The sequence below is a fragment of the Pteropus medius genome, unplaced genomic scaffold, assembly GCF_902729225.1.
Source record: "Pteropus medius unplaced genomic scaffold, Ma_sr-lr_union100, whole genome shotgun sequence".
NCBI lineage: Eukaryota > Metazoa > Chordata > Mammalia > Chiroptera > Pteropodidae > Pteropus > Pteropus medius.
This window is the reverse complement of record NW_024354390.1, coordinates 1-115,009: the sequence shown is the minus strand read 5'-3', so window position 1 is coordinate 115,009 and position 115,009 is coordinate 1. Positions and strand designations below refer to the sequence as shown.

General features: G+C 35.6%; 8 protein-coding genes and 2 pseudogenes across 8 annotated transcripts; 4 read left to right on the top strand and 6 right to left on the bottom strand.

Annotated features, from left to right (window-relative positions):
- Window positions 1-8,294: 8,294 nt before the first annotated feature.
- LOC120594192 (trace amine-associated receptor 7a-like) lies at window positions 8,295-9,326 on the bottom strand. The gene has a single exon (XM_039852204.1). The coding sequence runs from the start codon at window positions 9,324-9,326 to the stop codon at window positions 8,295-8,297; it is 1,032 nt and encodes a 343-aa protein (XP_039708138.1).
- Window positions 9,327-22,570: 13,244 nt separating this feature from the next.
- LOC120594184 (trace amine-associated receptor 7a-like) lies at window positions 22,571-26,090 on the bottom strand (annotated as a pseudogene).
- Window positions 26,091-36,800: 10,710 nt separating this feature from the next.
- LOC120594196 (trace amine-associated receptor 6-like) lies at window positions 36,801-37,995 on the top strand (annotated as a pseudogene).
- An 11,296-nt stretch (window positions 37,996-49,291) lies between these two features.
- Window positions 49,292-50,334, bottom strand: LOC120594190 (trace amine-associated receptor 7a-like). Its single transcript, XM_039852202.1, has one exon. The coding sequence runs from the start codon at window positions 50,332-50,334 to the stop codon at window positions 49,303-49,305; it is 1,032 nt and encodes a 343-aa protein (XP_039708136.1). The 3' UTR covers window positions 49,292-49,302.
- Window positions 50,335-51,315: 981 nt separating this feature from the next.
- On the top strand, window positions 51,316-82,716 carry LOC120594189 (trace amine-associated receptor 6-like). The gene is made up of 2 exons (XM_039852201.1): window positions 51,316-51,339; window positions 81,651-82,716. The coding sequence occupies exon 2, from the start codon at window positions 81,728-81,730 to the stop codon at window positions 82,667-82,669; it is 942 nt and encodes a 313-aa protein (XP_039708135.1). The 5' UTR covers window positions 51,316-51,339; window positions 81,651-81,727; the 3' UTR covers window positions 82,670-82,716.
- LOC120594186 (trace amine-associated receptor 6-like) lies at window positions 55,184-56,382 on the top strand. The gene is given in 1 exon segment (XM_039852199.1): window positions 55,184-56,382. A coding segment is annotated over 1 exon segment (1,038 nt). The 3' UTR covers window positions 56,222-56,382.
- LOC120594187 (trace amine-associated receptor 7a-like) lies at window positions 67,480-68,511 on the bottom strand. Its single transcript, XM_039852200.1, has one exon. It carries the CDS (start codon window positions 68,509-68,511, stop codon window positions 67,480-67,482), a length of 1,032 nt encoding a protein of 343 aa, XP_039708134.1.
- A 10,523-nt stretch (window positions 82,717-93,239) lies between the features above and the next one.
- Window positions 93,240-94,271, bottom strand: LOC120594193 (trace amine-associated receptor 7a-like). Its single transcript, XM_039852205.1, has one exon. The coding sequence runs from the start codon at window positions 94,269-94,271 to the stop codon at window positions 93,240-93,242; it is 1,032 nt and encodes a 343-aa protein (XP_039708139.1).
- Window positions 94,272-99,156: 4,885 nt separating this feature from the next.
- Window positions 99,157-100,358, top strand: LOC120594194 (trace amine-associated receptor 6-like). The gene is given in 1 exon segment (XM_039852206.1): window positions 99,157-100,358. A coding segment is annotated over 1 exon segment (1,038 nt). The 3' UTR covers window positions 100,195-100,358.
- An 11,095-nt stretch (window positions 100,359-111,453) lies between these two features.
- On the bottom strand, window positions 111,454-112,485 carry LOC120594197 (trace amine-associated receptor 7a-like). The gene has a single exon (XM_039852207.1). The coding sequence runs from the start codon at window positions 112,483-112,485 to the stop codon at window positions 111,454-111,456; it is 1,032 nt and encodes a 343-aa protein (XP_039708141.1).
- Between the last annotated feature and the right edge of the window lie 2,524 nt (window positions 112,486-115,009).

The window sequence follows — 115,009 nt, the reverse complement described above, 5'->3', positions numbered from 1 at the left end:
TTTGTGTGTGAGAGGGTGGGGTTGGAAAACATACTAAAAAGATTGAAACTACTAGTAGAAAATAGCTACATTATCAGGGAATTGTAAGTCCATGGTACCTAACAGAGAGAGAATAGCAGCTAGAACACTGGGTTCACAGTTAGTGTTTTTGATCTCATAGTTACCACATGTATTTGATTCATTCGCTGATTGGTTTTTGGGTTTTAAAATCCCTTCTTATGTTTGAGGTATTTTACTGGTTCAGTAATTCTAATTCTGCTCTAAATCATTTGATTGATGATTTTTTTACCCTGTGTCTAGAAGAACAATAAAACTTATAAGTGCCAAGTAATAAATGAGAGTTTATCAACCATAACTTAATGTGTAAATAAGCCTAAATTTTAAATTGATATTTTGAAAGATTTGAAGTTAATATGGTTACATAATGGGAATTTCTCAACAATTATGATATGAAATACAGTGCATGGTAATGATTCATTAAATTGGTGAGGGAAAATGGTACCTCAATTTCCACAGCATAACCTTTATGCTTTCTCTTTCTTGGTGAATTGAACTTCTCTTAGCATTTGCTAGAAATGTATGTACTAAGAGTGATGAACACAAAGCTCATCATTTCTAGTTTCCTCAACTCTGCACACTTGCCTGCTCTGTCAGTTGTTAATTATTTTATCTTTGCAAGCCTCCCGTATCTTTCTTACCTTGCCTACCAAGCTTACCTTTCTGTCATTTTCAAAGGTTTCCTGATTTTGTGTTTCCTGTGACATTTTTGTATTCCTTGTCTTTTTGTGGACTTGGTAACTTTGCTTTCATTTTGAGCTGCTTATTTCTGAGCGTCGGTCTTTCTGGAGTTCCTCGAGGTCTCTGAGCCATATACACAAGCCATTTTGACTCAGGACAAGATTCATATTTTGTATGTTGGGGCGTATTTTCTGATCATGGAAAGAACCAGCAGCAAATGGTAGAATTTTTGCAATAGAGATTGTCTCTTGAATGATTGTTTTCTTATTCCATGAGGTGTGTTGTTCTACCTATCAGCATGATTGACTTCAATTTTCTGTCATTTTTTTTTCTAGTAACACTACCCAATGTTTATACATTGTCCATTATAAAAATTACAATGTATTGTAAGTTATGGGAAAAAGATGGATTTTTTAGAAATGTTGATGCGTCATTAATCTTGGGACACTATGTTGTTAAGCATCTTGCTTCATTCATTTTCGAAAACCAAAATTGATTTCTTTCATATGTTAAAAAATAGAGAAAACATAGCTTTTGTAATTTTTCACTGGTATAATTATAACCGAAAACCCACTGAAATTCATGCACTCAATTTAAATATTTAAACTTCAATAGAAAATAGTCATTTTAAGGGGAAAAAAAAGACAAAGTTGGGAAAAATCATTGGCAGCATACATGATGAAAAAGAGTTAATAGATTTAAAAGTGTAAGCTTTTCACAAAATAGTAAGGAAGCAATAAATATTACTCGAAATGGACGAATAGGGCATTTTTCAGAGGAAAATAACAAATGGCCAAAAAATACATTAAAATGCCAATAGTACAATAATTTTAAAATGTAATAGAGTTTGATATATCAAATTGGCAGATATTAGAAATGTCAACAATACTTGATGTTAACTAGGGTCTGGGAGATTGAGCACTCCCCTGAGAGTTGAACGCGCTCATATAGATCTAGGGAAAATATAATTTAGTTTCTCCTTTCTGGGATGGATTAAAATATTTGTATAAATATTTAAATCATACGTGTCGCGTGACTCTGTACTTCTATTTCCACCAAGTAACCCTAAGAAAAGAGCCAGACAAGGAAGCAAACATGACTAAGACATTCATTGTAAACGCTTTAAAAAACCTACATCAATCTAGGATAAATTAAACAAATAATGTTCTACCGATGTAAGGGAATGTTATGAAGCCATTAAAAACTGAAAGAAAGTTTGTGTACATTGACATGGAAAAACAACCACAATATATTTTGTGAGTAAAAACAAGAAAACCAAAAATCTCTAGCCCAGATTGTAAAACAGTGTATGTAACTATCACCCCTATATATATATATATATTTCAATATGCCTTTAAAACTCTAACTTTATATGTAATGTACAGTGTATATGTATGAAGTAATTTACTTTGTAGTTTATTTCTATTGTTTTAATATTCGTGATGATATATATACATTAAAATTGCTATTACCAATACACATATCTATTCTCATCTCAGCATTGAAGTTAGGTCTGTCCATGTGTCTCATTTTATTTTCACAGAATATCTTTGAGTGTATATAACTGAGACATTTTTTCTTATCTAATGAAGCAAAACTAGCTTCACTGGTATATTTTAGGGACTACATCTGAAAGTGATTGAAGTATCTTAGGAATTACATCTTAATGTTAAGTATTTTTAATGTAAATATTTGCAGCAAATCATTAAGATCCTCCAACTTTTCTTCTCTACTATTAATTATTTGCTATATCAGGAGCTATGGGAGGTATCAAGTCATTCTTTCACCTTCCGTTTGTATATTTTTCTAATCTTTATGTTATCTCTTTAAAAGTGATAAAGAGTTTCAGTCTATTAAGTAAATCACCTCCCAAGTGTATGGGAGTGTGAGATAGGACTCCTTAGGACAGACTGACGGACATTGCAGAAAGATGCCTTAATGATCTCTTGATCCTTCTAGTGGACAAACTCAGATGTTTGTTAATGAGAGCACGGAGAGAGAAGTGTTTTGTACTCTTGTCTCTTAGCATTAGAGGCAAGAGGCACCTGAACACAAAGCAGAGTCAAAGTGTTAAACTGTAAATGCACAGCAGATAGTAATGATCATACATAGTCAATACATTTAACTAATAGTCTAAGTAAATTTTCAAGTGATTGCATAACTGAGCCAGTTCTTATTTTAGTCCTCACATAATTCGATTGTGTTTAACAAGTATTTCTTAGAAATGTATGTTAACTACTTACAGAATATTTTTTTGCAGTGAGAAACAACACAAAATTAATTTTTCTCCAATCACAGTTGCCACATGAGCAAATCTTCCTTTGTTATCCCTTCATGAGATCTCAGGCAGACCTCAGAGCTGTCTAGTCTGAATGTTAAAGATTTTCACTATGTTCTGCTTCATTTGAGAACTACAGTCTATATCTAATTGTACCCAGTGCTAGTGCGGACTAAGCTTAAAAAGCCTGGTTTTAGAGAAAGAGCATGTTTTGGTTTTTCATTCCTTATCTCACTCTGCTTTCTGCTCTATTCCACTGGGAAAAAGAGAGAGTAGAAGAAAAGAAGAATAATCATTTGATACCAAATCTAGTCTCCTTGCAACCTTCACTTGGCAGTCATGCCTACGTCATATGTGTAATGAGCTTTCCTATAATGACCCTGTCATGAAGCACTTATTTGTGTTCTTCAGGCGTCTCTGCAGGAGGCATTTTCGTGCCCAGTTCCTAATCTAATGATCACCCCTGTACTGACTTTTTCAACATCTTCCTCAAGTCCTATGTGATGTGTCACAGCCATTTTGTGTACTCTCAAATGGAAGGCTGGCCAGAAAGGCCAAGCCTGACTGGCTTCTATGTGTGTATTAGCCCACATGAAACTAATGACTCTTTGCACTTGAAATAGTGGCAGCATAGGCTTCTCCTGCTGCTGGTCCAATTCTCCTCCCAGCCATCTCTCCCTAATTCTACTTGCCTCTGCTTAACATAAACACAGGACAAGTCTGCAAGACTATTGAATAAGCAGATGTAAAGAGGGACTCAAACTTCAACCATCTCACCAATAACTTCATCAGTGTAGTGGTCCCCTGGATAATGGGACTCCTGTAAAGCTTTCTACTGTAAGCTTTCTACTCATAGACTCTAAAGAGACATTGAAAGAGGTCAACTGCAATGGCTCACCCACATTAGAGAACTAGGCCGTGGGCAGGCTCTCCCAAAATGAGTCACCCATGAGAGTCAGACATGTAACTCATAACAGCACCTATATTTCGGTGCCTGTCACATTCAGGGCATTGTGCGAAGTCTACTATGATACCAACAGGCATGAGAAATCTTTTGTCCCACTATTAATATTCTCCATATTAGTGGCGTTACAAGAGGGGGAGAAGAACTGTAAAAGCAGATGTATCTCCCAACACACTGTAGGACCCTACTTTAAAACCTAGGCTTGGATAGCTTTGACTGGAATAGGAAAGATAAAAGTGCTAAACTGGATTTAACTTTAAAGTTTTCATCTGAGTTAGAATTCACTTCGATATGGGATTTCCAATCCCAGAAACTTCGTAGCTAGCTATGCAATCTGCACACGATGTTTTAAAACATTGGAACAGGAGAGTCAAGAGAGAGGTCTACATGCACTAGTGCATAATGTAGTGAAGCCATTTTACGTCTGTGAAGCACCAGTGCAGACTGTTCAAAAATTAGTGGCATATTCAATGGGCCGAGAGTGCCAATTATTGTCAAGGGAAGACCAATCCGGTGACTAGAGTCCCATTTTTCATACTTTTTCTGAAATACTTGAGGAATACTTCCCACCATTTAACCATACACTTTGAGCAATCTCTTTAATTTCTTAAGAAATAAATAATAAATAATTATTTAGTAGTTTTGAATACATTCTTGTTTCCCCTATTTAAGCTTTCATGACCAAATATACATTTGTTGATAATTTCTCATCAGAAAATGAACGCTTGATTTCTGAGTTATTTCAAGGGTAGATATTTCAAGCACTAAAATAAAACAAAACAAAACAAAAACCAATGTAGCAAAATGTGAGCAATGACCAATCAGAATGGACGCTTTTCTGAGAGACAGAGCGGGCCCTGCAAGTTATCTCCTTTGCCTTGCATTCATATTTCAGTTGAATTGATTACGAGGAATCTTTGGAGTCTGGGGAAGAGGAGCCAGAGATAAGGTCACAAGGGGCTGCCTGGGAGCTCAGAGTAATAAATATATCCCAACTACTATTTAAGCATTTCAACACTTTCCCAGTTGGAATGGTTGAATTGGTATCTACATCTGAAGATCAGCCCTGTTAACATAACTGAGCACGTAGTTTTATTTATCTTATCTGAAGTTCCATTGAAATGACTTCAAAAGCATATCTGAAAAAAAAAAAGTCACATGGGATTAAATTGACTAAAAAATACAGTGGAGAAAAATACAATACCAAATACACACAATGGAGGTGATTAGAGCAGTAAGAGCTATTCTCATGAATAGAGCTTGAGAGAAATTCTAAATCCCAGAAAGAGCAATCAGAGAGTAAAAGGAAGAAAACAAAAGCAATTGTTCAGAAAGTTCCTTCTGGGTTAAAGAAAGGTCTAAGGCTTCCAATTAAAAGTGTCCACAAAGTGCAAAGAGGACAAATGAAAAACATACAGGGAACACATTCAGACAAGTATAAAGAGAAAATCTTAAAATGCTCTTAGGACAGGGGCCAGAGGGCAGAAGTTATTTTAAGACAAAGGAATGAACATCCTGCTAGCATCACACTTCTTATCAGTACTAGGTCTTAGAAGACATTGGAGAAATGTTTTTAAAGTTCTGAGGGATTTTTTTAAAAACTAGAATTGTAATTCTACTTAAATTATCACTATAATGGAAATCCAATAAAAGCTCTGAAAGCTAATTGAGAAATTTGTATATGTAAAATAGATGGCCATAAATCTATAGGACCCAGCAGGCTACATCTAATGGAGAAGAGTTGAAGAAAAATCCTCAGAAAGGAGAGATTGCGCTGCGACAAGATATTAGAGGAGAGGAAGATGGACCCATCTGTGCCCCATGGACAGATGGACACCACTGGAGTGTGGCTAGCCCTCTACATGAAATCATGAGGCTGGTTGTCTGACCATGCTCACGGTACTTAAGCCTAAGCTTGCCCCTACAAAAGCATGGCTTAGAATAGATTATTTAAAAGGTTTCTTTCAATTCTAATATTTTGTGCGTCCTTCATCACACTCCAAGACCAAGTGTCAAGGAGATTGTGAAAAAAAATAACATTTTTATTTGGGAAATTTTTTTGTCTCTTGAATTTAGCTACCAATTTCCTATAGTTAGAGTGGGGGCTCTTTCCAGAGGACAATTCTCTTTTGTGAAGGGAGGAATCTTTTGTGGTTATGATAATTTCTCTCTGGTCCTCGGGTGTTTATACTGGTTCTATTGTTGAATAAATATGCCAACTTGGGCATGTGACTTACCTCTTTATGCCTCAGGTTCCTCATTTTAAAAGGGAAGTAATAACATTCCTTTGCTCATAGGGTTGTTGTGAAGATTAAGTGCAGGCAAGGCAGTTCCAAGCACAGAATGAGTGTCCATAAACATAGATAAATGATGATTAGGTTGAAATTGTTTTCCTTGTTAGATCCTTCTGGTTCTGAAGCTCATGTTTTGCATACGGAAAACACTCAATAAATGTTCATTGAAGCAAAGGCCTGTAGACTGGTCCCCACACAACCAGAGTAGTTCACAGAAAAGAATAATGAGGACAGTAGCTTGTGTCTTTTACAACGAGAGTTTTCAAACACTTATAAAACTAGAGAGTTTAGTATGTTGATCTAGGAAAGGAAGTAGTAAAATCAGATGATTTGTCTAATATAATAGAAAGGTGACTAGGAAAGGAAAGACAAGTATAAATATATAAATGTAGCATCAAACAAAAAGTACTGGTTTGAATCCTGAAGTTTTGTAATATTCATCAGAATTCTTAAATACTTTGATTTAGCTTCTTTATCTTTAAAATAGGCAGTAGGATTATCCTACAGCTTGCAAAACACGATTAGAAAAAGTTACTATAGTGAAACCTCTAGTATCAAAATAAGTTGATGATATTCACTGTTGGAACTAAAGAATTGTGGGTACAGTGACAGTAAGCAGTCAGGGTTGGCTTTAATCATCTGTAAAATCAAGTAAAGACAAGAATTTCTCACAAGAATGGTATAATCAGAAAGAATACACTCTTAGAATAGGTTTACCAAATCAAAGCATTTGTGTGATAGAAATTATGTGCTAATACATGACGTTGATTTATATCAGTTAGAAATTAAAGAAACAAGCAAGAAATGTTTGATATATATTTACTCCTGCCCCAAATAGGATAACCGGACTTTTAAATACTTTATGTCTTCTTGTAAAAAGCTAAGAGAATAGAATCAAGGCATTTATTGTTTATAGGACATACAGCACCCTTCAGTTTGACTACCAAGAACAATTCTCTGAAATAACTGACTTGGTTTATCCACTATGGATTACATAAGTAACTGTTTTCTTTGAGCTTTGGAACCAAGTTTGTGGGTCCTACTACATTTTCTATCCTCTGTCTTGGCTTCATTTTATTTCCTTCATTTTTGTTTTCTTTCTTTTTTTTGAATACATTTTTAAGCTATGTTTTTTCTGTATCCTCGAAGTCTCTGTACATAATTTTTGAAACAAGGTGCAATTTAAGTGAATAAAGAATATATTTATTTAAAAATAAAGTAACATAACAAAATAATAACTATCTGATATCCTGGCTTAAATGTATATTAACTGGTACAATTTCTGAACACTAATATAACATTAGGCTTAACAGTAAGAAGCTCACTGAGTGTATGACTGTACTTTATGATGCTAGTTATGTTTCCCATTGTAAATTGATATTATAGTTATTCCCTATAATAACTAAAGTGTTATTACAGTTAATAGCTCTATCTCATGACTAATTTTACCTGACTCTGAAATCACAGATTTAGGACTGCAAATCTGAACACCAGACAGAACATGCTCACGCCTCTCTGAGCAAGGGGCCACCAACTCTCTAAATATATATCTTAATTGCATTTACTCTTTAATAGAAAAATATTACAAAGCAGCTGAGAGATGATATAGACAGGGATTGAACTGTTTAAAGTAATAAAAGGCAGGATTTAGATGATGAGTATATACCAGATCCTTTATATATTCTTTTACATTTTCTCAAGACTACTGCAAGAGAGGAGTTATTAACCAGGGTAATATAATGAGGACCAGAGAACGAAGCAGCAAAGATCACAGTGTTAAATGTCAGAGATGGTATTGCAATCCAGGCGTTTCTGGCTCCAAGGATGCGTTCCATTACAATAAGATTTTAATGTTATATTTACCAAAGAACATTGTACCTGATTTCAAGTGTTTGGGTCAAAATTGAAGCATAATTTAATTATTTTACCTAAGAAGATCTTTCACATTTATGATCAATTTTCCCCATTGAGACTCCATTGAGAATCTATTTTCAATCTCCTCCCAGTGTAAAACCAAAACCTACTCAGAAAATAAATTTATCGTTGAGGAATTTTCTCTTAAGACTTGACCAGTGATGATTAGCTTCAGCGCTTTTCGAAACCAAGGATAAAATAAAGCATAAATCAAGGGGTTCATTGCTGAGTTATAGTAAGCAATCCAAGCTAATATTTCAAAAATATATGTGGGTGTGATGAAACCGAGGAAGGCATCAATTATTGAATCAATGAAGTATGGCAACCATGAAACCAGAAATGCTATCACTGTGATGCCCAGTGTTCTTGCTGCTTTTCTCTCCCTCCTGGCCACTCTGTCTTTGTAGCTATCTGATGATCCCACAGTTTTATTGCTCATACTTTCCAGTTTTCTAGCCTGTTGTTTAGCAATGAGGAAAATCTTGGAGTAAACAATGATCATCACAAGCGAGGGTATGAAAAATAACAGAAAATTTACCAATACCCAACTTTGATTCACTGCAGCTTGACAGCCTCCCACACAGGTGAGAGCACTGACTAGTTCCTCCAGCCCAACTTCATTTGTACCTGTGCTAAAAAGGGTAAAATTATAAATAATGGAAAAGAGCCAGGAGAAGGCAATACATATGCCAGAAACAGATATGGTGAATCTGGTTGGATAGAGCAGAGGGTCGCTGACTGCAATATATCTATCCAGAGAAATGAAACATAAGTGGAAGATGGAAGCATAGCAGAATGACCCATCAAAACAAGAGTGAAATTTACAGTAACTCTCCCCAAAGTACCAGCAGCCTTCCACGGACCTCACTGCACTGAAGGGCATCACAGTCACTCCCACCAAAAAGTCAGCACAGGCCAGGGAAGCGATCAAAAGGTTGGTTGGAGAGTGCAGCTGCTTGAAATGAAGAATCGAAATCATCACCAAGAAGTTTCCAAATACAGCCAGCCAAGATCCAAAGCCGAACCCTATGTACAGAACCAGGCGGGGTCCAGGCGAGTAGGAAATTTTGACACAGGATCCATTCAGGTTCTCGAAGCAGAGCTGAGCAGCTGCAGGAGGGGGCAAATCACTGCCCATGTTCTCCGTTTTGACACCTGGGAAAGTTATTATCTTTAAATACTTTTTAAAAAGGTATTTAAAAATATCCTTAAAAATGAGGTATTTACGATATTTCAGTAATTGCCAGTACATTCTAACCCTATTCCTTTGTAAGTACAAATCCTTATTTTCATGTTTAGAAACTGATTCATACCTTTATCTCATAAAATCTATTCCAACTGAATAAGTAGTTAGTTCTTATCATTATCTAAATTCTCTTTGTTTAAATTAAAAAAAAAAATCTTTCTTTGCATTAGCCGGTACATATCTGAGAAGTAGTAGTCTTCCAAGAGCTGTTATATGCTGCATGTAAAAATGCCATATTTTATTAGCTTTCTTTTCCTAATTTGTTAGAGGTAGAATTACACCCCAAACACTCTGTCCCCTCAGGAAAGTAGAGCTTAATATTTTCAAATACCCAAAGCCCTTAAGCTTAAATCCCCATAGTGCAATGTGCAGAAGGAAAGAAACTAAATAACAATAATGTTTTTGCTAAAAAGCATTATATGACCTTCTAATATCTTGATGACATTTGACCTTTCCGTGAAATAGAAATTGAAATAGAAATATTCCTTCAGTTTAAAATCTATTTCTAAAATTTGAAAGCCATATTTTTTATTTTTACTTCTTTTTACTAAAAAGATTTTACTGAAAAGATTTTTCTGATAAATGATTTCTGGTCATTTTTACAATCACCTTTTTTATATAATGTATAATTTATATTTGAAAATTTCACACTTTTTTTAGGTAAATATGAGGATGATCTTTTTATATTTTTTTATTTATTCATTCCTTTATTTATCTATTTATTCATAGTGATGTTGCTTAATGAAATCCAGTAAGTTTCAGGTGTACAATTTATGAATAATGCATATATATATATATATATATTGCATTGTGTATTCACTGCTCATAGTTAGATTTCTTTTTATTCAGGTTACAGACATGATAAATGTATCCACATTCGTAACCACCTCCACAATCAAGGTATGGAATACTTCTAACACCTCAGCAATTTTATTTGAGCCCATTTGCAGTCAACCTCCTCCCATATTTCCCTTCTTCTATCCTGGGTGATCTCTGATACCCATTCTATCCCTGGTCTAAAAATTTCATCTAAATAGCATCATACACTACATACTCTTCTGTGACAAGCTGCTTCCTCCCAGGTCAGTGTCTGTGGCATTTGTTAGGTATATTAGCAGTTCATTCCTTATTATTGCTGTAGTGTATTCCATCGTATTAATATACCACAATTATTTTATCCTTGTACCTGTTAATAGGATTTTGGACTTGTGTTCAGTTTAGGGCTATTATTAAAAGTGTTGGTATGAGCATTGTATACAATTCTTTGCATACACATATGTTCTTCTTCTTATTATTATTTTTTTTGGAAATATCTAGGAATAGAATTACTGGATCATATGCGAAGTGTATGGTTAACTATACGAGAAATTACAAACTGTCTTCTAAAGTAATTGCACCATTTTGTACTCCCACCAGCAATCTATATATGTTCCAATTGCTTCAAGTCCTGTTCAACACTTGGCACTGTCCTTTCTTTTTATTTTAACCATCTTAGATACTGTGTAGTAGGATTTCTTTTTGAATTTAGGAATAATGATGTTGAGAATCTGTTTATGTTATCTCTGGTCTTTAATGTATCCACTTTGGTGAACTGTCCATGAACATTTGGCCCATTTATAATGAATTTTAAAGTTTTCTTATTATTGAGTTAACTGTTCTTTAGAAATATGTGTTATGAATATTGGACTCTTTATTTCATTGAGTATTTTTTGAAAAGTCGAAAGTTTAAATTCTGATGAAGACCAACTTATAAATTTGTTGTGTCACAACTATTTTTTTTCCTGCTTCTTCTAGAGTTTTTATAATTTTAGTTCTTGTAGGTCTAGGATTCTTTTCATATTAATTTTTTATATGTTGCGATGGAGAGAGTGAGATTTTTTATTATTGGTAGAAGTTATTTGGATATTCAGTAATTCCAGTAGCATTTCTTGAAAAGACTGTTCTTTCTCTAGTAAATGATGTTTGTTCTTTTGTCAAAAACCATTCAACCATATATGTGTGTCTCTATTTCTGGACTCTATTCTAATCATTAACTTCTCTATCTATATTTCGGTGAATGCATTATTGTCTAAACTGATCGTATGATTTTCTTAGAAGATTTTATTTTCTTTAATTTTTCCCCCTCTTTAATTTCGACCCTGATTTTCACATCTGACCTTTGCTTGTTGCCATTTCTTCTTAAGAACTGAATCTCTGAGGATAGGGCGTCTGCTCCGACAGGCTCCTGGTGTGCACCTGGTGTCTCGCGCAGCCAGAGGTATGGTCCATGGTTCCACCTGGGATGCAAACCCAAGACCTTCTGAACCTAAAGCAGACATGATAACAACTACACTATGGAGCCACCCCCTAAAATACCACCTTTATGTTAAAATTATTAATGATGAGAACTGTGTTTCTTAGAAAACTTGGGTTTCAGAAATATCAAGCTGGTTAAATAATTTGGGAAACCAACAGGCAATTGCCAGACATTTACTTTAACCAACTAAAAGCTGGGGGAAAAAAAAAAATATCTAGCTCTTTGTTTTATAAAGGCATTTATTGGGATTAGGGTTTGTCCAGATTCTTCTGGGAATAAGCTCCATGTCTCCCACCCCACTCCTCCTTCCAGACCACAAGAAGCTAGGCTTTCATCTCTGTCTTTCTTTCTCTGTCTCTGTTTCTTGCTGGCATAATATTTCTTCGCATTGTTTTCATCTGCTGATAAAAGTCTAAAAATCCTAGCTACTGCTCTATTCATTCTCATTTATTTTTTCCTGATGTATATTATGTCATTAATTTACAACTATTAAAGTAGCATTTTTGTCTTAACCTTTTTATTGGAAAATTTTTGTCTACACTTTCCCGTCTGGCTGCTTCTTTCACTATCACGAACTACTGTCTTTCACCTTTATAATACTATTCCAATATGTATTCATATAACCATTTCTCTGTGTACTTCTTTAAAGTTTTTTTTCCACCTCAAAATTGAAAGCTTCATGAAGCGTATTTCGTGATCATGGAAAGAACCATGAGCAAATGGTACAATTTTTGTAATAGAGATTGTCCCTTGAATGATCGTTTTCTTATTCCATGAGGTGTGTTGTTCTACCTATGAGCATGATGGATTTCAATTTTCTGTCTTTTTTGTTTCTAGTAACACTATCCATAGTTTATACATTGTCCAAAATAAAAATTACAACGTATCGTAAGTTATAGGAAAAAGATGGATTTTTCAAGAAATGTTGATGTGTCATATAATCTTGGGACACTATGTCATTAAGCATCTTGCTTCATTCATTTCAGAAAACCAAAACTGATTTCTTTCAGATGTTAGAAAATTAGAGAAAATATAGCTTTTGTAATTTTTCACTGGTATAATTATAATAGAAAACTCAAAGAAAATTATGCACTCAATTTAAATATTTAAACTTCAAAAGAAAACAGTCATGTTAAGAGGAAAACAAAGACAAACTTGGGAAAAATCATTGGTGTAGGGAGCTAAAGGGTTAAGTGAAGCTCCCAAATTCAGAGGAGTGCATGGATTATCTCAGGAGGCCTGCTTGCATGTAAAAGGGAAAAAGCTGGTTCTGAGGAATTCCAGGAGGAAGAAGATTAAGATTAGAAACAAGAAGTATGAAGAGAATTTCCATTGTACCTTGATCTTCAAGATGTTACTTTAACTATGTTATCTTGGGACACACAAAGGAACAGAATATGTATAAAAAGGAGCCTAAGAAATAAACTCGGAGAGACAGTTGTGAGATCTGTTCTCCCTCCTGCACCCTGTCTGTCTTCTCTTTTTTCTCAGTCCCCGCTCCCCCATTCAGGGACCTGGTTTGACTTGGTCGGCTGGTTTCTGACACATTGGTAGTATACATGATGAAAAAGAGTTAATAGATTTAAAAGTGTAAGCTTTTTACAAAATAGTAAGAAAGCAATAAACATTACTCGAAATGCACGAATAGGCCATTTTTCAGAGGAAAATTACAAATGGCCAAAAATACATTAAAATACCATTTGTACAATAATTTTAAAATGTAATAGAGTTTGATATATCAAATTGGCAGATATTAGGAGGATCAACAATACTTGATGTTAACTAGAGTCTGGGAAACTGAGCACTGCCCTGAGAGTTGAACATGCTCATATAGATCTAGGGAAAATATATTTTACTTTCTCCTTTCCGGGATGGATTAAAATATTTGTATAAATATTTAAATCATACATGTCGCGTGACTCTGTACTTCTATTTCCACCAAGTAATCCTAAGAGCCAGGCAAGGAAGCAAACATGACCAAGACATTCATTGTATAAACCTTAATTATTAACTGGAAACAACCTACATCAATATAGAATAAATTAAAGAAATTATGTTCTCCGATGTAAGGGAATGTTATGAAGCCATTAAAAACTGCCAAAAAGTTTGTGTACATTGATATGGAAAAACAACCACAATATGTTTTGTGACTAAAAACAACAAAACCAAAAATCTCTAGCCCAGATTGTAAAACAGTGTATGTAATTATGACCCCTAAATATATATACTTCAATATGCCTTTAAAACTCTAAATTTATGTGTAATGTACAGTGTATATGTATGAGGTAATTTACTTTGTAATTTATTTCTATTATTTTAATATTTGTGATGACATAAATACATTAAAATAGCTCTTACAGTACACATCTCTATTCTTATCAGAGCATTGAAGTTAGGTCTGTCTGTGTGTCTCATTTTATTTTCTTTGAGTATATATTCCTGAGATTTTTTTCTTATCTAATAAAGCAAAACTAGCTTCATTAGTATATTTTAGGGACTATATCTGAAAGTGATTAAAGTATCTAAGGAATTATATCTTAACGTTAAGTATTTTTAATGTAAATATTTGCAGCAGATCTATAAATCCTCCAACTCTTCTCTAATATTAATTATTTGCTGTATCAGGAGCTATGTGAGGTATCAAGTCATTCTTTCGTCTTCCGTTTGTGCTTTTTCCTACTCTTTATGTTATTTCTTGAAAAGAGATAAAGAGTGTCAGTACATATGTTGGGTATAAGCTGTAGGGCAAGCCCATCTTCTAAGAGAGAAAAGCAATGTCTCTAGAGAATCGTCGCACAGGAGTTCCACTCTGAAAGCTCTGAGGATTAATTTTGGACAACTTACTGACTTCCCTCAGATTCAGATTACTCCTTTTTATTATGGGAGTAATATTACCTACCATATAGAACTGTGTGAGTAAAGATAGGAAAAGGACCGAATGTACAGTTAAAGCTGAGTACTATATAACTACCGGTAAGATAGTATAGTATCGGGTAGATAATACATGATAAATAGACAGACAGACAGAATATGGTAATCATTAACAGAAAAAATTACAAGTGACTGATCATTTCTTCCAATCAACTTAATTTCTAAGGAGTGATTAGAATGACTGGTGTTGGCATTTAAGCTTGGTGAGGAGGAGAGTTACAACATCCAACAAGTGAGAGTTTAAAAGTTACTTGTAGTTGGCTTTCTAGAGCAAGTGAGCCTGCAAGGTGATCAAATACACAAAATGGAGAGATTTTAGGTTTTAGTATAAGTCCAAATTCTGAAATTCCAAATGCTATAACACTGGAAGCTTGTGTCCTAATAAATTTGGTGACAAACACCGACATGAGCTCATTTCTAGCGTTACTTCTTACCACTGTCTGAACATTGGTACTTTGATACAGAGATAGCCATGTGTCGATTACAAGTGCTTCACACACTTCATTGATATATTCAAAATATATCATGGATGAGCCTTTTAAAATGTAAAAAAAGTTCTGATTTCCAGAGGACCAAATTTCAGATCAGAGTTTGTAGTCCTGCTTACTGCAAGTCCTAGGTTATGACCATGTGAATAAGAGACTGGGGTAGGGTGGGAGGTGATATTGTCAAAGGACAGGAAATCTAGAACCTGTGAGGCAGCCTAGCACGTGGTCAAGAACATGGACTCGAGACGGTCTGCCTGGGGTTCAACCCAGGTTCTCCCCAACTTATTAACCTCTCAAGTACTCAGTATTCTCAGCTGTGACAGGGGTATAATACTACTACTTATTTCAGGGAGTTATTATGATGACTTAAGGAACTGATACTTCTAAAGCACTCATAGCAAATGTTTATATTTTACATACTGTAGATATTGAAAGTAGTAGTAGAGGTAATAATAGAGTGATGGGTATTAAAATGAAGGTGAAAGATGGAAGAAGGACCCTGTGGTCGATGTTTAACAGTATTGAAGAGAGGCCTGAGTGACACAATCTGATGATATTAGGGGTTTTAAGGAAGAAGGAGAGAGAATGGTCTAACGTCATGAAGAGGAGTAAGGGGGATGCATGGGCACCTTGTCACTCTGCCTGCTGGGAAGCAGAGGCCTCAGGGGAAGGCCAGGTCCTAGTGGGTGCACAGAACCTACACATAAAGAAACACATTTCTAAAGTTATTTATTGGTATTTATTCATTTCATTGTTGTCTTCAAATTTTAACTCAGTTGTGTGGAATTGTCAGTCTGAGAAACTGGACTGTGGCAAAGTTTTCACAGGTCAGAAAAAGGAGAAAAATAAGAATGATGAAACAAGGGCTTCATAATAGAAGATTTATTCATTTTGCAAGACTGTCCTTTTTTGCTAAGTAATGTCTTTCCCATACTCTAGATATTAAAGCATGCTTTTCTTATGAAATATTGGTAAAGTACATGAAGTTGTTGTTGCTGCTGCTATTTCTGATTTTCCTCACTGGTAAAGTTAAAATTTGATTATTATTTATTGATTACCCAAATTTTTAACCAAATTTATTATTTCTGAAACCCCAAATTTTAGGAACTACTGTCCTGACTCACTTGTATGTTTAATAGTAAAGGTGATGTATTGCCAGTGGGTAGCAATTTTCTATGTGTCAAAACACACTAGAGCAGCATCTGATGAACTCCAAACATTAGAGACAGTGAAGCTGTAATGAATGATAATAACCTGACATTAGCCAATGGAAGTAGATATTCAAGAAATCAACCACATAGAGAAATTAATATCAAATATATGTTATGAAACGATTGTCCTGCATTTTTCTACCTTTTTTGCTACCTATGAAAACTTCACAGAAATCTAAGTTATTTTTTACTTTCATATTTGAGGTTAGTCAATAAAGAATAACTAGCCCCATGCTGAGATATAAATTGGAACATCTTCCAAAGGCCTTAAAATTCTTTCACACATATGATACTTCCTATCTTGCTCTTAGATCACCTTGAGTAAATGGATTTGCAACAGTTACAGATCAAGATTAGGTAGCAATCATGTCTCTCAGGGGTCTGTGATTTTACCACCAAGGACAGCTTCTGAGGCAAACTTTTGTTATCCTGTGTCATCTAAAGTTTTCAGTCTGATATCTGCACTTAACATTTAGCTTGCGAATTTTACCTTCTCTAAAACAGTTCTAAAATAAAAGCCTATTAAATCAGTCATCTCCCAAGTGTATGGGAGTGTGATGTAGGACTTATTATGATGGACTGACAGACATTGCAGAAAGATGCCTTAATGATCTCTGCGGTCCTTACAGTGGACAAACTCAGCCCTTTGTTAATGAGAGCAAGGGGAGCGAAGTGTTTCATACACTTGTCTCAGCATGAGAGGCAAGAAGCACCTGAACACAAAGCAGAGTCAAAGTGTTAAACTGTAAATGCACAGCAGATAGTAATGATAATACACAGTCAATATATTTAACTGACAGTCTAAGGAAATTTTCAAGTGATTGCATAACTGAGCCGGGTCTTATTTTACTTCTCACATAAGTCAATTGTGTTTAACAAGTACTTTTTAGAAATATATGTTAACTACTTATAGAATATTTTTATTGTGGTGAGAAACAACACAAAATTAATTTTTCTCCATTCACAGTTTCCAAATGAGCAAATATGACATTGTCATCCCTTCATGAGATCTCAGGCAGACCTCAGAGCTGCCCAGTCACTCTGAGTGTTAAATATTTTCACTATGGTCTGCTCCATTTAAGAACTACAGTCTATATCTAATTGTGCCCAGTGCTAGCACGGTCTAAGCTTAAAAAGCCTGGTTTTAGGGAAGGAGCTTGTTTTGATTTTTCATTTCCTTATCTCACTCTGCTTTCTGCTCTATTCCACTGGGAGAAAGAGAGAGTAGAAGAAAAGAAGTATAATCATTTGATACCAAAATTGGTCTCCTTGCAACCTTCACTTGGCGGTCATGCCTACATGAACTGTATAGTGAGCCTTCCTATAATGACCCTGTCATGCAGTGCTTATTTGGGTTCTTCAGGCATCTCTGCAGGAGACATTTTCATGCCCAGGTTCCTAATCTTGTGATCAGCATTGTATTGACTTTTTCAACATCTTCCTCAAGTACTATGCCACGTGTTACTGACATTCTGTGTACTCTAAAATGGAAGGCCAGGCAGAAAGGCCAAGCCTGACTGGCTCCCATGTGTGTATTAGCCCACATGAATTAATGACTCTTTGCACTTGAAATAGTGACAGCATAGGCTTCTCCCCCTGCTGGCCCAATTCTCCTCCCAGCCATCTCTCTCCAATTCTTCTTGCCTCTGCTCAACATAAACACAGAGCAGGTCTGTAAGACAATTGAATAAGCAGATCTAAAGAGGGACTCAAGCTTGAATCATCTCACCAATACCTTCATCAATGGAGTGGTCCCCTGGACAATGGGACTCCAGGAGCAAAAGCCTGTAAGCTTTCTACTCATAGACTGTAAAGAGAGGTTGAAAGAGGTCAACTGCAATGACTCACCCACATTAGAGAACTAGGCAGTGGGTAGGCTTTCCCAAAATGAGTCACCCATGAGAGTTACACATGTAACTCCTAACAGCACCTATATTTCGGTGCCTGTCACATTCAGGGCATTGTGCAAAGTCTACTATGATACCACTAGGCATGAGAAATCTTTTGTCCCACTATTAATATTCACCATATTCCATTTCTATTCTATTATAGAGGGTGAGTGTCGTTACAAGAAGAGAGGGAAAAGAACTGTAAAAGCAGACTTATCTCCCACCCCACAATAGGACCCTACCCTAAAATCTAGGCTTGGATAGCTTTCACTGGAATAGGAAAGATAAAAGTTCTAAACCTGATGTAACCTTAAAGTTTTCATCTGAGTTAGAATTCACTTTGATATGGGTTTAAATCCCAGAAACTGCGTGGAAAGCCATGCAATCAGCCCACGGTGTTTTAAAAAGTTGGACCAGGAGAGTCAAGAGAGCAAGTCTGCACGCACTAGTACATAACGTAGCGAAGCCATTTTACATTTGTGAAGCACCAGTGCAGAGTTTTCCAAAATTAGTGGCATATTCAATGGGCCAAGAGTGCCAATTATTCCCAAGGAAGGACCAATCTGGTGACTAGAGTCCCAATTTTCATGCTTTTCTGAAAAATTTGAGGAATACTTCCCACCATTTAACCATACACTTTGAGTAATCTCTTAATTTCTTATGAAATAAATGATAAATAATTATTTAGTAGTTTCGAATATATTCTTAAGTGTCCCCTATTTAAGCTTTCATGACTAAAAATAAATTTGATGGTAATTTCTCATAAAAAAATGAACACTTGATTTCTGAGTTATTTTAAGGGTTGATATTTCAGAGCACTAAAAACAAACAAAACAAAACAAAACCAAAGTGGCAAAATGTAGGCAATGAGCAATCAGAATGGATGCTTTGCTGAGAGAGAGAGCAGGCCCAGGAGGTGCCCTCCTTTGCCTTGCATTGATGTTTAAATTGAACCGATCATGAGGAACCCTTGGAGTTTGGGAAGAGGAGCCAGAGATAAGGTCACAAAGGGTTGCAGGGATCAGGATAATATATTTCCCAACTTGTATTTAAGCGTTTCAACACTTTCCTAGTTGGAATGGTCCAATTGGTATCTATGTCTGAAGATCCACCCTGTTAACATAACTGAGCACATAGTTTTATTTATCTTATCTGAAGTCCCATATCTGGGGAAAAAAAAAAAGTCATGGGATTAAATTGACTAAAAAACAGAGTGGAGAAAAATACAACCCAAAATACACACAGTGGAGGTGATTAGAGCAGTAAGAGCTATTCTCATGAATAGAGCTTGAGAGAAATTCTAAATCCCAGAAAGAGCAATCAGAGAGTAAAAGGAAGAAAACAAAAGCAATTGTTCAGAACGTTCCTTCTGGCTTAAGGAAAGGTCTAAGGCTTCCAATTAAAAGTATCCACCAAGTGCAAAGAGGACAAATGAAAAACACACAGGGAACACATTCAGACAAGTATAGAGAGAAAACTTTAAAAAGCTCTTAGGACAGGGGCCAGAGGGAGGAAGTTAATTTAAGACAAAGGAATGAACATCCTGCGAGCATCTCACTTCTTATCAGTACTAGGTCTTAGAAACCATTGGAGAAATGCTTTTAAAGTTCTGAGGGATTTTTTTTAAAAACCGATATTGTAATTCTAGTTAAAATTATCACTATATTTGAAATCCTATAAACTTCCTGAAAGCTATTTCAGAAATTTATATATATATAAAATAGATGGCCATAAATCTATAGGACCCGGTAAGCCAGATCTAACGGAGAAGAATTAGGCAAAATCCTCAGAAAAGAGAAATTACGCTGCAACCAGATATTGGAGGAGATGAGGATGGACCCATCGAGGCCCTGTGGACAGATGGACACCACTGCAGTGTGGCTAGCCCTCTACATGAATTCATGAGACTCTGGTTGTCTGACCTTGCTCAGGGTACTTAAGCCATAGCTTGCACCTACAAAAGCATGGCTTAGGATAGATTATTTAAAAGGTTTCTTTCAGTACTGATATTTTGTGTGTCCTTCATCACATTCCAATGACCGAGTAGCAAGGGGAATGTGAAACATAATATTTTTGATTTGGGAAATTTTTTTGTCCCTTGAATTTAGCTACCAATATCCTACAGTTAGAAAGGGGGCTCTTTCCAGAGGACAATTCTCTTTTGTGAAGGGATGAATCTTTCTATTTATACTGGTTGTATTTTAAACAAATATGCTACCTTGGGCATGTGACTTACTTCTTTATGTCTAAGGTTCCTCATTTTAAAAGAGAAGTAATTACATTCCCTTGCTCATAGGGGTGTTGAAGATTAAGTGCAGGCAAGGCATTTCCAAGCACAGAATGAGTGTCCCATAATCATAGAAAAATAATGATTAGATTTAAATTGTTTTTCTTGTTAGATACTTCTAGATCTGGAGCTCAAGTTTTGCATACGGATAACACTCAATAAATGTTCATTGAACAAAGGCCTGTAGACTAGTCCCCACACAACCAGAGTAGTTCACAGAAAAGAATAATGAGGACAGTACCTTGTGTCTTCTACAATGAGAGTTTTCAACACTTATAAAACTAGACAGGTTAGTATGTTTATCTAGGAAAGGTAGTAGTAAAATCGATGAGTTGTCTAAAGTATTAGAAAGGCTACTAATAAAGGAAAGACAAGTATAAATATATAAAATCACCATCATACAAATGTACTGGTTCGAATTCTGAAGCTTTATAATATTCATTAGAATTCTCAAATACTTTGATTTAGCTTCTTTATCTTTAAAATAGGCAGTAGGATTATTCTATAGCTTGCAAAACAGGATTAGAAAAAGTTACTATAGTGAAACCTCTAGTATCAAAAGAAGTTGATGATATTCACTGTTAGAACTGAAGAATTGTGGGTACAGTGACAGTAAGCAGTCAGGGGTGGTTTTAATCATCTGTAAAATCAAGTAAAGACAAGAATTTCTCACAAGAATTTCTCACAGGAATGGTATAATCAGAAAGAATACACTCTTAGAATAGGTTTACCAATTCAAAACATTTGTGTGATAGAAATTATGTGCTAACACTTCATGTTAATTTATATCAATTAGAAATTAAAGAAACAAGCAAGAAATGTTTGATGTATATTTGTTCCTGCCCCAAATAGGATAACCGGACTTTTAAAATCTTGATGTTGTCTTGTGAAAAAGCTAAGAGAATAGAATCAAGCCATTTATTGTTCATGGGACATACAGCACCCTCCAGTTTGACTGCCAAGAACAATGCTCTGAAATAACTGACTTGGTTTATCCACTGTGAATTACATAAATAATTGTTTCTCTTTGTGCTTTGGAACCAAGTTTGTGGGTCCTACTACATTTTCTAGCCTCTGTCTTGGATTCATTTTATTTCCTTCATTTTAGTTTTCTTTTTTTTTTTGAACACATTTTTAAGCTATGTTTTTTGTGTATCCTTGAAGTCCCTGTCCATAATTTTTGAAACAAGGTGCAAATTAAGTGAATATAGAATAAATTAATTTCAAAATAAAGTAACATAACAAAATAAGAATAACAATCTTAAAATCCTGGCTTAAATGTATGTTAACTGGTACAACTTCTGAACTCTAATGTAATTTTTGACTTAACAATAAGAAGCTCATTGAGTTTCTGCTAGTTACCTTTCCCATTATAAATCGATATTATAGTTATTCTCAAATAACTAAATTGATATTACAGTTAATAGCTCTGTCTCTTGACTGATTTTACCTGACCATGAAATCACAGCTCGGATCTGCAAATCTCAACACCAGACAGTACTTGCTCACTCCTTTATCCTCTCTGTGCAAGGGGCCATCACCTCTCTAAATATATATGTTAGTTTCATTTATATTTTAATAGAAAAATATTACAAAGCAGCTGAAAGAAGATATAGCCAGAGTTGAACTGTTATAAAGTAATAAAGGGCAGGATTTAGGTGATGAGTATATACCAGATCCTTTATATATTCTTTAACATTTTCTCAAGACTACTGCAAGAGAGGAGTTATTAAATAGGGAAATATTTTGAGTACCAGTAAAAGAAGCAACCTAAGATTACAGTGTTAAATGTCAGAGTTGGTATTGCAATCCAGTCGTTTCTTGCTCCAAGGCTGCATTATTTCCATTACAATCAGATTGTATTGTTATATTTACCAAAGAATATTGTACCTGAATTTAAGTGTTTGGGTCAAAATTGAAGCATAATTCAATTATTTTACCTAAGAAGATCTTGCACATTTATGATCAATGTTTTCCCCATTGTGAGTCCATTGAGAATCTATTTCCAATCTCCTCCCAGTCTAAAACCAGAACCTACTCAGAAAATAAATTTATTGTTGAGGAATTTTCTCTTAAGACTTGACCAGTGACGATTTGCTTCATGGCTTTTCGAAACCAAGGATAAAATAAAGCATAAATCAAGGGGTTCATTGCTGAGTTAAAGTAAGCAATCCAAACTAATATTTCAAAAATATATGTGGGTGTGATGAAACCTAGGAAGGCATCAATTACTGTATCTATGAAGTATGGCAACCATGAAATCAGAAATGCTATTACTGCGATGCCCAGTGTTCTTGCTGCTTTTCTCTCCCTCCTGGCCACTCTGTCTTTGTAGCTATCTGATGATCCCACAGTTTTATTGCTCATACTCTCCATTTTTCTAGCCTGTTGTTTAGCAATGTGGAAAATCTTGGAGTAAACAATGATCATCACAAGCGAGGGTATGAAAAATAATAGAAAATTTACCAATACCTAACTTTGATTCAGTGCAATTTGACAGCCTCCCACACAGGTGAGAGCACTGACTAGTTCCTCCAGCCCAACCTCATTTGCACCTGTGCTAAGAAGGGTGAAAGAATAAATAATGGAAAAGAGCCAGGAGAAGGCAATACATATGCCAGAAACAGATATGGTGAATCTGGTTGGATAGCGCAGAGGGTCGCTGACTGCAATATATCTATCTAGAGAAATGAAACATAAGTTGAAGATAGAAGCATAGCAGAATGACCCATTGAAACAAGAGTGAAATTTACAGTAACTCTCCCCAAAGTACCAGCAGCCTTCCACGGACCTCACTGCACTGAAGGGCATCACAGTCACTCCCACCAAGAAGTCAGCACAGGCCAGGGAGGCCATCAAAAGGTTGGCTGGAGAGTGCAGCTGCTTGAAATGAAGAATCGAAATCATCACCAAGAGGTTTCCAAATACAGTCAGCCAAGATGCATAGCCAAACACTGTGTACAGAATCAGGCGGGGTCCAGGCGAGTAGGAAGTTTTGACACAGGATCTATTCAGGTTCTCGAAGCAGAGCTGCGCAGCTGCAGGAGGGGGCAAATCACTGCCATGTTCTCCGTTTTGACCCTGGGAAAGCTATTCTCTTTAAATACCTTTTTAAAAAGGGGCATTTACAATATGTCAGTAATTGCCAGTACATTCCGTCCCATTTCCTTTGTAAGTAGAAATCCTTATTTTCATGTTTAGAAATTGATTCATACCTTTATCTCATAAATCTACTCCAACTGAATAACTAGATAGATTTTATCATTCCCCAAATCTGTTTGTTTAAACTTAAAAAAAAAAAAATCTTTCCTTGCATTACCTGGTACATATCTGAGAACCATTAGTCTTCCAAGAGCTGCTATATGATGCATGTAAGAATGCCATATTTTATTAGCTTTCTTTTCCTAATTTGTGAGAGCTAGAATTACACCCCAAACACTACGTCCCCTCAGGAAAGTAGCTAAATAATTTCAAATACTCAAAGCCCTTGAGCTTAAATCCCCATAGTGCTATGTGCAAGAAAAGGAACTTTAAATAATTATTATGTTTATTCTAAAAGACGTTTATGCTCTTCTAATATCCTGATGACATTTGAACTTTCCATGAAATAGAAATGGAAATAGACATAGTCCTTCACTTTAAAATCTATGTCTAAAATTCGAAAGCCATATTGTTTATTGTTACTAAGAAGATTTTACAGAAAATATTTTTCTGATAAATGATTTCTGGTCATTTTTACAATCAGCTCTTTTATATAACGTATAAATTATATTTGAAAATTTCATGCTTTTTTAGCTAAAAATCAGGATTATCTTTTTATTTATTTAATTATTTATTCATTTATTTATCTATTTATTTTTCTATTTAATCATGGTGACCTTGCTTAATGAAATCTAGTAAGTTTCAGGTGTACAATTTAACAATAAGGCATATGTATATATATGTATTGCATTGTATGTTCACCGCCCATAGTTAGATTCCTTTTTATTCAGGTTACAGACATGATAAATGTACCACACTTGTAATCACCTCCACTATCAAGGTATGGCATTTTTCTAACACCTCAGCCATTTTATCAGAGCCCTTTTGCAGTCATCGTCTTCCCACATTTCAATTCTTCTGTTCTGGGCAATCACCTGTACCCATTCTATCTGTAGAGAGTAATTCCCTTGGTCTGAAAATCTCATCTAAATAGCATCATACACTACGTACGCTTCTGTGACAAGGTGTTTCCTCTCAACTCAGTGTCCGTGGCATTCATTAGGTATATTATCAGTTCATTCCTTATTATTGTTGAAATGTATTCCATCATATTAAAATACCACAATTATTTTATCCATGTACCTGTTGATGGACTTCTGGATTTGTGTTTAATTTGGGGCTGTTATTAAAAGTGTTGGTATGAGTATTGTATAAAATTCTTTGCATGGATATACTTACTTATTTTTTTTATTTTTTTTATATTTTATTTTATATATTATATATAAATATTTATTTTATATATTATTTATTTTATATATTTTTTTTTTATATTTTTTGATAAATACCTAGGAGTACAATTGCTGGATCATATGGAAAGTGTATGTTTAACTCTATAAGAAACTGCAAACTGTCTTCTAAAGTAATTGCACCATTTTGTACTATCACCAGCAATCTATAAATGTTCCAATTGCTCCAAGTCCTGTTCAACACTTGGCACTGTCCTTTCTTTTTATTGTAACCATCTTAGATAAAGTGTAGTAGTATTTCGTTTTGGATTTAGGAATGATGATGTTGAGAATCTGTTTTTGTTATAACTGGTCTTTAATGTATCCACTTTGGTGAACTGTCCATGAACATTGTGCCCATTTTTAATGAATTTTAAAGTTTTCTTATAATTGAGTTGACTGTTCTTTAGAAATAGGTGTTACGAATAGTGGACTTTTCACAACAATTTTTTTCTGTGCTTCTTCTAGAGTTTTTATAATTTTAGTTCTTTAGGTTTATGATTGTTTTCATATTAATTTTTAATATGTTGTGATGGCGAGCCTGAAATTTTTTACTATTGGTAGAAGTAGTATTTGGATATTCAGTAATTTCAGCAGCATTTCTTGAAAAGACTGTTCTTTCTCTAGTAAATGATGTTTGTTCTTTTGTCAAAAAACATTCAACCATATATGTGTGTCTCAATTTCTGGACTCTATTCTAATCCATTAATTTCTATATCTACATTTAGGTCAACGTCTTACTTTCTTGACGGAAACTCCAAAGTAAGTATTAAAGCCAGGTTGTCTATTCTTCGATTTTTATTGATTGATTGATTGATTGATTTTCTTAGAAGATTTTATTTTCTGTTATTTTTTCCCCCTCTTTAATTCCTGCCCACCCTCCCCTCCGCAACTTCCACCCTTGAGCTATGATTGTTGCCTTTTGCCCTTAAGAACTGAATCTCTGAAGGCGGGGCGTCTACTTCCACACGCTCATGGTATGTACCTTGGGTCTGGTGCACCCCGGGTAAGGTCCATGGCTCTACCTGGGGAGCAAACCCAGGACCTTCTGAGCGTAAAGCAGACATGGTAACAGCTACTCTATGGAGCCACCCTTAAATACCACCTTTAATATTAAAATTATTAATGAGTCAGGACTGTGGTTCTTAGAAAACTTGAGTTTCAGAAATATCAAGCTGGTTAAATAATTTGGGAAACCAACAGGTAATTGCCAAACATTTACTTTAACCAACTAAGAGCTCGTAAAAAGAAAAAAAAAAGGAAGATATCTAGCTCTTTGTTTCATAAATGCATTAATTGGGATTAGGGTTTGTCCAGATTCTTTTTGGAATGAGTTCCATGCCTCCCACCGTGGAGAGCTGCTGGTACTTCGGAGCCAGATTTTGTACCCTTCACAGTTGCTGTGATGCCACATTTTGTTACTCTTCTCTCTTCCACTTGTGCTTCATCTCCATCAACAGGTACATTGCTGTTATTGACCCTCTGCTCTATCCTACCAAGTTCACGGTGTCTGTGTCAGGAATTTGCATCAGCATCTCCTGGAACCTGCCCATTGTATATAGTGGTGCTGTGTTCTACACAGGGGTTAGTGATGAAGGGATGGAAGAATTAGTAAGTGCTCTCAATTGTATAGGTGGTTGTCAAATTGTTGTAAATCAAGACTGGGTTTTGGTCGATTTTCTGTTATTTTCATACCTGCCCTTGTTAGGATAATTCTATATAGTAAGATTTTTCTTGTAGCTGAACAACAAGGTATAAAAATGGAAAATATTGGTAGTAAAGCAAAATCATCCTCAGAGAGTTACAAAGCCAGAGTGGCCGAGAGAGAGAAAAAAGCAGCTAAAACTCTGGGGGTGACAGTGGTGGCATTTATGATTTTGTGGTTACCATGTACAATTGATACGTTAAATGATGCTTTTATGGGCTTCATGACCCCTGCTTATATTTATGAGATTTGCTGTTGGTGTGCGTATTATAACTCAGCCATAAACCCTTTGACTTATGCTTTATTTTATCCTTGGTTTAGGAAAGCTATAAAAGTCATTTTAAGTGGGAAACATCTAAAAGGTAGCTCATCAACCATTAGTTTATTTTCAGAATAAATGTAAGCACTAAGTTAAGAAATTTAAGAATTGTTTCATAATTTTAAATTTATGATGATATTAAATATAAGAAATGTATAAAAACTTTCAAAATTGGGGAAATAGTTGTCCAATTAGCCAGGAACAAAGACATGAGAAGGTGTCTGTATTAAACTATTATAGAGGTATTTACTGCACTAAATAAGAAATGATAAAATGGCTTTACATACGTCAACGTTCTTAACGCTCCATACGCATCCTTACCATAGGTTCTGGTTTCTTCTAATTTTATTAAATTCTTAATTTCATTTTAGTTGTGAAATCTGTCATCATCTTCTCTGTGATGCTGAACTCTCTTTTATCTTCAGAAAGTCTTTCTTCTTTTTTTTGCCACACTATTCCACTTTGCTAGGGTCATCGTAACTGAAAAGCACAGATGGGGTGACTTAAAAAAGAGAAATTAATTCCAGGCATTAGAACTCTAAGATCACAGTGTCAACAAGATCGATTTGTTCTGAGGCGCGCCCCCTCGTCTTCCCTCTGCGTCCTTACCTGGTCTTCCCTCCATGTGTGTCTGTGACCCTGTTTCCTCTCTTGATAAGAACACTAGTCCTATTAAAGTAGGGCTCCCCCTAAAACTCATTTTAACTTAATTACCTTTTAAAAGACCTTATCTCTAGGTATGTTACTTTCTGAAGTACTGGGAGGTTAAGACTTTGACATATGCATTTTGTGGGATATGATTCAGCCCATAGCAGACATAGTCCAGGTTTGATGACACTATCCAAGGGTCTGTTTGTTTGCTGCTCCTCTGTGACTATTTCTCCCTGTTCTTTCAATGTCTGTACCTTCCATGAGCTTTGGTGCAACAGGCAAGCCTTTCCTGCTCAATGGCTGGGCAGAATCTCAGAATGTTCACTTGTAACATTGTGGGACCAATAAATCAGCCTTGGGATCAGGTGTCAATTACTGACATTGCCAGAAGTTTTGTAAGTGGAAAAATCATCAATTATCATTAGCAGTGGTTGTTTCTACACTGAATTTTCTCATTTGAAAACTGTGTATTTCACTTCTCAAGAATGTTGTGGTGTCAAAAATTCTATGCTAATACTGCAAAATACTTCTATTAAAAAGAGTATAAACAATGTGTGTTCTAATTTTACATTTTTCCCATGGAATATTTTATACTATTAATTCAACAAAAGTTATTTTGGGCTACATATCTGGAGTATTTCACGTGATGAAACTAAATTGTTGTAAAATAATGTTGTTAAACATTTTTTCTTTTTCTTTTTCTTTTTCGGTTTATCTGTAGAGTAGCCCAGTTAAAATGATTGATGTATTTTTTTTCTAATTTGTTTTCACTATGACTTTTTATTGCTTTCAAAAGATATTGAGCATTAATTATATGAAAGTGCCTGTGTCAGGAATTGCTAAAGATAAAAAATGTATTTTATATAGTACTTTTCTCAAGGAAACTCATTTTGTAGGTAATACAGACAACACATTTTAAACTGTATTATTGAGGAAGGAAAAAGTGTCAGAGATGCTAAGTCCTGTAAACAGAAGACTCGTTTGCCATCAGAAGGCCGGTACCTGGCGTTGGTCATTTCTATAACATTGTCTTCACTCATGCATGTAGTCCCATGGCCTGAGAAGATAAAAATTACAAAAGGAGACAATGTAACGGTAAAAGGACTTTTGATGGTGCTACCAGCATGTTTGTACTTGAGGAAGCAGACAAGAATGTGTACACTTTTTTTGTCAAGAGGAGTAATATCCATAAATGGAGATTTGAGCTTCGCAGATCAGAAGACAATAGATAGATTAGGAACATAACAATCTATAAATGAAGTTTCATTTTATCACTTACTATCTTTAATAGATCAGATTAGCTATAACAAATTTAAAAAAGATATGATATTCCCTATTTTTACAGGACAGAGTACAAACATAGATAAAATTAAGGGAAAGATTTAGATAAAAGTCCCAGTCTAAAAATCTCTCACTGTATCACACTGTTGCTAAATTAAGGTATAAGTAATGAATATAACAAAAGTTGAAAGAAAAATTAAAGATTTTTGAAATTTATCCTATGGGCCAGAAAAATATTGCATTGTTATGAATGACACAAAAAGCTCCAATAGAATTCTAAATTTAGAACTTCTTTTGAACAAGTAGTGCATATGTAGAACTTCACAGAGGAGAGAGACAGTAAGAGGTTAGATTCTTCCATATATATCATGATCATCTTTCCTAAGTGTGACTACCACAGATATGCTGATCTTACCTCTCTAATAATACAGGCAAATAATGCCTTTGTTAGTACCAGATGATACCTCTTTGGCCATAGATGACTGAATTAAAGTTGCAAGAATGATTTCAAAAAAACATATCACTAGGTTAGGCTGAATTCATAATATCATCACTCACGATAATACAAACTAACACATCAGATCATGTTACTACTATGCATTAGAATAAAGATTCCTGGACTATGCCTATGTTCTGCTTCTCTAAGTTCTGATGTCTCATTGTTTCCTTCATTAATATGACAGAAAAATGTATTTATCATGAAAATTTTGCACATGACTAGAGGTAGAAGCATTCTCTTTAGGGTCTAGGTAAGGACAAGGTTGTTCAATATTATCACATTGCATAAATACTGTATCAGAAGTACTAATGAATGCAATTATACAAGAGAAATAACTAGATATAGAAAATCAAAAATAGGAAATTAAGTGATTATTTGCAGCCGATATGACTAAAAACAAATTTGTCTAAGTCTGCCTTGGTGCTATTGAGAACTAGTGAGAAATACCAATGATACATAGAAACAGAAATTATAGACGTATATTTCTCTTGATTATTTAGTTTACTTAAGATGTAAATGTACTCTGTGACCTTGGTTTTGACTACATGTATCACCTAAGAAAATTCTCCTATTATGATTATTAAAAATTCCACATGTGGGACATCTGCTTCCGGTAATGGCAGATAGTTTATGCAGAGCAATTCTCCTGCTGAGGACAACTAGAAAATCTGGAAAAAATGTTGTTAAAATCTTTAAAATATAAGAGAGATTTAAACAGTCAAGAATTATCCAGGATTCAGAAAAAAAAGGGAATTCAAACAGATATCAGGCAGTTCCAAAAGAAACATTCAAAAGGATGAGAAACCAAGCAGATCTATTGATATCCTCATAGGGTTAGTTGGAAACTATTAGATTTTAGATCCTAACAAGAAAGACTAGCCAGGGGCACATACCTGCATCATTAATGTTAAAACCATGAAAACTACTATTCCCTAAACATTGGGGTAAATCTTGACATTGAATTTTCTTAATTATTATAACAGATTAGGATAATCCAAGATCGCTAATTCTCTTAGCCAAATGCCAGAAGCAAAGGTCAATTTTCTCTGAAGGAAGATAATAATATATCCATTATCAAATTATTACATCAGTTTTTCATATAAAATGTCTCAAACTGAAAAAAAAAAATTCTCAAAAGGAGATAACAACATACTGAAACCCAATGGAAATAACAGACAAGTTTTTAAAAAACAGAAAATCTATATGATGCTTTAAAATAACTGAGTGGAATATCGTTAGCAGTTCTTAATATAACTGTGCTGGTCATACACCAGAAAATAATAATCAAGTTTGAAGACTTCAGTAGAGATGTATGAACCACTTTAAAAACTGAATGTTCTAGATCTGAACAATCTTGGTATCTACTTCTCGAGCTACCAAGATCTCAAGCATTGGTTCAACAAAAGTCTACTAATAAGTCATATAAAAACATTACCAATATGTTGGTTGCCCCTGGCTACTGTCCCCACAGGTCAAAATTCATGTTACAGAAGGTTTCTTCCTTAAAACTCCCGATTATCTTCACCTCCCACTTCAATCACCTTTGAGGAGGTAAATTACCATATTGCTGAGTCTGAAAGTTGTGGGAGATGCTAGAGTGTCTGCAAATCAGCCTCAGAGACCAGAATTACATGGCTGTAATGTGTTTGTGGCCTTACTGGTGGCTTAGTCAGAATAAGCAGTCAAAGTGTGAGGCAGAGAATCTGAAACTGTAGAAAAGATGATTCAATACAGAAGGCTTTGGAATAAGGCAGAAATCAAAATGAAAATTAGAAAGAATTATAAAAGAAATGATGACAAAAATATGACAAAATCACAAAATAAACTCTAACAAATTGATTAAAGGTGTGCTATGCAGGAGGGAATTCTTATGTGGGCCATGAGGAAAGAGCTTGTATCAAACCATCCCTCTCACTGAGAGCAATTATAAAACTCAACTCAACACATAGGACTACTATTTGAAGCTTTGGAGAGCAACCAAGACAGCCTGAAACTGACAAGACAAAATCATATAGAGAAGCAGAGCACATTGCAATGAGCTAGGCCTTCTCCAGCAACTGAAAATGCAGTATAAGGTAATGGAGGGCATATTCAGGGCCTGCCCTGCTTCTCAGAATAGCATCCATTTTCACTGACCTCCATCTTGCCATATGGTTTTTTAGTGTTTTGAAATATCAGCTGGGAATATTGACTCAGAAATCAAGTGGTCAGATTTTGAAGAGCATTTCTTCAGCAATAAATTTATTTTTGAACATGAAAACTTAAATAGAGGGAATTTAAGAATATTTTAAAATTACTAAACAATTATTTAATCATCCATTTTGTAAGAAATGAAGGCGATCTCTTAAAATGTATAGGAGGATGGAGCGCAGTATTCAAATTATTCAGGATAAGCATGAAAAAATAGGACTCTAGTCATTAAATTCATCCTTCCCTCTAATCTGATTAGAAACCCTGGATCAGTGAATATGTCACTAGATTTGGGATAGTCTGAGCTTATTGCATCGAAGTGACTTTCCCATGTTATCTGTTAGCGCAGGCAAATTTGCTCTATTGACTTGCTTCCCCATCTTTTAATGACACTCTGGGCGGATCGTATTGCTTTCCATTCAATTCCCAACATTTATAAAGCCAAAATAAGTTCTTCCTAATTCAGATTAAAACTGTAAAATCGCATTCAGTTAAGCACTCTTATCTTTCCTACCTCGATCAGTGCTGTCCTGGCCTAGGCCTTGGGTACCTAGGGTTGGGAGGAATATAAGCCTGCTTTTACATTCTTCCTTCAATTCTCTTTTTCTCCTTGTAACCTCACCCACAGTGGAGCAGGTATGGAATAAGGAGAATATTAATAATGGGGCAAGAGTTTTCTCATGCCTGGTTGGGTCATAGGCCTGATGGACAATTCTCTGTATGTGGCAGGTACCCAAATGTAGGCTCTATGAAGAGGCACATGTGTGGTTCACTCTGGGAGGGCCTGCCTACTGCCTAGTTCTCCACTGTGGGTGAGCCACTGCAGTTGAACTCTTTAGAGTCTGTCTATGAGTGGAAAACTTACAGGTTTTTGTCTAGGGGACCACTCTATTAATAAAGGTATTGGCAAGATGATTCAAGCTTGAGTCCCTCTTTAGATCTGCTTATTTAATAGTCTCGCTGACCTGACCTGGGTTGATATTGAACAGAGGCACATAGAATTGGAGAGACGGTGGAGAATAGATGCACCTGCAGGGAAAGAAGCCTATACTGCCACTGTTTCAGGTGCAAAGATGTATGAGTTTCATGTGGGCTAACAGTCATGTGGAGCCCGTCATGCTGGGCTTTCTGGCAGGACATTCATTTTAGGGTACATGATGTGTCTGTGACACATCACACAGGACTTGAGGAAGATATTGGGTAAATCAATACAGTGCTGATCACAAAGATCACAGGAACCAGGGAATTGAATGCCTCCTGCAGAGAAGATGGAAAACCCGGGCAAGCACTGCATGACAGGGACAGTATTGGAAGGCTCACTACACAGGTGATGTAGTGAGGAAAGGCTGCAGGAGACCAAATTTGGAACCAAATGATTATTCTCCTTTTCTTCTTCTCTCTCTTTCTCCCAGTGGAATGGAGAAGAAAAGGTGGACAGGATAAGGAATGAAAAATCAAACATGCCGCATCCCTAAAACCAAGCTTTTTAAGTTTAGATCCCACTTAGCAATGGGCACAGGGAGGATAGGGATACTCAATTAGAAATAGATTGTAGTTTTCAAATGGAGTAGACCATCATGAAAATCTTTTAACACTCAGAATGACTGGACATCTATGAGGTCTGCCTGAGATCTCATGAAGGCATGACAAAAGATGATTTGTTAGAATTCATTTGGATGCTGTGATCAAAGAAAAGATATCATTTCACACACCACACAAGGCATTCCATAAGTGGTTTACATATATCTAAGAATAATTGTTAAACACAAATGAATTGTGTAAAGAATCAAGTTGATAACTGACTCCATTATACACTGACTTGAAGAAAGACAGAAACTGTTATTAGATATATATTCATATATTGATTGTATGTTATCACTGCCAACTGCTGCTCAATTATTGTTCAGAACATTGACTTTACTTTGTATTTCATTTCCTTGAGCTTCTAATCAAAAGAAATGAGAGTATAGGACACTTCTCTCCCCTTGCTCTTGTTAACAAACTTCTGAGTTAGGGTACCGGGAGGACCATAGAGATCATTAACACATCTTTCTCCTACCTCTGTCATAATGAGGACTGTCTCACACTCTCAGTCATTTGGGAAATGGTTTATTTAGTGGACTTTTATTTTAGAAATGTCCTAGAAAAGTTGAAAACATGAAAGCTGAGGATCAACTGTTGATTTGGGTGTGAAAACTTAGATGATGCAAGACAACCAAACTTTGCCTCCAAATCCTGCCCTTGGTGTTAGAATAACCCCTGGGGAAACATGATTGCTGCCTAATCTTGATCTTTATCTGATGCAAATGCATTTATTCAAGATGGGTTTATGAGTAAGAAACAAAACATCATATGTGTGCAAGAATTTTAGAGGCCTTAGGAAGAGCCTCCAACTTATGTCTCATCCTAGTTCATGGCAAGTTTTTCTTCATAGAATAACCTCAAACAAACAGTATAAAATGATGTAGTGTCTTCTAATAAGTTTTGAAGGTTTAGCAAAAAAAGAAAAAGAAAAGAAAAAGAAAAACAAAAGAAAGTAGAAAAACACAAGACAATCTTTTTCTTATCAAAATAGACATTGGTATTGCTTTTCTATATAGTTCATTTTTTGGACATCTGCTTCCATTAGAACAGACTGCACTATCTTAAATGCTTTGAATTGACCACATGCTGCCCTGGTTTGTTTTCAAGGGCAAAAGTCTTGCCTGCTAAAATACTGCTAAACCTACCATTAAAATGCTATTAAAATTATTAACGAGTCTGGACTGTGGATCTTAGAAAACTTGTGTTTCAGAAATATCAAGCTGGTTAAATAATTTGGGCAATCAAGAGGTAATTGCCAAACATTTACTTTAACCAACTAAGAGCTGGGAAAAAAAAAAATTGGAAGATATCTAGCTCTTTGTTTTTTAAACAAATTTATTGAGATTAGGATTTGTCTGGATTCTTCTTGGAATAAGCTCCATGCCTCCCACCCTACTCCCACTTCCAGACCACAAGAAGCTAGGCTTTCATCTCTGTCTTTTATTCTCTATCTCTCTTTCTTGCAGGCATAATATTTCTTTGCACTGCTTCCATCTGCTGACAAAGGTCTGAAAACCCTAGCTATTGTTCCATTCATTCTCATTTATTTTTTCCTAGAGTGTATTATGTCATTAATTTCCAAATATTAAAGTAGCATTTTTGTCTTAAACTTTTTATTGGAAAATTTTTGTCTACACTTTCCTGTCTGGCTGCTTATTTCACTATCACAAACTATTGTCTTTCACCTTTATAATGCTATTCCAATATATATTCATATAACCATTTCACTGTGAACTTGTTTAAAGTAATTTTCTCCTCCTAAAGATTGAAAGCTTCATAAGGCTAAGGATCAATCTCTTTGTTTCATTACTTTGCATCCAACTCCTGGCATTCTATCAATATGTATTAAATAGAAAAAATCATTAATGAATAATTCTCAGAATAATGGAGGGAATACAAAATTTTTTCTTTATCAAAAGAGAGAAGAGTTATATGATGCTTTTTTATTGCCTAGAATAATAGTTCTCAGTGGGGCAGGCTATTGAGACATTTGTGCCCAGAGGATATCTGTCGATTTCTAGAGACATTTTTGGTTTTCACATTTGGGGAGATTTTATTGGCATCTATGGCATCTAGTAGTAGGGATCCTGCTAAAAGCCTGCCAATGTACGGGACAGATCTTCATAGCAAAAAGTTCTCTGAACTCAAATGTTCATAGTGCTGAATTTCAGAAAGGCTGGCCTAGACCTTTGTCTATATGAGCATTGACACTACAAAATTAGGTTCTCAAAAATATTAGCAGTAATCTAAGATATTGTTCGTTTCAGAGTGTGAAATTTCTTGATTAGGAATCAGATGGCCAAATGGATTCATAATAATACCCATAGCACTCTTATAATTTGAAAAGCAAGTTCACAAATATCTCTCAGGTCACAGCTCTGCAGGGGTAAGAGTCTTAGCCTTTCCTTAGGAAGGCTGAATAAGGCTTTTCCTTGCTTTGCAATGTTCCACCATTCCAGGGATGGCAAATGACCAAGGAATGTGTTCCCATTTTACAGCTTCCTTCTCATTGTTTGACTTCTTTTACCATTTGGAACAGGAAGTTCTATCACCTGGAACCACAAACCAATGTGTAGTTTGAGGGTTTCTTGCCCCTTTCTCACATTCAGGGACACACCTGGCAAATATTCTTCCAGTGAAAATGTCTTGAGAGGAGAACCAACCTCTTTTCTACCAGAATCTCTAAATTGCTTGTGTGTATAAGCACCACATTCTTTTTTAATGCTTTGTTGTAATATATTATATCAATCTCAAGTGGTCCTCAATGTATGTTACCTTTTCTGTTTGTTCGTAACCACGGCAGATGCAAAAACATGATGCATAACAGGAGAGAACAAGCCAAGTACTGACACTCACTGCTTGCACCCTACTGTATCTCTAACAGAAACCCAAAAAGGTGGCCTGTCAATATTGAGAACAGTGGAACTGTTCAATTCTAAAAAGAAAAAAATCTTTGGTCCAAGAAATATAACAACTAACCTACTTTAATGTAAAGAGCTGTTTTGTAGAATAACTTTCTCGGTAATGGCTGTTAAAAATCATCTTTCAATTTCACAACTTGCACTACCGAACCTCTATCTAGGGATTTGTCCATTGTTGGCATCTATTTAGGAGGAAGGACTGCATGCTTTAGGCAGGAACCTAGGCAGACAACCCAGAAACAGACGAGACGTGATCCTTCAGCCTTCTAATTCCTTCCTAGATCAGTGCCCGCAGCAAAGAGAGATTTTGGAGGTAAAAAACAAAAACAAAAAGAAATATTTTTGACTAAAAGGAATTTGTATCAGATGAAGGGAAAGAACCATTAGTTGAAATGAACCTCTAGTAAACTCGTAGCTATAATTTTTGTTGGGTCATATTTTGTTAAACATTTGAGATTTATAATAAAATCTGGGAAATTGAAGAAAACATGAGTAGTAACAGCTGATAATTTCCTCAGTCATCCCGGTGTATTTATGTTTTCTCCCCCAGGAATACTGATATTAGAATCTCATATTTCTCATGATAATCAAGAAGGACCGAATTCTCCCAATGTAAATAGAAGTGTCATGAGCAGCAACTCGCCCTCAGCTGCAGCTGCGGAGCTGTGCCACGAAAACGTGACCAGATCCTGTATGAAAACCCCGTACTCGCCCAGACCCTGCCTGGTTCTCTATCCACTGTTGGTTTTGGTGCTGTGCTGGCCGTGTTTGGAAACCTCTTGGTGTTGATTTCAGTCCTGCATTTCAAGCAGCTGCACTCTCCTACCACTTTCTCATCGCCTCACTGGCCTGCGCTGACTCTCTGGTGGGCGTCACGGTGCTGCCCTTCAGCATGGTCAGGTCCATGGAGAGCTGCTGGTACTTCGGGAAGAGCATCTGTGCTTTCCACATGTCCTGTGATGTGGCTTTTTGTTACTCTTCTCTCTTCCACTTGTGCTTCATCTCCATCAACAGGTACATTGCTGTTACTGACCCTCTGCTCTATGCTACCAACTGCATGGGGTCTGTGTCAGGAATATACATCAGCATCTCCTGAATCCTGCCCATTGCATACAGAGGTGCTGTGTTCTACAGTGGCGCCTATGACAATGGGCTAGAAGAATTAGCTAGTGCCCTCAACTGCGTAGGAGGTTGTCAGACAGTTGTAAATCAAAACTGGGTGTTGATAGATTTTCTATCCTTCTTTATACCTACCCCTGTTATGATTATTGTCTATAGTAATATTTTTCTTGTGGCTAGACAACAGGCTAAAAGGATGGAAAATACTGCTGGCAATACAGAATCATCATCAGATAGTTATAAATCCAGAGTGGCCAAAAGAGAGAGAAAAGCAGCTAAAACCCTGGGGGTGACCATGGTAGCATTTATGATTTCGTGGTTACCTTATAGTATTGACTCACTAATTGATGCCTTTATGGGCTTCATAACCCCTGCCTATATTTATGAGATTTGGTGTTGGTGTACTTATTATAACTCAGCCATGAACCCTTTGATTTATGCTTTATTTTACCCATAGTTTAAGAAAACCACAAAAGTTATTATAAATGGTTGGGTTTTTGAGGAAAGTTCATCAGCGATGATTTTGTTCTTTGAACAAATGTAAGCAATTGGATTGAGATAATTGAAGATATCTTTACACTGTCCAAATGAAATGAGTTTTTGAAAATCAAATTATCGACGGTTATTAAGAAGAAAAACATATTCTTCAAATTTGATAGGGTAAATCGATGTTTTTCAATTATATTAGTATATGTACTTCTCTCCTACTTCCCCCAAAATATTTATTTGTCTAATAAATGTTAAATCCTATTTGTTAAGTGTTGCAGAGCTCCCCATACCCCACTCCCTGCAGACACTTCCCTCCCTCCATTTTCCTTTTTATTCTACTGACTCTTCCCTTGCGAACCTAAAAACATCTCTGTTTTGTTTGATTTCCTTTCTTCTTTCCTTACAAAGTCTTTTACTTACTCCCAACATGTCAACATTTTTCTGTGACTGGCTTCATGAAGTATTGCTTTTGTTCCTTCTTTTTGCTTTGCTTATTATCCCCAGGAAAACTCTTTGGGTAGCAATCGATCTATTATGCTTAATGTCTGTATGGTGTCTGTGTCAGGAATTTCCTTCAATATCCCATGGATTCTGCCCCTTGCATACGGGTGCCCATGAGGATGGAATGTAGGAATTAGTAAGTGCTCTCTACTCCATAGGTGGTGTCAGCTTGTTTTAAATCAAACTGGAGGTTGATAAAATCTCTATTATTTTCACATCTCTCATGTTAAGATGATTCAATATATTTGGGGGGGGGAGGTTGGAAAACAGACTAAAAAGATTAAAACTACTAGTAGAACATAGCTACATTATCAGGGAATTGTAGAGCACGGTATCTAAGAGAGAGAGAAAAGCAGGTAGAACGTTGGGTTCACAGTTATTGATTTTGATCTCATGGTTACCACATGTATTTGATTCATTCACTGATTGGTTTGGGGTTTTATAATACCTTCTTATGTTTATGAGATATTTTACTGGTTCCATAATTATAATTCTGCTCTAAATCATTTGATTGATAATTTTTTTACCAATTGTCTAGAAGAACAATAAAACTCGTAAGAACCAAGTAATAAATGGGAGTTTATCAACCATAAATTAATTTATAAATAAGCCTAAATTTCAAATTAATGTTTTGAAAGATTTGAAGTTAATATGGTTACATAATGGAAACTTCTCAATAATTATGATATGAAATACAGTGCATTGTAATGATTCATTAAATTGGTGAGGGAAAATGGTACCTCAATTTCCACAGCATAACCTTTATGCTTTCTCTTTCTTGGTGAATTGAACTTTTTGAAGCATTTGATAGAAATGTATGTACTAAGAGTGGTGAACACAAAACTCATAATTTCTAGTCTCCTCAAATCTGCACACTTCCTGCTCTGTCAGTTGTTGATTATTTTATCTTTACAAGCCTCCTGTATCTTTCTTACGTTGCCTACCATACTTACCTTTCTGTCATTTTCAAAAGTTTCCTGATTTTGTATTCCCTCTGACAATTTTGTATTCCTTGTCTTTTTGTGGACTTGGTTATGTTGCTTTCATTTTGAGAAGGTTGTTTTTGAGCGTCGGTCTTTCTGGAGCTCCTAGAGGTCTCTGAGCCATATACACAAGCCATTCTGACTCAGGACAAGATTCATATTTTATATGTTGAGGGCATATTTCCTGATCATGGAAGGAATCATGAGCAAATGGTACAATTTTTTGCAATAGAGATTGTCCCTTGAATGATTGTTTTCTTATTCCATGAGGTGTGTTGTTCTACCAATCAGCAGGATGAACTTCAATTTTCTGTCATTTTTTTTTCTAGTAACACTACCCAAAGTTTATACATTTTCCATGATAAAAATGACAATGCATTGTAATTTATGGAAAAAAAGATGGATTATTCAGGAAATGTCGATGTGTCATAGAATCTTGGGGGACTATGTTGTTAAGTATGTTCCTTAATTCATTTCAGACAACTGAACTGATTTCTATCAGATATTAAAAAGTAGAGAAAATATAGCTTTTGTAATTTTTCATGGTATAATTATAACAGAAAACCTACTGAAATTCATGCACTCAATTTAAATATTTAAACTTCATAAGAAAACAGTCATGTTACGGGAAAAACAAAGATAAAGTTGGGAAAAATCATTGACCATATACATGATGAAAAAGAGTTAATAGATTTAAAAGTGTAAGCTTTTTACAAAATAGTAAGGAAGCAATAAACATTACTCGAAATGAACGAATAGGCCATTTTTCAGAGGAAAATTACAAATGGCCAAAAAATACATTAAAATGCCAATTGTACAATAATTTTAAAATGTAATAGAGTTTGATATATCAAATTGGCAGATATTAGAAATATCAACAATACTCGATGTTAAATAGAGTCTGGGAAATTGAGTGCTCTCCTGAGAGCTGAACATGCTCATATAGATCTAGGGAAAATATCATTTAGTTTCTCCTTTCTGGGATGGATTAAAATATTTGTATAAATATTTAAATCATACATGTTGTATGATTCTGCACTTCTATTTCCAACAACTAATCCTAAGAAAAGAGCCAGGCAAGGAAGCAAACATGACCAAGACATTCATTGTATAAGCTTTAAATATTAACTGGAAACAACCTACATCAATATAGGATAAATTAAACAAATTATATTCTACTGATGTAAGGGAATGTTATGAAGACATTAAGAAATGCCAAAAAGTTTGTGTACATTGATATGGAAAAACAACCACAATATATGTTGTGACTAAAAACAACAAAACCAAAAATCTCTAGCCCAGATTGTAAAACAATGTATATAATTATGACCCCTATATATATATATACTTCAATATGCCTATAAAACTCTAACTTTATGTGTAATGTACAGTGGATATGTATGGGGTAATTTATTTTGTAATTTATTTGTATCATTTTAAAATTTCTGATGATATAAATACATTAAAATTGCTGTTACCAATACACATCTCTATTCTCATCAGAGCATTGAAGTTAGGTCTGTCTGTGTGTTTCATTTTATTTTCAGAGAATATCTTTGAGTATTTATTTCTGAGATATTTTTTCTTATCTAATGAAGCAAAACTAGCTTCATTGGTATATTTTAGGGACTACATCTGAAAGTGATTAAAGTATCTGAGGAATATTATCTTAACGTTAAGTATTTTTTAATATAAATATTTGCAGATCCTCCAACTCTTCTCTAATATTAATTATTTGCTGGATCAGGAGCTATGGGAGGTATCAAGTCATTCTTTTACCTTCCATTTGTATTTTTTCCTACTCTTTATGTTATCTCTTGAAAAGTGATAAAGAGTGTCAGTACATATGTTGGGTGTATGCTGTAGGGAGAGCCCATTTTCTAAGAGCAAAAGGCAATGTCTCTCGAGAATCATTGTACAGGAGTTCCACTCTGAAAGCTCTGAGGATAAATCCTGGCCCTGTGATCTTGGACAACTTACTAACTTCCTTCAGCTTCAGATTACTCATTTCTAATAAGGGAGTAATTTTATCTACCTTATAGAACTGTGTGAGTAAAGATAGGAAAAGGACCAAATGTACAGTTAAAACTGAGTTACTGTGTAAAAACCAGAAAGATAGTATAGTATAGGGTAGATAATACATGATAGATAAATAGACAGACAGAGAGAATATGGTAATCACTAACAGAAAAAATTAAAAGTGAATGATCTTTTCTTCCAATCAACTTTATTTCTAAGGAGTGATTAGAATGACTGGTGTTGGCATCTAAGCTTGGCGAGGAGGAGAGATACAACATCCAGCAAGTGAGAGTTTAAAAGTTACTTGTAGTTGGCTTTCCAGAGCAAGCAAGCCTGCAAGGTGATCAAATACACAAAATGGAGAGATTTTAGGTTTTAATAAAAGTCCAAATTCTGAAATTCCAAATGCTATAAAACTGGCAGCTTGTGTCCTTATAAATTTGGTGACAAAGTCCTACATGAGGTCATTTCTAGCGTTACTTCTTACCATGGTCTGAACATTGATTCTTTAGTACAGAGATAGCAATGTGTCGATTACAAGTGCTTCACACACTTCACTGGTATATTCAAAATATAATATGGATGTGCCTTTTAAAATTTAAGGTTCTGATTTCCAGAAGGACCAAAGTTTCAGATAAGTGATTGTAGCCCTTCTAACTGCAAGCCCTAGGTTATGACCATGTGAATAAGAGACTGGGGTAGGGTGGGAGGTGATATCCTCAAAGGACAGGACATCTAGAACCTGCGAGGCAGCCTAGTACATAGTCAAGAACATGGACTCGAGGCAGTCTGCCTAGGGTTCTATCTAGGTTCTCCCCAACTTCTTAACCTCCCAAAGATCAGTATTCTCCGCTGTGACAGCGTTATAATAATACTACTTACTTCATGGTGTTATTATGATGAATTAGGGTACTTCTAAAGCACTCATAGCCCATATTTACATTTCACATGTTGTAGATATTGAAAATAGTAGTAGAGGTAATAACACAGTGATGGGTGTTAAAATGAAGGTGAAAGATGGAAGAAAGTCCCTGTGGTCAGTGCTTAACAGTATTGAAGAGAGGCCTGAGTGACACAATCTGATAATACTGGGGCTTTTAAGGAAGAAGGAGAGAGAATGCTCTAATGCCATGAAGAGGAACAAGGGGGATGCATGGCCACCTTGCCTACTGTCACTCTGCCTACTGGGAAGCAGAGACCTCAGGTGAAGGCCAGGTCCTAGCGGGTGCACAGATCCTACACAGAAAGAAATATATTTCTAAAGTTGTTTATATCTATTTATTCATTTCATTGTTGTCTTCAAATATTAACTCAGTTGTGTGGAAATGTCAGTATCAGAAACTGGACTGTGGCAAACTTTTCACTGGTCAGAAAAAGGAGAAAAATAAGATTGATGAAACAAGTGCTTCATAATAGAAGATTTATTCACTTTGCACTTTGCAAGACTGTCCTTTTTTGTTAAATAATTTCATTCCTATACTTTAGATATTAACCATGCTTTTGTGAAATATAGGCAAAGTACATGAAGTTGTTGTTGCTGTTGCTATTTTTGATGGTTATGCTGGTAAAGTTAAAATTTGATTATTATTTGTTGATTCCCCAAATTTTTAACCAATTTTATTATTTCTGAAACCCAAATTTCTAGTAAACACTATCCTTACCCACTTGGATATGTAATAGTAAAGGTGATATATGGCCAGTGGGTAAAAATTTTATATCTGTCAAAACACACTAGAGCAGCATCTGATGAACTCCATACATTAGAGACAGTGAAGCAGTAATGAATGATAATAACCTGACATGAGCCAATAGAAGTAGATATTCAAGAAATAAATCACATAGAGAAATTAATATCAAATATATATTATGAATATGATTGTCCTACATTTTTCTACCTTTTTTACTTCCTATAAAAATTTCACAGAAATCTAAATTGTTTTTTACTTTCATATTTGGGGTTATTCAATAAAGAATATCTAGCCCCATGCTGAGATATAAATTGGAGGATCTTCCTAAGGCCTCTAAAATTCTTGCACACATATGATAGTTCCTATCTTGCTAATAAGACCACCTTGAGTAAATGGATTTGCAACAGTTAAAGATCAAGTTTAGGCAGCAATCATATCTCTCAGTGGTCTGTGATTCTAACACCAAGGACGGCTTCTGAGGCAAACTTTTGTAATCTTGCATCAACCAAAGTTTTCAGTCTAATATCTACAATTAACATTTAGCTTGCTAATTTTACCTTCTCTAAAACATTTCTAAAATAAAAGCCTATTAATTCAATCATCTCCCCAGAGTATGGGAGTGTGATATAGGCTTCATTAGGATAGACTAACAAACATTGCAGAAAGATGCCTTAATGATCTGTGGTCTTTCCAGTGGACAAATTCAGACGTTTGTTAATGAGAGCAAGGGGAGAGAAGTGTTTCGTACTCTTGTCTCTTAGCATGAGAGGCAAGAAGCACATGAACACAAAGCGGAGTCAAAGTGTTAAACTGTAAATGTACAGCAGATAGTAAGATAATACACAGTCAACACATTTAACTAACAGTCTAAGCAAATTTTCAAGTGATTGCATAAGTGAGCTTGTTCTTATTTTAGTTCTCACATAATTTGATTGTGTTTAACAAGTATTTTTTAGAAATGTATGTTAATTACTAATGCAATATTTTTATTGGGTGAGAAACAATGCAAAATTAATCTTTCTCAAATCTCAGTCTCCACATTAGCAAATCTTCCTTTGTCATCCCTTCCTGAGATCTCAGGCAGAGCTGTCCAGTCACTCTGAGTGTTAAAGCTTTTCAATATGGTCTGCTCCATTTGAGAACTACAGTCTATATCTAATTGTGCCCAGGGCTAGCTCAGCTTAAAAAGTCTTATTTTAGGGAAGGAGCATGTTTTGATTTTTCATTCCTTATCTCACTCTGCTTTCTGCTCTATTCCACTGGGAGAAGGAGAGAGTAGAAGATAAGAAGTATAATCATTTGATACCAAATCTGGTCTCCTTGCAACCTTCACTTGGTGGTCATGCCTACATCATCTGCGTAGTGAGCCTTGAATAATGACTCTGTCATGCAGCGCTCATTTGGGTCCTTCAGGCTTCTCTGCAGGAGGCATTTTCATGTCCAGGTTCCTAATCTTGTGATCATCATTGTATTTACTTTTTCAACATCTTCCTCAAGTCCTATGCCATGTGTCACAGACATTTGTGTACTCTAAAATGGAAGGCCTAGCAGAAAGGCCAAGCCTGCCTGGCTTCCATGTGTGTATTAGGCCACATGAAACTAATGACTCTTTGCACTTGAAATAGTGACAGCATAGGCTTCTCCCCCTGCTGGCCCAATTCTCCTCTCAGCCATCTCTCCCCAATTCTACTTGCCTCTGCTCAACATAAACACAGGGAAGGTCTGCAATACTATTGAATAAGCAGATCTATAGAGGCTTGAATCATCTCACCAATGCCTTCATCAGTGGATTGATCCCCTGGACAAAGGGACCCTGAAAGCAAAAGCCTGTAAGTTTTCTACTCATAGACTCTAAAGAGAAGTTGAAAGAGGTCAAATGCAGTGGCTAACACACATTAGAGAACTAGGCAGCGGGTAGGCTCTCCCAAAATGAATTACCCATATGTGTCACACATGTACTTCAAAACAGAGCCTATATTTTGGTGCCTGCCACATTCAGTGCATTGTGCAAAATGGACTATGATACCACCAGGCATGAGAAATCTTTTTTCCCACCATTGATATTCTCTATATTCCATTTGTGTTCTATTATAGAGGGTGAGTGGCATTACAAGAAGAGAGAGAAAACTGTAAAAGCGGACTTATCTCCCACTCCCCTATAGGACCCTACTCTAAAACCTAGTATTAAATAGCTTTGACTGGAATAGGAAAGATAAAAGTGCTAAACTGGATGTAACTTTAAAGTTTTCATCTGAGTTAGAATCCACTTTTATATTGGATTTCAATCCCAGAAATTACATGAAAAGCTATGCAATCTGCCCATGGTATTTTAAAAAATTGGACCAGGAGACACAAGAGAGCAAGTCTGCACGCACTAGTACCTAACATAGCGAAGCCATTTTACATCTGTGAAGCACCAGTGCAAAGTGTTCCAAAAGTAGTGGCATATTCAATGGGACAAGAGTGCCAATTATTCCCAAGGAAGGACAAATCTGCTGAATAGAGTCCCATTTCTTCATACTTTTTCTGAAAAATTTGAGGAATACTTCCAACCATCTTACCATACATACACTTTGAACAATCTCTTCATTTCTTAGGAAGTAAATAATAAATAATTATTTAGGAGTTTTCAATACATTCTTAAGTTTCCCATATTTAAGTTTCATGACCAAAATAAATTTATTGTTGATAATCTCTCATCAGAACTTGAACACTTGATATCTGAGTTATTTTAAGGGTTGATATTTCAAAGTACTAAAAAAACTAAAAAAAATAATGTGGCAAAATGTGGGCAGTGACCAATCAGAATGGACGCTTTTCTGAGAGACAGAGAAGGCCCTGCAGGTGTCCTCTTTTGCCTTGTATTGACGTTTCTGTTGAATTGACATAAGGAACCTTTGTTGTTTGGAGAAGAGAAACCAGAGATAAGGTTACAAGGGGTTGCATGAGAGCTCAAGGTAATAAATAATTCCCAACTAGTATTTAAGCATTTCAACACTTTCCCAGTTGGAATGGTTGAAATGGTACCTATGTCTGAAGATCAGCCATGTTAACATAACTGAGCATGTAGTTTTATTTATCTTATCTGAAGTCTCATTGAAATGACTTCAAAAGCATATCTGAAAAAAAAAAAAAGTCATGGCATTAAATAGACTACAAAACAGAGTGGAGAATAACACAACCCAAAATACACACAATGGAGGTTATTACAGCAGTAAAGGTATTCTCATAAATAGAACTTGAGAGAAATTCTAAATCCCAGAAAAATCTATCTAATCGTAAAAGGAAGAAAACAAAAGCTATTGTTCAGAAAGTTCCTTCTGGGTTAAAGAAAGGTCTAAGCCTTCCAATTAAAAGTATCCACTAAGTGCAAAGAGAACAAACAAAAAATATACAGGGAACAAAATCAGACATATATAAAGAGGAAATCTTAAAAAGCTTTAGGACAGGGGCCAGAGGGAGTAATGACAAAGGAATGAACATCATGCTAGCGTCACATTTCCTATCAATACTAGGTCTTAGAAGCCATTGGAGAAATGCTTTTAAAGTTCTGAGGGATTTTTTTTTTAAACCAGAATTATAATTCTAGTTAAAATTATCACTATAATTGAAATCCAATAAAACCCCTGAAAGCTAATTGAGAAATATGTATATATAAAATAGATGGCCATAAGTCTATAGGGCCAGGTAGCCCAGATCTAATGGGGAAGAGTTGAGGCAAAATCCTCAGAAAGGAGAGATTGCGCTGTGACCAGATATTGGAGGAGATGAGGATGGACCCATCCAGGCCCTGTGGACAGATGGATAGCACTGCAGTGTGGCTAGCCCTGTACATGAATTCATGAGACTCCCGTTGTCTGACCTTGCTCAGGGTACTTAAGCCATAGCTTGCACCTACAAAAGCACGGCTTAGAATAGATTATTTAAAAGGTTTCTTTCAGTTCTAATTTTTGTGAGTTCTTCATCACAGTCCAATGAGCAAGTGGCAAGGCAAATGTGAAAAAAAAAAACATAGCATTTTTGATATGGGAAATTTTTTTATCCCTTTCATTCAGCTATCAATGTCCTACAGTTAGAGAGTGGGCTCTTTCAAGAGGACAATTCTCTTTTGTGAAGGGAGAAATCTTTTGTTGTTTTGACACTTACTCTCTGCACCTCCCACCCAGGTGTTTATACTGGTTCTATTGTTAAACAAGTATGCTATCTTAGGCATGTGACTTACCTCTTTATGCCTCAGGTTCTTCATTTCAAAAGGGAAGTAATAACATCCCCTTGTTCACAGGGATGTTGTGAAGATTAAGTGCAGGCAAGACAGTTCCAAGCACAGAATGAGTATCCCATAAACATAGATAAATCATGATTAGGTTGAAATTGCTTTTCTTGTTAGATGCTTCTGGTTCTGGAGATCAAGTTTTGCATACCGAAAACGCTCAATATATATTCATTGAAGCAAAGGCCTGTAGACCAATCCCTACACAACCAGAGTAGTTCACAGAAAAAAATAATGAGGACAGTAGCTTGTGTCTTTTACAATGAGAATTTTCAAACACTTATAAAACTAGAAAGGTTAATATGTTGATCTAGGAAAGGAAGTGGTAAAATCAGATGATTTGTCTAATATATCAGAAAGGCTACTAAGAAAGGAAAGACAAGTATAAATATATAAAACTAGCATCAAATAGAAAGTACTGATTTGAATTTTGAAGCTTTATAATACTCATCAGAATTCTTACATACCTTGATTTATCTTGTTTATCTTTAAAATAGGCAGTAGGATTATTCTATAGCTTGCAACACAGGATTAGAAAAAGTTACTATAGTGAAACCTCTAGTATCAAAATAAGTTGATGATATTCACTGTTGGAATTAAGGAAATGTGGGTACAGTGACAGTAAGTAGTCAGGGTTGGCTTTAATCGTCTGTAAAATCAAGACGAGTATTTCTCACAAGAATTGTATAATCAGAAAGAATACACTCTTAGAAAGGTTTGCCCATTCAAAGCATTTCTGTGATAGAAATTATGTGCTAATACATAATGTTCATTTATATCAGTTAGAAATTAAAGAAACAAGCAAGACATGTTTGATAATATTTACTCCTGCTCCAAAATATGATAACCGGACTTTTAAAATCTTGATGTCTTCTTGTGAATAAGCTAAGAGAATAGAATCAAGGCATTTATTGTTCATAGGACATACAGCACCCTCCACTTTGATTACCAAGAACAATTCTCTGAAATAACTGACTTGGTTATGTAATCCACTATGGTTTATCTAATCCATACTGAATTACAAAACAAATTGTTTCTCTTTGTGCTTTGGAACCAAGTTTGTGGGTCAGATTACATTTTCTAGACGCTGTCTTAGCTTCATTTTATTTTCTTTATTTTAGTTTTCTTTTTTTTGGTACACATTTTTAAGCTTTGCTTTTTGTGTATCCTCGAAGTCCCTGTCCATAATTTTTGAAACAAGGCGCAATTGAATTGAATAAGAATAAATATATTTCAAAATAAAGTAACATAATAAAATAAGAATAACAATCTTAAAACTCAGGCTTAAATGTATGTTAACTGGTACAACTTCTGAACTCTAATGTAATTTTACACTTAACAGTAAGAAGCTCATTGAGTGTATGAATGTACTTTATGATAATAGTTACATTTCCCATTGTAAATTGATATTATAGTTATTCCCAAATAACTAAATAGATATTACAGTTAATAGCTCTATCTCTTGCCTGATTTTACCTGACTCTGAAAACACAGATTTAGATCTGCAAATCTGAACACCAGACAGTACATGCTCACTCCTTCATCCTCTCTGAGCAAGGCGCCACCAACTTACTAAATATGTATCTTAATTGCATTTATACTTTAATAGAAAAATATTACAAAGCAACTGAGAGAAGATATAGACAGAGGTTGAACTATTTAAAGTAATAAAAGGCAGGATTTAGATGATGAGTATATACCAGATCCTTTATATATTCTTTTACATTTTCTCAAGATTACTGCAAGACAGGAGTTATTAACCAGGGAAATATAATGAGGAACAGAGAACGAAGCAACGAAGATCACAGTGTTAAATGTCAGAGTTGTTACTGCAATCCAGTCGTTTCTGGCTGCGAGGCTGCATTATTTCCATTACAATCAGATTGTAATGTTATATTAACCAAAGAACATTGTACCTGATTTTAAGTGTTTGGGTCAAAATTGAAGCATAATTCAATTATTTTACCTAAGAAAATCTTGCACATTTATGATCAATTTTTTCCCCATTGTGAGTCCATTGACAATCTATTTTCAATCTCCTCCCAGTCTAAAACCAGAACCTACTCAGAAAATAAATTTATTGTTGAGGAATTTTCTCTTAAGACTTGACCAGTGACGATTAGCTTCATGGCTTTTCGAAACCAAGGATAAAATAAAGCATAAATCAAGGGGTTCATTGCTGAGTTATAGTAAGCAATCCAAGCTAATATTTCAAAAATATATGTGGGTGTGATGAAACCTAGGAAGGCATCAATTATTGAATCAATGACGTATGGCAACCATGAAACCAGAAACGCTATCACTGCGATGCCCAGTGTTCTTGCTGCTTTTCTCTCCCTCCTGGCCACTCTGTCTTTGTAGCTATCTGATGATCCCACAGTTTTATTGCTCATACTTTCCAGTTTTCTAGCCTGTTGTTTAGCAATGAGGAAAATCTTAGAGTAAACAACAATCATCACAAGCATGGGTATGAAAAATAATAGAAAATTTACCAATACCCAACTTTGATTCACTGCACCTTGACAACCTCCCACACAGGTGAGAGCACTGACTAGTTCCTCCAGCCCAACTTCATTTGCACCTGAGCTAAAAAGGGCAAAAGAATAAATGATGGAAAGGAGCCAGGAGAAGGCAATACATATGCCAGAAACAGATATGGTGAATCTGGTTGGATAGCGCAGAGGGTCGCTGACTGCAATATATCTATCCAGAGAAATGAAACATAAGTGGAAGATGGAAGCATAGCAGAAGGACCCATCGAAACAAGAGTGAAATTTACAGTAACTCTCCCCAAAGTACCAGCAGCCTTCCACAGACCTCACTGCACTGAAGGGCATCACAGTCACTCCCACCAAGAAGTCAGCACAGGCCAGGGAGGCGATCAAAAGGTTTGTTGGAGAGTGCAACTGCTTGAAATGAAGAATCGAAATCATCACCAAGAGGTTTCCAAATACAGCCAGCCAAGATCCAAAGCAGAACACTGTGTACAGAATCAGGCGGGGTCCAGGCGAGTAGGAAATTTTGACACAGGATCCATTCAGGTTCTCGAAGCAGAGCTGCGCAGCTGCAGGAGGGGGCAAATCACTGCCCATGATTCTCTGTTTTGACACCTGGGAAAGCTATTATCTTTAATTACCTTTAAAAGAGGGGTATTTACAATATGTCAGTAATTGCAGTACATTCCATCCCAATTGCTTTATAAGCACAAATACTTATTTTCATGTTAGAAACTGATTCATATCTTTATCTCATAAAATCTACTTCCAACTGAATAAGTAGTTAGTTCTTATCATTACCTAAAAATCTGTTTGTTTACATTAAAAAAAAATCTTTCTTTGCATTACCTTGTGCATATCTGAGACGTATTAGTTTTCCAAGAGCTGTTATATGATGCATTTAAGAATGCCATATTTTATTAGCTTTCTTGTCCTAATTTGTCAGAGCTAGAATAACACCCCAAACACTCTGTCCCCTCAGGAAAGTAGCTAAATAATTTCAAATACCCAAAGCCCTTAAGTTTAGATCCCCATAGTGCAATGTGCAGAATGAAAGAAACTTTAAATTACAATTATGTTTTTGTTAAAAAGAAGTTATGCCCTTCTAATATCTTGATGGCGTTTGACCTTTTTGTGAAATAGAAATGGAAAGAGAAATATTCTTTTACTTTAAAATCTATGTCTAAAATTTGAAAGCCATATTGTTTATTTTTACTTATTTTTACTAAAAAGATTTTACGGAAAAGATTTTTCTGATAAATGATATCTGGTCATTTTTATAATCAGCTTTATTATATAACGTATAATTTATATTTGAAAAATTCACCCTTTTTTAGCTAAAAATCAGGATTATCTTTTTATTTATTTATTTATTCACTTATTTATCTATTTATTAATCTGATTCTTCATGGTGACCTTGCTTAATGAAATTCAGTAAGTTTCAGGTATACAATTTAGGAATAAGTCATATATAAATAAATAAATATATATATATATGTACATATATTGCATTGTGTATTCACCGCTCATAATTACATTTCTTTTTATTCAGGTTACAGATGTGACAAATGTATCCAGCTCATAACCACCTCCACAATCAAGGTATGGAATACTTCTAACACCTCAGCAATTTTATTTGAGCCCTTTTGCAGTCGACCTCTTCCCATATTTCCCTTCTTCTGCCCTGGGCGATCACTGATACCCATTCTATCACTACAGAGTAATTCCCCTTGTCTGAAAATCTCATCTAAATAGCATCAAACACTACATACGCTTCTATGACAAGCTGCTTCCTCCCAGATTAGTGTTCGTGGCATTTATTAGGTATACTAGCGGTTGATTCTTTATTATTACTAAAGTGTATTCCATCGTATTAATATATCACAATTATTTTATCCATGTACCTGATAATAGGCTTTTGGACTTGTGTTCAGTTAAGGGCTGTTAAAATCATTGGCATGAGCATTGTATACAATTCTTTGCATAGACATACGTTCTTCCTCTTATTTTTTGGAGGGAAATACCTAGGAGTAGAATTGCTGGATCATATGGGAAGTGTATGTTTAACTATGCAAGAAACTACAAACTGTCTTCTAAAGTAATTGCACCATTTTGTACTCCCACCAGCAATCTATAAATGTTCCAGTTGCTTCAAGTCCTGTTCTACACTTTGCACTGTCCTTTCTTTTTATTTTAACCATCTTAGATAATGTGTAGTAGTATTTCGTTTTTAATTTAGGAATGATGATATTGAGAATCTGTTTATGTAATCACTGTTCTTGAATGTATCCACTTTGGTGAACTGTCTATGAACATTTTGCCTATTTTTAATGAATTTTAAAGTTTTCTTATTATTGAGTTGACAGTTCTTTAGAAATATGTGTTATGAATATTGGACTCTTTATTTCATTGACTATTTTTTGAAAAGTCAAAAGTTTAAATTTTGATGAACACCAATGTATAAATTTCTTGTGTCACAGCTACTTTTTTCCGTGCTTCTTCTAGACTTTTTATAATATTAGTTCTTATAGGTTTATGATTGTTTTCATATTAATTTTTAATATGTTGTGATGGAGAGAGTGAGATTTTTTATTATTGGTAGAAGTTATTTGGATATTCAGTAATTCCAGCAGCATTTCTTGAAAAGACTGTTCTTTCTCTCGTAAATGATGTTTGTTCTTTTGCAAAAACCATTCAACCTTATATGTGTGTCTCTATTTGTGGACTCTATTCTAATCCATTAACTTCTATATTTATATTTCGGTCAATGCCTTATCATCTAAACTGATTGATTTTCTTAGAAGATTTTATTTTCTTTTATATCCCCCCCTCTTTAATTTCTACCCCAACTTTCACACCTGACCTGTGGTTGTTACCATTTCCTCTTATGAACTGAATCCCTGAAGGTGGGGCGTCTGCTCCCACATGCTCCTGGCGTGCACCTGGATTCTGGCACACCCTGTGCATGGTTCGTGACTCCACCTGCGGCGCGAACCCAGGAACTTCTGAGAGTAGAACAGACACGGTACAACTACACTATGGAGCCACCTCCTAAAATACCACCTTTGATATTAAAATTATTAATGATGAGGACTGTGGTTCTTAGAAAACTCGGGTTTCAGAAATATCAAGCTGGTTAAATAATTTGGGAAGCCAACAGGTAATTGCCAGACATTTACTTTAACCAACTATGAGCTGGTTAAAAAAAAAAAAGAAAATATATAGCTCTTTGTTTTATAAATGCATTTATTGGGATTAGGGTTTGTCCAGATTCTTCTTGGAATAAGCTCCACACCTACCACCCTACTCCTACTTCCAGACCACAAGAAGCTAGGCTTTCATCTCTGTCTTTCTTTCTCTGTCTCTCTTTCTTGCTGGCATAATATTTCTTCGCATCGTTTTCATCTGCTGACAAAGGTCTAAAAATCCTAGCTACTGCTCTATTCATTCTCATTTATTTTTTTCTGATGTATATTATGTCATTAATTTACAACTATTAAAGTAGCATTTTTGTCTTAAACTTCTTATTGGAAAATTTTTGTCTGCACTTTCCTGTCTGGCTGCTTATTTCACTATCACAAACAACTGTATTTCACCTTTCTAATACCATTCCATTATGTATTCATCTAAACATTTCTCTGTGTACTTTTTAAAGCTTTTTTTCCACCTTAAAATTGAAAGCGTCGTGAGGGTAAAGATCATATCTCTTTGTTTCATTACTTTGCATGCAACTCCTGGTATTCAATAAATATATATTAAATAGAAAAAATCATTAATGAATAAATCTCAGAATAATGGAGAGAGATACAAAGTTATTTCTTTACCAAAAGTGAGAAGTGTTATATGATCCTTTTTATTGCCTAGAATAATAGTTCTCAGTGGGGCAGGCTATTGAGCCATTTGTGCCCAGAGAACATTTGTCGACGTCTAGAGACATTTTTGGTTTTCACATCTGGGGAGATTTTATTGGCATCTACTGGCATCTAGTAGTAGGGATCCTGCTAAAAGCCTGCCAATGTACAGGACAGATCTTCATAGCAAGAAGTTCTCTGAACTCAAATGTTCATAGTACTGAATTTGAGAAAGTCTGGCCTACACCTTTCTCTACATGAGCGCTGTCACTACGAAATTAGGCTCTCAAAAATATTAGCAGGAATCTAAAAGATTATTCGGTTCAGAGTGTGAAATTTCTTGACGAGGAATCAGATGGCCAGATGGATTCATAATAATACCCACGGCACTCTTACACCTTGAAAAGCAAGTTCACAAATATCTCTAAGGTCACAGCTCTGCAGTGGGAAGAGTCTGAGCCCTTCCTTAGGAAGGCTGAATAAGGCTTTTCCTTGCTTTGCAATGTTCCAGCATTCCAGGGATGGCAAATGACCAAGGAACGTGTTCCCATTTTACAGCTTCCTTCTCATTGTTTGACTTCTTTTAGCATTGGGAAGTTCTATCACCTGGAACCACAAACCAATGTGTAGTTCGAGGGTTTCCTGCCCCTTTCTCACATTCAGGGACATACTTGGCAAATATTCTTCCAGTGAAAATGTCTTCAGAGGAGAACTGACCTCTTTTCTACCAGCATCTCAAACTGCTGGTGTATATAAGCACCATGTTGTTTTCTAATGCTTTGGTGTAATATATTCCATCAATCTCAACTGGTCTTCAATGTATGTTACCTTTTTCTTTTTGTTGGTAACCACGGCAGATGCAAAAACATGATGCATAACAGGAGAGAACAAGCCAAGTACTGACCCTCACTGCTTGCACCCTACTGCATCTCTAACAAAAACCCAATAAGTTGGTGTGTCAATATTGAAAACAGAGGAACTACTCAAGTCTAAAAAGAAAAAAATCTTTGTCCCAAGAAATACAACAACTAACCTACTTTAATGTAAAGAGCTGTTTTGTAGAATAACTTTCTTGATAATCGCTGTTAAAAATCATCTTTCAATTTCACAACTTGCACTACCGAACCTCCATCTAGGGATTTGTCCATTCTTGGTGTCTGTTTAGGAGAAGGACTGCATGCTTTAGGCAGGAGCCTAGGCAGACAACCCAGAAACAGACGAGAGATGATCCTTCAGCCTTATAAATCCTTTCTAGAACAGTGCCTGTGGCATAGAGGAATTCTGGAGGTAAAAAATAAAAACATATATTTTTGACTAAAAGGAAATTGTATCAGATGAAGGGAAACAATCATTAGTTGAAATTAACTTCCAGTAAAAATTGTACCTATAATTTTTGTTGGATCGTATTTTGTTAAACATTTGAGATTTATAATAATAATTGGTAAAGTGAAGAAAATATGAGTAGTAATAGCTGATAATTTCCTCAGTCATCTTGGTGTATTTATGTTTTCTCCCCCAGGAATACTGATATTAGAATCTCATAGTTCTCATGATAATCAAGAAGGACCGAATTCTCCCTTTGTAAAGAGAGAATCATGAGTAGCAACTCGTCACCCCCTGCAGCTGCGGAGCTGTACTACGAAAATGTGACCGAATCCTGTGTGAAAATGCCCTCCTCGTCCGGACCCCGCCTGGTTCTCTATGCACTGTTTGGCTTTGGGACTGTGCTGGCCGTGTTTGGAAACCTCTTGGTGATGATTTCAGTCCAGTATTTCAAGCAGCTGCACTCTCCAACCAACTTTCTCATCGCCTCCCTGACCTACGCTGACTTTCTGGTGTACGTTAAGGTGCTGCCCTTCAGCATGGTCAGGTCTGTGGAGAGCCGCTGGTACTTCAGGCAGAGCTTCTGTACTTTCCACACTTGTTGTGATGCGGCTTTTTGTTACTCTTCTCTCTTCCACTTGTGCTTCATCTCCATCGACAGGTACATTGCTGTTACTGACCCTCTGCTCTATCCTACCAGGTTCACGGTGTCTGTGTCAGGAATATACATCAGCATCTCCTGAATCCTGCCCATTGCATACAGTGGTGCCGTGTTCTACAGTGGCGCCTATGACGATGGGCTAGAAGAATTAGCTAGTGCCCTCAACTGCATAGGAGGTTGTCAGACAGTTATAAATCAAAACTGGGTGTTGATAGATTTTCTATCCTTCTTTATTCCTACCCTCATTACGATCATTCTCTATAGTAATATTTTTCTTGTGGCTAGACAACAGGCTAAAAGGATGGAAAATACTACTGGCAATACAGAATCATCATCAGATAGTTATAAATCCAGAGTGGCCAGGAGGGAGAGGAAAGCAGCTAAAACACTGGGGGTGACCGTGGTAGCATTTATGATTTCGTGGTTACCTTATAGTATTGACTCACTAATTGAGGCCTCTATGGGCTTCATAACTCCTGTTTATATTTATGAGATTTACCCTTGTTGTGCTTATTATAACTCAGCCATGAACCCTTTGATTTATGCTTTATTTTACCCATGGTTTAGGAAAGGCTTAAAAGTTATTGTAAGTGGATGGGTTTTCAAACACATTTCATTAGCAATGATTTTGTTCTTTGAACACATGTAAGCAATTAGATTGAGATAGTTGAAGATATCTTTACACTGTCCAAATAAAATGAGTTTTTGAAAATCAAGTCATTGACTATTATTATAAAGAAAAAACATATTCTTCAAATTTAATAAGGTAAATCAATGTTTTTCAATTATATTATGTGTACTTCCCTGTTACTTCCCCCAAAATACTTATTTGACTAATAAATGTTAAATCCTATTTGTTAAGTGTTGCAGAGCTCCCCACACCCCACTCCCTGCAGACACTTCCCTCCCTCAGTTTTCTTTTTTATTCCACTGACAGTTCCCTTGCTAACCAAAAAACATCTTTGTTTTCTTTGATTTCTTTTCTTCTTTCCTTACAAAGTCGTCTACTCACTCTCAACTTGTCAAAACTTTCTCGGTGATTGACATCATGGGCTCTGGCTTTTTTGTTGTTGTTGTTCCTTCCCCCTTTGCTTTGCTTAAATTCCCCAGGGAAAACATTTGGGTAGCAGTCAATCTATTATGCTTAATGTCCATGGTGTCTGTGTCAGGAATTTGCTTCAATATCTCATGACTTCTGCCCCTTGCATATAGGTGTCCATGAGGATGGAATGTAGGAATTAGTAAGTGCTCTCTGCTCCACAGGTCATGTCAGCTTGTTGTAAATTTAACTGGATGTTGATAAAATCTTTATTATTTTCACATCTCACATGTTAAGAAGATTAAATATATTTTGGGGGGAGCTGGAAAACAGAATTGAAAAAATTGAAACTACTAGTAGAAAATAGCTACATTATCAGGGAATTGTAAGACCAAGGTAGCTAACAGAGAGAGAAAAGCAGCTACTACGTTCGGTTCACAGTTACTGTTTTTGATCTCATGGTTACCACATGTATTTGATTCATTCACTGAATGGTTTTTGGGTTTTATAATCCCTTCTTATGTTCATGAGATATTTTATTGGTTCAGTAATTCTAATTCTGCTCTAAATCATTTGATTGATTGTTTTTTTACCCTTCTCCACAAGAGCAATAAAACTTATGAGTGCCAAGTAATAAATGAGAGTTTATCAACCATAAGTTAATTTATAAACAAGCCTCAATTTCAAATTGATGGTTTGAAAGATTTGAAGTTGATATGGTTACCTATTGGAAACTTCTCAATAATTTTGACATGAAATACAGTGCATGGAAATGATTCATTAAATTGGTGAGAAAAAATGGCACCTCATTTTCTACATCATAACCTTTATGCTTTCTCTTGGTGAATTGAACTTCTCTAAGTATTTGATAGAAATGTATCTACAAGAGTGGTGAACACGAAGCTCATAATTTCTAGTGTCCTCAAATCTACACACTTCCCTTCTCTGTCAGTTGTTAATTATTTTATCTTTGCAGGCCTCCCGTATCTTTTTTACCTTGCCTACCAACCTTATCTTTCTGTCATTTTCAAAGGTTTCCTGATTCTGTCTTTACTGTGACAATTTTGTGTTCCTTGTCTTTCTGTGGACTTGGCAATTTTGCTTTCATTTTGAGAAGCTTGTTTCTGAGCGTCGGCCTTTCTGGAGCTCCTAGAGGTCTCTGAGCCATATACTCAAGCCATTTTGACTTAGGACAAGATTCATATTTTATATGTTTGGGGCGTATTTTGTGATCATGGAAATAACCATGAGCAAATGGTACAATTTTTGCAACAGAGATTGTCTCTTGAATGATTGTTTTCTCATTCCATGAGGTGTGTTGTTCTACCTGTCAGCATGATGGACTTCAATTTTCTGTCATTTTCTTTTTCTAGTAATACTATCCAAAATTTATACATTTTCCATGATAAAAATTACCACGTATTGTAAGTTATGGGAAAAAGATGGAATTTTCAAGAAATGTTGATGTGTCATATCACCCTGGGAGACTATGTTGTTAAGTATCTTGTTTCATTCATTTCAGAAAACCAAAACTGATTTCTTTCAGATGTTAAAAAATTAGAGACATTTTTCACTGGTAAAATTATAACAGAAAACCCACCGAAATTTATGCACTCAATTTAAATATTTAATCTTCAAAGAAAACAGTCATCTTAACGGGAAAAAAGACTAACAGGAAAAATCATGGCACTATACATGATGAAATAGGGTTAATAGGTTTAAAAGGGCAAGCTTTTTACAAAATAGTAAGGAAGCAATAAGCATTACACGAAATGAATGAATAGATCATTTTTCAGAGGAAAATTACAAATAGCTAAAAAAACATTAAAATGCCAATTGTACAATAATTTTAAAATATAATAGAGTTTGATATATCAAATTGGAAGATATTAGATAGATCAATGATACTTGATGTTAACTAGAGTGTGGGAAATTGTGCACTCCCATGAGAGTTAAACATAGTCATATAGACATGGGGAAAATAAAATTTAGTTTCTCCTTTCCGCAATGAATTAAAATATTTACATGAAACTTTAAATCATACATCTCACGTGACTCTGTACTTCTATTTCCACCAAGTAATCCTAAGAAAAGAGCAAGGCAAGGAAGCAAACCTGACCAGCACATTCATTGTATAAGTCTTAATTATTAACTGGAAAAACCTACATAAGTATAAGATAAATTAAATAATTTTCTATCTATGTAAGGGAATGTTATGAAGCCATTAAAAACTCTAAAAAAGTTTTGTATACATTGACATGGATAAACAACCACAATATATTTTGCAACTAAAAACAACAAAACTAAAAATCTATAGCCTAGATTATAAAACGGTATACATAATTATGACCTATATATATGTATAACTTCCATATGCCATATTTGTGATGATATAAATACATTAAGAGTACTATTACCAATAAACATCTCTATTCTCATCTGAGCATTGAAGTTAGCTCTGTCCGTGTGTCTCATTTTATTTTCACAGAATATCATCGAGTATTTATATCTGAGATATTTTTTCTAATCTAATGAAGCAAAACTAGCTTCATTGGTATATTTTAGGGACTACATCTTAAAGTGATTAAAGTATCTTAGGAATTATATCTCAACGTTAAGTATTTCTAACATAAATATTCGCAGCAGATCTTTAAGGTCCTCCAACTCTTCTCTAAAACTCTTCTCTAATATATATATATTTGCTGGATCAGGAGTCATTCTTTAACCTTCCATTTGTGTTTTTTTCTACTCTTCATGTTATTTCTTGAAAAGTGATAAAGAGTGTCAGTACATGTGTTGGGTATAAGCTGTAGGGAGAGCCCATCTTCTAAGAGAGAAAAGCAATGTCTCATTGCACAGGAGTTCCACTCTGAAAGCTCTGAGGATAAATCCTGGCCCTCTGATCTTGGACAACTTACTGACTTCCCCAGCTTCAGATCACTCATTTTTAATGTTGGAGTAATATTACCTACCATATAGAACTGCGTAAGTAAAGATAGGAAAAGGACCTAATGTACAGTTAAAACTGAGTTACTATATAAAACCAGTAAGATACTATATAAAACTATAGTATCGAGTAGATAAGACCTGATAGATAAAGAGACAGACAGACAGAATATGGTAATCATTAACAGAAAAAATTACAAGTGACTGATCATTTCTTCCAATCAACTTTACTTCTAAGGAGTGATTAGAAACTGGCATTGGCATTTCAGCTTGGTGAGGAGGAGAGTTACAACATCCAGCAAGTGAGAGTTTAAAAGTTACTTGTAGTTGGCTTTCTAGAGCAAGCGAGCCTGCAAGGTGATCAAATACACAAAATGGAGAGATTTTAGGTTTTAGTAGAAGTCCAGATTCTGAAATTCCAAATGCTATAACACTGGAAGCTTGTGTCCTAATCAATTTCTTGACAAACACCGACATGAGATCATTTCTAGCATTACTTCTTTCCACTGTCTGAACGTTGATTCTTTGGTACACAGAGAGCAATGTGTCAATTACAAGTGCTTCACACACTTCACTGGTATATTCAAAATATATAATGGATGAGCCTTTTAAAATTTAAAAAATGTTCCGATTTCGAGAAGGACCAAAGTTTCAGATCCCAGATTGTATTGCTGATAACTGCAAGTCCTAGGTTATGACCATGTGAATGAGAGGCTTGGGTAGGGTGGGAGGTGATATCCTCAAAGCACAGGGCATCTAGAACCTGTGAGGCAAATATGGACTCGAGACAGTCTGCCTACGGTACAATCCAGGTTCTCCCCAACTTCTTAACCTCCCAAGGACTCAGTATTCTCAGCTGTGACAGGGGTATAATAATACTACTTACTTCAGGGAGTTATTATGGTGACTTAAGGAACTGATACTTCTAAAGCACTCATAGCAAATGTTTATGTTTTAGTATAGATATTGAGAGTAGTAGTAGAGGTAATAACAGAGTGATGGGTATTAATATGAAGGTGAAAGATGGAAGAATGACCCTATGGTCAGTGCTTAACAGTATTGTAGAGAGGCCTGAGTGACACAATCTGATGATATTGGGGGTTCTAAGGAGAGAGAATACTCTAACGTCATGAAGAGGAACAAGGGAGATGCATGGCCACCTTGTCACTCTGCCTGCTGGGAAACAGAGACCTCAGGTGAAGGCCAGGTCTTAGCGGGCGCTCAGATCCTACACAGAAAGAAACATATTTCTAAAGTTATTTATCGGTATTTATTCATTTCATTGTTGTCTTCAAATTTTAACTCAGTTGTGTGGAAGTGTCAGTCTCAGAAACTGGACTGTGGCAAACTTTTCACTGGTCAGAAAAAGGAGAAAAATAAGATTGATGAAACAAGTGCTTCATAATAGAAGATTTATTCATTTTACAAGACTGTCCTTTTTTGTTAAATAATCTTTCCCATACTTTAGGTATTAAAGCATGCTTTTATGAAATATTGGCAAAGTACATAATGTTGTTATTGATGCTATTTTTGATGTTCTTTGCTGGTAAAGTTAAAATTTGATTATTACTTGCTGATTTACAAATATTTAAGAAATTTTATTATTGCTGATACCCAAATTTCTAGGAACCACCATCCTTACCCACTTGTATATTTAATAGTAAATGTGATATATTGCCAGTGGGTAACAGTTTTATATCCATCACAACACACTAGAGCAGCATCTGATGAACTCCAAACATTAGAGATAGTGTAGCAGTAATGAATGATAATAAACTGACATGAGCCAATAAAGGTAGATATTCAAGAAATCAATCACATAGAGAAATTAATATCAAATGTATTTATCAAAAGAATTATCCTGCATTTATCTACCTTTTTTGCTACCTATGAAAACTTCACAGAAATCTAAGTTATTTTTTTCTTTCATATTTGGAATTATTCAATAAAGAATATCTAGCCCCATGCTGAGATATAAATTGAGGATCTTCCTAAGGCCTCTAAAATTCTTGCACACATATGACGCTTCCTATCTTGCTCATAAGATCATCTTGAGTAAATGGATTTGCAACAGTTAAAGATCAAGATTAGGCAGCAATCATGTCTCTCAGTGGTCTGTGATTCTAACACCAAGGACGGCTTCTGAGGCAAACTTTTGTAATCTTGCATCAACCAAAGTTTTCAGTCTAATATCTACAATAACATTTAGCTTGCTAATTTTAACTTCTCTACAATATTTCTAAAAAAAAAGCCTATTAAGTCAATCATCTCCCAAGTGTATGGGAGTGTGAGATAGGCCTCATTAGGATAGACTGATAGACATTGCAGAAAGATGCCTTAATGATCTCTGTGGTCCTTCCAGTGGACAAACTCTGACGTTTGTTAATGAGAGCAAGGGGAGAGAAGTGTTTCATACTCTTGTCTCTTAGCATGAGAGGCAAGAAGTACCTGAACACAAAGCAGAGTCAAAGTGTTAAACTGTAAATGTACAGCAGATAGTAATGATGAGACACAGTCAATGTATTTAACTAACACTCTAAGCAAATTTTCAAGTGATTGCATAAGTGAGCTTGTTCTTATTTTAGTTCTCACATAATTTGATTGTGTTTAACAAGTATTTTTTAGAAATGTATATTAACTACTTTTGCAATATTTTTATTGGGGAGAGAAAGAACACAAAATTAATCTTTCTCAAATCTCAGTCTTCACATGAGCAAATCTTCCTTTGTCATCCCTTCGTGAGATCTCAGGCAGTCCTCAGAGCTGTCCAGTCACTCTGAGTGTTAAAGATTTTCACTATGTTCTACTCCATTTGAAAACTACAGTCTATATCTAATTGTGTTTTGAGTTTTTATTCCTTATCTCACTCTGCTTTCCGCTCTACTACACTGCAAGAAGGAGAAAGTAGAAGAAAAGAAATATAATCTTTCGATACCAAACCTGGTCTCCTTGTAACCTTCACTTGGCGGTCATGCCTACATCGTCTGTGTAATGAGCTTTCCTATAATGACCGTGTCATGCAGCGCTTATTTGGGATCTTCAGGCATCTCTGCAGGAGGCATTTTCGTTCCTGGTTACTAATCTAGTGATCAGCACTGTATTGACTTTTTCATCATCTTCCTCAAGTCCTATGCGATGTATTACAGACATTCTGTGTACTCTAAAATGGAAGGCTGGCCAGAAAGGCCAAGCCTGACTGGCTTCCATGTGTGTATTAGCCCACATGAAACTAATGATTCTTTGCACTTGAAATAGTGACAGCATAGGCTTCTCTCCCGCTGGCCCAATTCTCCTCCCAGCCATTTCTCCCCAATTCTACTTGCCTCTGCTCAACATAAACACAGGGCAGATCTGCAAGACCATTGAAAAAGCAGATATAAAGAGGGACTCAACCTTGAATTGTCTACCAATACCTTCATCAGTGGAGGGATCCCCTGGACGAAGGGACCCCACAAGCAAAAGCCTGTAAGTTTTCTACTCATAGACTCTAAAGTGAAGTTGAAAGAGGTCAAATGCAGTGGTTAACCCACATTAGAGAACTAGGCAATGGGCAGGCTTTCCCAAAATGAGTCACCCATATGTATCACACATGAACTTCATAACAGAGCCTATATTTTAGTACCTGCCACATTCAGGGCATTGTCCAAAATGGACTATGATACCACCAGGCATGAGAAATCTTTTGTGCCACCGTTAATATTCTCTATATTCCATTTCTGTTCTACTATAGAGGGTGAGTGGCATTACAAGAAGAGATAGAAAAGAACTGTAAAAGGGGACTTATCTACCACACCACTGTAGGACCCTACTCTAAATCCTAGGATTAAATAGCTTTCACTGCAATAGGAAAGATAAAAGTGCTAAACGGGATGTAACTTTAAAGTTTTCATCTGAGTTAGAATTCACTTTTATATGGGATTTCAATCCCAGAAATTGCATGAAAAGCTATGCAATCTGCCCACGGTATTTTAAAAAATTGGACCAGGAGACACAAGAGACCAAGTCTGCATGCACTAGTACCTAACATAGTCAACCTATTTTACATCTGTGAAGCACCAGTGCAAAGTGTTCCAAAATTAGTGGCATATTCAATGGGACGAGAGTGCCAAATATTCCTAAGAAAGGACAAATCTGCTGAAGAGAGTTCCATTTCTTCATACTTTTACTGAAAAATTGAGGCATACTTCCAACCATCTTACCATACACCATGAGCAATCTCTTCATTTCTTAGGAAGTAAATAAGAAATAAATATTTAGGAGTTTTGAATACATTCTTAAGTTTCCCATATTTAAGTTTCATGACCAAAATAAATTTATTGTTGATAATCTCTCATCAAAACTTGAACACTTGATTTCTGAGTTATTTTAAGGGTTGATATTTCAAAGTACTAAAAAGAAAAGCAAAAAAAATAATGTGGCAAAATGTGGGCAAGGACCAATCAGAATGGATGCTTTTCTGAGAGACAGAGCAGGCCCTTCAGGTGCCCTCCTTTGCCTTGCATTGATGTTTCAGTAGAGTTGATCATGAGGAACCTTTGTTGTTTGGAGAAGAGAAACCAGAGATAAAGTTACAAGGGGTTGCATGAGAGCTCAAGGTAATAAATATTTCCCAACTAGTATTTAAGCATTTCAACACTTTCCCAATTGAAATGGTTGAATTGGTACCTATGTCTGAAGATCGGCCTTGTTAACATAACTGAGCACATAGTTTTATTTATCTTATCTGAAGTCCCACTGAAATAACTTCTAAAGCATATCTGAAAAAAAAAAAAGTCATGGCATTAAATTGACTAAAAAACAGAGTGGAGAAGAATACAACCCAAAATACAAACAATGGAGATTATTATAGCAGTAAGAGCTATTCTCATGAGTAGAGCTTGAGAGAAATTCTAAATCCCAGAAAGAGCAATCAGAGAGTAAAAGGAAGAAAACAAAAGCAATTGTTCAGAAAGTTACTTCTGGATTAAAGAAAGGTCTAAGGCTTCCAATTAAAAGTATTCACGAAGTGCAAAGAGGACAAACAAAAAATATACAGGGAACACAATCAGACAAGTATAAAGAGAAAATCTTAAAAAGCTTTAGGACAGGGGCCAGAGGGAGTAATGACAAAGGAATGAACATCATGCTAGCATCACACTTCTTATCAATACGAGGTCTTAGAAGCCATTCGAGAAATGCTTTTAAAGTTCTGAGGGATTTTTTTTAAAGCCAGAATTGTAATTCTGGTTAAAATTATCACTATAAGTGAAATCCAATAAAACCCCTGAAAGCTATTTGAAAAATATGTATATATAAAATGGATGGCCATAAATCTATTGGGCCAGGTAGGCCAGATCTAATGGAGAAGAATTGAGGCAAAATTCTAAGAAATGAGAGATTACGCCATAACCAATTATTGGAGGAGATGAGGATGGACCCATCTAGGCCCTATGGACTGATGGACAGCACTAGAGTGTTGCTAGCCCTCTATATGAATTTATGAGATTCTGGTTGTCTGCCTTGCTCAGGGTACTTAAGCCGTAGCTTGCACCTAAAAAAGCATGGCTTAGAATAGATTATTTAAAAGGTTTCTTTCAGTTCTAATTTTTGTGAGTTCTTCATCACAGTCCAATGACCGAGTGGCAAGGCGAATGTGAAAAAAATACATAGCATTTTTGATACGGGAAATTTTTTTAGCCCTTTAATTCAGCTACCAATGTCCTACAGTTAGAGAGTGGGCACTTTCCAGAGGACAATTCTCTTTTGTGAAGGGAGAAATCATTATTTGTTATGAAACTTACTCTCTGCAACCCCCCACATGCTAGGTGTTTATACTGGTTATAATGTTAAACAAGTATGCCACCGTGGGCATGTGACTTACCTCCTTATGCCTCAGGTTCTTCATTTCAAAAGGAAAGTAATAACATTCCCTTGCTAATAGGGTTGTCATGAAGATTAAGTGCAGGCAAGGCAGTTCCAAGCACAGAATGAGTGTCCCATAAACACAGATAAATAATGATTAGGTTGAAATTGTTTTTCTTGTTAGAGCCTTCTGGTTCTGGAGATCAAGTTTTGCATACCAAAAACACTCAATAAATGTTCACTGAAGCAAAGGCCTGTAGACTAATCCCACACAACCAGAGTAGTTCACAGAAAAAAATGATGAGGACTGTAGCTTGTGTCTTTTAAACGAGAATTTTCAAACACTTATAAAACTAGACAGGTTAGTCTGTTGATCTAGGAATGGCAGTAATAAAATCAGATGGTTTGTCTAATATATTAGTAAGGCTACTAAGGAAGGAAAGACAAGCACAGATATATAAATCTAGCATCAAACAAAAAGTACTGGCTTGATTCCTGAAGCTTTATAATAGTCATCAGAATTTTTGCATACTTTGATTTAGCTTCTTTATCTTTAAAATAGGCAGTAGGATTATTCTGTAGCTTGCAACACAGGATTAGAAAAAGTTACTATAGTGAAACCTCTAGTATCAAAATAAGTTGATGATATTCACTGTTGGAATTGAGGAATTGTGAATACAATGACAGTAAGCAGTTAGGGTTGACTTTTCTCATCTGTAAAATCAAGACAAGAATTTCTCACAAGAATGGTATAATCAGTTATAATACACTTTTAGAAAAGTTTACCAATTCAAAGCAATTTGTGTGATAGAAATTATGTGCTAATACATAATGTTCATTTATATCAGTTAGAAATTAAACAAGCAAGAAATGTTAGATATATCTTTACTCCAGCCCCCCAAAATAATAATCGGACTTTAAAATAATTGATGTCTTCTTGTGTAAAAGCTAAGAGAATAGAATCAAGCCATTTATCGTTCATGGGAAATACAGCATGCTCCAGTCTGACTACCAAGAACAATTCTCTGAAATAACTGACTTGGTTTATCCACTATGGATTACATAACTAATTATTTCCCTTTGTGCTTTGGAACCAAGTTTGTGGGTCAGACTACATTTTCTAGTCTCTGTCTTAGCTTCATTTTATCTCCTTCATTTTAGTTTTCTTTCTTTTTTTGAACACATTTTTAAGCTTTGCTTTTTGTGTATCCTTGAAGTCCCTGTCCATAATTTTTGAAACAAGGTGCAATTGAATTGAATAAGAATAAATATATTTCAAAATAAAGTAACATAACAAAATAAGAATAACAATCTTAAAACTCTGCCTTAAATGTATGTTAACTGGTACAACTTCTGACCTCTAATGTAATTTTAGCCTTAACAGTATGAAGCTCACTGAGTATATGAATGTTCTTATGATGCTAGTTACCTTTCCAATTGTAAATTGATATTATAGTTATTCCCAAATAACTCAATTAATATTACAGTTAATAGCTCTATCTCGTGACTTTTTTTGAGTGACTCTGAAATCATAGTTTGGGATGTGCAAATCTGAACACCCGACAGCATATGCTCACTCCTTTATTCTCTCTGAGCAAGGGGCCTCCACTTCTCTAAATAAATATCTTAGTTCCATTTACATTTTAATAGAAAAATATTTTAAAGCAGCTGAGACAAGATATAAAGTAATAAAAGGCAGGATTTAGATCATGAGTATATACTAGATGCTTTATATATTATTTTACATTTTTCAAGACTACTACAAGAGGAGTTATTAACCAGAGAAATATAATGAGGCCAGAGGGAACAAAGCAACCTAAGATCACAGTGTTAAATGTCAGAGTTGGTATTGCAATCAGGCGTTTCTGGCTCCAAGGCTACATGCATTATTTCCATTACAATCAGATTAATGTTATATTTACCAAAGAACATTGAACCTGAATTTAAGTGTTTGGGTCAAAACTGAAGCATAATTCATTTATTTTACCTAATAAGATCTTGCATATTTATGACCAATGTTTTCCCCATTGTGAGTCCATTGAAAATCTAGTTTCAATGTACTCCCTGTCTAAAACCAATATCTACTCTGACAATAAACTTATTCTTGAGGAATTTCCTCTTAAAACTTGACCAGTGACGATTAGCTTCATGGCTTTTCGAAACCAAGGATAAAATAAAGCATAAATCAAGGGGTTCATTGCTGAGTTATAGTAACCAATCCAAGCTAATATTTCAAAAATATATGTGGGTGTGATGAAACCTACGAAGGCATCAATTATTGAATCAATGAAGTATGGCAACCATGAAACCAGAAATGCTATCACTGCGATGCCCAGTGTTCTTGCTGCTTTTCTCTCCCTCCTGGCCACTCTGTCTTTGTAGCTATCTGATGATCCCACAGTTTTATTGCTCATACTTTCCATTTTTCTAGCCTGTTGTTTAGCGATGAGGAAAATCTTGGAGTAAACAATGATCATCACAAGCGTGGGTATGAAAAATAATAGAAAATTTACCAATACCCAACTTTGATTCACTGCAATTTGACAGCCTCCCACACAGGTGAGAGCACTGACTAGTTCCTCCAGCCCAACTTCATTTGCACCTGTGCTAAGAAGGGTAAAATTATAAATAATGGAAAAGAGCCAGGAGAAGGCAATACACATGACAGAAACAGATATGGTGAATCTGGTTGGATAGAGCAGAGGGTCGCTGACTGCAATATATCTATCCAGAGAAATGAAACATAAGTGGAAGATGGAAGCATAGCAGAAGGACCCATCGAAACAAGAGTGAAATTTACAGTAACTCTCCCCAAAGTACCAGCAGCCTTCCACGGACCTCACTGCACTGAAGGGCATCACAGTCACTCCCACCAAGAAGTCAGCACAGGCCAGGGAGGCCATCAAAAGGTTGGTTGGAGAGTGCAGCTGCTTGAAATGAAGAATGGAAATCATCACCAAGAGGTTTCCAAATACAGCCAGCCAAGATCCAAAGCTGAACACTGTGTACAGAATCAGGCGAGGTCCAGGTGAGTAGGAAATTTTGACACAGGATGCATTCAGGTTCTCGAAGCAGAGCTGCGCAGCTGCAGGAGGGGGCAAATCACTGCCCATGATTCTCCGTTTTGACCCTGGGAAAGCTATTATCTTTAAATATCTTTAAAAAGGGAGTATTTACAATATGTCAGTAATTGTCAGTACATTCCATCTCTATTGCTTTGTAAGTAGAAATCCTTATTTTCATGTTTAGAAACTGATTCATACCTTTATCTCATAAATCTACTCCAACTGAATAAGTAGTTAGTTTTTATCATTACGCAAAATTCTGTTTCTTTAAACTTAAAAAAAATAATCTTTCTTTGCATTAGCTGGTATGTATCTGAGAAGCATGAGTTTTCCAAGAGCTGTTATATGATGCATGTAAGAATGCCATATTTTATTAGCGTTTTTATCAGAGCTAGAATAACACCCCAAACACTCTTTCCCCTCAGGAAAGTATTAAATAATTTCAAATACCCAAAGCCCTTAAGCTTAAATCCCCACAGTGCAATGTGCAAGAAAAGGAATTTTAAATAATGAGTATGTTTTTGCTAAAAAGAAGTTTATGTCCTTCTAATATCCTGATGACATTTGACCTATCCGTGAAATAGAAATGGAAAGAGAAATAGTCCTTTACTTTAAAATCTTTTGTCTGAAATTTGAAAGCCATATTGTTTATTTTAACTTATTTTTACTAAAAAGAGTTTACAGAAAAGATTTTTCTGATAAATGATTTTTGGTCATTTTTACAATCAGTTTTTTATATAACAAATAATTTATATTTGAAAATTTCACACTTTTTTAGCTAAAAATCAGGATTATCTTTTTATTTATTTATTCATTTATTTATTTATTCATTCATTTATTTATCTATTTAATTTTCTATTTATTCACGGTGACCTTGCTTAACAAAATCCAGTAAGTTTCAGGTGTACAATACATATGCACTAAAGCATATGTATATATATATATTGCATTGTGTGTTCACCGCCCCTAGTTAGATTTCTCTTTATTCAAGTTACAGACATGATAAATGTATCCACACTCGTAACCAACTCTACTATCAAGGTATGGAATATTTCTAACACCTCGGCAATTTTATTTGAGCCCTTTTGCAGTCATCCTCTTCCCATATTTCCCTTATTCTGTCCTCGGCGATCAGTGATAGCCATTCTATCACTAGAGGGTAATTCCTTTGGTCTAAAAATCTCATCTATATAGCATCATACACTAAATGCTCTTCTGTGACAAGCAGCTTCCTCTCAGCTCAGTCTCTGTGACATTTATTAGGTGTATTAGCAATTCATTCCTTATTATTGCTGAAGTGTATTCCATCATATTATATACCACCATTATTTTATCCATGTACCTGTTGATAGACTTTTGGACTTGTGTTCAGTTTAGGGCTGTTATTAAAAGCATTGGCATGAGCAGTGTATACAATTCTAGCAAGGACAAATGTTCTTATTTTTTTTTGTTGTTGTTAAATACTTAGAAGTATAATTGCTGGATCATATGGGAAGTGTATGTTTAACTATACAAGAAACTACAAACAGTCTTCTAAAGTAATTGCACCATTTTGTACTCCCACCAGCAATCTATAAATGTTCCAATTGCTCCAAGTCCTGTTCGACACTTGGCACTGTCCTTTCTTTTTATAGTAACCATCTTAGATAATGTGTAGTAAGTAGTATTTCGTTTTGGATTTAGGAATGATGATATTGAGAATCTGTTTTTGTAATCACTGTTCTTGAATGTATCCACTTTGGTGAACTGTCCATGAACATCGTGCCCATTTTTAATGAATTTTAAAGTTTTCTTATAATTGAGTTGACTGTTCTTTAGAAATAGGTGTTACGAATAGTGGACTTTTCATTTTTTTGAGAGTTTTTTTGTAGAGTAGAACGTTTAAATTTTGATGAAGACCAACTTATAAATTTGTTGTGTCACAACAATTTTTTTCTGTGCTTCTTCTAGAGTTTTTATAATTTTAGTTCTTTAGGTTTATGATTGTTTTCATATTAATTTTTAATATGTTGTGATGGCGAGCCTGAAATTTTTTACTATTGGTAGAAGTAGTATTTGGATATTCAGTAATTTCAGCAGCATTTCTTGAAAAGACTGTTCTTTCTCTAGTAAATGATGTTTGTTCTTTTTGTCAAAAAACATTCAACCATATATGTGTGTCTCAATTTCTGGACTCTATTCTAATCCATTAATTTCTATATCTATATTTAGGTCAACATCTTATTTTCTTGACGGAAACTCCAAAGTAAGTATTAAAGCCAGGTTGTCTATTCTTCGATTTTTATTGATTGATTGATTGATTGATTTTCTTAGAAGATTTTATTTTCTGTTATTTTTTCCCCCTCTTTAATTCCTGCCCACCCTCCCCTCCGCAACTTCCACCCTTGAGCTATGATTGTTGCCTTTTGCCCTTAAGAACTGAATCTCTGAAGGCGGGGCGTCTACTTCCACACGCTCATGGTATGTACCTTGGGTCTGGTGCACCCCGGGTAAGGTCCATGGCTCTACCTGGGGAGCAAACCCAGGACCTTCTGAGCGTAAAGCAGACATGGTAACAGCTACTCTATGGAGCCACCCTTAAATACCACCTTTAATATTAAAATTATTAATGAGTCAGGACTGTGGTTCTTAGAAAACTTGAGTTTCAGAAATATCAAGCTGGTTAAATAATTTGGGAAACCAACAGGTAATTGCCAAACATTTACTTTAACCAACTAAGAGCTCGTAAAAAGAAAAAAAAAAGGAAGATATCTAGCTCTTTGTTTCATAAATGCATTAATTGGGATTAGGGTTTGTCCAGATTCTTTTTGGAATGAGTTCCATGCCTCCCACCGTGGAGAGCTGCTGGTACTTCTGAGCCAGATTTTGTACCCTTCACAGTTGCTGTGATGCCACATTTTGTTACTCTTCTCTCTTCCACTTGTGCTTCATCTCCATCAACAGGTACATTGCTGTTACTGACCCTCTGCTCTATCCTACCAAGTTCACGGTGTCTGTGTCAGGAATTTGCATCAGCATCTCCTGGAACCTGCCCATTGTATATAGTGGTGCTGTGTTCTACACAGGGGTTAGTGATGAAGGGATGGAAGAATTAGTAAGTGCTCTCAATTGTATAGGTGGTTGTCAAATTGTTGTAAATCAAGACTGGGTTTTGGTAGATTTTCTGTTATTTTCATACCTGCCCTTGTTATGATCATTCTTTATAGTAAAATTTTTCTTGTAGCTAAACAACAAGCTATAACAACTGAAAATATTGGTGGTAAAACAAAATCATCCTCTGAGAGTTACAAAGCCAGAGTGGCCAATAGAAAGAGAAAAGCAGCTAAAACCCTGGGGGTGACAGTGGTAGCATTTATGATTTCGTGGTTACCATGTACAATTGATACGTTAAATGATGCTTTTATGGGCTTCATGACCCCTGCTTATCTTTATGAGATTTGCTGTTGGTGTGCTTATTATAACTCAGCCATAAACCCTTTGATTTATGCTTTATTTTATCCTTGGTTTAGGAAAGCTATAAAAGTCATTTTAAGTGGGAAACTCCTAAAAGGTAGCTCATCAACCATTAGTTTATTTTCAGAATAAATGTAAGCACTAAGTTAAGAAATTTAAGGATCTTTTCAAAATTTTAAATTTATGATGAAATTAAATATAAGAAATGCATAAAACCTTTCAAAATTGGGGAAATAGTTGTCTGATTAGCCAGGAACAAAGTCATAAGAAGGTGTCTCTATTAAACTATTGTAGAGGTATTTACTGCACTAAATAAGAAATGATAAAGTGGCTTTACATATGTCAACGATCTTAATGGTCCATACACATCCTTACCACAGGTTCTGGTTTCTTCTAATTTTATTAAATTCTTAATTTCATTTTAGTTGTGAAATCTCTCATCATCTTCTCTGTGATGCTGAACTCTCTTTTATCGTCAAAAAGTCTTTCTTCCTTTTATTTGCCACACTATTCCGCATTGCTAGGGTCATCATACATGAAGAGCACAGACAGGGAGACTTAAAAAAGAGGAATTTGTTTTCTCACAATTCCAGGCATTAGAACTCTAAGATCACGGTGTCAACAAGATGGATTTCTTCTGTGGAGCCCACTTGTCATCTTCCCTCTCCGTCCTTACCTGTTCTTTCCTCCGCGTATGTCTGTGACCATATTTCCTCTTTTTATAAGAACACTAGTCCTATTAAAGTAGGGCTCCCCCTAAAACTCATTTTTACTTAATTACCTTTTAAAAGACCTTATCTCTAGGTATGGTTACTTTCTGAAGTACTGGGAGGTTAGGACTTTGACATATACATTTTGTGGGATATGATTCAGCCCATAACAGACAGAGTCCAGGTTTGATGACACTATCCAAGGGTCTTTGTTTGCTGCTCCTCTGTGACTATTTCTTTCTGTTCTTTTAATGTCTGTACCTTCCATGAGCTTTGGTGCAACAGGCAAGTCTCTCCTGATTAATGGCTGGGCAGAATCTCAGAATGTTCACTTGTAACATTTTGGGACGAATAAATCTGCTTTGGGATCAGGTGTCGATTACAGACATTGCCAGAAGTTTTGCAAGTGGAAAAATCATCAATTATCATCAGCAGTGGTTATTTCTACACCGAATTTTCTCACTTAAAAAAATCTGTGTGTATTTCACTTCCCAGGAATGTTGTGGGGTCAAAAATTCTATGCTAATACTGCAAAATACATCTATTAAAAAGAGTATAAACAATGTGTGTTCTAATTTTACATTTTTCCCCCAGAATATTTTACACTATTAATTCAACAAAAGTTATTTTGGTCTACACATCTGGAGTATTTCACGTATGAAACTAAATTGTTGTAAAATAATGTTAAACATTTTTTCTTTTTCTTTTTCTTTTTTGGTTTATCTGTAGAGTAGCGCAGTTAAAATGATTGATGTATTTTTTCTCATTTGTTTTCACTAAGACATTTTATTGCTTTCAAACAGATATTGAGCATTAATTATATAAAAGTGCCTGTGACAGGAATTGCTAAAGATAAAAAATGTATTTTATATAGTACTTTTCTCAAGGAAAGTAATTTTGTAGGTAATACAGACAACACATTTTAAACTATATTATTGAGGAAGGAAAAAGTGTCAGAGATGCTAAGTCCTGTGAACAGAAGACTCATTTGCCATCACAAGGCCAGTACCTGGTGTTGGTCATTTCTATAATATTGTCTTCACACACGCATGTAGTCCCATGGCCCGAGGAGATAAAAATTGTAAAAGGAGACAATTTTAAGGGTAAAAGGATTTTTGATGGTGCTACCATCATGTTTGGACTTGTGGAAGCAGACAGGTGTGTGTACACTTTTTTTGTCAAGAGGAGTAATATCCATAAATGGAGACTTGAGCTTCACAGATTAGAAGACAATAGGTAGATTAGTAGTGTAACAGTCTATAAATAAAGTTTCATTTTATCACTTACTATCCTTAAAAGATCGGATTAGCTATAACAAATTTAAAAAAGACATGATATTCCCTATTTTTACAGTATAGAGGATAAACATAGATAAAATCAAGTGAAAGATTTAGATAAAAGTCCCAGGCTAAAATGGTCTCACAGTATTGCACTGTTGGTGAATTAAGTTATAAGTAGTTAATATAACAAGAGTTGAAAGAAAAATTAAAGATTTTTGAAATTTATCCTATGGGCCGGAAAAATATTATATTGTTATGAATGACACCAAATAGAATTCTAAATATGGAACTTTTTTGAACAAGTAGTAGATATGTAGAACTTTACAGAGGAGAGAGACAGTAAGAGGTTAGATTCTTCCATATATATCATGATCATCTTTCCTAAGTGTGACTACCACAAATATGCTGATCGTAACTCTCTAATAATACAAGCAAATAATGCCTTTGTTAGTACCAGATGATACCTCTTTGGCCATAGATGACTGAATTAAAGTTGGAAGTATGATTCCAGAAAAACATATCACTAGGTTGGCCTGAATTCATCATATAATCACTCATGAGAATACAAACTAACACACCAGATCATGTTACTACTAAGCATTAGAATAAAGATTCCTGGATTATGCCTATGTTCTGCTTCTCTAAGTCCGGATGGCTCATTGTTTCCTTCATTAATATGACAGAAAAATGTATTTATCATGAAAATTAAGCACATAACTAAAAGCATTCTCATTAGGGTCCAGGTAAGGAAAAGATGGTTCAATATTGTCACATTGCATAAATACTGTTTCAGAAGTACTAATGAATGCAATTATACAAGAGAAATAACTAGATATAGAAAATCAAAAATAGGAAATAGTTATTATTTGCAGCTCATATGACTAAAAACAAATTTGTCTAAGTCTGCCTTGGTGCTATTGAGAACTAGTGCCAAATACCAAACACATAGAAACAGAGATTACAGACATATATTTCTCTTGATTATTTAGTTTACTTAAGATGTAAATGTACTCAGTGACTTTGGTTTTAACTACATGTATCACCTAAGAAAATTCTCCTATTATGATTATTAAAAATTCTACATGTGAGACATCTGCTTCCGGTAATGGCGGATATTTATGCAGAGCAATTCTCCTGCTGAGGACGACTAGAAAATCTGGAAAAGATATTTTTAAAATCTTTAAAATATTAGAGAGATTTAAACTTAGTCAGGAATTATTCAGGATTCAGAACAAAAGGGAATTCAAAGAGTTGCATCTAATATTTGGGACATCTGTTTTAAATGGATATCAGACAGTTCCAGAAGAAACATTCAAAAGGATGAGAAACTAAGCAGAACTCTTGATAACCTCATAGGGTTAGTTGGAAACTATTAGATTTTAGATCCTAACAAGAAACACTAGCCAAGGGCACATACCCGCACCATTATTTATGTTAAAACCATGAAAACTACTATTCACTAAACATTAGAGTAAACCTTGACTTCGAATTTTCTTAATTTTTATAACACATTAGGGTAATCCAAGATCGCCAATTCTCTTAGCCAAATGCCAGAAGCAAAGGTCAGTTTTCTCTGAAAGAAGATAATATTATCTCCATTCTTAAATTATTACATCACTTTTTCGTATAAAATGTCTCAAACTGAAAAAAAAATATTCTCGGAAAAGGAGATGACGACATAGTGAAACCCAATGGAAATAACAGACAAGTTTTTAAAAAACAGAAAATCTTATCCTTCCTAACTAAGTGGAATATCGTTAGCAGTTTTTCATATAACTGTGCTGATCATATACAAGAAAATAATAATCAAGTTTGAAGACTTCAGTAGAGATGTATGAACCACTTCAAAAACTGGACGTTCTAGATCTGAACAATCTTGGTATCTACTTCTCGAGCTACCAAGATCTCAAGCATTGGTTCAACAGAAGTCTACTAATAAGTCATATAAAAAACATTATCTATATGCTGGCTGCCCCTGGCTACTGTCCCCACAGGTCAAAATTCATGCTATGGAAGGTTTATTCCTTAAAACTCCCGATTATCTTCACCTGCCACTTCAATAAACTTTGAGGAGGTAAATTACCATATTGCTGAGTCTGAAAGTTGTGAGAGATCCTAGAGTCTCTGCAAATTAGCCTCAGAGAGCAGAATTTCATGGCACTAATGGGTTTGTGGCCTTACTGGTGGCTTAGTCAGAATAAGCAGTCAAAGTGCGAGATAGAGAATCTGAGGCTGTAGAAAAGATGGTTCAATACAGAAGCCTTTGGAATAAGGGAGAAACCAAAATGAAAATTAGAAAGAATTGTAAAAGAAATGATGACAAAAATATGACAAAATCACAAATTAACCTCTAACAAATTGATAAAAGGTGTGCGATGCAGGAGGGAATTCTGATTTGAGCCATGAAGAAAGAGCTTGTATCAAACCATCCCTCTTACTGAGAGCAATTATAAAACTCAATTCAACACCTAGGACAACTATTTGAAGCTTTGGAGAGCAACCAAGACAGCCCGAATTTGACAGGACAAAATAGTATACAGAAGCAGAGCACATTGCAACTGAAAATGCAGTATAAGGCAATGGAGGGCATCTCCAGGACCTGCCCTGCTTCTCAGAATAGCATCCATTCTCACTGGTCAATACCTCCATCTTGCCATATGGTTTTTTAGAGTTTTGAAATATCAACCCTGAATATTGAATCGGAAATCAACTGGTCAGATTTTGAAGAGTACTGCTTCAGCGATAAATTTATTTTTGAACATGAAAGCTTAAATAGAGGAAATTTAAGAATATGTTAAAATTTCTATACACTTGTTAATTATCACTTTTTAAGAAATGAAGGTGATCTCTTAAAATGTATAGGAGGATGGTGGGAAGTATTCTCCAAATTATCCAGGAAAAGCATGAAGAAATAGGACTCTAGTTATTAAATTCATCCTTCCCTCTAGTCTGATTAGGAAGTCTGGTTCATTGAATATGTCACTAGATTTGGGACAGTCTGAGCTTATTGCATCGAAGTGACTTTCCCATGTTATCTTTTAGTGCAGGCAAATTTGCTCTATTGACACTTGCTTCCCCATCTTTGAATGACACTCTGGGCGAGTCATATTGCTTCCATTCAATTCCCAACACTTATAAAGCCATAATAAGTTCTTCCTCATTCAGATTAAAAGTGTAAAATCACATTCAGTTTAGCACTCTTATCTTTTCTACCTCAATTAATGCTGTCCTGGCCTAAGCCTTGGGGACCTAGGATTAGGAGGAATATAAGCCTGCTTTTACATTCTTCCTTCATTCTCTTTTTCTGCTTGTTACCTCAACCACATGTGGTGGAGCAGGTATGGAATAAGGAGAATATTAATAATGGGGCAAAAGTTTTCTCATGCCTGGTAGGGTCATAGGCCTGATGGACAATTCTCTGTATGTGGCAGGTACCCAAATGTAGGCTCTACGATGAGGCACATGTGTGACTCATTCTGGGAGGGCCTGCCCACTGCCTAGTTCTCTACTGTGGGTGAGCCACTGCAGTTGACCTCTTTCAACTTCTCTTTAGAGTCTGTCTATGAGTGGAAAACTTACAGGCTTTTTCTTCTGGCGTCCCTTTGTCTAGGGGACCACTCCATTAATAAAGGTATTGGCAAGATGATTCAAGCTTGAGTCTCTCTTTAGATCTGCTTATTTAATTGTCTTGCTGACCTGCCCTAGGTTGTTATTGAACAGAGGCACATAGAATTGGAGAGACGGTGGGGAAGAGATGCACCTGCAGGGAAAGAAGCCTATACTTTCACTGTTTCAGGTACAAAGATGTATGAGTTTCTTGTGGGCTAACAGACATGTGGAAGCCTGTCAGGCTGTGCCTTCATGGCAGGACTTTCATTTTAGGATGCACGATGTGTCTGTGACACATCACACAGGACTTGAGGAAGATGGAAAAATCAATACAGTGCTGATCACGAAGATCACAGGAACCTGGGAATAGAATGCCTCCTGCAGTGAAGACTGAAAAACCCAGACATGCACTGCATGACAAGGACACTATTGGAAGGCTCACTACACAGGTGATGTAGTCATGCCCACCAAGTAAAGGCTGCAGGAGACCAAAGTTGGAACCAATTGATTATACTTCTTTTTTTCTCCTACTCTCTCTTTCTATCAGTGGAATAGAGAAGAAAAGGTGGGCGGGATAAAGAATGAAAAATCAAACATGCCCCTTCCCTAAAACCAGGCTTTTTAAGTTTAGATGCCTCTTAGCACTGCGCACAGATAGGGATACTTAATTCGAGACAGAATGTAGTTTTCAAACGGAGTAGACCATCATGAAAATCTTTTAACACTCAGGGACTGGACATCTATGAGATCTGCCTGAAATCTCATGAAGGCATGACAAAAGATGATTTGTTAGAGTTCATTTGGAGGCTGTGATCGCAGAAAAGATAACGCACATCACACAATGCATTCCATAAGTGGTTAATATATGTATAAGAGTAATTGTTAAACACAAACGAATTATGTAAAGAATCAAGTTGATAATTGACTTCATTATACACTAACTTGAAGAAAGGCAGAAACTGTTATTAGATACATATTCATATATTATTGTATGTTATCACTACCAACTGCTGCTCATTTCTTGTTTAGCACTTTGCCCTCGCTTTATATTTGGTTTCCTTGAGCTTCTAATCAAAAGAGATGAGAGTACACAACACTTCTCTCCCCTTGCTCTTGTTAACAGACTTCTGAGTTAGGGTACTGGGAGGAGCATAGAGATCATTAACACATCTTTCTCCTACCTCTGTCATAATGAGGACTGTCTCACACTCTCAGTCATTTGGGAAATGGTTTATTTAGTGGACTTTTATTTTAGAAATGTCCTAGAAAAGTTGAAAACATGAAAGCTGAGGATCAACTGTTGATTTGGGTGTGATAACTTAGAGGATGCAAGACAACCAAAGTTTGCCTCCAAATCCTGCCCTTGGTGTGAGAATAACCCCTGGGGAAACATGATTGCTGCCTAATCTTGATTTTTATCTGATGCAAATGCATTTACTCAAGATGGTTTTATGAGCAAGATAGGAAGCATCATATGTGTGCAAGAATTTTAGAGGCCTTAGGAAGAGCCTCCAACTTATGTACCATCTTAGTTCATGGCAAGTCTTTCTCCATAGAATAACCTCAAACAAACAGTATAAAATAATGTAGTGTCTTCTAATAAGTTTCGAAGATTTAGCAAAAGAAAAAAAAGAAAGAAAAACAAAAGAAAAAGAAAAAACAAAGAAAGTAGAAAAACACAAGACAATCTTTTTCTTATCAAAATAGACATTGTCATTTTTTGGACATCTGTTTCCATTAGAACAGACTGCACTACATTAAATGCTTTGAATTGACCACATGCTGCCCTGGTTTGTTTTCAAGGGCGAAACTCTTGCCTGCTAAAATACCACCTTTGCTATTAAAATTATTAATGAGTCTGAAGTGTGGTTCTTAGAAAACTTGGGTTTCAGAAATATCAAGCGGGTTAAATAATTTGGGAAATCAACAGGTAATTGCCAAACACTAACTTTAATCAACTAAGAGCTGGGGAAAAAAAAAATTGGAAGATATCTAGCTCTTTGTTTTATAAACGAATTTATTGAGATTAGGATTTGTCTGGATTCTTCTTGGAATAAGCTCCGTGCCTCCCACCCTACTCCCACTTCCAGACCACAAGAAGCTAGGCTTTCATCTCTGTCTTCACTCTCTATCTCTCTTTCTTGCAGGCAGAATATTTCTTTACACTGTTTCCATCTGCTGACAAAGGTTTGAAAACCCTAGCTATTGTTCCATTCATTCTCATTTATTTTTTCCTGGAGTATATTATGTCATTAATTTACCACTATTAAAGTAGCATTATTGTCTAAACCTTTTTATTGGAAAGTTTTTGTCTACACTTTCCTGTCTGGCTGCTTATTTCACTATCACAAACTATTGTCTTTCACCTTTATAATACTATTCCAATATGTATTCATATAACCATTTCACTGTGAACTTGTTTAAAGTTTTTTCTCCTCCTGAAGATTGAAAGCTTCATGAGGCTAAGGATCAATCTCTTTGTTTCATTACTTTGCATCCAACTCCTGGCATTCAATCAATATGTATTAAAAAGAAAAATTGATTAATGAATAATTCTCAGAATATGGAAGGAATACAAAATTTTTTCTTTATCAAAAGTCAGAAGAGTTATATGATGATTTTTTATTGCCTAGAATAACAAGGGGGGAAGGCTATTGAGCCATTTGTGCCCAAAGGACATTTGTTGATGTCTAGACATATTTTGGTTTTCACATTTGGGGAGATTTTATTGTCATCTACTGGCATCTAGTAGTAGGGATCCTGCTAAAAGCCTGCCAATGTACAGGACAGATCTTCATAGCAAGAAGTTCTCTGAACACAAATGTTCTTAGTACTGAATTTGAGAAAGTCTGGCCTACACCTTTCTCTACATGAGCGCTGTCACTGCGAAATTAGGCTCTCAAAAATATGAGCAGGAATCTAAAAGATTATTCGGTTCAGAGTGTGAAATTTCTTGACGAGGAATCAGATGGCCAGATGGATTCATAATAATACCCACGGCACTCTTACACCTTGAAAATCAAGTTCACAAATATCTCTAAGGTCACAGCTCTGCAGTGGGAAGAGTCTGAGCCCTTCCTTAGGAAGGCTGAATAAGGCTTTTCCTTGCTTTGCAATGTTCCAGCATTCCAGGGATGGCAAATGACCAAGGAATGTGTTCCCATTTTACAGCTTCCTTCTCATTGTTTGACTTCTTTTAGCATTGGGATCGAGAAGTTCTATCACCTGGAACCACAAACCAATGTGTAGTTCGAGGGTTTCCAGCCCCTTTCTCACATTCAGGGACATACTTGGCAAATATTCTTCCAGTGAAAATGTCTTCAGAGGAGAACTGACCTCTTTTCTACCAGCACCTCAAAACTGCTGGTGTGCATAACTACCATGTTGTTTTTTAATGCTTTGGTGTAACATATTCCAACAATCTCAAATGTCCTCAATGTATGTTACCTTTTTCTGTTTGTTGGTAACCACTGCAGATGCAAAAACATGATACATAACAGGAGAGAACAATCCAAGTCCTGACACTCACTGTTTGCACCCTACTGTATCTCACAGAAACCCAAAAAGGTGGCCTGTCAATATTGAGAACAGTGGAACTGTTCAATTCTAAAAAGAAAAAAATCTTTGTCCCAAGAAATATAACAACTAACCTACTTTAATGTAAAGAGCTGTTTTGTAGAATAACTTTCTTGGTAATCACTGTTAAAAATCATCTTTTAATTTCACACCTTGCACTACCGGACTCCATCCAGGGATTTGTCCATTGTTGGCGTCTATTTAGGAGGAAGGACTGCATGCTTTAGGCAGGAACCTAGTCAGAAAAACCAGAAATAGACGAGAGGTGATCTTTCAGCCTTCTAATTCCTTCCTAGATCAGTGCCTGTGGCAAAGAGGAATTCTGCAAGTAAAAAAGAAAAACATATATTTTTCACTAAAAAGAAATTGTATCAGATGAAGGGAAACAATCATTAGTTGAAGCTAACCCTCAGTAATCTTGTACCTATAAATTTTGTTGGATCGTATTTTGTTAAACATTTGAGATTTATAATAAAAACTAGTAAATTGAAGAAAATATGAGCAGTAATAGCTGATAATTTCCTCAGTCTTCTTGGTGTATTTATGTTTTCTCCCCCAGGAATATTGAAGTTAGAAACTCATTGTTCTCGTGATAATAAAGAAGGACCGAATTCTCCCAATGTAAAGAGAAGCATCATGAGCAGCAACTCGCCCCCAGCTGAAGCTGCGGAGCTGTGCTGTGAAAATGTGACCAGATCCTGTGTGAAAACGCCCTACTCGCCCGGACCCTGCCTGGTTCTCTGTGCCCTGTTTGGCTTTGAGACTGTGCTGGCCGTGTTTGGAAACCTCTTGGTGATGATTTCAGTCCTGCATTTCAAGCAGCTGCACTCTCCAACCAACTTTCTCATCGACTCCCTGACCTACGCTGACTTTCTGGTGGGCTTCAGGGTGATGCCCTACAGCATGGTCAGGTCCGTGGAGAGCTGCTCGTACTTCAGGCAGAGCTTCTGTACTTTCCACACGTGCTGTGATGTGGCTTTTTGTTATTCTTCTCTCTTCTACTTGTGCTTCATCTCCATCGACAGGTACATTGCTGTTACTGACCCTCTACTCTATCCTACCAGGTTCACGGTGTCTGTGTCAGGAATTTGCATCAGCATCTCCTCGATCCTGCGCGTTGCTTACCCTGGTGGCGTGTTCTACACTGGCGCCAATGATGATGGGCAGGAAGAATTAGCCAGTGCCCTCAACTGCATAGGAGGTTGTCAGACAGCTGTAAATCAAAACTGGATGTTGATAGATTTTGTGTCCTTCTTTATACCTACTCTCGTTATGATTATTCTCTATAGTAATATTTTTCCTGTGGCTAGACAACAGGCAAAAAGGATGGAAAATACTGCTGGCAATACCGAATTATCATCAGATAGTTATAAATCCAGAGTCGCCAAGAGAGAGAGGAAAGCAGCTAAAATCCTGGGGGTGACAGTGGTAGCATTTATGATTTCGTGGGTACCTTATAGTATTGACTCACTAATTGATGCCTTTATGGGCTTCATAACCCCTGCCTATATTCATGAGATTTGCTGTTGGTGTGCTTATGAACTTTTTAATTTATGCTTTATTTTACCCATGGTTTAGGAAAGCCATCAAAGTTATTGTATGTGGTCTGGTTTTCGAGCACAGTTCATCAGTGATGATTTTGTTCTTTGAACAATGTAAGCAATTAGATTGAGATAGTTGAAGATATCTTTACACTGTCCAAAGGAAATGAGATTTTGAAAATCAAGTTATCGACTGTTATTAAGTAGAGAAACATATTCTTCAAATTTGATAGAGTAAATCAATGTTTTTCAAATATATTAGTATGTGTACTTCCCTGATACTTCCCCCAAAATATTTATTTGACTAATAAATGTTAAATCCTATTTGTTAAGTGTTGCACAGCTCCACATACCCCACTCCCTGCAGACACTTCCCTCCCTCCATTTTCTTTTTTATTCCACTGACTGTTTCCTTGGTAACTTAAAAACATCCTTGTTTTCTTTGATTTCTTTTCTTCTTTCCTTACAAAGTCTTCTACTCACTCTCAACTTGTCAATATTTTCTCTGTGATTGACTTCATGGAGCTGTTGCTTTTTGTTGTCTTTGTTGTTCCTTCACTTGCTTTGCTTATTTTCCCCAGGGGAACTTTTGGGTAGCAGTCAATCTAGTATGCTTAATGTCTGTATGGTGTCTGTGTCAGGCATTTGCTTCAGTATCTCATGGATCCTGCCCCTTGCATACAGATGCCCATGAGGATGGAATGGAGGAGTTAGTAAGTGCTCTCTACTCCATAGGTGCTGTCAGCTTGTAAATCAAACTGGATGTTGATAAAATTTCTATTATTTTCACATGTCTCATGTTAAGATGATTCAATATATGGGGCGGGGGCGGTGGAAAACAGAGTAAAAAGATTGAAACTACATTATCAGGGAATTGTAAGACCAAGGTGGCTAAGAGAGAGAGAAAAGCAGCTAGTACGTTGGGTTCACAGTTACTGTTTTTGATCTCATGGTTACGACATATATTTGATTCATTCACTTTTTGGGTTTTATAATCTCTTCTTACGTTTATGAGATATTTTACTGGTTCAGTAATTCTAATTCTGCTCTAAATCATTTGATTGATGATTTTTGTATCCTTTCTCTAGAAGAGCAATAAAACTTATAAATGCTAAGTAATAAATGAGAGTTTATCAACCATAAGTTAATTTGCAAATAAGCCTCAATTTCAAATTAATGGTTTGAAAGATTTGAAGTTGATATAGTTACCTATTGGAAACTTCTCAATAATTATGATATGAAATACAGTGCATGGTAATGATTCATTAAATTGGTGAGAAAAAATGGCACCTCATTTTCTACAGCATAACCTTTATGCTTTCTCTTGGTGAATTGAACTTCTCTAAGTATTTGATAAAAATGTATCTACAAGAGTGGTGAACACGAAGCTCATAATTTCTAGGCTCCTCAAATCTGCACACTTCCCTTCTCTGTCAGTTGTTAATTATTTTATCTTTGCAGTCCTCCCGTATCTTTTTTACCTACCTACCAACCTTATCTTTCTGTCATTTCAAAGATTTCCATATTTTGTGTTCACTGTTACAATTTTGTGTTCCTTGTCTTTCTGTGGACTTGCTAAATTTGCTTTTATTTTGAGAAGCTTGTTTCTGAGCGTCGGCCTTTCTGGAGCTCCTAGAGGTCTCTGAGCCATATACTCAAGCCATTTTGACTCAGGACAAGATTCATATTTTATATGTTGGGGGCATAGTTTGTGATCATGGATAAAAGCTTGAGTAAATGGTAGAATTTTTGCAACAGAGATTGTCCCTTGAATGATTGTTTTCTTCTTCCGTGAGGTGTGTTGTTCTACCTATCAGCATGATGGACTTCAATTTTCTGTCATTTTTTTTCTAGTAACACTATTCAAAGTTTATACATTGTCCATAATAAAAATAACAATGTATTGTATATTATGGGAAAAAATGGATTATTCAAGAAATGTTGATGTGTCATATAATCTTGGGACACTATGTTGTTAAGCATGTTGCTTCATTCATTTCAGAAAACCAAAACTGACTTTTTCCGATGTTAAAAAATTAGAGAAATTTTTTTACTGGTATAATTATAACAGAAAACCCACTGAAATTCATGCACTCAATTTAAATATTTAAACTTCAAAAGAAAAAAGTCATGTTAAGGGGAAAAAAGACAAACTTGGGAAAAATCATTGGCACTATACATGATGAAAAAGGATTAAAAGGTTTAAAAGTGTAAGCTTTTTACAAAATACTAAGGAAGCAATAAGCATTATCCGAAATGAACGAATAGATCATTTTTCAGAGGAAAATTACAAATAGCTAAAAAATACATTAAAATGCCAATTGTATAATAATTTTAAAATGTAATAGCGTTTGATATATCAAATTGGCAGATATTAGAGGAATCAATAATATTTGATGTTAAGTAGAGTGTGGGAAATTGTGCACTCCCATGAGAGTTAAACATAGTCATATAGACATAGGGAAAATAAAATTTAGTTTCTCCTTTCTGCGATGAATTAAAATATTTACATGAACTTTAAATCATACATGTCACGTGACTCTGTATTTCTATTTCCACTAAGTAATTTTTAGAAAAGAGCCAGGCAGGGAAGCAAACATGACCAGGTCATTCATTGTATAAGTCTTAATTATTAACTGGAAAAAACCTACATCAGTATAGGATAAATTAAATAATTTTCTATCTATGTAAAGGAATGTTATGAAGCCATTAATAACTGCTAGAAAGTTTTGTATACATTGACATGGATAAGCAACCACAATATATTTTGTGACTAAAAATAATAAAACCAAAAATCTCTAGCCCAGATTTTAAAACAGTATACATAATTATGACCTCTATATATGTATATACTTCCATATGCCATATTTGTGATGATATAAATACATTAAAATTACTATTACCGATACACATCTCTATTCTCATCTGAGCATTGAAGTTAGATCTGTCTCTGTGTCTCATTTTATTTTCACAGAATATATTTGAGTTTATATTTCTGAAATATTTTTTCTTATCTAATGAAGCAAAACTAGCTTCATTGGTATATTTTAGGGACTACATGCTAAAGCAATTAAAGTATCTTAGAAATTATATCTCAACGTTAAGTATTTTTAACATAGATATTTGCAGCAGATCTTTAAGATCCTCCAACTCTTCTCTAATATTACTTATTTGCTGGATCAGGAGCTATGGGAGGTATCAAGTCATTCTTTGACCTTCTGTTGTGTTTTTTCCTACTCTTTATGTTATCTCTTGAAAAGTGATAAAGAGTGTCAGTACATATATTGGGTATAAACTGAAGGGAGAGCTCATCTTCTAAGAGAGAAAGGCAGTGTCTCTAGAGAATCATTGCACAGGGGTAGCGTGGAAGGTGATATCCTCAAAGCACAGGATATCTAGAATCTGTGAGGCAGCCCAGAACATGGCCAAGAACATGGACTCGAGGCAGTCTCCCTACGGTAAAATCCAGGTTCTCCCCAACTTCTTAACCTCCCAAGGACTCAGTATTGTCAGCTGTGACAGGGGTATAATACTACTACTTACTTCAGGGAGTTATTAAGGAACTGATACATCTAAAGCACTCATACAAAATGTTTATGTTTTACATATTATAGATATTGAGAGTAGTAGTAGGGGTAATAACAGAGTGATGGGTATTAAAATGAAGGTGGAAGATGGAAGAAGGACCCTGTGGTCAATGATTAACAGTATTGAAGAGAGGCCTGAGTGACACAATCTGATAATATTAGAGGTTCTAAGGAAGAAGGAGAGAATGTTCTAACGTCATGAAGAGGTACAAGGGGAATGCATGGCCACCTTGTCACTCTGCCTGCTGGGAAGCAGAGACCTCAGGTGAAGGCCAGGTCCTAGCGGGTGCACAGATCCTACACAGAAAGAAACATATTTCTAAAGTTATTTATCGGTATTTATTCATTTCATTGTTGTCTTCAGATTTTAACTCAGTTGTGTGGAAATGTCAGTCTCAGAAACTGGACTGTGGAAAACTTTTCACTGGTCAGAAAAAAACGAATGGTGAAACAAATGCTTCATAATAGAAGATTTATTCACTTCACAATATTGTCCTTTTTTGTTAAATAATGTCTTTCCCATACTTTAGATATTAAAGCATGCTTTTATGAAATATTGGCAAAGTACATGAATTTGTTGTTGCTGTTGTTATTTTTGATGGTCTATGCTGATAAAGTTAAAATTTGATTATTATTTGTTGATTTCCAAATTTTTAACAAATTTTATTATTTCTGAAACCCAAATTTCTAGGAACCACTGTCCTTACCCACTTGTATATTTAATAGTGATGATGTACTGCCAATGGGTAACAATTTATATCTGTTAAAACACACTAGAGCAGCATCTGATGAACTCCAAACATTAATGACAGTGAAACCGTAATGAGTGATAATAACCTGACATGAGCCAATGGAAGTAGATATTCAAGAAATCAATGACATAGAGAAATTAATATCAAATGTATTTATCAAAAGGATTGTTCTGCATTTTTCTACCTTTTTTGCTACCTATGAAAACTTCACAGAAATCTAAGTTATTTTTTACTTTCATATTTGGGGTTATTCAATAAAGAATATCTAGCCCCATGCTGAGATATAAATTGGAGGATCTTCCTAAGGCCTCTAAAATTCTTGCACACATATGATACTTCCTATCTTGCTAATAAGATCACCTTGAGTAAATGGATTTGCAACAGTTAAAGATCAAGATTAGGCAGCAATCATGTCTCTCAGTGGTCTGTGATTCTACCACCAAGGACGGCTTCTGAGGCAAACTTTTGTTATCTTGCGTCATCTAAAGTTTTCAGTCTGATATCTGCACTTAACCTTCTTCTTGTGAATTTTTCCTTCTGTAAAACATTTCTAAACTAAAAGCCTATTAAATCAATCATCTCCCCAGCGTAGGGGAGTGTGATGTAGGACTTATCACGATAGACTGACAGACATTGCAGAAAGATGCCTTAATGATCTCTGTGGTCCCTCCAGTGGACAAACTCAGACGTTTGTTAATGAGAGCAAGGGGAGAGAAGTGTTTCGTACTCTTGTCTCTTAGCATGAGAGGCAAAAATCACCTGAACACAAAGCAGAGTCAAAGTGTTAAACTGTAAATGCACAGCAGATAGTAATGATAATACACAGTCAATGTATTTAACTAACACTCTAGGCAAATTTTCAACTGATTGCATAACTGAGCCAGTTCTTATTTTAGTTCTCACATCATTCAATTGTGTTTAACAAGTATTTATTAGAAATGTATGTTCACTACCTATGGAATATTTTTATTTGGGTGAGAAACAACACAAAATTAATCTTTCTCCAATCTCAGTGTCCGCAAGAGCAAACCTCCCGTTGTCATCTCTTCGTGAGATCTCAGGCAGAGCTGTCCAGTCATTCTGAGTGTTAAAGATTTTCACTATGTTCTGCTCCATTTATGAACTACCGTCTATATCTAATGTTATCCAGTGCTAGCACGGTCTAAGCTTAAAAAGCCTGGTTTTAGAGAAGGAGCATGTTTTGATTTTTATTCCTTATGTCACTCTGCTTTCTGCTCTATTCCACTGGGAGAAGGAGAGAGTAGAAGAAAAGAAGTATAATCATTTGATACCAAATCTAGTCTCCTTGCAACCTTCACTTGGTGGTCATGCCTATATCATCTGTGTAGTGAGCCTTCCTATAATAACCCTGTCATGCAGCGCTTATTTGGGTTCTTCAGGCATCTCTGCAGGAGGCATTTTTGTGCCCGATTTCTAATCTAGTGCTCAGCACTGTATTGACTTTTTCAACAACTTCCTCAAGTCCAAAGCGATGTATTACAGACATTTTACTCTAAAAAGGAAAGCCAGCCAGAAAGGTCAAGCCTGACTGGCTTCCATGTGTGTATTAGGCCACGTGAAACTAATGACTCTTTGCACTTGAAATAGTGAATGCATAGGCTTCTTCCCCTGCTGGCCCAATTCTCTTCCCAGCCATTTCTCCCCAATTCTATTTGCCTCTGCTCAACATAAACACAGGCCAGGTCTGCAAGACTATTGAATAAGCAGATCTAAAGAGGGACTCAAATTGAATCATCTCACCAATACCTTCATCAATGGAGTTTTCCTCTGAACAATGGGACTCCAGGTGGAAAAGCCTGTAAGTTTTCTACTCATAGACTGTAAAGAGAGGTTGAAAGAGGTCAACTGCAATGGCTCACCAACATTAGAGAACTAGGTTGTGGGCAGGCTCTCCCAAAATGAGTCACTCATATGAATTACACATGTCCCTCTTAACCGTGCCTATATTTTGATGCCTGCCACATTCAGGGCATTGTGCAAAATGGACTATGATACCACCAGGCATGAGAAATCTTTTGTCCCACTATTAATATTCTCCATATTCCATTTCTGTTCTTCTATGGAGGGCGAGTGGCATTACAAGAAGAGATGGAAAAGAACTGTAAAAGCAGACTTATCACCCATCACACTGTAGGACCTGACTCTAAAACCTAAGCTTGGATAGCTTTGACAGGAATAGGAAAGATAAAAGTGCTAACTGTAAAGTTTTCATCTGAGTTAGAATTCACTTTTATATGAGATTTTCTATCCCAGAAACTGCGCGGAAAGCTATGCAATCTGCCCACAGTGTATTATATAAAATTGGACCAGGAGAATCAAAAGAGCAAGTCTGCACGCACTAGTACATAACGTAGTGAAGCCATTTTATGTCTGTGAAGCACCAGTGCAGATTTTTCCAAAATTAGTGGCATATTCAATGAGCCAAGAGTGCCAGTTTTCCCAAGGGAAGACCAATCTGGTGACTAGAGTCTCATTTTTCATGCTTTTTCTGAAAAACTTGAGGAATACTTCCCACCATTTAACCATACACTTTGAGCAATCTCCTTCATTTCTTAGGAAATAAATATTAAATAATTATTTAGTAGTTTTGAATACATTCTTAAGTTTCCTCTATTTAAGCTTTCATGATCCAAAATAAATTTGTGGATATTTCTCATCAAAAAATGAACATTCGATTTCTAATTTATTTTAAAGGTTGATATTTCAAAGCACTAAAAAAACAAAAACCAAAAAACAATGTGGAAAATGAGGACAATGACCAATCAGAATGGACACTTTTTTGAGAGGCAGAGCAGGCCCTGCAGGGGCCCTCCTTTGCCTTGCATTCATGTTTTAGTTGAATTGATCATGAGGAACCTTTGGAGTTTGGGGAAGAGGAGCCAGAGATAAGGTCACAAGGGGTTGCGTGGGAGCTCAGGGTAATAGATATTTCCCAACTTGTATTTAAGCATTTCAACACTTTCCCAGTTGGAATTGATAAATGGGTATCCATGTCTGAAGATAAGCCCAGTTAACATAAATGAGCACATATTTTATTTATCTTATCTGAAGCCCCATTGAAATGACTTCAAAAGCATATCTGAAAAACAAGTTACATAGGATTAAATTGACTTAAAAAACAGAGTAGAGAAAAATACAATCTAAAATACACACATAGGAGGTTATTAGAGCAGTAAGAGCTATTCTCATGAATAGAGCTTGAGAGAAATTCTAATTCCCAGAAAGAGCAATCAAAGAGTAAAAGGAAGAAAACAAAAGCAATTATTCAGGAAGTTCCTTCTGAGTTAAAGAAAGGTCTAAGGCTTCCAATTAAAATTATCCATCAAGTTCAAAGAGGTCAGATGAAAAACATACGGGGAACATATTCAGACAAGTATAAAGAGAAAATCTTAAAAAGCTCTTAGGACAGGGGCCAGAGGGATAAAGGTAATTTAAGACAAAGTAATAAACATCATGCTAGTGTCTTACTTCTTATCAGTATTAGGTCTTAAAAGACATTGGAGAAATGCTTTTAAAGTTCAGAGGGATTATTTTTTTAAAACCAGAATTGTAATTCTCCTTAAAATTGTCATTATAATTGAAATCCTATAAAACTCCTTAAAGCTAATTGAGAAATATGTATATATAAAATAGATGGCCATAAATCTATAGGACCCGGTAAGCCAGATCTAATGGAGAAGAGTTGAGTCAAAATCCTCAGAAAAGAGAGATTGCGCTATGATCAGATATTGGAGGAAATGAGGATAGACCCATTCAGACCCCGTGGACAGATGGACACTGCTGGAGTGTGGCTAGCCCTCTACATGAATTCATGAGACTCTGGTTGTCTGACTTTGTTTAGGATATTTAAGCCACAGCTTGCACCTAAAAAGCATGGCTTAGAATAGATTATTTAAAAGGTTTCTTTCAGTTCTAATATTTTGTGAGTCCTTCATCACAGTCCAATGACCAAGTGGCAAGGGGAATGTAAAAAAACATAACATTTTGATTGGGGAAATATTTTTGTCCCTTGAATTCAGCTACCAATGTCTTACAGTTAGAGAGGGGGCTCTTTCCAGAGGACAATTCTCTTTTCTGAAGGGAGGAATCTTTCATGGTTATGACAATAACTCTCTGGCCCTAGGGTGTTTATATTGGTTCTATTGTTAAACAGGTATGCCACCTTGGGCATGTAACTTACCTCTTTATGCCTCAGGTTCCTCATTTTAAAAGGGAAGTAATAACATTCCCTTGCTCATAGGGTTTGTTGTGAAGATTAAGTGCAGGCAAGGCAGTTCCAAGCACAGAATGAGTGTCCCATAATCATAGATAAATAATGATTAGGTTGAAATTGTTTTTCTTGTTAGATCCTTCTGGTTCTGGAGCTCAGGTTTTGCATACGGAAAACACTCAATAAATGTTCATTGAAGCAAAGGCCTGTAGACTAGTCCCCGCACAACCAGAGTAGTTCACAGAAAAGAATAATGAGGACAGTAGCTTGTGTCTTTTACAATGAGAATTTTCAAACATTTATAAAACTAGAAAGTTAGTATGTTGATCTAGGAAAGGAAGTGGTAAAATCAGATGATTTGTCTAAAATATTAGAAAGGCTACTAAGAAAGGAAAGACAAGTATAAATATATAAAACTAGCATCAAACAAAAAGTACTGGTTTGAATCCTGAAGCTTTATAATATTCATCAGTATTCTTAAATACTACGACTTAGCTTCCTTATCTTTAAAACAGGTAGTAGGATTATTCTGTAGTTTGCAAAACAGGATTAGAAAAAGTTACTATACTGAAACCTCTATTATCAAAATAAGTTGATAATATCCACTGTTGGAACTAAAGACTTGTGGGTACAGTGACAGCATGCAATCTAGGGTGGCTTTAATCATCTCTAAAATCAAGTAAAGATAATAATTTCTCACAAGAATGGTATAATCAGAAAGAATACACTCTTAGAAAAGGTTTACCACTTCAAACCATTTATGTGATAGAAATTATGTGCTAATAGATAATGTTGATTTATATCAGTTAGAAATTAAGGGACAAGGAAGAATTATTTGATATATATTTACTCCTACCCAAAAATAAGATAACCCGAATTTTAAAATCTTGATGTCTTCTTGTGAAAAAGCTAAGAGAATAGAGTCCAGCCATTTATTGTTTGTGGGACACACAGCACCCTCCAGTCTGACTACCAAGAACAATTCTCTGAAATAACTGACTTGGTTTATCCACTATGGATTACATAACTAATTGTTTCTCTTTGTGCTTTGGAACCAAGTTTGTGGGTCCTACTACATTTTCTAGCCTCTGTCTTGGCTTCATATTTTTTCCATGATTTTAGTTTTCTTTCTTTTTTGAACACATTTGTAAGTTATGCTTTTTGTGTATCCTTGAAATCCCTTTCTGTAATTTTCGATACAAGGTGCAAATTAAGTGAATAAAGAATAAATTAATTTCAAAATAAAGTAACATAACAAAATAAGAATAACAATCTTAAAACTCTGCCTTAAATGTATGTTCACTGGTACGACTTCTGAACTCTAATGTAATTTTAGACTTAACAGTAAGAAGCTCACTGAACTTATGCTAGTTACCTTTCCCATTATAAACTGATATTATAGTTATTCCCAAATAACTGTTATAGTTAATAGCTCTATCTCTTGACTGATTTTACCTGACTCTGAAATCACAGTTTTGTATCTGCAAATCTGAACACCAGACAGTACATGCTCACTTCCTTATCCTCTCTGAGCAAGAGGCCACCACCCGTATAAATATATATCTTAGTAGCATTTATGTTTTAATAGAGAAATATTACAAAGCAGCTGAGAGAAGATATAGCCAGGGTTGAACTGATATAAAGTAATAAAGGCAGGATTTAAATGATGAGTATATACTAGATGCTTTATATATTCTTTTACATTTTCTCAAGACTACTACAAGAGAGGAGTTACTAACCAGGTAATATAATGAGGACCAGATAACAAAGAACCTAAGATCACAGTGTTAAATGTCAGAGTTGTTATTGCAATCCAGGCGTTTCTGGCTCCAAGGCTGCATTATTTCCATTACAATCAGATTTTAATGTTATATTTACCAAAGAACATTGAACCTAAGTTTAAGTGTATGGGTCAAAATGGAAGCATAATTCAATTATTTTACCTAAGACGATCTTACATATTTATAATCATTTTTTTCCCCAATGTGAGTCCATTGGAAATCTATTTTCAATTTCCTCCCTGTCTAAAACCAGAATCTACTCTGACAATAAATTTATTGTTGAGGAATTTTCTCTTAAGGCTTGACCAGTGACGATTAGCTTCATGGCTTTTCGAAACCAAGGATAAAATAAAGCGTAAATCAAGGGGTTCATTGCTGAGTTATAGTAACCAATCCAAGCTAATATTTCAAAAATATATGTGGGTGTGATGAAACCTACGAAGGCATCAATTATTGAATCAATGAAGTATGGCAACCATGAAACCAGAAACGCTATCACTGCGATGCCCAGTGTTCTTGCTGCTTTTCTCTCCCTCCTGGCCACTCTGTCTTTGTAGCTATCTGATGATCCCACAGTTTTATTGCTCATACTTTCCATTTTGCTAGCCTGTTGTTTAGCAATGAGGAAAATCTTGGAGTAAACAATGATCATCACAAGCGAGGGTATGAAAAATAATAGAAAATTTACCAATACCCAACTTTGATTCACTGCACCTTGACAGCCTCCCACACAGGTGAGAGCACTGACTAGTTCCTCCAGCCCAACTTCATTTGCACCTGTGCTAAAAAGGGTAAAATTATAAATAATGGAAAAGAGCCAGGAGAAGGCAATACACATGACAGAAACAGATATGGTGAATCTGGTTGGATAGAGCAGAGGGTCGCTGACTGCAATATATCTATCCAGAGAAATGAAACATAAGTGGAAGATGGAAGCATAGCAGAATGACCCATCGAAACAAGTGTGAAATTTACAGTAACTCTCCCCAAAGTACCAGCAGCCTTCCACGGACCTCACTGCACTGAAGGGCATCACAGTCACTCCCACCAAGAAGTCAGCACAGGCCAGGGAGGCGATCAAAAGGTTGGTTGGAGAGTGTAGCTGCTTGAAATGAAGAATCGAAATCATCACGAAGACGTTTCCAAATACAGCCAGCCAAGATCCCAAGCCGAACACTGTGTACAGAATCAGGCGGAGTCCAGGCGAGTAGGAAATTTTGACACAGGATCCATTCAGGTTCTCGAAGCAGAGCTGCGCAGCTGCAGGAGGGGGCAAATCACTGCCCATGATTCTCCGTTTTGACATCTGGGAAAGCTATTGTCTTTAAATACCTTTTAAATAGGTATTTTAAAATACCTTTATAAAGGAGGTATTTACAATATGTCAGTAATTGCCAGTACATTCCGTCCCTATTTCTTTGGAAGTACAAATCCTTATTTTCATGTTTAGAAACTGATTCATATCTTTATCTCATAAAATCTACTCCAAGTGAATAAGTAGTTAGTTTTTATCATTACCCAAAATTCTTTTCGTTTAAATTAAAAAAAAAAAAATCTTTCCTTGCATTACCTGATACATATCTGAGAAGTATTAGTCTTCCAAGAGTGGTTATATGATGCATGTAAGAATGCCATATTTTATTAGCTTTCTTTTCCTAATTTGTCAGAGCTAGAATTACACCCAAACACTCTTTTCCCCCAGGAAAGTAGCTAAATAATTTCAAATACCCAAATCCCTTAAGCTTAAATCCCCATAGTGCAATGTGCAGAGGAAAAGAAACTTTAAATAACAATTATGTTTTTGCTAAAAAGAAGTTATGCCCTTCTAATATCTTGATGACATTTGACCTTTTTGTGAAATAGAAATGGAAATAGAAATAGTCCTTTTCTTTAAAATCTATGTCTAAAATTTGAAAGCCATATTGTTTATTTTTACTTATTTTTAATAAAAAGAGTTTACTGAAAAGATTTTTCTGATAAATGATATCTGGTCATTTTTACAATCAGCTTTATTATATAACATATAATTGATATTTGAAAATTCATGCTTTTTTAGGTAAAAATCAAGATGACCTTTTTATTTATTTATTCACTTATTTATCTATTTATTAATCTGTTTATTCATGGTGACCTTGCTTAACAAAATTCAGTAACTTTCAGGTGTACAATTTCGGAATAAGACATATATATATATATACATATATATATATATATATATATATATATATATATATATATTGCATTGTGTATTTACTGCTCATAATAGATTTCTTTTTATTCAGGTTACAGACATGATAAATGTATCCACACTCGTAGCCACCTCCACAATCAAGGTATGGAATATTTCTAACACCTCAGCAAATTTATTTGCACCCTTTTGCAATCAATCTCTTCCAATGTTTCCCTTCTGCTCTGGGCGACCACTGATATCCATTCTATCACTAGAGAGTAATTCCCTCAGTCTAAATATCTCACCGAAATAGCATCATACACTACATACACTTCTGTGACAAGCTGCTTCCTCTTAGTTCAGTATCCATGGCATTTACTAGGTATATTATTAGTTCATTCCTTATTATTGCTGAGATTTATTCCATCGTATTAATATACCACAATTATTTTATCCATGTACTTGTTGATAGGCTTTTGGACTTGTGTTCAGTTTAGGGCTGTTATTAAAAGTGTTGATATGAGCACTGTATGCAATTGTTTTCATAGACATATGTTCTTCTTCTTATTTTTTTTTTGGAAATACCTAGAAGTACAATTGCTGGATCATATGAGAAGTGTATGTTTAGCTATACAAGAAACTACAAACTGTCTTCTAAAGTAATTGCACCATTTTGTACTCCCACCAGCAATCTATAAATGTTCCAATTGCTTCAAGTCCTGTTCCACACTTGGCACTGTCCTTTTTTTTTTAACCATCTTGGATAATGTGTAGTCATATTTAATTTGAATTTAGGAATGATGATGTTGAGAATCTGTTTATGTAATCACTGGTCTTTAATGTATCCACTTTGGTGAACTGTCCGTGAACATTTTGCCCATTTATAATGATTTTTAAAGTTTTCTTATAATTGAGTTGACTGTTCTTTAGAAATGTGTGTTATGAATATTGGACTCTTTATTTCATTGAGTATTTTTTGAAAAGTCGAAAGTTTAAATTTTGATGAACACCAACTTATAAATTTCTTGTGTCACAACTATTTTTTTCCGTGCTTCTTCTAGAGTTTTTATAATATTAGTTCTTATAGGTTTATGATTGTTTTCATATTAATTTTTAATATGTTGTGATGGAGAGAGTGAGATTTTTTATTATTGGTAGAAGTTATTTGGATATTCAGTAATTCCAGCAGCATTTCTTGAAAAGACTATTCTTTCTCTCGTAAATGATGTTTGTTCTTTTGCAAAAACCATTCAACCTTATATGTGTGTCTCTATTTGTGGACTCTATTCTAATCCATTAACTTCTATATTTATATTTCGGTCAATGCCTTATCATCTAAACTGATTGATTTTCTTAGAAGATTTTATTTTCTTTTATATCCCCCCCTCTTTAATTTCTACCCCAACTTTCACACCTGACCTGTGGTTGTTACCATTTCCTCTTATGAACTGAATCCCTGAAGGTGGGGCGTCTGCTCCCACATGCTCCTGGCGTGCACCTGGATTCTGGCACACCCTGTGCATGGTTCGTGACTCCACCTGCGGCGCGAACCCAGGAACTTCTGAGAGTAAACAGACACGGTACAACTACACTATGGAGCCACCTCCTAAAATACCACCTTTGATATTAAAATTATTAATGATGAGGACTGTGGTTCTTAGAAAACTCGGGTTTCAGAAATATCAAGCTGGTTAAATAATTTGGGAAGCCAACAGGTAATTGCCAGACATTTACTTTAACCAACTATGAGCTGGTTAAAAAAAAAAAAGAAAATATATAGCTCTTTGTTTTATAAATGCATTTATTGGGATTAGGGTTTGTCCAGATTCTTCTTGGAATAAGCTCCACACCTACCACCCTACTCCTACTTCCAGACCACAAGAAGCTAGGCTTTCATCTCTGTCTTTCTTTCTCTGTCTCTCTTTCTTGCTGGCATAATATTTCTTCGCATCGTTTTCATCTGCTGACAAAGGTCTAAAAATCCTAGCTACTGCTCTATTCATTCTCATTTATTTTTTTCTGATGTATATTATGTCATTAATTTACAACTATTAAAGTAGCATTTTTGTCTTAAACTTCTTATTGGAAAATTTTTGTCTGCACTTTCCTGTCTGGCTGCTTATTTCACTATCACAAACAACTGTATTTCACCTTTCTAATACCATTCCATTATGTATTCATCTAAACATTTCTCTGTGTACTTTTTAAAGCTTTTTTTCCACCTTAAAATTGAAAGCGTCGTGAGGGTAAAGATCATATCTCTTTGTTTCATTACTTTGCATGCAACTCCTGGTATTCAATAAATATATATTAAATAGAAAAAATCATTAATGAATAAATCTCAGAATAATGGAGAGAGATACAAAGTTATTTCTTTACCAAAAGTGAGAAGTGTTATATGATCCTTTTTATTGCCTAGAATAATAGTTCTCAGTGGGGCAGGCTATTGAGCCATTTGTGCCCAGAGAACATTTGTCGACGTCTAGAGACATTTTTGGTTTTCACATTTGGAGAGATTTTATTGGCATCTACTGGCATCTAGTAGTAGGGATCCTGCTAAAAGCCTGCCAATGTACAGGACAGATCTTCATAGCAAGAAGTTCTCTGAACTCAAATGTTCATAGTGCTGAATTTGAGAAAGCCTGGCCTAGACCTTTGTCTATATGAGCGCTGTCACTACGAAATTAGGCTCTCAAAATTATTAGCAGGAATCTAAAAGATTATTCGGTTCAGAGTGTGAAATTTCTTGATTAGGAATCAGATGGCCAGATGGATTCATAATAATACCCACAGCACTCTTACACCTTGAAAAGCAAGTTCACAAATATCTCTAAGGTCACAGCTCTGCAGTGGGAAGAGTCTGAGCCCTTCCTTAGGAAGGCTGAATAAGGCTTTTCCTTGCTTTGCAATGTTCCAGCATTCCAGGGATGGCAAATGACCAAGGAACGTGTTCCCATTTTCCCAGCTTCCTTCTCATTGTTTGACTTCTTTTAGCATTGGGAAGTTCTATCACCTGGAACCACAAACCAATGTGTAGTTCGAGGGTTTCCTGCCCCTTTCTCACATTCAGGGACATACTTGGCAAATATTCTTCCAGTGAAAAGGTCTTGAGAGGAGAACCAACCTCTTTTCTACCAGCATCTCAAACTGCTGGTGTGTATAAGCACCATGTTGTTTTCTAATGCTTTGGTGTAATATATTCCATCAATCTCAACTGGTCTTCAATGTATGTTACCTTTCTCTGTTTGTTGGTTACCACTGCAGATGCAAAAACATGATGCATAACAGGAGAGAACAAGCCACGTACTGACACTCACTGCTTGCACCCTACTGCATTTTTAACAAAAACCCAATAAGTTGGTGTGTCAATATTGAGAAGAGAGGAACTGCTCAAGTCTAAAAAGAAAAAAAAACCTTTGTCCCAAGAAATACGACAACTAACCTACTTTAATGTAAAGAGCTGTTTTGTAGAATAACTTTCTTGATAATCGCTGTCAAAAATCATCTTTCAATTTCACAACTTGCACTGCCGGACTCCATCTAGGGATTTGTCCATTCTTGGTGTCTGTTTAGGAGGAGGACTGCATGCTTTAGGCAGGAGACTAGGCAGACAACCCAGAAACAGACGAGAGATGATCCTTCAGCTTTATAATTTCTTTCTAGAACAGTGCCTGTGGCATAGAGGAATTCTGGAGGTAAAAAATAAAAACATATATTTTTGACTAAAAGGAAATTGTATCAGATGAAGGGAAACAATCATTAGTTGAAATTAACTTCCAGTAAAAATTGTACCTATAATTTTTGTTGGATCGTATTTTGTTAAACATTTGAGATTTATAATAATAATTGGTAAAGTGAAGAAAATATGAGTAGTAATAGCTGATAATTTCCTCAGTCATCCTGGTGTATTTATGTTTTCTCCCCCTGGAATACTGATATTAGGATCTCATAGTTCTCATGATAATCAAGAAGGACCGAATTCTCCCTTTGTAAAGAGAGAATCATGAGTAGCAACTCGTCACCCCCTGCAGCTGCGGAGCTGTACTACGAAAATGTGACCGAATCCTGTGTGAAAACGCCCTCCTCGTCCAGACCCCGCCTGGTTCTCTATGCACTGTTTGGCTTTGGGACTGTGCTGGCCATGTTTGGAAACCTCTTGGTGATGATTTCAGTCCAGTATTTCAAGCAGCTGCACTCTCCAACCAAGTTTCTCATCGCCTCCCTGACCTACGCTGACTTTCTGGTGTACGTTAAGGTGCTGCCCTTCAGCATGGTCAGGTCCGTGGAGAGCCGCTGGTACTTCAGGCAGAGCTTCTGTACTTTCCACACTTGCTGTGATGCAGCTTTTTGTTACTCTTCTCTCTTCCACTTGTGCTTCATCTCCATCGACAGGTACATTGCTTTTACTGACCCTCTGCTCTATCCTACCAGGTTCACGGTGTCTGTGTCAGGAATATACATCAGCATCTCCTGAATCCTGCCCATTGCATACAGTGGTGCCGTGTTCTACAGTGGCGCCTATGACGATGGGCTAGAAGAATTAGCTAGTGCCCTCAACTGCATAGGAGGTTGTCAGACAGTTATAAATCAAAACTGGGTGTTGATAGATTTTCTATCCTTCTTTATTCCTACCCTCATTACGATCATTCTCTATAGTAATATTTTTCTTGTGGCTAGACAACAGGCTAAAAGGATGGAAAATACTACTGGCAATACAGAATCATCATCAGATAGTTATAAATCCAGAGTGGCCAGGAGGGAGAGGAAAGCAGCTAAAACACTGGGGGTGACCGTCGTAGCATTTATGATTTCGTGGTTACCTTATAGTATTGACTCACTAATTGAGGCCTCTATGGGCTTCATAACTCCTGCTTATATTTATGAGATTTACCCTTGGTGTGCTTATTATAACTCAGCCATGAACCCTTTGATTTATGCTTTATTTTACCCTTGGTTTAGGAAAGCCTTAAAAGTTATTGTAAGTGGATGGGTTTTCAAACACATTTCATCAGTGATGATTTTGTTCTTTGAACACATGTAAGCAATTAGATTGAGATAGTTGAAGATATCTTTACATTGTCCAAATGAAATGAGTTTTTGAAAATCAAGTTATTGACTATTATTATAAAGAAAAAACATATTCTTCAAATTTAATAAGGTAAATCAATGTTTTTCAATTATATTAGTATGTGTACTTCCCTGTTACTTCCCTCAAAATATTTATTTGACTAATAAATGTTAAATCCTATTTGTTAAGTGTTGCAGAGCTCCCCACACCCCACTCCCTGCAGACACTTCCCTCCCTCAGTTTTCTTTTTTATTCCACTGACAGTTCCCTTGCTAACCAAAAAACATCTTTGTTTTCTTTGATTTCTTTTCTTCTTTCCTTACAAAGTCGTCTACTCACTCTCAACTTGTCAAAACTTTCTCGGTGATTGACATCATGGGCTATGGCTTTTTTGTTGTTGTTGTTCCTTCCCCCTTTGCTTTGCTTAAATTCCCCAGGGAAAACATCTGGGTAGCAGTCAATCTATTATGCTTAATGTCCATATGGTGTCTGTGTCAGGAATTTGCTTCAATATCTCATGACTTCTGCCCCTTGCATATAGGTGTCCATGAGGATGGAATGTAGGAATTCGTAAGTGCTCTCTGCTCCACAGGTCATGTCAGCTTGTTGTAAATCAAACTAGATGTTGATAAAATCTTTATTATTTTCACATCTCACATGTTAAGATGATTAAATATATTTTGGGGGGAGCTGGAAAACAGAATTGAAAAAATTGAAACTACTAGTAGAAAATAGCTACATTATCAGGGAATTGTAAGACCAAGGTAGCTAACAGAGAGAGAAAAGAAGCTACTACGTTCGGTTCACAGTTACTGTTTTTGATATGGTTACCACATGTATTTGATTCATTCACTGAATGGTTTTTGGGTTTTATATCCCTTCTTATGTTCATGAGATATTTTATTGGTTCAGTAATTCTAATTCTGCTCTAAATCATTTGATTGATTGTTTTTTTACCCTTTCTCCACAAGAGCAATAAAACTTATGAGTGCCAAGTAATAAATGAGAGTTTATCAACCATAAGTTAATTTATAAATAAGCCTCAATTTCAAATTGATGGTTTGAAAGATTTGAAGTTGATATAGTTACCTATTGGAAACTTCTCAATAATTTTGACATGAAATACAGTGCGTGGTAATGATTCATTAAATTGGTGAGAAAAAATGGCACCTCATTTTCTACAGCATAACCTTTATGCTTTCTCTTGGTGAATTGAACTTCTCTAAGTATTTGATAGAAATGTATCTACAAGAGTGGTGAACACGAAGCTCATAATTTCTAGTGTCCTCAAATCTGCACACTTCCCTTCTCTGTCAGTTGTTAATTATTTTATCTTTGCAGGCCTCCCGTATCTTTTTTACCTTGCCTACCAACCTTATCTTTCTGTCATTTTCAAAGGTTTCCTGATTTTGTCTTTACTGTGACAATTTTGTGTTCCTTGTCTTTCTGTGGACTTGGCAATTTTGCTTTCATTTTGAGAAGCTTGTTTCTGAGCGTCGGCCTTTCTGGAGCTCCTAGAGGTCTCTGAGCCATATACTCAAGCCATTTTGACTTAGGACAAGATTCATATTTTATATGTTTGGGGCGTATTTTGTGATCATGGAAATAACCATGAGCAAATGGTACAATTTTTGCAACAGAGATTGTCTCTTGAATGATTGTTTTCTTATTCCATGAGGTGTGTTGTTCTACCTGTCAGCATGATGGACTTCAATTTTCTGTCATTTTCTTTTTCTAGTAATACTATCCAAAATTTATACATTTTCCATGATAAAAATTACCACGTATTGTAAGTTATGGGAAAAAGATGGAATTTTCAAGAAATGTTGATGTGTCATATCACCCTGGGAGACTATGTTGTTAAGTATCTTGTTTCATTCATTTCAGAAAACCAAAACTGATTTCTTTCAGATGTTAAAAAATTAGAGACATTTTTCACTGGTAAAATTATAACAGAAAACCCACCAAAATTTATGCACTCAATTTAAATATTTAATCTTCAAAGAAAACAGTCATCTTAACGGGAAAAAAGACTAACGGGAAAAATCATGGCACTATACATGATGAAATAGGGTTAATAGGTTTAAAAGGGCAAGCTTTTTACAAAATAGTAAGGAAGCAATAAGCATTACACGAAATGAATGAATAGATCATTTTTTAGAGGAAAATTACAAATAGCTAAAAAAACATTAAAATGCCAATTGTACAATAATTTTAAAATATAATAGAGTTTGATATATCAAATTGGAAGATATTAGATAGATCAATGATACTTGATGTTAACTAGAGTGTGGGAAATTGTGCACTCCCATGAGAGTTAAACATAGTCATATAGACATGGGGAAAATAAAATTTAGTTTCTCCTTTCCGCAATGAATTAAAATATTTACATGAAACTTTAAATCATACATCTCACGTGACTCTGTACTTCTATTTCCACCAAGTAATCCTAAGAAAAGAGCAAGGCAAGGAAGCAAACCTGACCAGCACATTCATTGTATAAGTCTTAATTATTAACTGGAAAAACCTACATAAGTATAAGATAAATTAAATAATTTTCTATCTATATAAGGGAATGTTATGAAGCCATTAAAAACTCTAAAAAGTTTTGTATACATTGACATGGATAAACAACCACAATATATTTTGCAACTAAAAACAACAAAACTAAAAATCTATAGCCTAGATTATAAAACAGTATACATAATTATGACCTATATATATGTATATACTTCTATATGCCATATTTGTGATGATATAAATACATTAAGAGTACTATTACCAATAAACATCTCTATTCTCATCTGAGCATTGAAGTTAGCTCTGTCCGTGTGTCTCATTTTATTTTCACAGAATATCATCGAGTATTTATATCTGAGATATTTTTTCTAATCTAATGAAGCAAAACTAGCTTCATTGGTATATTTTAGGGACTACATCTTAAAGTGATTAAAGTATCTTAGGAATTATATCTCAACGTTAAGTATTTCTAACATAAATATTCGCAGCAGATCTTTAAGGTCCTCCAACTCTTCTCTAAAACTCTTCTCTAATATATATATATTTGCTGGATCAGGAGTCATTCTTTAACCTTCCATTTGTGTTTTTTTCTACTCTTCATGTTATTTCTTGAAAAGTGATAAAGAGTGTCAGTACATGTGTTGGGTATAAGCTGTAGGGAGAGCCCATCTTCTAAGAGAGAAAAGCAATGTCTCATTGCACAGGAGTTCCACTCTGAAAGCTCTGAGGATAAATCCTGGCCCTCTGATCTTGGACAACTTACTGACTTCCCCAGCTTCAGATCACTCATTTTTAATGTTGGAGTAATATTACCTACCATATAGAACTGCGTAAGTAAAGATAGGAAAAGGACCTAATGTACAGTTAAAACTGAGTTACTATATAAAACCAGTAAGATACTATATAAAACTATAGTATCGAGTAGATAAGACCTGATAGATAAAGAGACAGACAGACAGAATATGGTAATCATTAACAGAAAAAATTACAAGTGACTGATCATTTCTTCCAATCAACTTTACTTCTAAGGAGTGATTAGAAACTGGCATTGGCATTTCAGCTTGGTGAGGAGGAGAGTTACAACATCCAGCAAGTGAGAGTTTAAAAGTTACTTGTAGTTGGCTTTCTAGAGCAAGCGAGCCTGCAAGGTGATCAAATACACAAAATGGAGAGATTTTAGGTTTTAGTAGAAGTCCAGATTCTGAAATTCCAAATGCTATAACACTGGAAGCTTGTGTCCTAATCAATTTCTTGACAAACACCGACATGAGATCATTTCTAGCATTACTTCTTTCCACTGTCTGAACGTTGATTCTTTGGTACACAGAGAGCAATGTGTCAATTACAAGTGCTTCACACACTTCACTGGTATATTCAAAATATATAATGGATGAGCCTTTTAAAATTTAAAAAATGTTCCGATTTCGAGAAGGACCAAAGTTTCAGATCCCAGATTGTATTGCTGATAACTGCAAGTCCTAGGTTATGACCATGTGAATGAGAGGCTTGGGTAGGGTGGGAGGTGATATCCTCAAAGCACAGGGCATCTAGAACCTGTGAGGCAAATATGGACTCGAGACAGTCTGCCTACGGTACAATCCAGGTTCTCCCCAACTTCTTAACCTCCCAAGGACTCAGTATTCTCAGCTGTGACAGGGGTATAATAATACTACTTACTTCAGGGAGTTATTATGGTGACTTAAGGAACTGATACTTCTAAAGCACTCATAGCAAATGTTTATGTTTTAGTATAGATATTGAGAGTAGTAGTAGAGGTAATAACAGAGTGATGGGTATTAATATGAAGGTGAAAGATGGAAGAATGACCCTATGGTCAGTGCTTAACAGTATTGTAGAGAGGCCTGAGTGACACAATCTGATGATATTGGGGGTTCTAAGGAAGAAGGAGAGAGAATACTCTAACGTCATGAAGAGGAACAAGGGAGATGCATGGCCACCTTGTCACTCTGCCTGCTGGGAAACAGAGACCTCAGGTGAAGGCCAGGTCTTAGCGGGCGCTCAGATCCTACACAGAAAGAAACATATTTCTAAAGTTATTTATCGGTATTTATTCATTTCATTGTTGTCTTCAAATTTTAACTCAGTTGTGTGGAAATGTCAGTCTCAGAAACTGGACTGTGGCAAACTTTTCACTGGTCAGAAAAAAACGAATGATGAAACAAGTGCTTCATAATAGAAGATTTATTCATTTTACAAGACTGTCCTTTTTTGTTAAATAATCTTTCCCATACTTTAGGTATTAAAGCATGCTTTTATGAAATATTGGCAAAGTACATAATGTTGTTATTGATGCTATTTTTGATGTTCTTTGCTGGTAAAGTTAAAATTTGATTATTACTTGCTGATTTACAAATATTTAACAAATTTTATTATTGCTGAAACCCAAATTTCTAGGAACCACCATCCTTACCCACTTGTATATTTAATAGTAAATGTGATATTTTGCCAGTGGGTAACAATTTTATATCCATCACAACACACTAGAGCAGCATCTGATGAACTCCAAACATTAGAGACAGTGAAGCAGTAATGAATGATAATAAACTGACATGAGCCAATAAAAGTAGATATTCAAGAAATCAATCACATAGAGAAATTAATATCAAATGTATTTATCAAAAGAATTATCCTGCATTTTTCTACCTTTTTTGCTACCTATGAAAACTTCACAGAAATCTAAGTTATTTTTTACTTTCATATTTGGGGTTATTCAATAAAGAATATCTAGCCCCATGCTGAGATATAAATTGGAGGATCTTCCTAAGGCCTCTAAAATTCTTGCACACATATGACGCTTCCTATCTTGCTCATAAGATCATCTTGAGTAAATGGATTTGCAACAGTTAAAGATCAAGATTAGGCAGCAATCATGTCTCTCAGTGGTCTGTGATTCTAACACCAAGGACGGCTTCTGAGGCAAACTTTTGTAATCTTGCATCAACCAAAGTTTTCAGTCTAATATCTACAATAACATTTAGCTTGCTAATTTTAACTTCTCTACAATATTTCTAAAATAAAAGCCTATTAAGTCAATCATCTCCCAAGTGTATGGGAGTGTGAGATAGGCCTCATTAGGATAGACTGATAGACATTGCAGAAAGATGCCTTAATGAACTCTGTGGTCCTTCCAGTGGACAAACTCTGACGTTTGTTAATGAGAGCAAGGGGAGAGAAGTGTTTCATACTCTTGTCTCTTAGCATGAGAGGCAAGAAGTACCTGAACACAAAGCACAGTCAAAGTGTTAAACTGTAAATGTACAGCAGATAGTAATGATGAGACACAGTCAATGTATTTAACTAACACTCTAAGCAAATTTTCAAGTGATTGCATAAGTGAGCTTGTTCTTATTTTAGTTCTCACATAATTTGATTGTGTTTAACAAGTATTTTTTAGAAATGTATATTAACTACTTTTGCAATATTTTTATTGGGGAGAGAAAGAACACAAAATTAATCTTTCTCAAATCTCAGTCTTCACATGAGCAAATCTTCCTTTGTCATGCCTTCGTGAGATCTCAGGCAGTCCTCAGAGCTGTCCAGTCACTCTGAGTGTTAAAGATTTTCACTATGTTCTACTCCATTTGAAAACTACAGTCTATATCTAATTGTGTTTTGAGTTTTTATTCCTTATCTCACTCTGCTTTCCGCTCTACTACACTGCGAGAAGGAGAAAGTAGAAGAAAAGAAATATAATCTTTCGATACCAAACCTGGTCTCCTTGTAACCTTCACTTGGCGGTCATGCCTACATCGTCTGTGTAATGAGCTTTCCTATAATGACCGTGTCATGCAGCGCTTATTTGGGATCTTCAGGCATCTCTGCAGGAGGCATTTTCGTTCCTGGTTACTAATCTAGTGATCAGCACTGTATTGACTTTTTCATCATCTTCCTCAAGTCCTATGCGATGTATTACAGACATTTTGTGTACTCTAAAATGGAAGGCTGGCCAGAAAGGCCAAGCCTGACTGGCTTCCATGTGTGTATTAGCCCACATGAAACTAATGATTCTTTGCACTTGAAATAGTGACAGCATAGGCTTCTCTCCCGCTGGCCCAATTCTCCTCCCAGCCATTTCTCCCCAATTCTACTTGCCTCTGCTCAACATAAACACAGGGCAGATCTGCAAGACCATTGAAAAAGCAGATATAAAGAGGGACTCAACCTTGAATTGTCTACCAATACCTTCATCAGTGGAGGGATCCCCTGGACGAAGGGACCCCACAAGCAAAAGCCTGTAAGTTTTCTACTCATAGACTCTAAAGTGAAGTTGAAAGAGGTCAAATGCAGTGGTTAACCCACATTAGAGAACTAGGCAATGGGCAGGCTTTCCCAAAATGAGTCACCCATATGTATCACACATGAACTTCATAACAGAGCCTATATTTTAGTACCTGCCACATTCAGGGCATTGTCCAAAATGGACTATGATACCACCAGGCATGAGAAATCTTTTGTGCCACCGTTAATATTCTCTATATTCCATTTCTGTTCTACTATAGAGGGTGAGTGGCATTACAAGAAGAGATAGAAAAGAACTGTAAAAGGGGACTTATCTACCACACCACTGTAGGACCCTACTCTAAATCCTAGGATTAAATAGCTTTCACTGCATAGGAAAGATAAAAGTGCTAAACGGGATGTAACTTTAAAGTTTTCATCTGAGTTAGAATTCACTTTTATATGGGATTTCAATCCCAGAAATTGCATGAAAAGCTATGCAATCTGCCCACGGTATTTTAAAAAATTGGACCAGGAGACACAAGAGACCAAGTCTGCATGCACTAGTACCTAACATAGTCAACCTATTTTACATCTGTGAAGCACCAGTGCAAAGTGTTCCAAAATTAGTGGCATATTCAATGGGACGAGAGTGCCAAATATTCCTAAGAAAGGACAAATCTGCTGAAGAGAGTTCCATTTCTTCATACTTTTACTGAAAAATTGAGGCATACTTCCAACCATCTTACCATACACCATGAGCAATCTCTTCATTTCTTAGGAAGTAAATAAGAAATAAATATTTAGGAGTTTTGAATACATTCTTAAGTTTCCCATATTTAAGTTTCATGACCAAAATAAATTTATTGTTGATAATCTCTCATCAAAACTTGAACACTTGATTTCTGAGTTATTTTAAGGGTTGATATTTCAAAGTACTAAAAAGAAAAGCAAAAAAAATAATGTGGCAAAATGTGGGCAAGGACCAATCAGAATGGATGCTTTTCTGAGAGACAGAGCAGGCCCTTCAGGTGCCCTCCTTTGCCTTGCATTGATGTTTCAGTAGAGTTGATCATGAGGAACCTTTGTTGTTTGGAGAAGAGAAACCAGAGATAAGGTTACAAGGGGTTGCATGAGAGCTCAAGGTAATAAATATTTCCCAACTAGTATTTAAGCATTTCAACACTTTCCCAATTGAAATGGTTGAATTGGTACCTATGTCTGAAGATCGGCCTTGTTAACATAACTGAGCACATAGTTTTATTTATCTTATCTGAAGTCCCACTGAAATGACTTCTAAAGCATATCTGAAAAAAAAAAAAGTCATGGCATTAAATTGACTAAAAAACAGAGTGGAGAAAAATACAACCCAAAATACAAACAATGGAGATTATTATAGCAGTAAGAGCTATTCTCATGAATAGAGCTTGAGAGAAATTCTAAATCCCAGAAAGAGCAATCAGAGAGTAAAAGGAAGAAAACAAAAGCAATTGTTCAGAAAGTTACTTCTGGATTAAAGAAAGGTCTAAGGCTTCCAATTAAAAGTATTCACGAAGTGCAAAGAGGACAAACAAAAAATATACAGGGAACACAATCAGACAAGTATAAAGAGAAAATCTTAAAAAGCTTTAGGACAGGGGCCAGAGGGAGTAATGACAAAGGAATGAACATCATGCTAGCATCACACTTCTTATCAATACGAGGTCTTAGAAGCCATTCGAGAAATGCTTTTAAAGTTCTGAGGGATTTTTTTTAAAGCCAGAATTGTAATTCTGGTTAAAATTATCACTATAAGTGAAATCCAATAAAACCCCTGAAAGCTATTTGAAAAATATGTATATATAAAATGGATGGCCATAAATCTATTGGGCCAGGTAGGCCAGATCTAATGGAGAAGAATTGAGGCAAAATTCTAAGAAATGAGAGATTACGCCATAACCAATTATTGGAGGAGATGAGGATGGACCCATCTAGGCCCTATGGACTGATGGACAGCACTAGAGTGTTGCTAGCCCTCTATATGAATTTATGAGATTCTGGTTGTCTGCCTTGCTCAGGGTACTTAAGCCGTAGCTTGCACCTAAAAAAGCATGGCTTAGAATAGATTATTTAAAAGGTTTCTTTCAGTTCTAATTTTTGTGAGTTCTTCATCACAGTCCAATGACCGAGTGGCAAGGCGAATGTGAAAAAAATACATAGCATTTGTGATATGGGAAATTTTTTTAGCCCTTTAATTCAGCTACCAATGTCCTACAGTTAGAGAGTGGGCACTTTCCAGAGGACAATTCTCTTTTGTGAAGGGAGAAATCATTATTTGTTATGAAACTTACTCTCTGCAACCCCCCCCATGCTAGGTGTTTATACTGGTTATAATGTTAAACAAGTATGCCACCGTGGGCATGTGACTTACCTCCTTATGCCTCAGGTTCTTCATTTCAAAAGGAAAGTAATAACATTCCCTTGCTAATAGGGTTGTCATGAAGATTAAGTGCAGGCAAGGCAGTTCCAAGCACAGAATGAGTGTCCCATAAACACAGATAAATAATGATTAGGTTGAAATTGTTTTTCTTGTTAGAGCCTTCTGGTTCTGGAGATCAAGTTTTGCATACCAAAAACACTCAATAAATGTTCACTGAAGCAAAGGCCTGTAGACTAATCCCACACAACCAGAGTAGTTCACAGAAAAAAATGATGAGGACTGTAGCTTGTGTCTTTTAAACGAGAATTTTCAAACACTTATAAAACTAGACAGGTTAGTCTGTTGATCTAGGAATGGCAGTAATAAAATCAGATGGTTTGTCTAATATATTAGTAAGGCTACTAAGGAAGGAAAGACAAGCACAGATATATAAATCTAGCATCAAACAAAAAGTACTGGCTTGATTCCTGAAGCTTTATAATAGTCATCAGAATTTTTGCATACTTTGATTTAGCTTCTTTATCTTTAAAATAGGCAGTAGGATTATTCTGTAGCTTGCAACACAGGATTAGAAAAAGTTACTATAGTGAAACCTCTAGTATCAAAATAAGTTGATGATATTCACTGTTGGAATTGAGGAATTGTGAATACAATGACAGTAAGCAGTTAGGGTTGACTTTTCTCATCTGTAAAATCAAGACAAGAATTTCTCACAAGAATGGTATAATCAGTTATAATACACTTTTAGAAAAGTTTACCAATTCAAAGCAATTTGTGTGATAGAAATTATGTGCTAATACATAATGTTCATTTATATCAGTTAGAAATTAAACAAGCAAGAAATGTTAGATATATCTTTACTCCAGCCCCCCAAAATAATAATCGGACTTTAAAATAATTGATGTCTTCTTGTGTAAAAGCTAAGAGAATAGAATCAAGCCATTTATCGTTCATGGGAAATACAGCATGCTCCAGTCTGACTACCAAGAACAATTCTCTGAAATAACTGACTTGGTTTATCCACTATGGATTACATAACTAATTATTTCCCTTTGTGCTTTGGAACCAAGTTTGTGGGTCAGACTACATTTTCTAGTCTCTGTCTTAGCTTCATTTTATCTCCTTCATTTTAGTTTTCTTTCTTTTTTTGAACACATTTTTAAGCTTTGCTTTTTGTGTATCCTTGAAGTCCCTGTCCATAATTTTTGAAACAAGGTGCAATTGAATTGAATAAGATTAAATATATTTCAAAATAAAGTAACATAACAAAATAAGAATAACAATCTTAAAACTCTGCCTTAAATGTATGTTAACTGGTACAACTTCTGACCTCTAATGTAATTTTAGCCTTAACAGTATGAAGCTCACTGAGTATATGAATGTTCTTATGAAGCTAGTTACCTTTCCAATTGTAAATTGATATTATAGTTATTCCCAAATAACTCAATTGATATTACAGTTAATACCTCTATCTCGTGACTTTTTTTAAGTGACTCTGAAATCACAGTTTGGGATGTGCAAATCTGAACACCCGACAGCATATGCTCACTCCTTTATTCTCTCTGAGCAAGGGGCCTCCACTTCTCTAAATAAATATCTTAGTTCCATTTACATTTTAATAGAAAAATATTTTAAAGCAGCTGAGACAAGATATAAAGTAATAAAAGGCAGGATTTAGATCATGAGTATATACTAGATATTTTATATATTATTTTACATTTTTCAAGACTACTACAAGAGGAGTTATTAACCAGAGAAATATAATGAGGCCAGAGGGAACAAAGCAACCTAAGATCACAGTGTTAAATGTCAGAGCTGGTATTGCAATCCAGGCGTTTCTGGCTCCAAGGCTACATGCATTATTTCCATTACAATCAGATTAATGTTATATTTACCAAAGAACATTGAACATGAATTTAAGTGTTTGGGTCAAAACTGAAGCATAATTAATTTATTTTACCTAATAAGATCTTGCATATTTATAACCAATGTTTTCCCCATTGTGAGTCCATTGAAAATCTAGTTTCAATGTCCTCCCTGTCTAAAACCAATAACTACTCTGACAATAAACTTATTCTTGAGGAATTTCCTCTTAAAACTTGACCAGTGACGATTAGCTTCATGGCTTTTCGAAACCAAGGATAAAATAAAGCATAAATCAAGGGGTTCATTGCTGAGTTATAGTAACCAATCCAAGCTAATATTTCAAAAATATATGTGGGTGTGATGAAACCTACGAAGGCATCAATTATTGAATCAATGAAGTATGGCAACCATGAAACCAGAAACGCTATCACTGCGATGCCCAGTGTTCTTGCTGCTTTTCTCTCCCTCCTGGCCACTCTGTCTTTGTAGCTATCTGATGATCCCACAGTTTTATTGCTCATACTTTCCATTTTGCTAGCCTGTTGTTTAGCAATGAGGAAAATCTTGGAGTAAACAATGATCATCACAAGCGTGGGTATGAAAAATAATAGAAAATTTACCAATACCCAACTTTGATTCACTGCAATTTGACAGCCTCCCACACATGTGAGAGCACTGACTAGTTCCTCCAGCCCAACTTCATTTGCACCTGTGCTAAGAAGGGTAAAATTATAAATAATGGAAAAGAGCCAGGAGAAGGCAATACACATGACAGAAACAGATATGGTGAATCTGGTTGGATAGAGCAGAGGGTCGCTGACTGCAATATATCTATCCAGAGAAATGAAACATAAGTGTAAGATGGAAGCATAGCAGAATGACCCATCGAAACAAGAGTGAAATTTACAGTAACTCTCCCCAAAGTACCAGCAGCCTTCCACGGACCTCACTGCACTGAAGGGCATCACAGTCACTCCCACCAAGAAGTCAGCACAGGCCAGGGAGGCGATCAAAAGGTTGGTTGGAGAGTGCAGCTGCTTGAAATGAAGAATCGAAATCATCACCAAGAGGTTTCCAAATACAGCCAGCCAAGATCCAAAGCTGAACACTGTGTACAGAATCAGGCGGAGTCCAGGCGAGTAGGAAATTTTGACACAGGATCCATTCAGGTTCTCGAAGCAGAGCTGCGCAGCTGCAGGAGGGGGCAAATCACTGCCCATGATTCTCCGTTTTGACCCTGGGAAAGCTATTATCTTTAAATATCTTTAAAAAGGGAGTATTTACAATATGTCAGTAATTGTCAGTACATTCCATCTCTATTGCTTTGTAAGTAGAAATCCTTATTTTCATGTTTAGAAACTGATTCATACCTTTATCTCATAAATCTACTCCAACTGAATAAGTAGTTAGTTTTTATCATTACGCAAAATTCTGTTTCTTTAAACTTAAAAAAAATAATCTTTCTTTGCATTAGCTGGTATGTATCTGAGAAGCATGCGTTTTCCAAGAGCTGTTATATGATGCATGTAAGAATACCATATTTTGTTAGCGTTTTTTTCCTAATTTGTCAGAGCTAGAATAACACCCCAAACACTCTTTCCCCTCAGGAAAGTATTAAATAATTTCAAATACCCAAAGCCCTTAAGCTTAAATCCCCATAGTGCAATGTGCAAGAAAAGGAATTTTAAATAATGAGTATGTTTTTGCTAAAAAGAAGTTTATGTCCTTCTAATATCCTGATGACATTTGACCTTTCCATGAAATAGAAATGGAAATAGAAATAGTCCTTTACTTTAAAATCTTTTGTCTGAAATTTGAAAGCCATATTGTTTATTTTAACTTATTTTTACTAAAAAGAGTGTACAGAAAAGATTTTTCTGATAAATGATTTTTGGTCATTTTTACAATCAGTTTTTTATATAACATATAATTTATATTTGAAAATTTCACACTTTTTTAGCTAAAAATCAGGATTATCTTTTTATTTATTTATTCATTTATTTATTTATTCATTCATTTATTTATCTATTTAATTTTCTATTTATTCACGGTGACCTTGCTTAACAAAATCCAGTAAGTTTCAGGTGTACAATACATATGCACTAAAGCATATGTATATATATATATTGCATTGTGTGTTCACCGCCCCTAGTTAGATTTCTCTTTATTCAAGTTACAGTCATGATAAATGTATCCACACTCATAACCAACTCTACTATGAAGGTATGGAATATTTCTAACACCTCGGCAATTTTATTTGACCCCTTTTGCAGTCATCCTCTTCCCATATTTCCCTTATTCTGTCCTCGGCGATCAGTGATAGCCATTCTATCACTAGAGGGTAATTCCTTTGGTCTAAAAATCTCATCTATATAGCATCATACACTACATACTCTTCTGTGACAAGCAGCTTCCTCTCAGCTCAGTGTCTGTGACATTTATTAGGTGTATTAGCAGTTCATTCCTTATTATTGCTGAAGTGTATTCCATCATATTATATACCACCATTATTTTATCCATGTACCTGTTGATAGACTTCTGGACTTGTGTTCAGTTTAGGGTTGTTATTAAAAGCGTTGGCATGAGCAGTGTATACAATTCTAGCAAGGACAAACGTTCTTTTTGTTGTTGTTGTTGTTGTTAAATACTTAGAAGTATAATTGCTGGATCATATGGGAAGTGTATGTTTAACTATACAAGAAACTACAAACAGTCTTCTAAAGTAATTGCACCATTTTGTACTCCCACCAGCAATCTATAAATGTTCCAATTGCTCCAAGTCCTATTCAACACTTGACACTGTCATTTCTTTTTATTTTAACCATCTTAGATAGCATGTAGCAGTATTTCGTTTTTAATTTAGGGATGATGATATGGAGAATCTGTTTATGTTATCATTGGTCTTTAATGTATCCACTTTGGTGAACTATCCATGAACATTTTGCCCATTTTTAATGAATTTTAAAGTTTTCTTATAATTGAATTAACTGTTCTTTAGAAATAGCTATTATGAATAGTGGACTTTTCATTTTTTTGAGAATATTTTTTGAAGAGTAGAAGGTTTAAATTTTGATGAAGACCAACATATAAATTTGTTGTGTCACAACAATTATTTTTCTCTGCTTCTTCTAGAGAAGTTTTTATAATTTTGTTCTTTAGGTGTATGATTTTTTTCATATTAATTTTTAATATGTTGTGATTGGGAGTCTGAAATTTTTTATTATTGGTAGAAGTTATTTGGATATTCAGTAATTCCAGCCACATTTCTTGAAAAGGCTGTTCTTTCTCTAGTAAATGATGTTTGTTCCTTTGTAAAAAACCATTCAACCCTATATGTGTGTCTCAATTTCTGGACACTATTCTAATCCTTTAATTTCTATATCTATATTTATGTCAATGCCTTATTTTCTCGACAGAAACTCCAAAGTAAGTATTAAAGCCAGGTTGTGTATTCCTCGATTTTTATTGATTGATTTATTGATTTTCTTAGAAGATTTTATTTTTTTTTTACTTTTCCCCCTCTTTAATTCCCGCCTCCCCCCTCCACGACTTCCAACCCTGACCTATGATTGTTGTCTTTTGCCCTTAAGAACTGAATTCCTGAAGGTGGAGCGTCTAAATCCACAGGCTCCTGGTGTGTACCTTGGGTATGACGCACCCCGGGTATTGTCCATGGCTCTACGTGGGGAGCGCACCCAACCCCTTCTGAGCGTAAAGCCGACATGGTAACAACTACACTATGGA

Bases quoted from the DNA above. Each gene is read 5' to 3' on its own strand.
- LOC120594192 (XM_039852204.1), bottom strand. From the start codon at position 9,326: ATGGGCAGTGATTTGCCCCCTCCTGCAGCTGCTCAGCTCTGCTTCGAG.
- LOC120594190 (XM_039852202.1), bottom strand. From the start codon at position 50,334: ATGGGCAGTGATTTGCCCCCTCCTGCAGCTGCGCAGCTCTGCTTCGAG.
- LOC120594187 (XM_039852200.1), bottom strand. From the start codon at position 68,511: ATGGGCAGTGATTTGCCCCCTCCTGCAGCTGCGCAGCTCTGCTTCGAG.
- LOC120594189 (XM_039852201.1), top strand. From the start codon at position 81,728: ATGAGCAGCAACTCGCCCCCAGCTGAAGCTGCGGAGCTGTGCTGTGAA.
- LOC120594193 (XM_039852205.1), bottom strand. From the start codon at position 94,271: ATGGGCAGTGATTTGCCCCCTCCTGCAGCTGCGCAGCTCTGCTTCGAG.
- LOC120594197 (XM_039852207.1), bottom strand. From the start codon at position 112,485: ATGGGCAGTGATTTGCCCCCTCCTGCAGCTGCGCAGCTCTGCTTCGAG.